This window comes from Emydura macquarii, unplaced genomic scaffold (assembly GCF_026122565.2).
Source record: "Emydura macquarii macquarii isolate MOO-44397 ecotype Brisbane River unplaced genomic scaffold, CSIRO-AGI_Emac_v2 contig_1451, whole genome shotgun sequence".
NCBI classification, from domain to species: Eukaryota; Metazoa; Chordata; order Testudines; family Chelidae; genus Emydura; species Emydura macquarii.
This window is the reverse complement of record NW_027131588.1, coordinates 22,947,953-23,092,131: the sequence shown is the minus strand read 5'-3', so window position 1 is coordinate 23,092,131 and position 144,179 is coordinate 22,947,953. Positions and strand designations below refer to the sequence as shown.

Below are 144,179 nucleotides of genomic sequence, written 5' to 3'. Positions count from 1 at the left end.
TGCTAAATTGTTCAGGAGATGGATCAGCCAGACACTTCCCTTTTAATTGGATTGACATCTTACTTTGCAAGGGCAGTTCCATTATGAGTAGATCAAATACAGCTAGTAGATTTAACCTGTACACTGGCAAACACACTCCTTTTCAAAGGCATCTTTACATGTTTTCAACACAAGCTGGATTACTTCTCAACTGCAACGCTTTTCTAACCTCACTGGAGAAAAACCAGGTTTGTGCGCCATGTCAAGATTTTAATTAGTGAGGCCATCGCTGGTAACACACCTGCAAAGATTCTGAACATGGAAAAGAGACCTGCAAATTAGATGGAGGATTTCATTTGCAACAGCTTGCAGTGATCACATAGGGCCAAATCCTGCTTTTTACACATTAAGACACATGGAAAGGAAAGGGATAGAAAGGCTCCTACTGTGCCATTGCATTCTTCCCTCTAGGGCAAGAGGGGAGTGGATTTAGTAGAATAACCCCATGTGTTCCTGGCTTGTGGCACGGCAGAGACATGCCTTCATGCCTCAATAGCATTGCTACTTGTTTCTCCCAGCTCCTCATGCACACAGAACCTCTCTGTGTGATGTTAAAAAGGCACAAAGGGGGAGTTACAATGCTTTAAGCATTGTAAGTACTAGAGGTCTTATGGAGGAGCGTGATGCAGTCAGCAGCTGTTCTGCTGACTCCTTCCTCTGTCCCTGCATGAAGGACTACACTGCAGCCGTTGCGGGGTGGGAGAGGAAAGAAAGCCAGCTGTGCAGTGTGTGAGCACACGCTACCTCTCTTCTGTGCATTCGTCAGGGCCTGTAGCAGGGCGACCTGACCTAGTGCTCGGAGACAGGGTGGAGTCAGTGCTGCAGTCAGAAATCACACCAAGGGTTAATCCAGAGTCAGTCAGGAGCTACACCAAGGCCATCACCAGTTGTGTGATCCTGCTCTAGCAATGGAAGGATTATCCTGGGTCATGTCACTCCTTGCTATGGTAAAGCCACTGGGCACGGAATCAAAGACCTGCTGGATGCTGAGACCTTTTCAAAGCCTGGCCAAATGCCCCTGCATCCTTGATGACCCCTAAACTCCTTTATTCCTTCAAACACCCAAGAGTCCCCTCAAGATGAACCTCACAGATTTCCCAAGCTCTTCTGTTGTCCTTGCCTCCATGGAAGGGGGTGACAGGACACAATCTTTTTACCAAGCTAAGCATTAATATGCCTTTTATGACATGGGAGAAAGCTGACCATGCACAAGGGAATATGCTTCAATTTTAGTAGACTCCTTCCACTCAAACAGACTGGCCCAGGAGTACATCATTGAGTTAAGGGGGGCTATTACTGAGCCTGCTTACCAGGGAGTCCCTGGCCTGACCCCCTCCCTTGCTAGAGCAGGATCACACAACTGGGACTCATTCTTACAAGCCTTTGCCACTGTTTTCCATGACCCTCACGAAGACCGCAGAGCAGACACTGTCTTACAATAGCTTCAGCTGACTGCCGCCGAATCTCCGAGGTAAGTGTAGACAAGCCCTCAGCGTTTCCAATTCTCATGGTTTTATCATGAGTTGCCCACTATTTGTGGTTTCTCCTAAAGCACAAACTCCTGGAGTCATGGGATTGCTGGAGAACATCAACTTTCATTGAAAACAAAAAGTAGGTTTCTAGCCTTTACAGTTGCAGATGAAAGCTTGAAAATGTGACTCATTACAAGCTCAAAAAGCAGAAGTCAAATGAACAGACTGGAAACAAGGTGCAAATTTTAAAATTTAAATTTTAACCACTGGAAAAACTTACCAAGGATTATGATGGATTCTCTATTGTGGGCAATTTGTAAATCAAGACTGGATGTTTTTATAAAATATCTGCTTTAGTACAAACAGGAAATCATTCAGGGAAGTTCTAGGACCTGTGTTATACAGGAGGTCAAAACTATGTCATCACAGTGGTCCCTTCTGGCTTTGTAACGGATAAAAAAAGAACCCACCATTTATTATTTTTAGGTAAATCTCATGATTTTTGGTGCTTGATTCATGCGTTTTGAATACTTGGGCTTGACAATACTGGAAAACCAAGCTCTAAGATGAAGGATGTTTTACTATTAAAATTGCTGTATTAAAGCCTGGAGCACATTTCAGTTATCTGGTCCATTAGGCAAGACACTTACATTTCAGGAATGGCTACCAACCATTTGTGATGAGGTGCAGTAAAGCTAGGCAGAATCAAGCAGAGAAACAGAGTGCCTAAGTCCCATTTACACTGAGGCAACTCTGCACTATTCTTGCAGAGAAAAGAGCACTTAAAATAGGTGTGAACTCCATTTGTACATAATGTAAGCACCATTTACACTGCTGAAGAAGGAGCTAGAATCAGGCCTGCCATGTTTTAAGTATCATCTCGGTGGTAAAAGAAGAAGGTAGAAAGGTCTAATGGTCTGATTCTGATCCACTGAAGTCAGAGTTTTGCCACTGATTTCAGCAGCTGCAGGACCATGTCCCAAATGGATGTCTTCTTTAGATGCCCAAGCAATAGCTACTAAAATTGCAATGTAAACAAACAGATTGACTTTTTAATTAAAAAAAATAAAGCATATTTCCTGGAACTCATAAAGCAATTCCATACGGATACACTTTACAGGATCTAGGAGTTTCACTACCAAGGAGATAAACTAGGGTATCATGGATTTCTGACGGAAGGAAATTCTTGAGGGAAGTGCATTCCCCATTAGAGGTTCACCAGATGTTCAAGGACCAGCTGAGTTCAGTTAGATGGAAGGTCTTTTTGCCCAAGTGTGCCTGAGCTAGTTTAGAAGGAATGTGCGAGGGTCACTATTCCCACTTCCTTTCCCCCAGGAAATATACCACAGTGCAAAACAAATAGCATTTTCTGGGGGATCACAAAATGTTTTTCTTGCAGAACCATATCCCAGTGGAAGAACTGGCACTGGGCCTGATGCAAAGCCCACTGAAGTCAATGGAAAGGCTCCCAGGACTTAGGGGGCTTTGGATCAGGCCTCCTGTGACTAGCCAACTTCAAAACTTTCAGAAAATGTCTCTGTACGCTGATGGTTCTCAGCCCAGAGCAATCCATGATGATTGCCTGCTGCAGCGGAACGGCTGAAGTAACTCTCTCGATCCTTTCATGATTCACTTAATTTCTCTATCCCCTCCCTAAATTATTCCGAGTCTAGGAAAGAGCAGCTGAAGAATATGCTTCTCTTCACTTTATTTCATTGCTCAATGTTGATGTTAATATTCTCATGAAGATTGCGTCTGAAAGACTTGACGAAGTTGTAACTAAGCTTATTCAGCCTGATCAAATGGTCTTCATACATAATTGTTATCTTACCAACAGCACCCAGAGATTTACTTTGAAGTTTATAAACTGGGCTAATACCTGCTCTCATCCATTACTGGCTTCATCTCTTCATGCCAAGAACAGAAGGTGTTTGACGGGATGAAGTGGAAACATATGTTTGTCCTCCTCCATCAAATGAAACTTGGCATCATTAAGTAGGTGGAAAACTTGTACACTCCTCTTTCTTCCTTAGTTCAGACAAATAAATATTTCAACTCTTTCCTTTATATAAAAGTCCATGTTGTTGTCTCCATTTACCCAGTCCTTAGCTTAATCTCCACTTGTTTTTTATATGAAACCAATAACCATGATTCTATAGACACTACACCACATATATTGTACTAGTCCTAAAATAGCAAAGGCCTTGGTCCTTTCTCCTTTGGATTTCCTGGGCAGCTTTTATTCTTTCTGCTAACAAACATTCATCCTGAATTTTGCCCTTCCTGTTTTTTCCCAGATCACACTTTATTGCCTTCAAATGGTTATGACACTCACTGAAACACTTGGGTATCAATCATTTCCAACCATTCATTTTTCTTATTGCACTATGAACCCTTTCTGTATTGAATTATGGGAAGCTGATGTAGCTAAACTGCTCATGTGTCATTTACTCTCTACACATGTTTTTTCAAGGTCTATATTTTGATGTGAGGATTAGATGGATTTTATCTCAGCTGAGTAGCTTGCATCACAGTCTATCTTGACAAGCCCACTGCTGAGTCTGTCCATAACACAAACCATGGAACTGGTCTGATGTCTATTGATTTTCTTTTAACCTATGGTCTTGATGGGTCCTTGTCCATGACTAGGACACCTACGTGCTACATTAATACAAATAACAAATAATCGTTTACTAGCAGAATTAATATGGAGGAAATTAGGAACAAAATCAGTTTCACTGTCAGACGCCAGTTACTGCAACAATTTTGTTAAAGTTGTCTTATCCTATTTTCAACTACAGCAATGCCTTTATTGGCCAGGTTGCTTATGCTCTCATTTTATTACAGTTCATTTGTGAAGACAAATCCAAATGCACACATTAGCCCCACCCATGATTTCCATTATGGGGGAGTGTAATGGAGCAGATTCACCTACTGAATGCCTCCTAGTGGCTGGGTATGGTACTGCAATCTTTCCTGCCCCTGTCGCTCCTTGTAGTCTGTCAACCATGCTTGGTAGGTCTTCAGTGGCTCAGCCCTCTGGCCAAGTCACACAGTCAAATAGATGAATCTCTTCTGGGGTTGCAAAGAGTTCAACACACCGTCAGCTCTTACCAGGGTCAGCCCCTTTCTGGGCCCATTACATCCAGTTCTTCCCTTGGGCTTCCTAACACAGCCTTGTCTCCTTCTAAGGGCTTAGGTCATTTTGCCAATGGCTGGCAGGAAAACTCAGGCCCACTTATTACTCCTGTTCCCAAGCCAGGGACCCCATAAATAGCAGCCATGTACTGCTGCCTCCAGTTCTCTGCTGCTAGTCCCTGGGACTTTTCCCACGTAGTCCCCTTTCTCTTCACCCTGACTTCAGGGCTGAAGTTCTCAGATCCTCTTCCTCCTCACTGAAGGAGGATGCCACCAGAACCCATCTTCTGGTTTTCTCTCTCATGCTACCATGATGAGCAAGGAGCACCCTCCCTTGCCCTTCTGGTCCCAGCCAGGAACTGACTTGCTCAGGCTTGCAGCTCCTTTTATCTGAGCCTGCTGGGCTCTGATTGGCTGCTTCCATGCTGCCTCTCTAGGCAGGCCTGGAGGACTCACCTTCAGTGTTCCTTTCCTGAGGTGGGATGTGGTAGGATCATGAGGCTTCCAGCAGGGGGCCACAAAGGCCTGGTACACCACATTGCAAGGCGCTAGAGAGGAAATATTTACTTCCTTCTTTCTCAGCTTTGAGGTCACCTTCACATCAATGAGGCAGCACACTTATTTCCCCATCTTCCCAAAACATCCTTTCTCAGGTTTGGGAGAATCCTAGGTTTTGGCTTTCTTTTCAGGGTGCAGATTCCATTGCATCTTGTGATCATTTGAAGGAATATTTGATTCATTTTCATCACCTAAAGAAAAGCATCTCTGACTTCCTGTTCTTTGCTGTGTTTAACCAGAGCTGGAAGTACACGACACTCCGGGCAAAGTCCTCTGCATATACTGCAAGCTCACTTTTCTCCGCTATTTCCAGGGCATTGACTTTCTTTCTGCATCCTCCCAGGGTAGCACAGACATGTTGGGTCAGGGAGAAGGAGAAAGGAGGTTGTTTAGCACTGAGAGAACAGACTACCTCTGCTGTGATACTCTAGTCACCCATGTTAGTAACAGCCCATTTCTCCTGGAATCACAACTAGACATGCTGAAAGATACCCTGGCTCCAGAATAGACCCTCTAGAATGCCAGGGAGGGAAAAGCTGAGACTCGTGTGTGTGTGTGCTCCTGTCTTTTAGTCACCCTCATTTCTCACATGGCCACAAGAGATAGGCGGAGTTGCCTAGTGTCTGCAATCATTTCCTCTCTCTCTTTCTCCTGACTCCTATCTCCAGGCTCCCGGAGTGCGGAAAGGGATCCCTGAAGCTCAGACACTTGCCTGTGCTCTCTTGCTGGATGTGGGGCAGGAGGGAGATGTCTTCATTTCCTTCTTGAGCTCCCACCTACCCAGCTCAGAAGGGTTTGGTGCAGCATGCCAGCCACAGAACCCTCCCTGCTCCATTAGTCAGCTCAGAAGGAAGCCAACAGAGTGGCAGGCAGGGGTTGTCCCACAGTGAAGGGAGCAGGGAGAAGATGATATGTGAATCACTTTCCTTGAGACTCAGATTCTCACTGCTAGAACAGGAACCTATTAATTATAGCCCCACTGATATCGGGATTGATTTCTCACCCGGCCGCACACTGATAAAAGCTGCCCAGTGCATGGCAACTCTTCTCCATTTCTGTTTCACCCTCTTGCTTTTGGGGAGCAAACAGAATAACAACAAAAGAGAGAAAATAGAGGGGGGAAAAGTTACTGACCATATATATACTCAGAGCTAGTGGATTCCCATGGTAACTTATGTGAATAGTCACGGTCTGTTCATGGGAGAAAAAGGCAACAGTTACAAGTCACCTTGTTTTAGCCAAACTCTCTCCTCTGCTTTGAAACCTCCCCAGGAACCATTCAATAACACTGAACTAACATTGTAAAGCCATTTAAAACCTTTATGCCTGGGCCTACTCAGCAGGGTTGAAATCATAGCTTTGGGTGGTCGCTCTTTGCAGAGATGAATTTCACCCACTGCCGGTATGGGAGCAGTGTGTCCTAGTGGATAGAGTATTGGCCTGGGACTCAGAAGATTTAGGTTTTTTGCCACTGACTTGTTGTGTGGACAAGTCACTTCACCTCTCTGTTTTTCCTTTGTCTATTTAGATTGCAAACTTTTAGGGTCAGGGACTGTGTAGAGCACAAAGCCCAGTGCGACACTGGACTTGCTTGAGGCCTCTAGGTGCTCCGTTAAGATAAATAATCTCAGGACACAGGCATTCCCAAACATTTGCATAAACAAAAAGCCATTTGCAAACCGTGAGTAAAGAAGGGGTAGGACCATGGTCAAACCGAACAGTCGTTTGGAGTTCCAAAAAATGCTTGTGAATACTTTTTTGCAGTATTCAACCTGCCCGAGTTTTCCAGCTGTAATGGTCACATCCACATCCACACAAGAATACTCCAACATGTCACAAGCCATGGGTACTGGTATAGAAATAGGAACACGTTGCCTGTGAGAAAAATGCAAGCTTATCCATACAGGAAGTGAACTATGCATTTGTATATAGCGCCTAGGGGCTTCTGATCTCAACTGGGACTTCAAAATAGACAAGCAGTCAATAATTGCAACTGATGCACCCCAATATTCAGAGGAAACAGATTCACCATCATGGGGGCATATGTGAGACTCTCAACAAAGCAGGCTGAAGATGAACATGACTGGAATGAGAATTATGCCAGCCAGATATAAATATATAAATCCTTAGAAAAGTTCCTTATGTTTCTTTCCTTGTTAACAGATGTCAGCCTTATTCACTGGTTCTTCTTCTTAGGATTTAAATGCCAGATCTGTTTGTGTTTTCTTTGCGCTGCTATCTCCTATAATATGTTGCTGGTGTTGTAACTTATAACCGAGGGATGTATTCCCAAAGCAGCGCACACAGATTTAGCAGAGTTACTTACATTGATGTTATAATGGAAGTGCTATAGATAAACCCCTGCATTCTGCATTGAAAATGCACTGGGCCTGGTCCTTAGCTGTTATAAATTGGCTTATTAATGCTGAGGTCAATGGAGCTATGCTGATTTATACTAGCTGGGGATCTGGGCAATGGTACATCCTAAAGTCTTTAGCCCTTTCCTTTGTAACCTGGCCATTCCTTTGTCCGTATGTTCAGCAGCATTATGATGGCCCTGGTTGGAACTGATTCTATTAGCTGTTTGTTATTTGTAGGGGAATGCTAATCATGTTTGGCCGCTGGCTGGGGCTGTAATGCACTTCTGCATCTGCATACAAAAAAGGAACAAAGAATGTAGGCCACATATATAAGATGGGGGACTTTATTTTGGAAAGCAGTGACTCTGAAAAGGTCTTAGAGGTAATGGCAGACAACCGATTACACATTGTGATCCCTGGGTGAACGCGATCCTGGGATGAATAAGCAGAGATAAATCAAATAAAGTAGAGAAGTTGTACTACCTCTATATTCAGCACTGGCAAGACCATTTCTGGAATATTCTGTCCAGTTCTGGAGTTCACACTTCAAGAAAATTGTTGGCAGCTCCACATCACATTCGGATAAGTAAGCTGGAGAAATGCAGGCTCGGTGAAACTACCATTAAGTGGATATATAATTGGTTAAACAACTGCAAACAAAGAGTAACTATTAATGGAATGATGTCAGATTGAAGGGAGGTCTCAAGTGGGATTCCACAGGGATCTGTTCTGGGTCTGGTGTTGTTTAACATCTTTATTAGTGACCTGGATGTAAGAATAGAGAGCATACTGATCAAGTTTGTAGATGACACAAAGCTAGGGGGTTGTTGCCAACACTTTGGAGGATAGAGCTAAAATTCAGAGGGATCTTGTTAAATTGGAGAACTGGGCTCTAGACAACAAAATGAAATTCAGCAAAGACAAATGTAAGGTGCTACACTTAAGGAAGAAAAACCAAATGCATAAATACAGAATGGGGGATAATTGGCTTGGCAGCAGCACTGCTGAGAAGGATCTCAGAGTTGTGGTGGATCACAACTTCAACATGAGTCAGCAGTGCGATGCTGTTGCAAAAAAAGAAAATGCCATTTTGGGTTGCATTAACAGAGGCATAGCATGCAAGTTACGGGAGGTGATAGTACTGCTCTACTTGGTGCTGGCTAGACCTCAGCTGCAGTACTGTGTCCAATTTTGGTCATCCATGTATAGAAAGGATGTAGAGCAGTGTTTCTCAATTAGTTCCACGGGAACACTGTTAGGGTTCTGCGAGCAGCTGTTATCCGTGCCGCCGAGCAGCTGTTCTCTGTGCCGCCGAGAGCAGCTGTTCTCCGTGCCGCCGAGCAGCTGTTCTCCGCGCCGCCGAGCAGCTGTTCTCCACCGCCAATCAGCTGTTCTCCACTCTGCCGAAAAAGGGAAGATGTCCTGGATTTTCCGGTGGAGGATATCCAGCGTAAGTGTAATTTAATTGAGAAATGCTGACCTTTGCTTATTTCGACATTTGAAGACAGTTAAGGGTTTGGGGGGTTCCGCAATTATTTATGGAGTTCAAAAGGGTTTCATGGTCAAATTTAATTGAGAAACACTGGTCTAGATAATGCTTAGTCCTGTCTTGATTGCAGGAAACTGGACTAGAAGACCTCTTGAGATCCCTTCCAGTCCTACAATTCTATGAATATTGATCAGCATGATGGCCAGTTTTTGTAGGCATTACAGCAAAGGAGAGTTTGAAAGAGGGATTTGAAGGAGGACAATGAGGTGACTTTGCGGATGTTTACAGGGAGCTCCTCCCAAGTGTGTAGGGCAGCATGGGAGAAAGCTTTTTTCACAATTTATCAAGTGGGCATTGGAGGCTGGCATCAAGAGCTGATCAGAGGTGAGAGTCGACATCTTGAGAGTGAATAAGAGATCTGCTTTACCAAGTGTTGGGGATAGTGACACATGTTTTAGAATAAAGGTCCCAGACCAAAGCCATCATTGGATTCAGCTGACACTATCAAAGGAAATGAGGATTGTGATTTTGAGTTGCAAATTTTGCAAAAAACAAAAGCTTTCTTTTCTCCTCCTGATTTTGAGGCAAGATGCGCATAGAAAAAAAGAAGTCAGCTTGTGTCTGGGTGTTGCTTGCTTCTAAAATAACTGGAATTCAATTTTATTAAAAGAAGAATTTCATTAAATAAATAAATAAAATCCTCCAGCCATGCATATGCAGAAATCATGTTGTCAATATGAAAGCTTCAGCTTTTTTCTTATTTCTTAAATCCCCATATGGCTGGGAGGCTTGTAGAGATTAACATTTAGCATCTGGTTTTTAAATCAATAAAAAAAGAAGTGATTAAAAACCAAGTCCTGATGATATTGTCACGGCAGGAAGGTTACTCTGCACTGCATTTTAGTAAATACCGTCAACCTTGGGGAGGAGTATTTGCCATTTGTTTTTCTTAAAGCGAGCTACATGTCTCATCTTGAAAACCAGTTGACAGCAAGAATGTATCTGTCCAGAAATAATATGGAAAATCTCAGGAGTAGCACTGCTAACACCGTCTCAGGAATCAGACATGAAATCATTTAGTCCACTTTGGGCCAGATCCTCAGCTGGTGTAAAACACAGTACTGTTATTAACCTCAGTGGAGTTACACCAGTTTATGCCAGCTGAGCAACCAGCTCTTTTCACATGGATCCCAAATCTCCTTTGAATGCACATGTGCAGAACATATTGGAGCTACTGTCAGCACACATTCAAGTTCTGAATTTGACCTCTGGTGCCTATCCATTGCTAGTGTTCCAGGAAGAAATGGACTCATACCAAAGCCCTGGATCCACACCCAAACTTTGCAGTCCAGCCCAGACTCTAATTCAAGGCATTTCACATAAAACTGAGCATTAAAACATGCAATCCAAAAATCAACAAAACCATGTAAAACCCAATAAAACAGGACAGAAAGTCAAGAAGGTTGGAACAGTGAATTTCTCTGATGGCGCTTCCCTCAGAAAAATAGTTAAGCAAATTGATATTGGCTGGCATGCCATGCACGTTTGCTTCTTCTTTGGTAAAACCAAAAACAAGAGGTGAGACTATCTGGCTTTCTGTCTCCTGCATGAAAAATGGTGGGTGCGGCCTGGACCTGCAGAACTGCCTTTGTAGTTTAGACCAGATGATGACGGGGACTGGTGGAGGACTCTTCTATAACCAAAAGGCCACATTCCGAGTTGGTGGAGTACCTCCAGATTTATCCTGCTGTAACTGAGAACTTGACTCTTTGGTTTAAGACTTCTCCCTAATCTTGTCTAGCTTTGACTGCTGAGTTGGTGCATCGGTACTTTGGATTTACGCTGGTGAAACCGAGATCAGTGCTGAAGGCAGATGGAGAATCCCAACTCCTCCCAAAACTCAGGGAAAAGGTACTGCTGCTTCGAGCTGGGCGAATTTTTTCTGCTGCAACATTTTTGGGCAAAAATTGCAGATTCAGCAACACTTAACCATTTCATTAATTTGTATCAGTTTCAACAAATTGTTCTTGTCAAACATAAAAATTCAAAAAAAATCTTCATTTTGATATTTTCAAAATCAAACATTTTGGTTATTCAGATTGAAATGACTGTTTCAAAATGTCTTTAAAATTCATTAAAGAAATTGAAGAAACATAAAAAAGCACTTGAAATCGAATTGCAATGTTTTGTTTTGATGGAACAAAACATTTTGTTTGACCTGAAACAAACATTTTTTTTACTTTTTGATCCTCTGAAAATTAAAATAAAATCACGATTTTTTCCCTTGACTTTTCAGAATATCCAATGAACCAAAAATCTATTATTTGCCAAGCTCTACAGCTGCCTGGGAGATGTGGTTGAAGGGAAAACAGGAGGCTGGGGGTGGGGGAGGATGACCTAATGGGTGACAAAACATAAGGATTCAGCCATAAATGAATATGTCTTTGAGATCTTGAGTGAATCTGTCACCATGCCTCTCCACGTAATGCCCAGGACTCCGGTGGGTCAAAGGGCAGTCTTGATCAGTGGTCAAAGTTCACACAAAGGGTCTGATCGCCTGCAGAGTCAATCCCAGGTGAAGGTACAGTGAGGGGGAGTCAGGGTCAGTTACGGTGAAGTGATAACTAGCAGGCAATGACTTGTTGCTCAGACAATGCCAGAAAGGAAGCAGGAAGTTTATATATAGTCACACCAGCCAATCAGGGTCAAGATCATGTGGCCAATCAGAAAGCAGGTCATGGGACCCTAGAAACTGGCCATCCAAGTCTGTGCATTCGCAGGTAACCTAATGTATTGGTGTGGCAAGATGGCCATAGCCGTTTCCTTAAAATCCCCGTGGGCCTGGACTCAAGACAAGGGTCATACCACCCACCTATTTTCCTTTTTAAAATGCTGCTCCCTGCAACATGCTGCTTTGCACCCCATAGCCCCACCCAATTCCAGTGCTGTTGGCAATAGATTTAGAATCAATGTTGTCACACGTGCAGTGCTAACTACACAGCAATAAATGTCTTCCCCAGGAACTCCGGACAGAATGTGGGCGACCCACCAATACTAGCAAGTTGAGCTCAGTACTCAGAACATAACCTAATAAGACTCAAAATGATATTACTGAATGTTTCTAATAAATGACAGGCACGGTTAGGTTTAGCAGCAGCTTATAGAAAAGAGCCAGTGTAAACTGGTGCCACTACACAGGGAGAAATAAACACTTTGGGCCTGATGCAACTTGTGCTGTTGTCACACCCTTGGAAAACGGGTGGGGGACGGCGACCAGCTCAAAATGGCAGCGTTGCTCTGGGGCGAATGACAGGGCAATGGAGAATCAACCCCCCTGAGCCAGATTCTATCTGAGGCATTTGTGTGGATTGCAGCACCATGTTATCTGAGCGCCTCAGTCATTAGTGTATTTACCCGCACACCATACCTGCAACGTTGGGCAGTGCCCTATTGTACAGGTGGGGAACTGAGGCACAGAGAGGCTAACGGGTCAGACAGGAAGTCTGTGACGGAACGGGATCTCCTGAAATTACACCTACCTCTATTTTCAGGCTTTTGTGTATGGCTGGAGTGGTGCAAGGGGGCCTTGGAGTAAATGTGTGCCACCCATTTTGTGGGAGTCCTGCACCCCAAGGGTGGAAGACACCAGTGTTCCTCCCTCCGCAGGGCTTGGTAACCCACCCTGGGGCTAATGGGCCTCGGTGCCTCCACTAGGGGCTGGGTGCATAACCACGCAGACAGCCCCTACCACCTCTCGGACTTCACGGATTCTAGTCACAGGGACTCAAGGGCTAAACGATGATAAGAGCAAACCCGCAGGGAATCGGGGATAGTGATTCGCTGAGTGGCCCCCCACGCTGACGGCAATGATTAAACACTACATGCCCACAAACTAGTACAGCTAATGAGAATACCTCCCAAAATGCTCTCCGCAGGCCATCACTGGCTGGTGGAAGTGGAGCTCCATGGGAAGGACTGGTGTCCCTTGCCGGGAAGCCGATAGCTCTCCCTTTTGGCTGGTGTGGCTTTCTGGCTCTGTCGAGCCATGACCATTTCCTGGCGCCCAGTGCAGAGGAAGCCTACTGGGCTCAGTCTTCCTATTGTAGAGCTGGGGACAAGGGTCAGTCTCAAGCTCCCAGGCTGAGAGAGACAAAAGGGCACCTCCCCTTCTGCTGCTTTCAAATGCAGGGCTGCTCTAAGCCAGCTCCTCTGCAGCCAGTTCTCTCCACAAACACTGTCCCCTCCTGGGCTGCACTCCTGCCAGGGAGGTCTTAGCCAGGAAGACTCTCTGGAGCCTGCAGCTGGTTGCCAGTCAGATTCCTGCGCTAGCCCTCACAGGCAGCATGTGCCTTAATTACCCTAGCATCTGCGCTGCTATCTGTTGGAGCTGCTCTTCTACAGCCCCTCAGATAGCAAGAGGGTTATGTGAGAACCCAGACCTTTATCCCTGCATTTCCTGGCATTTGTGTCATTCTGGCCCTGATCCTTAAAGGTATTTAGGCCCCTCACTCACACTGATTTCAATAGGGGTAAGGTGCCTAAATACCTTTGGGAGTCTGAGCTTCAGATCTCCTCCTCAGTATTACAGTAGTGTAGTTACAGTAGTGTAACATGGGGGTTTTTTGCGCACACTGTGATTTCTCTGACAAGCAGAAAAGGAACCGAAAGCCTGTTACGATATTAACAAATAAAAAGAAGCAAAGCAAAATTGCAACACAAGGCTTTGGAGAGAAAGCAGGTTTGGACCCTCAGCTTTCTGTAGCATCGGTTCCCCAAGAGAATCAAATCAGAGGTACAGCACGTAACATATTGACTCCTTACAGTACCTGGGTCCAACCAGCCATAGCCAGCAGCAGAAGTTTTCCCTCATTCCACCTACGTAACAGCTGATTAATACCTAAGTCCTATTAAAAAGAATGCCAACTCCTTGATTCCAGCACAAACCCTGAGTTAACAGGCTTTGTGCTTGAGATCTTTACAGGGGCAAGGAAGACGGTCCCCACCCTCCCACCCGCAGGCAGCTTGCACAGACGTGACTGTTAGGAACTTAGCAAACAGCATGCTGAGGTGGAATATGTTTCCCAAAATGCCCTCCAGTCCACCATCCATTGTGACACAGAGATAGCTCTCCCCAGAGCTCACTCCTCCTGCACCTCCTCTCTGCAGCCTGCACAGTGCAGGCAGTGTCATTATCCCCATTTTACAGATGGGGAAACTGAGGCATAGGGAGATGAAGTAGCTTACCCAAGGTCACCTAGCAGGTCAGTGGCAGAACTGGGAACAGAACCCAAGTCTCCTGAGTCTCATGCCACTGCTCCAGCCACTACGCAACACTGCTACTCAATTCTATGAGAGTCTTAATATAGTCTCCAGGTTGCTGTCTGTCCACCTGTATCTGAATGCATATTCATTCATATCCATGCAAACATTTGGAAGAATGCACCTTGCTATTCACACCTGAAGTTCAGGAAAATAATATATTGCCTTATTCTGTTTCCAATTACTTAAATACTAATCCAGATTCTGGCCTATGCAAAAATTTAGTTAAAAATAAAATCAGTTGCTGCATATAGACTTTTTTTCAAGGCTTAAACCCATATTAACAATAATATAAAAATCCCAAGAAAATAGCTCAGATTTTTAACTCAACAACATCCACACCGATTGTTTTCAAATTTTGTAACTAGAAATGTACTCCAGCTGGGCTAAGACCTCATCAGCTACATTTTAATTTGGGGCACTTTTTGATGACAGAGGTATAAAACGGCTATTATGAAAATGCAAAGTAAAGCGAGTGGTGTGAAGGGATCACCATAAATACTGCCATAAAAATGAATGAAGACTACAGATCTGTACTCCTCAGCATTCAGCACTGAAATATATGATCGGAAGTGAAGTCCTACTGTAAAGGGGACTATTAAGATACACAGGAAATGAATAATTTATGTTTATCTTTCTTCTCCGTGTTTTTCTTATTTCTCTCCTCCCAAATGAGCATTACAATGTCCTACTTTATGTCCTCCGTCTGTTTGTTGGTATTGTAGCTCCCATTTACCCTTTCATATTTATTTCTTGGGCACATTACATTTCAGTCTTGCTCCTTGCAGTGCTGGGTTGGCCTGTGATATCTTCTACAAATGGACTTGCCCCGAAATCCCAGAGAAGAGCACCAGTGAAATTATTTTGTTGGGGGAGGGGCAAGGAGACGTTTCAGACTCTGGACCCTAATCCAAATTTGGGCCCCTCTCCAATGTCTTCCTTCACCTGGTTTCTCCCTCTTGAAGCTAGACTGTGCCTATTTGACACTGTCCCAAGTGGAGGGGGTGAGGAAATGAACCTAGCAGAGGGGTGGTTCAAGAGCAGCTTCAGAGAAGTCAGAGGAGCACGGCCATTGTCAAACAATGATTTTTTTCCTTTCATGGGAATTTTTTTTTAAACTCAGTTTTGCTTTCACAATTTTCTGTTGAAATTTTTCAGTTTTTCAAGGAAAAAACAAAACAAAACACTCCCCAAATGTTTCTGTCCCCTCTCCCCATCTCTCCCTGTGCCCTGTTTTCCTTCCTTCCCGTTTTTCTGGTGGCCATATGGAAACAGGAAAAAAGAGAGAGAAAGGGGAAAAATCAAAAACCAAAACATTTCGAGTTTTTGAAACCCAGAAACCAATATTTTTGGGGGGCTTTTTTAGTTTTTAAAAAATGAAGTTCTGAAAGGAACGAAAATGTTCATGGAAAAGTCTCATAAAAAAGGCCTTTGTTTGTTTTCAGTGAAAACTTTCTAGTCACTTCTACGGGAGAGTGTGGGCATTGCCCTGGCGCAGCTGGCCTTCTCTTCACCCATTCCATTCGGAAGTCCCTGCTCTGGTGGCGTCTTTCTGCAATAATTCTGGCTAGTCTCAGGCTCTGTCCTGCCCAGCCCCACACGCATAACCATGGATGTCAGCCTTTTGGATGGGTTCCCACGTGGACATTCTCCAATGCCACAGCCCTTAGAAATACAGTGCAGTCAGCAAAGTAGCTCTCAAACTATACATATAGCCCTAAGGGCCTGATGCTGATCTCATTTACACCAATGTAAACCAGGGAGAACTCCACTGAAGTTAGTGGTCACCAGTAACGAGCAGATGCAAGATGCAAATCAATTTTCAGTTTTATGAGCGTGACCTCTTCTGAAGATCAGACGCAAAATGTTTCCCCCTCTATTTGCATTAAAAAACATCTTTATTTTTTGCCAAGGTGGCAAAAAACATTTGTTTTTTCACATGCTTCCTTGGATGGATGTCTTCAGTCACGTCACTTGACTGTGGCAGGTTAAACTGCGGTGCCTTGCCTTTCTCCTACATCAGAGACCAGCAAACAACACTGAGAGGAATTTGCCATCTTGCTTTGCAACTGGATGTTTATATACATTTTATGCACACTGTCTATTTTACAAAAACACCTGCTTTTAAACCTGTGGCGTCGTGAAACCAGAGTGAGCTATGACATATCTTCAATTAAAAAATTCTGTTTCCATGGTATCCTAACTCAATGGAATAAATGATCTTTCTTTACCCTAGCTCTGGGCTAGATTGTTACTCTGTGACCTGCTCTGAGTACCGGGCAGTGTACAGTTGCAGGAGCAGAGCAGAGAGGGATCGGTGACTCTCAGAGTCAACATTTTCTCTTTGGCTCCTTTCTTCCATTCAGGAGGAAATAAGCTGCCTCTGGTCTCTGCTAGCAGCTGATTGCCAGCTCAGCTGTGCCCCCTGGAGCTTTCAGGGGCGGAAGACGGGCGAGTGGCCTGCCCACTCCTAACCAACTTGTGCAATAGAGGCTCTGGCAGTCCCACAGAGACTTCCTTGTCTGCATGCTGGGACCTGCTGGGGGTGTAGTCTGCACAGGGGAGGAAGGGGTACCTTGCACCCCCCTTACTCATCTGCATGGGCATACAGGGCAAGGTATAGTGTTGTCCTTTATTATATTTTTTGACCTTCATCTTAACTATCCATAAAAGACCCGTAAGACATGTATTTCCAGTCTGAGTACATGCTCTTATCTTTTCCCTGCGGGTTTATTCAGTGGAATTTGCCAGCCACAGGTTAGCATCTTTTTGTGGTAAGGAACCCACAAACCCCTGCTGTCCTGCATAAGGGCCCTTCAGAATCACAGTTCCTCCCTCCACCTATGCTTCTTTCACACATACCTTTTTGCTCATGCAAAAAGCATATGCTGTGTGTGCTGGCAGTATTTGTGTGTGCAGATTGAGCCACGGGGTGTAGAGTGACCCTTTTGGCCATCAGAAATGCACTTGGCATCCTCAAACTTTGGGGTGGGGAAATGTGAATGGAAGATTGTGGGCACAGGTTTAGGGGTGCTGAAATTTTGTGTCTACCATAAACAGCGCAGCCTCCCGTTATCTACACTCTAGACTCTCTCCATCTATCTGTCTGTCTCCATCTGTTGTCTCTTTTCTTATACTTCAGTTGTAAATCCTGTGGGACACTGACTGTCTTTTTGTTCTGTGTTGATACTGCGCCTAACACAAGGGGTGCTGGTCCATAACTGGGGCTGCTACACACTACGGTTACACAAATAACCAATAAGAAGTTGCTTTCGTTTCCTTCTCTAACATCACACTACAGCAGCCATTCTTTTCAAAGGAAATGTCATTATTGTGTGCTAAATACTATAGTCAGTGTATTACTATTACTATGGAGAGAAACACTGCTTCAGCTAAAATAAGATCCTTCTGCCCTAAAACTCTGGCTGTATTTAGAATCAAATGTGATCAGAAGCAATGGCACAACCTTGAGTGAACCAGAAATGTTTGTATCCAGGAACAAACATTTTAGCAATGTCTAGACTGGCATTTACAAAATGTGTTGAGGTAACTCAAGTTAATTGGCAGTCCGTTCACTTGCATTCCAAAAGTACCACAAACTCTAGTTTAAACATGTCCTAAGCTCTTGTCTTCACTAACGAGAAAGATGTGTTCTTAATTCATGTTAGCTTATTTGAGATAAAATCCTAGTGAAGACACGGCAGTTTTTAGTTTTCACGTTTGCAGATGTAGGTAAGTCCTAGGCTCTCCCTTAGGGTCTGTCTTCAATGCAGAATTAAAGTGTGTTGTGTATTTTGTGTCCTGCCTGGTTGGCTGCCATAACAACCGAGTTAGTCTATTATGGGATAGCTCAGCCAGTTCTGGCTGGTCTTAGCTGTAGTTCAATAAAGACTCTCTGTGTGTTTACATCTCTCTGTGTTCCTGTGCTGGTTTCTCTCTGAAGGCAAGTAACCTCCAAGGATCCAAACATAACAACTTGGGTGATCAGCACTTGGGTCTAGTGCTTGGATAGGCCTAGCAACAGTGTGAACAGCCTCACCACAAAGCCAGACCTGAGTTACAGTGTCCTCACTGGGGCTGTCTACACAGCAAAGAAAAACCCGCAGCTGGCCCACGCCAGCCGACTCGGGCTCGTGGGGCTTGGGCTGTGGGGCTGTTTCACTGCTGTGTAGACACTGGGACTTGGGCTGCAGCCCTCCCACCTCGCAGGGCGCTACAGCCTGGGCCCCAGCACAAGCCCAGACGTCTACACAGCAGTAAATAGCCCCGCAGCCTGAGCCTGAGTTGGCTGACACTAGCTTCTGTGTAGACATACCCACTGGGGCTGTGCTCCCCTGTGTGTGTTGCTAGGACTTCTGTGGACATATGCCACGTTTCTTAGCACTGCACTAAGCTGAGCTGCTCTATGATTCTTTCCCAGTGAACAGTGGGAGAATTTCTGTCCTTCTGGGTAAATGGGGGAATTGTGGGAAGGCATTGGAGGACTATCAACACTCAAGTGGTTTAGCCTGCATTCACGCTGCAGGGAGGGAGGGTTACTAGCTTGAGTATAAGCAGCTCCTGGGCTTTAGCCTATGCCCCAGATAGGGTGACCAGATGTCTCGATTTTATAGGGACAGTCCTCATATTGGGGGCTTTGTTCTATATCGGCACCTATTACCCATCACCCCCTGTCCCGATTTTTCACACTTGCTATCTGGTCACCCTAGCCTCAGATGGACCAGGTAGCACAGGTTGGAAGCACCACCACCCCTGTGTGAAAGGGTTTTGTGTGTGGTCAGAAAGCAGGCGGGGATAAAACCTTGGTAAAAGTCTGAGTGAACGGTACAGTGAAGACATATCTTTCATCTTTAAGTCCACCTACTGCCTCATCTTCATTGGGATTTTACCTTGAGTTAGATAGCTTGAGTTATGAACACTCCTTTCCCCTGTTGGAGACAAGGCCCTAGGCCAGATTTTCAAAAGCATTCAGCATGTTGGGTGCTGAGCTCTTCTGAAAATTTGGCTCTGGTTGTGGGTGCTGAGCAGCTGAATGGGGTCTGAGCAACTGTGAATTGTATTCGGCACCCACTGCTTTTGGGGTGATCATGGGGCTTCATTGCTGGCTGGTATTTGTGGATTTAGGAAATTAGCCAAGCCACCTCTGTCCCTCATGTCCCAGGCACAAGGGAGGGAGCATTGATGTTATAAATTACTGCTTGGTGACAATGAACAAAGTGGAGGGGAGTGGGTTCAACTGGGAAGCTTCAGCAACTAAGAGTTTATTGTTAGCATTTCCCAGCACGTCTGAACACTGGGAATGTTCAGACTCCCCTTTAAGAAGAAAAGGTTTTGAGGCGGGAGCACAACACAGATTTTGAGACGCTTTAGAGGGCTCACAGAGTTCAGGTGAGCCTCCTCAAGCATGCTGAGAATTTTTGCAGGAGGAGGAGACCCTATTCACACTGGCTGATAAGAACCTACAGAGACTATGCAGAGTCAGTGCTTAGTACACAACTGTAAATTTGCTCATTTTATGTCCAGAGGCATATTTTCATGGGGTTTTTTTTTAGAATACATAGGCATACTATTGTTTTATATGCCACATAATCTGATTAGAGATGCTCTGTTCTGAATTCATTATTACTTTATGGTGTAAAAAAGAATATTTATTCTAATGTCAAACTTTAAAAAAAAAAAGGTTCACATAAAAAACAACAGTTAATCACTCTGATTATGTTTAAGAATACAGCATCTCTAAATGGCACCATAAAACACATGTCACTTGTTAAAAATGTTGTGAGTTGAAACTGATGAAACATCTGTTCAAATGGCAGAGTGTGCGGGAGATAATTTCAATACCAGTATGATCATAAGAAGAGTAAGTGGAGAAAATATACCGCTGAATCTTGGTCCCCAAAAGAACATCACAAAAGGATTAGAAAGTCTGTGCAGGCCATTCTAGAAATGTATGTCACCAGCCATGCTCACAACTAATCTGTATGAATACGGAGATTCCAAAAGCTTAGGTGAATTTCTTGCATCTTACTATGTAGTTGTAGTCCTAGTTCACGCTACGTAAGATATTTTGAAGCAGTGGTTGAGGTTAACAATGCATCAAATGAAAATATCATGTTCACTAGACAGCTATCAGTGTCTGCATGGAGTGATTCCTAGTCTTCCACAATTACCAGAGAGGACCAGGATGTGTTGCAGTGGGGAGCTTAACAAATGTAGGAGTTTCCTGGTTAGGAGGTTCTCTAATTTCTGCTCAAAGCCTGGCTCTTTGAGTCCTGATGCTACATGGAGTCAATAGCGAGTGGATCCTTCTCTCCAAAGGAGGAGTAAAGGAAAGACAAGAGACCCTCAGGTTATCACTGTGCTAAGTGAGTGGGGAAAGTGGAAGATCAGGAAGGAGACCTGTGAAAGCTGCAGTACGAAGGAGGCCCAGCAATGCAGCCCACAGCGCAAATAGATTTATTAGAGAAACTTGATTTTGGCAACTCAGGCACCTGGCTTTGTTTTATCTGTAGGTTAGCGCAATTCCAGGTGGCTTTAGTTTAACAGAGAAAGCACAAGGATACCAGATAAACACCCTGATATTTGCCATGGGTGATGTTGTTGATGACATCCTGTGTGTCCTACTCCACACAGATGAGAAAAAGAAAGAATACTTCAAAATGAAAGAGGCTTTTGATGCCCATTTCATAGGAAGACAGAATATTATATATGAAAGGGCCAAATTTAATAGGAGGTGCTAGGAACAAGGGTAAACAACTGAGACTGTAATTACTGCAGTTCATAGTTTTGTTGAACATTGCAAATACGGAATGTTAGATGAAGAATTAATAAGAGACGGAATAGTTGTTGGTATAAGAGAACCAATTTATTAGCCCAGTTTCAGTTAGACCCAGATTTCACACTAGCAAGAAACCATAAAGAAATAGCAGCATAATAGAAACTGTATCAAGCAGTATTGACACAGTAAAGAGAAAAGACACAAAGGTGGAGAGGGCAATGCAGACTTTAAAAAGACTTCTGTAAAAATCAATTGTCCAGTATAAAGTACTCCTGACATGTCAGTCAACACTGCTTGCAGCCGGACTACCTCCAGCAGAACATCTGATGGGAAGACAACTAAGGACACCTTTACCCGTGGCCCTAATGCAACTTAAACCTAAGTGGCCTCACTTGAAAGAATTTTGAAAATGGGATTCTGAAATAAAGTACGACAACAATAAAACGTCAGTGTTTGCACAGTACAAAAGCACTCCCTGAACTGAGACTAGGGAATAAAGTCTGGCTCAAAAGATCCCAGGCTTTTGGAACTGTTTGGACCTTGGCAGAAACTCCCAGATCCTACCTAGTGGAGACTCCAAAAGGACTTCTGCGGAGGAATCAGGTTCATCTTCAATATTTCCCAACACAACAAAGAGAGGATCTAGGACCTGCAGGTACTCTCAGGAAGAGAGCCCCCTCCACAGGCAACACCACGCACAAACTCAACAGAAGAAAGAACATGGTCTGGAAGACTTATCAGATCCGCTCAGAGACTTGAATACTCCTCAGGACTACTGAAATGCAGTTGATAAGGCGACACAGTAGTGTAAATTGTTTTAAGGAATTTGAAATTTGTTTTGAACTGTTGTGTGTAGATACTTTGGTTTATAATTTAAATTTTAATCTTTTATTATAAAGAAAGGGAGATGTGGAGTGGCTATAGAGTTCTTGGTCCTTCACAGTTACCAGAGAGAACCAGGATGTGTTGCAGTGGGTAGCTTAATATGCATAGGAAGTTCCTGGTTAGGGAGCTTTCTAGTTGCTGTTTAACGCATGGCTCTTTGTGCTTATGTCCTCACACTACAGTCTGTACTTGGACGTCTTTTCGGAGCAGTGATTCCAAGTTACTTAAAGCTTCATTCTACTTATGACTGTAGTAACATACCATACTGGGCTCATTAAACTTTTCCTCCTTCTCCATACATGATGTGACCTTGAATCCCTCCATTAACTATTGGATAACAATGCTCTCACCCAATATTAGAGAGAAAAGATGAGACACACTTTGTAGGAAGAGGACTGTTGTTAAGAACAGAATACGTCACTCTAAAATGGATTTGCCAGGCAAATTATACCACCACAATATATTGTAGAGAACACTTGTTCTTGAGAATAGGAATGGTTAAGTAGTATCCAGTGAAACCAAAATGTGATGAATTTAGGCATGATTTTGGGCTCATGAATGATTCTCTAAGCTCTTCTGATTTCTGTGAATGTATTCAGTATTGCTAAGGACTGGCCAAATAGTTCAGCACAGACTTTTCAGGCTGGTGAACTTTCAGTGTGCAAACTGTTTGCTTTCATTATTGCCTCTTCCTATGTGTGACTGACCACATGGGATATTTTCTGTTCCCTGATTAAAATGTAGATTAGTGAATGGTGAATAATGAATAACACATTTTCAGCACAAATTCATGAAGCTTCCGGAGCAGTACTGGACCTGATCCAAAACCCACTGAAGTTTATGGGAGTCTTTCCATCGACTTCCCTAGGCATTGGATCAGGCCCTGTGTCAGGAATATGAATTGTATTGTTCACTCTTCAGCAGGAACCATGTTTTAATCTATGCTCTGAACACAGAAGGTGCTCTGTTTAATCATAATGAAAGTGGTATGTAGCCTATTGCTTAAATCAGTCTCTGTAGCAGATAACTGGAGGGTAGCTAATGTGACACCAATTTGTTAAAAAGACTCCAGAGGTGATCCTGGGAATTACAGGCTGGTAAACCTAACTTCAGTACCAAGCAAATTGGTTAAACTATAGTAAAGAACAGAATTATCAGACACATAGATGAATATGATTTGTTGGGGAAGAGTCGACATGATTCTTGTAAAGGGAAATCACTCCTCATCAATCTACTAGAATTCTTTGAGGGGGTTAACAAGCATGTGGACAAGGATAATCAGAAACCCTTTGACAACATCCCACACCAAAGGCTCTTAAGCAAAGTAAACGGTCATGGGATAAGAGGGAAGGTCGTCTTCTGGATCAATAACTGGTAAAAAGATAGGAAACAAAGGGTAGGAATAAATGCCTCTGTTTTCACAATGGAGAGAGGTAAATAGTGAGGTCCCCCATGGATCTGTACTGGAACCTGTTCTGATCAACATATTCATAAATGGTCAGGAAAACGGGAAGAACAGTGAGGTGTCACAATCTGCAGATGATACAAAATTACTGAAGACATAAATTCCAAAGCAGACTCTGAAGAGTTACAAAGGGATCCCACTAGACTGGGTGTCTGGGCAACAAAATGGCAGATGGAATTCAATGTTGATAATACAAAGTCATGCACATTGGAAAACAATCCTGACTACACATACAAAATGATTGGGTCTAACTTAGCTGTTACCACTCAAGAAAGAGCTCTTGGAAACATTCTGAACAGGTCTCTGAAAACACCTGCTGAATGTGAAGCAGCAGTCAAAAAAGCTAACAGAATGTTAGGAACCATTAGGAAAGGGATAAATATTAAAATAGAAAATACCATAATGCCACTATATAAATCCATGGTACGCCCACACCTTCAATACTGAGTGCAGTTCTGGTCACCCGATCTCAAAATATATTCAAATTGGAAAAGGTACAGAGAAGGACAACAAAAATAATTAGCAATATGGAATAGTTTCCATCTGAGGAGAGATTAAAAAGACTGGGACTTTTCAGCTTGGAAAAGAGATGACTAAGGTGGGATATAATAGAGGTCTATAAAATCATGAATGGTTTGGAGAAAGTGAACAGGGAAGTGTTATTTACCCCTTCACATAACAAAAGAACCAGAGGTCACTCAATGAAATTAGTAGGAAGCAGGTTTAAAATAAACAGAAGGAAGTACTTCTTCACACAATGCACAATCAACCTGTGGAACTCATTGCCAGGGGATGTTGTGACTGCATTCAAAAGTGTTAACCTCAGCCATCCAAATAACAGTATTGTGGCTAGCAGGGAATTTTGTAGTTAGCAAACAAAGGCGTTCCCCCCTCAAGTTCTTCTGGGCCAGCAAACAGCTGCTGGATTGGAGTTCCTCTCTTGCAGATCTCCTCTTTCTGCAGAGCCTAGGGCTCTTCTCCAACCAACCTTAGGATGTAGACCAGTGGTTCTCAACCTATTTACCATTGTGGGCCTCATATGCAACTCTCTATGTGTTATGTGGGCTGCATCCACACAATATATATACTAGCTCTATGGCGCTGAGGATGTCACATGGGCTGCAGCTGTGTGCTGATCGGGCTGCGGGCTGAGGACCACTGACAGACAAAAAGCTTTGCTAAGCTGGAGTTCAGAAAGAAGGTTGAGCAGGGAATGGGGAAAAAGAGGCCCAGGGAGGGAAAGTGACTTGCCCAGGGTAATTCATAAGTCCGGTGTAAAAATTTTCATCAACTTTTTTTTTGGACGAAACAGAAATTTCTGTTTTTGTCAAAAACCAGAAAGCGAGAAAGGTAGGAAGAGGTCCCAGGTGTTGTGACTCCTAGTCAATCTTTCTAGCACTTGTACCACTGTGTGTCCCCATACACTGCTGCAGTTCTTTTTTATTATACCACAGGCTTTATGTTAAAAGGGTGAAAAACTAGAGTGCCCAATGGTGTAAAAAATACTAACTGTGTTGAAGACGTAACAACTTGCTGTGTGATGCATATAAATGACTCCTTACCTCCATGTCTGTGAATGTGGGTGGAGTATCCTGCACATGCTCAGTGCTCTCCTTGTAAACAGCTAGATCTTTATTTCAAGACCAAATTTCTTCAACACAGGAAAAAGATATCTTTTCCATTCGGGAGGAGATGTCTTACATGCCACTCTGAAAGTTTTTAAAGAAAGCAGCTTTTGAGTTATCTGAGTTTAAAAAAAAAAGCAACTGAAAAATATCAGGTGAAGAATGCCTTTAGTCACATTCGGATAAAAGCTGAATAGATTTGTATTATATTTTAAAACTCTCTCTCTCTCAGCTAAGAAACCACAAGAAATTTCAGCTCCTTCCCCTCCTTTTTTAAAAAATGTGTTGGAAAAACCCTGGGTTTAAAATAACCTTAATAATATGGAAATGCCATAGCATCATTATCATGACAGTAGGTCACTGAAGCTATGCACCACCAATGGAGCTATGCACCACCTGAGAATCTGGCCCAATGAGATTCTCTTTCATTGCAGAAACTCCAGGGATTTCCAGCAACATATGGTCCTGATCTGGGCCCCAGTAATATACCTCCACCTTCAGTGTACCTTGGGGAATTAGGAGAACAGCTCCCTGTTATTAATAAGAGTTGAGCACCAAATGCCATTTACACTAGTCTAAAAATTAAATCCAAAGCATGACGTAAGTAAGGCTGCGTGGATATTGCAAAACAATTTTTAAAAATAAATATTCTAATGTAGGTTGAAACAAATTCACTTTAACTCTATTTATAGCCCTTTTGAAGTCGCTTTCCACAAATAGCTAGCTGACAATTTTACTGCCGGGATCATTCAAGGAAACAGCGAATTTTAAGGAAATGTTGGTGACTTGTGGAAAGAGAACGTTGAGTTTTGAAAGGTGAATCCTGAGCTTTAGAGTTACACTCAGGGAAAAAATATTGCATGTGACCTAAATAGCCAATCAAAACTGGCCAACAGAGCTTGAATTCCAATGATCCCCTCTCAGACAAATTACAGACCAAAGAACTATTCATCAAAATTAGTTATTTACTGAATAATCAGTAAATCTGAGAAAACTGGAAGGTATTTGCAGATAATTTGTGAACAGAAGAAGAGATGACATTCATTGGATAGATTATCCCTTCCAAATGATTCATCCAGACCCCCATTCAACAAAGCATTTATGCACATGCTTAAATCCATTCCTATTCAACAAAGCCCTTCAGCACGAGCTTAACTTTAAGCATTTGCTTAAGTCCCATTGGAAAGCATGTGCCTAAAATAAATTATTTGCTTTGCTGACTAGGGATGGACTGCTGAATCAGTATCTATTCTGTAACTACCTTTACTGTTGTCCTAACACTATTACATGCTGTTTATAGAGCATGAGGCTCGGTGGATTTTGCTGATATCAGAACAGATAGAAAAAAATTGTATGACTGGGACATTCATATGCTATTGCCAGAGGACATAAGAACATGCTATTAACTCAAATAATCAACCTCGTGTTTCCTGAAGCCTTTTTGTCTTAGAGCAGACGTGTCTGGAAGCAGAGGAAGAGAGACAAGTAAATCATGAGACCTGGTGATAGTGCTGAGTCAGCCACAACACTATAACTAATTTGACCTGTACGTTCATTTCTTTCCTATCTTTCAGATATTTAATGCAGCATTAACATCCAGCCTACATTAGGTTTGGAAACAGTCTCACTGTCATAGTGCTGCTCAGAATTTCGTCCAGAGGAAGATAAGCCTTTTCTTTTGTTTCCTTAGTAAAGATGCTATTGCAGAAATGCTCTGTATTTGTGCATGTGTTTGCCAGCTCTTCAGAGTGGCTGCATTGTATTAGATGGGAAAGACAAATGTAAGTGTGTCTGACATGGAGAATGTTGCTGCCTGAAATTAGGTTTAATTGTAATTAATTAGGCACCTTGGTCCAAATTCAGCTACAGTGTCAGAATGCATAGTTCCAGTGAGACCACAAGGAGTGAATTTGGTCCATTGTGTCATCATTTAAAACAAAGGCATGTCTGTTGGTTGCTCTTTAATGCAAACGAAAATGACTGGTAAACACCTCCCCTCAGCTGAGAAAGCTCCTGGCAGCTCTTTGAGAAAGGTTTCTAGCAGAAACATAGTGTTCTGGGGTGTAGGATGTCAGGGCCACCCCTCTCTGCCCATCTGGGTGGGAGCCAATACCCCCTCGCTATTGCACCAAAAGCGACAGGCTCAAAAATGGGGAATTAGCTGCCTTGGGGCCCAGTCTATTGCCCCTGGCCCTCAGGCAGGGAGGGGTGAGCAAGCAGGCCTACTGACCTACAGTGGGGTAGCTGCCACCCCAGGGGAGGAGCAGGAGGGGGGAGGGGGACGCAGGCCCTCTTGACTCCACTGTGTCCCAACCCAGGGCCCTAGCAGTGGGGGATGATTCTGCCACTGGGTCGGCGGGGTCCCATCCGAAGCATGCTGCTCGCACATCAGGCCACAACACAGACTATTGTCTGCTTTCCCTGGGCTACTTCCTACGGCTTCATAAGATACAGGGCTTTCGGGGTCATCATTGGTCTCCTCCAGGTAGACAACTAGCAGCAGCTCCAGCAGCTCCTCCTCGCTCTTGATGCTGTAGTGCTCCTGCTCCAGCGGTGGTGGTGAGGCATCCTTCTCCTTCGGCAGCTCTAGCCCAGCTGAACTGCTGGGCTCTCCCTTTATACTTCCTGTCCCCTCTGCCCTGCTTCGGATGTGGCGAGTGTGGCTGTTCTGGTTCCGCCCACCAGGCGGCAGGTAGGGTGCCCTCCCTGTCTGTCTCAGGGGGAGGCCACACCCCCTTGCCAAATGGGGAGATAGAAATGTGTAAGTTGCCAGTCCCTCGTCTACTGATTATGGCTGAATGTGATTGTGAATGTAGTAAACACAGTTAGATCATTTCTACATCAAGGTGCTTTCTCAAGGTGCTGGCTATGTTTCTAATTGCAGAAACGTCTGGGTGCTATCGAAGGTTAATGAATTTATCACTCCCTGCGGAACTGCAAGTGCAAAGTGGAATCTGAGATCATTTTTTTTTCCAGTAGTTGCTTAAAAATTCACTGCTTTTGACAGCGACTCATCCTGAGATGCTACATCTTTGGCTGGCACTAAGCTTAGCCCTCCCCTGATACTCCCCCCTTCCTCCCCCCCAAAAAAAACAAACCTCAAGACAAATTCCAGCTGAAATGGAGAGCTAAGATACCTTTCTGTCTGTCTTTTTTCTGTCCTGCCTGTACAGGAAGTTGGATTTCAGCGGAAATCTTGGTAAACCCAGAGACTGATTGCTTATGAATTGGAGGGGCTCATGTGAGCCCATGGTTAGCAGAGTTGACCACTGGGCCTTGTGGAGGAGACTCTTGGCTTCCATTTAAAAATAATATGGCCCTGACCTGCAAGAACATAGCGTTTGATCCAAAGCCTATTGAAGTCAATGGAACCATTGTTACTGACTTCAGTGGACTTTGGATCCAACCCTTCCTTCAAGTCCCTGACACCTGGTTTCTCATTGAAGGGAATGGGAGGGCTTCCAGGATAGACATCCGATCCTCCTCTTCTTCATAGCCTGCGACCCTGCATAGCAAGATTCACCCGTGAAAGAGGAATTTCAAACAGAGGTAAAGAACGGTGACAATGGGGGTGGGAGGCGAATCTCCTATTATTAAAAGGCCAGAACAAGCTTAAACAAGGTTCTCCTGCAAACCAAACGAAAAGTGACAACGTGCAATTAGATGTTCTTGCCTTCGCTTATGCAGGATGCTATATCTGACTCCATTTGCAAACACAGAGGGCCAGGAGTCCTCACCTGGTGTAATCAGAGTCACTCCATTGAAGTCAATGGAACTAGGTCAAGTCCCACCAGCTGAGGACATGGCCCAGTAAGAACAAAGAAAGCTAAAGATACCAACACCAGCTACACTGGGCCTGCCTGAGTTCACTGCCATTGCCACGGCCCTGTATCTCTTTTGTTACAGAAGCAAGGCCCGTTGCAGTGCTGATATGTAACTGCAGCAGCACATAGCTGTTTGGGGATTATGATGGGTTTACAGACCCCATGCCAAACCAGAGCAAGGCATGGGGCAGTGCTGGGCCAGGGAGACCCCATCTCTCAGCTGTGGCAGGGCAAGCGCCAGGTGGAGGGTTGGTTTAAAGTGGCACTGGTAGCCCAGGGGCGGGGAGACGGAGGTGCAGGCTGCACCAGGGAGTGAGGCTGAGGCCTGGAGTTGTGGGAAGAGTCACTTCAGCCTTGGTAAGGCCACTGCTTGGCAGGAAGCAACACAGGAGGAGTGTAACTTGGGGTGGACCAATGAGCAGTCTGGACACCGCAAGACCACTTTAGGGCGCTGGGTTGGGAGCTAGTGGAGGGGGAGGGCCCAGGTCCCCCTTCCCTTTTCCTCCTCCCTTCTCCCCAGGATAGAAGAAGGGACACGCAGAAGGGAGAGGCCAGCTGTATATGACTTGGCAGGGCCCCTCTAGAACAAGCAAGCTGAAGAGAACTGTGCAGACACTGCCTGACCATTAGGGCAGTCGGCCATCAGATTGACTTGCTACCAGGATGTGTTTGCTGGGTGCTGCATGCATGCAATGATACAGCCTGTGCAATATCTGATGGTGCCTGCATTTGACTGAATTTCCCTTAGTATTCATGGCAAGCTTTAAGAACAGAGATTTGCACTAAAAGAGGAGTTTGGTTTGTCCTGAGAACAAGCTCATTTTCTGAGCGGAAAGGGAGCCTAGAGGCTAGGGTGAGAGCTGGAAGCTCGGGTTTTATTCCTTGCTCTTGTGTGAGACCTTGGGCAAGTCCTTTAGGGACAAATTCTGAAGGCATTTAGGTGCTTAATTCCCTTAGGTGCCTAAATAGCTTTAAAAATCTGACCCTGACTCTCTCTGTGCTTCAGTTTCCCATCTGTCCAATTGGGATAACAGCACTGCCCTGTTGTGAGACGAGGAGGTGCTCAGATATCACGGGAAGGGGGCCATCCTGGCTCTTTTACCAAGGGAAAACAAAGCTATTGCTACCCAGATTGAGGGAGCTCCTCCCCACTGAGGTGGGGCGTCCCAGACAGACACAGTCAGTTAGCTGTCAAAGCAGCAAGGCTGCTGTTCATACCACCCACAGAAAGGCCCTAGCTGGGTCCAATGTGTTAAACCCATGCTCCCAGCCTAGGGTCAGGAGGCAGGTCCAGTGTGGTATAGCGGCTGCATCCCTTCCCCTCCACTTGCCTACCAGAGTCACTTAATCAGGGTGAAGCTCTCTGCTGATTTTATGAGCCTTATAGGCTTGGACACCCATGAAAGGGGGCAGGTGTGAGCTTCCAGAGCACAAAGAGACAGGTAACGGGAGCTTTTGACTGTGCAGCACTACCTCCACTAATTTGATTTATACCATAGTTAGGCACTGAGTTCACCAAACCATCATCCTCTTTGTGTTCTTTACTGTCAGCTGCACATTGCCCGGTGAGTGACACTGTCCTTGCCTGAACTATAGCAACATGTGCATTAGCAGAGATCTTTTCTCTTCTCAGCCTTATTCTTTTACACCTTTCCCTTGGTTATAATTCAGAGCTGGTTTGTGTCCCCCAAAGCGGTGCTTGCCACATGTTGCTGGGGTTTCCATTATCAGAGGGGAATTGATTGTAAGGATTTCGACATAAACTGGAATGTCAGCCATGAAAATGTCAGTCCAGCTTGAAAAAGACTCCTGTTCGGCTAGCCTCTGTTACTTTCCCTTTAGTATAATTTTTACAGCCATTTGCAAATTTTGGCATTTAGCCCTGTTGTGTCCCACCTTTGACATTATTCTCCTAGTACAAAATGTTGAAAGCTCTCAGAAAATCTGAGGGTTTCATGATTCACACTGAATCTCTGTCTTTTACCATGGTAGTGACAGCTGTAAGGATTCCAAGCACTAGTAGGGCACAACCTCCTTCCCATGAAACCATGTGCTTTATTATTAATTAAATGCTGCTTTTTTCCCATGTTTGCCTATTTGCACTTTTAACATTCTTTTTGACTGGCTAAGTGGACTGTAGTTTTCCAGGTGGGTCCTCGAGGTCATTTAAAAAAAAAAAGTGTAACATTGGCTGCTTTTAAGTTTCCAAGGATCTCTTCTGAGCTGTGGGAGCTTGCAACAATTGCTCTTTAAGCTGCTCCACTTTCTACTCCCACTTCTTTTAGCACACTTGGATGTGTATTTTCTATTCATAGCACCTTCTCAATTTTAAATACTAATGAGCTTATGATTAGGGACGGGCAAAAACTGATTCAGATCAAATGACAGACAACCCAAAGTTGAACTATTTTTGAAGTTTGAAAAAAGTTTGCTTAACTTTTTCTACTGTTCCATTTTCACATTTTACTACAACATTTAAAAGTGGATTGAGCACAGCCCTAGAAAATAGACTGCAGTGACCAGCCCTTTGGAAGGGGGAAGGACTGGCTTATTAATAGGTCTTTTCCTTCAATTCCCTTCATGCTTTCAACAGCAATGAAGACAGAAATACCAAGAAAAGATTTTATGGCAGAATTTCAGATCTGGTTTAAATCAGGCAGTCTCCTGAGAGAACCTATCTCACAGGATTTCCAGTCTGACTTGCAAATCAAAGATGTTCAGGTAAGTTTGGATAAACTTGATTAAATATCCGCACTTTGAGATGCTGATCGAAACTGAAATTACACAGTATTTCCAACCTCAAGCATTCTCAAACATCAAGTGTCATGAGACTCACAATAAAATTGCAAGCGTTGATAAGACTGCTCACAAGTGCCCATCACTCTATAAAGAAGTCTCTGCTCCCATTTCTTCCTTCTAAAAGATACCCACACCTTCTCATTCCTCATTTTATGCTTCTGCAAGTCTAGTGTTAAACCCTTGCCCCCTCAATGTGTATATCTGCATACTCATTAGCATTAATGAAAGTTAAATTCTTATGTACCTCTCTGCTTAATTTGTAAACACAGATGGAAACAACAATTGTTTTTTTAGTCTATTTTTGACATTAGCTCAGAATGACCTAGGTTTCCAAAAGCCTAGAGAGATTATGATTAACAATTCAGGTATTGCATTTCCAGTTAAACAAGGTTTAACCAGGTTTAACCAAATTTTTAAGTCAGGTTGAACCACTCTTTTTTCAGTTAAGTTCAAGTCAGTTAGGACTTCTCTACATGGGAAAGCTGCACTGGCATAAGGTGTGAATCTAAACAAATATAGTTAAACTGGTTCAAACTCCTATGTGGACTCTTAATTCTGGACAAGTGTACCATGAAACCAGTGATATACTGAGATACATGGGTAATATTTTCTTTCTGTGGATGGAAAACCTAAACACAACTTCAACAACCACCACCCATCCATCAAACTCTCTCTAGAACACTCCCATACCAGCATCAACTTCCTGGACACCACAATCAACTTCAACAATGGTACCCTACAAATGACCATATACACGAAACCCCTCGATTACTACACTTTCTTCACAGATCCCGTAACCCGTCAAACAAAGCATGAAATCTGTTATCTACAGCCAGGCCATCAGATACCATAGAATATGCTCAGAAGAGAAGGTTAGGGATACACACCTTAACACACTTAACAGCACCTTCACACTCCACCAGAGAAGTCGATTAAATCATGGAATGGGTCACCCAAATGCCCTGAAGAAACCTGCTTCAACACAGAAAAAAACCACTCCACTGACCACATATGACTAGTTGTCACCTACCACCCCACATTGGTATCACATACTGGGTATCATTACACATTTACAGCCCATACTTGATGGAGACCACATCCTGAAAAATCTTTCCTGAACCCCCTCTTCTGGCCTTCAAACAACCCCCCAGCCTTACCAGCAAGCTCCTCACAGACCCGAAGGATACACCAAATCAAAGTGGTAGAGATCCAGCCAGAACAACAGATGCAAAGCCTGAAGACATATCTCCACGGTTACAATTATCAATCCTCCCCTCACCTTTACACCTTTAAAGATCCATGCCTATCCCATCATGTGGTGTACCGCATCCAGTGCCTAACAGCCACTGCTCCAAGAAGTAAAGCTGGGATACACACCTTAACAGGTAGAGTTTTGCAGCAGTGATGCTCACATCTGGGTAACGAGACAATCACTATGCTCCTGAATGAACTCACAGAAAAACGATAAGACAAAAACACCATATCACCTGTGAGTGAACACTTCTTACAAAATGGTCACCCCATATGTGACCTATCAGTTCTCATCCACAAAGGAATGCTACACAACACCTTCAGAAGACACGCCTGGGAACATAAATTCATAACTTTGCTAGACATTAAAGATCATGGACTCAGTAAAGACACTGGATTTATGGCTCATGACACTGAGTACCTTCCCAGACCTGAAGAACGGCTCTGTGTTAAGCTCAAAAGCTTGTCTCTTGCACCAACAAAAGTTGGTCCAATAAAAGATATTACCTCACCCACCTTGTCTCTCTTTTAATTCAGTACAAAGTGGCTTATTGTAGTTTAGGTAAGGCCTGGTCTACACTTTACATTTATATAACTATGTTGACTAAGTCTGTGGAAAAGAATCCCCCTCCTCCCACCCACAGACATAGCTGTATGGAGCAAAGGCTGAGACTACAGTGTAGTCATACCATTACTGACCGATGCAAAACCAGTGCAAATCTGAGTGCAGCCAAGGACTCAGTTAACTGACCTGATTTCGCAGTGACCTCCATTGACATCAAGTGGAGTGAAGTGTAAATAAATTCAATATTGGGCTCAATGGCTCTGAGACTCTGGAGGTCAGCTCCTCAGCTGATATAAATCAATGTAGCCCCATGGCAGTCAATGGGACTCTGCCAAGTTACACCAATTGAAGACCAGAGCCAAGGTATTGATTAGGTCCGTGTTTCCCAACCTTTTCCAGTCTAAACCACACTTACTTCAGTGAAAAATTGTGCAGCTCTCTCCCTAACGTTATTAAAACAAAAAGTACTTTTAATGGGAAACTTGAGCTTGCTTTGGGTGCGTAGTGATTTAATCCTGGCAGGAAATGCTGGCAATGCAACTCGGAGCTCTTGCTCCACTCATCTCAGATGTTTTCTGTTTGTTTTTGATGTAAGTCAGGCTTGAAAACTTAACTCACCCAGGTACGTTGCTGAAAATGGCAAGAAAATGGAGATAGCATGGTCTGAGATTACCGGGTATTCATCTGCCACCTTCAACCAGAACGAGTCCAAAGGCATGTCACCAAACTAATTTTAAAAATGCCATCCTCCCTTAATGCAGCAAGTTGCTCTTGAGCCATTACTGTAAGATTCTTAGCACTTTCCATTGCAGAGGAACTCCAAGGATCTTGGATCCAGTTGAAATCTTCTATATGGGTTGAAGGAAAATTAGCTGAATTTTTCTTCCAGACTTTCCAAGTGCTCAAGAAATGACATAACCAAAATGCTGCCAGTAGGATCTGCCCCAGTTTGCCAGGGGGAACATTTCTATTGTGCCTTTTGCTACTTTTTCATGCCAGAGGGCTAACTTAGATCTAAACCCATGCAGCTTGTCCTTGCTGGAGAGAAGATTCTCCTTTCTACCTGGCATTTGCCTGTTCAGTGCATTGAGGTGGTGGAATATACCAGCCAGCGAGGCAAGTTTTGCACATCATGCTAGATCAGCAATCCAAAGTTAAAAACTTTTTAACTCATCTCTCTGTTCATACAAACGTGAGAGAGCTTTTCCCCAGGAAAGCCTGCATATTTCTGCGTGCAGAAGTAAACTCTGGTGTTCTGTTCCCATTTCCTCACGGAACAGTGAGAAAAGGCGACATTTTAAGGACTGTGATCTTATTAAGTTTGCCATCTCTACTGCTTCATCGAACACTAAAGGAAGTTCTTCTGCCAGTGTTTTGGCCACAAGATCTTCACAATGCAGAAAACAGTGGGTCACAAGCAAATCTGGGTTTTACCCCTTCATTTTGCCAGTCGTGGAGACAGCCATTTAATGTGCAAACATTAAGACAATTTTTCCAGTGCAGTTCTCCCTCCTCAAGGTAGGCTGTCACCCTGAAGATTTCTGCTGCAGTCATGTAACCTGGCAGTTGTTTGTAAAATAAAAATGTTTTTTATGTTACCTCTGTCAACGAACCTGACGTTAGCCAAGAATTGAGCATGTCCACTGATATGTGTTGATTTATAAAGCTGCACTGCAATTTTTCCTCTTGATTTGATTTTTTTTTCTTGGAACACAGTCTCAAAGTCAGCTGACGTCATCAATTTGGTGACTTTTTGTGTGATCTGAAAGGAGAACTTTTGTGGTTTCATTGACTGCATTTGCACCTAACATTACCTTCACGATTTCTTTACATGCTGGTAAAATTAATGTCTCTGCAATTATATGCAGCTTTTTTCCTTCGCTACAAGTGCAGTGACCAAGTAGCTTGCTTCCAGGACTTTATCAGAAACAGTTACACAGTCTTTCATAATTTGAACTTATTTTTCATTCTGATCCTTCAAACACATGTAAAAATATTTGTCCTTGTTGGCAGTGGATGGATGTTTGCTTGTAAGGTGTCGTTTTAACTCACTTGGCACCATTGCATGGTGTGAGAATTTCTTCTTACACACAAGACACAGTGGAAGATGGCAAGATGGTTCACATGTAAATGAAAATCCAAACTGCAAATAACTAACAGTGGCATCGGCTCACCACTTTGACTTTCCTGTGTTCATGTTCTGCTTCATCACTGAAAGTAGATATGGAGGTGCCAGAATCTCTTTTCTTCACATATTTGTCCATTTTCGAGTCTTCAGTTAAAAATTCACCACTATAACTTAATGGCTGGTAAGAGAACACGGCTACCACATGATACCATACTAACGCCAAGATCATCTGAGTATAGCGTGATGTAACATCTGTCTCACATGTACACCTGAAGAACAACAAAATGCAATTTGCTTCTGACACTAATTAAAATATGTGAGAATTTTTTTCCCTCACAAGTGCCTTTTTCCATGGCATACCTGTTCACGCCTAACAGCATGCTAGTTGGAAAACATGGGGCTAGGTAACCATTGGCTCACCATGCTAGCTTCCCACAGCTAAGATACAATATTTTTCTACATTTTCTTAGCTGCTGTACCACATTTTTTTGTGAACAGCCCTGTATTGCCTCAAGGAATGATCTCCCTTTCTTAGCTATTCATTTATGTCCTCATTAGAGATTTTGAAACCCTACAGAGCCATGTTGTAACCTTTGAAAGGCTTCTCCATTATCTGCATAACCATTTCCTGACTTGCTTTAATCACCTTGCCCTGCAGGTCTATGACTGCTCCCCATTATCATTTATTTTGCTATTATCTCTTTCACCTCAGTCCAAACCACATCTACTGCACATGCCATTTATTTTCCCTTCAGTCACAAGTGCCTTCCAATGCCTGTTTCCTTACTTCTCCCTCCTCTCAGAACTAGCCTTTCAGCAAGTCTCTTCATGCTGCTTTCCTTCAGTTTCCCAACTCCATTCATATGCCTGATTCAGCAAAACCTCATGGCACTTAATTACATCACAGTTCAGCTTAAACACATGGGCAGAAAGTTCTGCATAGGTTAAGGAAGGCAATTAGGCTTGAGGGAAACACAGTGCATCTTGGAGCATGGGGGAGAGTGGCTTCTGCTGCTCCTTATTACGGTGAGTGCTCTGATCCATTTGGGGTCAGTCCCCTTGGCCAGTGTGGAGGGCAGCTGGGATGACTTGCCCACTTAGCGCCATTGTTAGCGACAGCCTTGCACTCATGGGACCATCAGAGCAGTATTTACACAGGGCTATAGGGGAATGATAGGCTCCTCACATTCGGTCATATGGTTTTGTACTGCCACCTCTCACCATAGCATCTGGGCACCTGCCAGTTTAATAAGATTGCTATTTCCAAAGTCCCTACCAGACTTTATGGAGTCTCTGGCTCTTCTCCCATTGCTGCAGTCTCATCCTGAATCTCTAACTATCATATGCTGTGTGCAGAAAGGGGCTTTGCCACTGCCAGCACCAACCCCACTCGCCCCCACAGATCCTGGTGTTGCACGTCTTTAACGGCTCCCCACCCCACGCTGAACTCTGCATTTGGCAGAGCACTGCTGTATGTCTCCTTGAATAAAACTGCAGCTTTAAGAGGCTGTGTGTCCTAGTGATATAGCTTGTTGGGTGACCTTGGGTAAGTCACTTCTCCTCTGTGTGCCTCCCTTCCCCCTCTGTAAAACAGGGCTGATGAGACTGACCTTCTTTGCAAAGCACTTGGAGGTCTATGGATGAACAGTGCTACAGAAGAGCTAAGTTTTGTTATTTGTTTTGGCAGGCCATGGGAGGTCACAGAAGGCAGCTGTGAGATGGGCCCTTTCAATCCGTTAGGGTGAGGCAGCCCAGCTCCCCGAGGGTGTCAGAAATGCAGTACATAGCTCTGAGATCACACAATGTGCCGTTAGGCTGGGGACTGAAGAGAGAGCCTGAGGCACGCCCATCCGTGGTACAACATCACTGACTGTGGAGGAGTTGTACCAGGGATGAATGCAGCCCTTGCTTTTCGACATGCTGCACTTCACCGCAACCTTTCTGTGTGTTGGCAACTTTTGCTCCAGTCATTGTTCCCACTGGCACCTTCGGGGTTTGGTTTCCCAGCTGGGGTGTTTATTGCCTTCTGCTCCACACAAAATAACATGGAAACAAAGCAGGAATTCTCCACTTTAAGGGTTTGGAAGAGTCCGTGAAACCTGAGCAAAGCCCTTTTGTCACCGGACCTTAATCCGAGTGGTTTTCATTGTGCTCGCTGGTTAAGAAAGGGCTGTAGAGCCGCACTGTTAGCAAACACTGCGGGCAGTGCATGGCTGCTGAGAGAGGACTGGGAATGGCACAGCCTGTGCGGCTCAGAGGCCTTGGCAATTATGCTGGTTGTGTTTCACAAAAGGAAAGGTTACTGCACTGACAGGGGTGGGAACAGACGGTTTATTAAAAATCTAATGGCATAAAGGAAAAGACCCTTCTCCCCAGCAGCGCAGGAATCACAGGGATTTCTCTGCCTTCGTCCTGCGTTGGACACCATCTGCCATGGGAGGAATGTGACACCAGAGGGACAGCTACGCCTCTCCCCCATCTCCTCTTGTTACTTGAGTTTCTCCCTTGGGTCCAGATCGCTCATGACCCCTTCTCAGCTGTGCTGGGCTGCCCAGGGAGCAGGGCCCTCCATCCATCCCCTCCTCAGAGGAGGAGTCTGGCCATGGGGGGGAGCAGGGGTGGTTCACCTGACTCTGCCCACTGCAGGCAGGTGGGTGGAGACAGGGTGGGAATGGGTGAAGCGTGGCTCTGCCCCACCCCTCCTACTCACTAGGCAGAGTGTGCTGCTCTTTGCTATGAAAGTGTCAGTGGCCAGGATGTGGGCGGCCAGGTCCAATGGTTAGAGCCAAGGGTCAGCAGCTGGAACCCAGGCTCGGGACTGAGTTACCTGGAGAGAGGCAAGGCAGGAGCAGGGCTGGGAACATGCAATTGCAGGAGCTATCATAGCTGTGGACAAAGGCTTTGAGCAGCTGCTGAACAACTGCTGCTGCTGGGCTTACGGGTCGGCCTTCTGACTCCTCCAGCCAATCTGGCGATGTAGCCAGTCAGGCAGCCTACAACCGCCCAGATTCTCCAGAGACTGGCTCTGCTGAAGACTAATTCCTGATGGAGCTTGTATCGAATCACTACATTAAAAGGTTACACAAGCTCTAGTCCAACAGAAACCAGAACTGGCTCTTTGCTGTAGCCAGCAGCTCTCCTTGGAGCCCCAGGTCCTGCGTTCCAGTAGAGGAGCTCCCCGCTCTGGCCTCACCCCCACAGCAGGACACCACTGCTGCTCCACACACACAGCAGCTGCTAGGCGCACACAGGGAGGAGGAAGCTGCTCTCCCAGAGCAAAGGGGCTACCAGGGAAGGACTTGTGACTCTGAGTCACCATGTGTTCCCAGGGCTCTCTTAGGGGAGAGCAGCTACGCACGGCCTGGCTCCAGGCAGACTGCGTAGTGGCTGTTGCACTTACCATAACCAGACAACCCATCCAGAGCCAGCTGCTAACGGGAGTCACAGTTTCTCAAGGCCCCACATCACCAACAAATCAAAATGTGACTGTTACGTTTTCCACTCATGCCTCCCTGCAGTGCAGTAAAGAATACAAATCGCATGAGATTGGTGGAGATCCCTCTGGATCATAATCCACCATAACCGCTCTCTCCACAAAGAGCTTCTTGCCCTCTGGAGCTCTGGGTGAATAGCTGACGCAGCTCCAGTTCGCAGTGTAAAGGAGAGCAGCGTCTGCCCCTCAGTTGCAGTTTTTCCAACAGATGGGAGCAGAGAGCTCCTCACCCTCTGGAGTGCTGGTTTGCAAACTGGGGTGAGGTGGGGGCAGCGACATGACGAGGTTACCCGGAGGGCACGAGGACCTAAGTGTCCTCTGACTAGCTGAGTCTTCTGCTCTAGTTCCTGCCACTGGTGCCAGGCTGGAAGGAGGAGGAGGAAGGAAGGATGAGACATGAGGGGGCATGGCTCTGCCTGCACAGGAGGTGGGGCCCTATCCTAGCTCACTCCCCTCTCCAGAGGCTAATGCACATGCGTGTGGGTGATCCTGCCAGGGCGAGGAGTCTGTGGCCTGCGAGTCATTCTGGGAGGTCCCGGGGCATGGGCATGAGAAGAGGGGCACAGCCTGGCTGTCTGTCTCCTGCTGGGACAAGGTGGGTGTGGCCATACGTTTTACTGGACCATCTCCTGCTGGTGAAAGAGACAAGCTTTCGAGCATACCCAGAGCTCTTCTTCAGGTCTCTGGTGTATCCTGCTGGGGCTGCTTGCCCGGAGCGTGTCCTGGGAAGGGGATACTCGTGGGCTAGGGAGCAGTGGCATGCACCAGCCGGGACCACAGGCACTTGTAGAAGTACAGTTTCTCAGAAAGAGGGGGGTGCACCTGGGACATAAATCTCCGAAAGAGGGCACAGCAAAAAAAAGGTTGGGAACCTCTGCTCTAGAGCCTCTGGTCAGAGGCTTACGTAGGGAATACTGACAAAGGTTGGGAGAGGAAATAGAGTCCCAGGGAGGTGAAGTGACTTGCCCAAAGTCAACAGCAGGTCAATGGCAAAAAACAAGACTAGAACCCAGGTCTCCGGGCTCCCGTTCCAGTGCCCGATCTACTACATCAAGCTACATAACACAGTTTCCTCAGTCAATGACACTCTGCTGAGCACTGCAGGCCATTATCTCTTGCATACAGCATCCTCTCAACCGAGCCTCTAGCTGTGGCAGCCTGAACAAATCTCTCTGTCAAAGGTGTCAGAAGACTTCAGCTAAACAAAGCCTCTCGATGGATGCAGACAATGTACCGTCCTGTGCACTGCAGAAGCTGAGGCTTCTGTTTCCTCTCTGATAACACTGCCAGCAGCACACAGTATGTGCAAGTCTTAGGTTTCAAAATTCACCTTCCAGGGTAAGCAGCTTACAGTGTGCACCAGTTCCCAGAGGCAGAAGCTTGCCAACATTTTCCTTTTGAGTTTCAGTCACCTGGCTGTGTTTATCCCACACACACCCCCCCAAGCCAACAAACGAAAGTTAAAGCTAGTTTTGTCCCACTACTAATACTGTGTCTCCATCAGCCGAGGGGACGTTCCACTCTTGTGTGCTAACCATGAATATCACCCTAGAAAAAGTGTTCCCGATACAAATACAGCTCTCCTTGATGCTCTTGAAAACCTATTGGCTTCACTAAAGTTGGATCAGTGCAACAGGGAGTGAAAGTCAGTCTTGGAATAATTACCTTTCAGTCAAGGAGATGCCTCCCTCACAGTAGTCATCTTTAAACCTCGGCCTTTTCCGTGAAATCCATTTTCTGAGCAGGTGCAGCCAGTGTTGCTGACAGGATAAGGAAAAGAAAGCTGCTTATGAAAGTGGTGCGGAGGGCTTTGAATGACCTCCCACATGGGAAGGCAAGGAGTCATTCTACAGTCCATTTTGCATTAAAAAGGGCTCAGCGCGGAGCAGCAAATAGCTCCTGGTTTATCTTTGCTTTAATGGTGAGTGAAAGTTCCCATTAGCCTGACCAGGGTAAAAATGTATTGATAGCTGTTCCTGGGTGAGGGGAAGAGGAGGGAGGCATCAGCTGGATGGCAGATTCACGGAGCCCTAAACAAACATCCATCCTAGATCTGTTATCAGAGCAAACAACTGCCTTGTCATGCTCTTGCACTAGGGAAGGGGTTTACACTTAGCCAGAAAGCCATTCACTAATCAAAAGATTGGACTATGTAAAAGATCATCAGGCCAGCTTCTGGCTCATGCGAAGGCCCCTCCAGCAGTGCTAGGGGGCCTTAAAGGCTGTTGAAGGGTCCCCTTGTGCAGTTAAAAGCTGTCACAAGTTAGAGCTGTCCTAAGGCTGCTCTAAATTACACATTGGGCCAATTGCAGGACGACAAAGGTCACTTTCTCAGAAATCAGTGTGGCGCTCACCCCAGAGCTGCCTACATGAGAGCTTCCCTGCTCCGTCACAGCCATCATGATCTTGGAGTTCACCACCCCTGATTGTGACCAGTCAGTGGCTGACCGGTTTGGTGTTGGCAGATCAGCCCTTGGAGCTGTTGTTACAGACCAGGGGTCCCTAAACTATGGCTTGTGGTCCACATCCGATCCACCGACACATTTTGACCAGCCTGCTGAGTCCACTCCCCCCAGCCCCTCTCCCAGGTGATGCGGGCCCAGTGCCCTGGCCAGGAACCATGCCTGGCCCCAAGCAGCACCGCACAGCAGCTGCTGCTCCCTTCCAGCCCTGCCCCTTCCCTCCTCCCATGTGACGTGGGCCCATGCTCTGGCCAGGCGCCACTCCCAGCCCCAAGAAGCGCCGTGTGGCAACTGTTCTCCCCTCCCAGCCCCCCACGTGACGAGGGCCCAGCGCCCTGGCCAGGAGGAGCTGCTCCGGCCCACCAGAAGAGCAAGACTGAGTGATGTGGCCCTGGCAGCTGAAAGCGTGGGGACCCCTGTTGCGGAGGAATGCGCTGCTCTGAAAAGAGTGCTGGTGCCTGCACCGTAAAGCTTGGCAATGCACAGCAAGTTACTGATGCAGTTGCTCTGTTGCAGCCTGACCGAGGCCTTGCCTCCAAACAGAAATAGCGGTAGTCTGACTTAAACTGGTGCAACCCCTGTGTAGACACTCATTTCAGGATCAGAGCAGCGTATCTGGGCTTAGCTTAAACCTGTCCTTAATGGACTTAAGCTAAATTGATATGTCAGATTTATACTGATTATATCCATGCGGTCTCTTGCACTGGTTAACTAAATGGATTTAAAATCACACCTGTGGCGAAACCAGCGCAGTTCTGCATGTAGACAAGCTTTCAGTCAAATCTTCCATTGAACTGGAGCTTCACAGGAGTAAGGAAAGGAGAATTGAGCCCAACTAAAGCCAGGTCTACACTACAGTGTTTTGTTGGCATAGCTGCCCGTCTGGGGTGTGAACCTTGACCGACATAGCTATGCTGGCACAAGCATCCATGGAGGTGCAGCTATATTGGTGAATGGACTCCACATAAGTGGGGACGTGCTTTAACCATGCCAACAAAAGATCCCCTGATGCTGGCTCTGCGGGTGTAGCTGGACTGGCTACACCTGTCTAGTGCAGACCAACCCTTAGTCCTGTGGTTTCATAAATGCTACGTTTCCAGTCTGTGGGGGTAGGGGATGCTATTGCCACAGCTGTTGGTGGATTAAAACTTTAGAATGTCCTGCTGCCATTTTACAATGTACATTTGAGCCTCTTGTACATTTTAAACACGGGGTCACGGGAGCTGTATGGGGAAGGGAGAGGAGCTAGTTAAATATATATCTTATTGGGTTTATCATGCAAGTACAAATGCATTTTCAATAACGCAAGCTCATTAAAGTTTTTAATTAAATCTTAAAAGCTTTTAATTAAAAATGTAAATTATGGCCAACTATTTTAATTTAAATTGTCTCTGCGTGTCTCTCTGTGAATTTTCTTCTGGCATATTCTTATTGACTTGGACGATAGCAAAGCACTCTAACTGATAGCCCCCACCTCTTCATTTGTACCATCACCAGTTCTTTATTTAACACAAGCAATGGCACCTTCCTGACAGGACACGTGCAGTAAGACCCTTTCCCATCCCTTCAGAAAGTGACGGATAATGCAGAATGATTTGGAAGTTTCCTTATTTACTGAAGCGAATATATTATTTATTATACATGACTGACCCACTCCATGCATCATACCCTTCACAAAACACATTGAAACTGCATAGTGGGTTTCCTACAGCTAATATACTGCAATAGTTAACTACCTCTTGAAATAAATTCTTCCCTCACTCTAAGAAATATAGCATTTATGCAACCAACTATTTCTAATACTGGATTACATTTGCTACATTGTTCCTAAATGAAATATGTTTTCCATCAAACTGGTTATTGTATACCAGTGCTACATTGAACATCTACCCCTCCATGTCACATCAGCCCCACACAGCGCAAATAACAATTCAGTATTGTTCCTGAACTTCTCATTGAAGGGTTTGGTGAAAAGAATCAATGTGAGCCATGTGACTTTTTGTCAGACTTGAAAAGAATTTCAGGACATCACCATAAGTGGCATAGACCATCCACCTTTTGGAACGCAACAGTTGGTACCACCTGTACCTCCTATGCAGAATGACCAAATGTCCCAACTTTATAGGGTTTTGTCTTATTTAGGTGCCTATTACCCCCGTCCTGATTTTTCACACTTACTATCTGATCACCCTACTTCTGTCTTCAGGCTCTACCATCTTCATCTCTTCTGCTTCATTTCCATGCTTGCATAGGGTGAAATCCTGTCCCCATTCAAGCCAGGGGGAGTTTTGTCAATGAGTTTAATGGGCCAAAACTTCACCATAAATTCTAAAGCCAGAAAGGAAGATTTTGATCACCTGCTTAACAAAAGCCGTAGACCTTCACCCAGTGATTCCTGCATCAGTCCCATAACTTCTGTTGTGCTAGAGCGTATACTTTAGGAGGACATGTTGTTTCCATATGTTTATTATGCACCTAGCGTCTATCTCGGTGACTGCACAACAGCTGAAGTTACATTCTTATCTAACCATAACATAGCATCACAACGCCAGCTATCTGTGGCCACTTCTTTAATTTTTAACTCTGTCATTTTCTATCAGTGCCAGGGTAACAAAAACCATGTTGGCCAACACTGGAGTAGGATCTGAAACATACAGCAAAGCCCAGGAAAATAAACTTGCTACATTAACTACTGAACCTAATAGATCAACGTCTGAAGCAGCTGCATCAACGGCTGTACGTGATGCATCGACGTACCTCCTGCAAGCTGGCTGAAGTCACAGTCAGGCAGCAATCAGACAAAAACCTGGTCTCACGTGTAATAGCTATTTGTTAAGTCTTCTGACAAGGCCTCAGACACAAGGACGCTCTGTGATCTCAAGCTGAATCCCATTAGAATAAAGAAGGCTATACTGGTGATAAGTCAAATATATCTATTGTTCACTGCGACACTCGTTCTGAAGAGTAATGAAAATCCACCATTACGCTGCATAATGGAATAGAAGTAACTTTAGAAAGGAAATCCAAGCATGGATGTGTGCAATATACTGGGCTAAAGCACAGCTTCCTTTGCTGCCGTTCTCTCTGCTGATCAGCTGGAAATCAGTCCGAACTGGAAAATATGCAGGACTCCTATTTACTAATGTATTAGCAGCTGTCATGTCCCCCGAGTCTGCTGTTGCCTCTGCTTGGCTTCTGATTCTAATAATTTATTACCCCAGCATCTCAAGGCTGTCTATCTTCTCCCTGCAATCAGCATCTCCTGTGCCCTTTGTAACCATTGCCCTCCTCTGTTGTTATAGGAATAAGAACCTGAACAGGCTTTGTGTTTCTAACAATATTGAGAAAATCAAGAACTTTATAATGGGTCAGAAGTGAGTTTTTTCAGAAGAAAAAAACAAATTTTAGAAAGATTCTTCTTTTTTCTTTATTTTTAAAGTTGAAGAATTTTCCATTTAAAGTATAGCCTTATAAATTCACCCATATTTCACCCAGTGCCATGAATGTTGTTGTTATAAGACCTTAGGATAAGGGGTGTGTTTGTGTGTGTAGCACATCAGAGAATAAAGCAACTGTGCACATTAAAAAGACAGAGTCTAGATAATATTACAATAAAACTTTGTAGAAAAATTACTGTGTTTAAGTTAGACACGTGTTCCTGGTGGCTTAACTTATCCAATTAGAAATGTGAGAATTATTGACTTCAGTGGGCTTTGGATTAAACTCCTTAAACTTCTTCAATGCTACATATTTTACTCAGCGTAAGATCCACACATTTTACAGCACTGATAACTAGATCTGTTTGGAATTATATTGTTTGCTACTAATCGTATAAGTATACGGTAATTACCCATGCATTCTCACGGTAATGCATTATGTGGTTATTGCTGTCTTTCAAAGTAGAGCATTTTGAGATCTGAAAAATGTAAGATACATGGTAAATAATCTTTGGTTTCCTTGGAAAGTAAATTGTAATTGTAAAGTAAATTGCAGGGATGAGCAATTACAATGCATGGTAGTTGCAGTTCAATTCAATAGTAGTGGCATGGTTATATGTACTCTGTGAATAAAGTGACGTCGCATTTTGCTCAGTTCCTAGCAAAGAGTCAAAGGCATTGTGCTGAGTTCCCGGGGCTGGTTATGATCGTGCCCAATAAAGAGTACTGCTAGACCCTCCACGGTCTCTTCTACTGTTGCAGGAGGAAATGCAACTTGAAGACCATTGTTTAGGGCCTTATCCAAACCCCACTGAACTCAATAGGAAGCTTTCAATTGAAGTCAATGGGCCATTAGTGTGGAGACTGGCCGGCTAGTAAATGGGGTGTCGTCACGCCAGTGTAAGAGACCAAGACTTTGTGATCTGCAATGGCTCCCCATGGCTTCCGGGTGGAGTCGAAAGTGCTGGGTTTGCCATGAAAGCCCTATGTGGCTTCACTGCTATGAAGGGTATTGTTTTCTGCCTCAGAGTAACTCCCCATGCTCGTGCACTATCCTGTGGTGAAAACGCAGCAAAGACCAGGCACTTTAGTTCTACCATACAGTCAAATGTCCGAGGTCAACCCTGCCTCCCTGCTTGGCCTTCACTAGAGTGAGTTTACTTATCAGTAAAACTAACATTCCTGGTCTTCACAGTGTTTCTGCTTGGGGATAGTTCATGTGCCCAGGTAAAAAATGCAGCTTATTTTGGCAGGGAAGACGAGGCCTCTTTGCCCCGCTGACTGGTGCTCAGGATGTAGGTTCATGTTATGCCAGGTGTGCCTGGAGCATGTGGAAAGCAGCACCTTATAGGAGTGGTTCTCAACCAGGGGCATGTGTAGCCATGGAGGTAAGCAGAGGTCTTCCAGGGGATACATCAACTCATCTAGATATTTGCCTAGTTTTACAACAGGCTACATAAAAAGCACTAGTGAAGTCCATAAAAACTGAAATTTTATACAGACAATGACTTATTTATACTGCTCTATATACTATACACTGAAAGGGAAGTACAATATTTATATTCCAATTGATTTATGTTATAATTATATGGTAAAAATGAGAAAGTAAGCATTTGTTCAGTAATAGTGTGCTGTGACACTTGTGTATTATGTCTGATTTTGTGAGCAAGTCGTTTTTAAGTGAGGTGAAACTTGGGGTACACAGGACAAATCAGACTCCTGAAAGGGGCACAGTAGTCTGGAAAGGTTGACAGCCACTGCCTTATCGTATCTCAATAAACAAATACAGATCTTTTTCTTACTCTTGGCTTCACCCTTAAACCCAAACAATGGAGCAAATTTCCCCAGTGTAAACTATGCAAAAGTGAGAGATAAATCAACAGCAGATAAAGCGGAGAACAAGACAGACTGTGGCTTGCAGAGTTGGGATGCAGGGACTAGCTAACAGCAACAACAATAAAGAGACTAGTAATTTCATATTGGGGAAGTGAGGCATGCCAGAAAAGATGTGGGTTTATATAATGTGGCCACCACTTATGACTGTCTCTGCCATTCCCTTGCCACATGGCTAGTGCCTTTTCTCTTCTCAGCTTGCAACATTACTGAGTGCTTCTTTTCGAAGGTGGCTCTGATGGGAATGTCATGACAGCATGATGCATTAGGGGGTGTATGTGTAAATGAGGTGGATATTTTAATATTGCAAAAATAATCTGAAGTCACCTTTCTCCAGCTCTACAAAATCGATGCATCAGACCTCAGGGCAGCTCTGTCCTTGCCTTCAGTAAAGAAGGGAGTGCTTCTCAATTCTTACTGTGCAACTGTAGAGCTCTTAGCATTTATGTTCCTCCCCAGATACGCTGATTTTTATTTTCTCAAAATGAGAGTGAGCCCATGTATTTTAATGGGTGTTTCAGCTGACCTTAAATATTTTCACTCTTCGAGGTTGAGTAAGTTGTAAAGCAAGTAAGATGGGCGGTTCCTGTATTATACACCTCAATTCTCCCAAAAGAAGAAAGGAGGTATTATTTGCAATCATCTTAAAAGCCTTAACAAAAGAGTGGCTGTGTTTGGAGTTAGCTCAGAGCCATTAGATAGCGAGCACATGATCAATTTCCTCAAGGAATCAATGTGTCAAATTTGTGAGCTTGTAGATGTGTTTTTCTCATCAGCAGAAACACAGCTAAATACTTGTACTTTGTAAAGTCTATTGATAATGCAGCTAGAACCACCCTCCCCCACCTAATTTCTCAAATAACTAATGCCAAGTTTATTTAAGTTTATTTCTTAATTAAAATGGTGCTTATAAAAATCTCAAACACTTTGTTTGGTGACTCATCCTCCAAATCATAGCCCTTAGAATCCACAATCCCCTTCTCCCCCCAATTCAGGTGTGAGCGTTAACAGTATATATCTTTGGAGAACCTGAGCAAGCCCAGAGAGGTTTGCCAGTCCTGAGAACTCTAAACAGGAAAAGCACTCAGGTAAAAAATAATTTGGTTCTTTATACATCATAATCCCCCCTCCCCTCAATGGGCACAAGCCCAATTTTTTCCCTTTATGGGTCACTTTTAATACAGTAAAATATGACATCACTTAGGATTCTTGAAAACGGTACTCTCTTGTGCCCCAGCACATTCTGTAAGTGGGATTCCATGCACCTTAGTCCAATACATTGTCCTTACTGACATTTATTAATTTAAGAGCCGGCGATGGAGTCCAGAATCCCCTAGCCTAGACCATGCTGCCATCTAATGGGTACCTCCCTATCCGTTAGCCCATACCCACGACAATGGGACTGCTTCCCTGAGTACAGAATGGTCAAGTGAATGAGGCTTGCGGGATGGGCCCTGAACTGGGAATGAGGCAGGTGGGCTAAGGGAGATGTACTAAGATGACTCTGAGGCCAGGTCATATTGCCACAATTCCGATAATTCTCAGAGTGAAACTGGATACACAAGTCTTACACTTCCTGACACGATGAACTGACCCCCCCGGTTACCCCTGAAGTCACAGCTGCACTATTGCTGACCCCATCCGTTCAAAATTCATGAGTCATCCCCCGTCAAATAATGAGATTATCTTAAAGATCATAAGGTTTTAAAAGAACAATAAACATTGGTGCTTTTGCTTTGCCTTCCAGTTTCTGAGCTTGGAGGGTGCATCCAGGTCACATTTTCAATCTTTTCTCTGCAACCACGATGATTAGAAACTTCCTTTTTGTTTTAAATAGAAGCGGAGAGTCTCACCTAATCCCATGACTCCAGCAGCTGGGACTTTAACAAAACACCAAATATTCCAAGAGTCACAATGAAATCATGCGAATTGGCAACACTGTGATTGAGTCCCTCTGTATTGTGGCCCACGTTGTAGAACATGCATTCTGCAGGATCATGCGCGCTCATCTATTGGCACTGCCCTGGGGGGAGGGGAGGTAAGGGCTGAGTTAGCTGCTGCTGTGGCTCCTTATCTATTGCTCCAGCAGCATACAGGAGCTGTAAAGGTGCAGCAAATGGCTATGGGAGAATTCTCCTGGCGCAGAAGCCATGCAGGGCTGATGTAAGTGGCCATACACAAAACCCACTGCCCCCAGCAGCCCTGGTGGTAGGGGTCATATTGAAGGCAGGGCTTGGAGGGGGCACACCTACAGCATTGAGCATTGTGGGGGATTTTGTGAGGCTCCATGGGAAGTTGCATCTGCAGGTGTGCTCTAATTTACTGCATGGGCCATTCAGGCCCTCACAGCTCCCCAGAATCCACTGGGGCCTGGGACCTGACAGGCTCATGTTCCTGACTAGCTCATGCGATTTCATCCAGAGGTGTAAGTTTGTTGAGTGAGGCCTTTGACCCATGCAGCTCAACACATTCAGCACGGCTGCAGAGTCTCCACAGCTCCGAGACAGACGCAGCTCCTTGTACGGCATCTCCTCCCCGTGCGTGTGCAGTGGACTCTGATTGTGTCACCTTTATTAGGTCACAGTAGCACCTACCGAACCCAGCCAAGAGCAGGACCCCACAATGCTAGATGCTGTGACAACACAGGCAGAGGGCAGGAGGGGAAACAAAGGCAGTGAGATGTGAAGCAAGTTGGCTCGGGTCACGCAGCAGGGCAGAGCTGGGAAGAGAGGGCAGGTCTCCTGTTGCACAGTCTACTGCCCTATTCACTGGACCACACTGACTCTTTAGACCCATTATTCTTATTGCTGTAGCATCAAAAGCCCTAGTTGTGGACCGGCCCTCTGCTGTGCTAGCACTGTATGGCCGCAGGACGAAGAGCTGGTATAAGTATAATTTAAGTGTAAGACAGGAGCCAACAGATGGATATGGATACAGATAGATGGGGGAGCACACAGAAACACAGAGAGAGAATTTAAGGAGAAAACGCCCTTTTAAAGTATATTTTGTGCCAATCCAGTTGCATCACACACTGTAAGGGCTACAGATCTTCCTGCTACAAATGAACCATTGTAAGACATCAGAGGATTCCCGTAGTGGGTGAAATGCCATCTCTAATGCATTAGGTTTGCATTCTAATTGATCTGCTCTCTCCAGCTTAGGCTTTTGTTTTTCCCATTTTGCACTTTGGTTTGCTTGCAGGGACTGCCTTCCCCATCAGCTGCAGACAGACTCCTAGAGATTCAGTCTCATTTGCATTATTGCCACCTCGGGCTCCTACAGCAATCTAGCATTTAGGGGAGAAATCCTGCTGCATTGTTTGTGGGTTTGCTGGGACGAAGAGACAGTCAGGATTCCTCCCTACTCACGCACCCAGGAAGTAGCAGGGCTAGAGCCCCAGCTAGCATTGAGATTAGCACAAGGAGATGGGCTCAGTTACCAAGTGGATATATGTTATTTGAATGGCTTTTGCAGGCTTCTTTGAGCTGTTTCAGCTTGCAATGAACTCTTTCGCCCTCTTTTAACCAAGTCATGCTCCTTTTCTCATGGCTGAGAGATCAGTCATCGGAAAGAAAGAACCCTTTTGAGGGTGCATTCCATAGCATCAGTCCATAAAGGCCAGCACTAACTGTAGGAGGTTGGTGAAGTATTTGTAAACAATGTATATCTATCAGATCCAGGTATTTCCTGCTTGGCCCCATTGGCCTCTATCTGTGCTGAAAGGAAGCCACTGAGCAGAGGCATGTAGTTCAAGCGCGCGGTTGCGTCTTCTCTTTTCTCCCGATGTCCACCTTCAGCAAGATCAGGACGTTCTCCCAGGGGCTTTTTAAAGTCTTCCCCTTCTGCAGTCCTCTTTGGCCCCATCTGCCCTAATTGAAACGGGCATCAGTGGAATAACGCCGCCGAAGTAGACAGAGTCACACTACAGTAGATTCTGGTTTTCAGCGACACCCGATAAGAGCAACCCGTCGCTTACGAGCAACATTCCCCCTGGGAACACTTTCCCTACCATGAATTGTCCACTCAGTAGCAGCAACACAGCTGCCGCATAACAGCAACATCTATGACGCTGTGATGTCACATCCGGGGTGAAGATGGGGGGAGGCATGGAGGGGTGCTGTCCCCCAAACTGCATCTTTCCCTTCCCCCTCCCGACCCTGGCCCTTCAGCCCAGCTCCAGGCACCCAACCCGGGCCACATGCCTGGCCTGATACAGCCTGCGAGCAGAGCATGTGTAGGGGCAGTCTGGGGGGAACAGTCTGGAAGAGGGATTTTTGGGGGGGGGGAGGGTAAGTGGGTGTGCAAAGCTGGGGTCAGGGGAGCAGCAGAGGCACAGGTGGAAGGTTTCCTCCTCCCTTCCTCAGCATCTGGTTTGCAGGTGGGGGGGGAGGGGTAGTTGTTTTGCAGTGGGGAATGTCAGGGACCCCCTCATGCACTGAGCTGTCCCCTCCATCTTGGTTGCCAGTGATGGGGTGTGGGTGCTGTTTTGCAGTGTGGGGGGGGGGGGGGGTCAGGGGACACCCCCCCCCCTTCCCCAGGGGACTGACCTGTCCACTTCCCCCCTCCCGTCTCTGCTGTCCATGCTAGGAGCCCCCCCACCCGTGATTGCAGGATGTGCACGGTGCCCTCCCCAGCCTGCCCTCGCTCAGCACGGCGGAGCATGACGCTCCCAGCAGGAGCATCCTCAATCTGTTCTCAGCAGCTGGGATCACTCAGCCATTTTGCCAAATGGGGGCTCCCTTGCCAAGTCCAGGGTTCCCCTTCTCCATTCCCCCCAAACTTCAGGGCCCCACACTCCCCAACTCCCCCGCACAATGTGGCTGTCCCACCCCCTTCTGAAACACCCTTAACTCTTCACACGCCTTAGCTCAGCTGACACTTCCCATAACAGCAACAGCCGTTTAGGTGCAAGGTCGCAAAAGGGCACCACTCTGTTGCTGCTAACGAGCATCTACTGTACCAGGACAAATGAGATCAGAAACTTGCCCAAGATGGTGCTCGTTTACCCCTGCTGGGGACCTGACCCTAGGTTTCAAAAGAAAAACCTGCTGAAATCAACACTGTAGAAGAGTAAGCCTACATCCCTGCTTCAACCAAGAAGCCGCTTTAGTATTTCTTTCCTTTCTTCCTCCTGAGACACCACTGGAAAGACTTTTCTTTAAACTGGCCCCTTTTGTTAGGCTGAGTGCTGCTGCTCTTGACGCCATGGTAAAGAAAACAAAGGAAACTGAGTAAGATAAGCAGGGCTGACATATTTAACCTTTTAGTCAACAAGAACATTCGTTGGTTTCACACTGTGTGTAAAACTTTTCATACAGCTTGTGTAAATTGTCCTCTGAAAGCTACTTTTTTTATAGCTCTGTTTGTTATAGAAGAACTGAACCTGGTTAAAAAAAAAAGAAAAAGACATTTCATTCTTCCCCCCGCCCCCCAGGTGCAAACATTTTGTATTGTTAAAGTGCATTAGAAAGTCTGGTTATTTTCTGACCTGTCATTGCAAGCGATAAATTATTGAATGGGGTAAAATGTTAATTACAAATGAGATCATCTTGAAAATACCATACAAAGTTATGCATACTAATGAACAGAAGGGACCATTAGATTACCAAGTTCGAACTCCTGTATAACACAGGCCAGGGAATTGCATCTAGTTACTCCTGTATTGAACCCAATAACTTGTGTTTGACTCAAGTGTGTACTGGAGCAGGAAAGGGACCCGAACTTGTCTTACTGAACCCTATTAATGTCCAGAAGATGCATCATACATAGCAGCACAGTGCAGAGAAAAAGCTGAACAGGGAGATATCATCATTCCAACAGAGAAATATTAACCAGGAAAAGGCAGCAAAAACTGAATGAAAAATAGTAAAATAAGGCCCTGATTCTGAATGACCCTATCAGAGTGTGTGTGTGTGTGTGTGTGTGTGTGTGTGTTGGAGGGGAAGGGGAAGGAGAGACACCAAGATTAAAGTAGCTGACAAACAGTAAAGATATATCTCCATGGGGACACTGGAAATTTAAACCAAATTAACTAAAGGTGTGAATTTAAAGTGCATTAGTTAAAGTGCATTAAACCCCTGTGTGGACACTCTTGTTCAGAAGTAAAACGGCTTTATCCCCCTGTTAGTTTCGGAATAGTCTACACTGAAAACGTACCGCAGCACAGCGATATCGGCACAGCTGTGCCGCTGTAAGAGCACTTGTGTAGCCGCGCTATGTTGATGGGAGAGATCTTTCCCAATGATGTAATAAAACCACCTAAATGAGTGGCAGTAGCTGTGTCGGGGGGGATAGCATCTCCCACTGACATAGCACTGTCCACACAAGCACTTATGCTGGCAAACCTTGTCACTTGAGGTATGTTTTTTCACACCCCTGAACAACAAAAGTTTTGCCTGCGTAAGTGCTAGTGCAGATAAGGCCTTAATTCTGAAGGAACTCAAATGTGAAATTGCAGTACTAACTGTGGTATGTAACCTATCATTTAAATTAGCTTCTGTACTGAATGACTGGAGGATAGCTAATGTGACGGCAATTTTTAAAAAAAGGCTCCAGAGGCGATCACGGCAATTACAGGCCAGTAAGCCTAACTTCAGTACCAAGCAAATTGGTTAAACTATAGTAAAGAACAGAATTATCAGACACATAAATTAATATTATTTGTTGGGGAAGAGTCAACATGACTTTTGTAAAGGGAAATCATGCCTCACCAATCTACTAGAATTCGAGGGGGTCAACGAGCATGTGGACAAGGGTGATCCAGTGGATATAAAATGGGTTTATGGAAAATAGATCCTGTCAAACTAACTCAGTATTTTTTTTATGAGATTACAAGTTTGGTTGATAAAGCAAATAGTTTTGACATATACTTAAGACTTCTGTAAGGTGTTTGACTTGGTAGTGCATGAAATTTTTATTAAAAAACTAGAAAGATATAGAATTAACATGGTGCACATTAACTGGATTAAAAACTGGCTAACTTATAGGTCCCAAAATGTAATTGTAAGCAGGGACCCATCAGCAAGGAGGTTTGTTTCTAGTGGGGTCCTGTAGGGATTGGTTCTTGGTTTTATGCAATTTAACATTTTTATTAATGATCTGGAACAAAACACAAAATCATCATTGATAAAGTTTGCAGATGACACCAAAATTGGGGGATTGGTAAATAATGAAGACAGGTCACTGATTAAAGGTGATCTATGTCACATGGTAAATTGGGCGCTAGCACAAAATATGGCTAAATGTAAACGTATACATCTGAGAACAAAGAATGTGGGCCAGACTCATAGAATGGGTGATTCTATCCTGGGAAGCAGTGACTCTGAAAAAGATTTTAGGGGTGAGGGTGGAGAATCACAGAATCATAGAACTGTAGTGTTAGAAGAGATCGCAAGGGTCAACTAGTCTAACCCTCTGCCAAGATGTAGGATTTGTTGTGTCTAAACCATCCAACACACATGGCTATCCAGCCTCTTTTAAAAAACATCAAATGAAGAAGCTTCCACAATCTCCCCAGACAGTCTGTTCTATTGTCCTATTTTTCTTACAGTTAGAAAGTTTTTCCTGAGGTTTAATCTAAATCTGCTATGGTGTAGGTTGAACCCGTTGCCTCTTGTCCTGCCCTTTGTGGCAACAGAGAACAACTTTTCTCCATCTGTTTTATGGCAGCCTTTCAAGTTTTTAATGACTGCTATCACGTCACCCGCTATCACGTCCCCCCTTAATCTCCTCTTTCCAAAACTAAATATACCCAGTTCCTTCAGCCTTTGCTCCTATAGCTTGCATTCCATCCCTCTGAACATCTTTGTCACTCACCTCTGGATCCTTTCCAGTTTCTCTACATCCTTTCTATATATGGATGACCAAAATTGGACACAGTACTCCCGCTGAAGACTAACCAGTGCCAAGTAGAGGGATACTATCACCTCCCATGACTTGCACGCTATGCCTCTGTTAATGCAACATAAAATGGCATTTACTGTTTTCACAACAGCAACGCGTTGTTAATTCATGTTGAGGTTGTGATCCACCACAACTCCCAGATCCTTCTCAGCAGTGCTGCCACCGAGTCAGTTATCCCCCATTCGGCATTTGTGCATTTGGATTTTCTTCCCTAACTGTGGCACCTTACATTTGTCTTTGTTGAATTTCAGTTTGTTGTTTGTAGCCCAGTTCTCCCTTTGAATTTTAGCTCTGCTTTCCAGTGTTGGCAACACCACCCCCCTGCAAGCCCCAGCTTTGTGTCATCTGCAAATTTGATCAGTATGCTCTCTATTCTTACATCCACATCATTAATAAAGATATTTAATAAACACCAGTCCCAGAACAGAGCTCTGTGAAACCCCACTTGAGATCTCCCTCCAATCTGACATCATTCCATTAATAATGACTCTTTGTTTGCACTTGTTTAACCAATTATGTATCCACTTAATGGTAGTTCCACTGAGCCCACATTTCTCCAGCTTACTTATCCGAATGTCATGTGGGACTGTCAAAAGCCATGCTAAAGTCCAAGTATATTATGTTCACCACATTTCCCCTATCCACCAAACCAGTTACCCTGTCAAAGAAGGAAATCAAGCTGGTTTGGCATGATTTGTTCTCAGTCAATCCATGCTGACCGCTGGCAATTACCCCTTCATCCTCTAGGTATTCGCAACTTGAATATTTTATACATTGCTCTAGTAGCTTCCCAGGTATTGAGGTCAGGCTGGCTGGACAGTAGCTCTCCAACTCCTCCTCTTCCTCCTTTTTAAAGATGGGCACTGTATTAGCCCTTCTCCACTCTTCTGGGACCTCTCCTGTCATCCATGAGTTTGCAAATACTATTGCCAGTGATGCTGAGATTTCCTCAGGTAATTCCTTCCATTCCCTGGGGTGAATAGCATCAGGCCCTGCTGACTTGAATTCATTCAGGTTAGTCAGAAGAGCTTGGAGATGTTTTTTACTTATCCTGATTTGCATCCCTTCCCCTTTATTGTCTATGGTAACTTTGCTAGTCATCATGTCACATGTTATTTTTTGTGAGAAGGAAGCAAAGTGGGCATTGAGCAGCTCTGCCTTCCTATCATCTTCCGTTACCAGCTCGCCTTCTCCATTGACCACACCATCCCTGAGCTTTCTTTTTTGTCTGACATATTTCTAACATTCCTTGCTAGCTGTAACTCATTCCTGGCCTTTTGTTCCCTGATTTTGTCCCTAGACACTCAAACTATTCCCATGTATGCTTCCTTGTTGACATGCCCCCTTTCCATTTCCTATATGGATCCCTTTGGGTTTTAGAGAGCTAAAAAGCTTCTTGTGCAGCCACATTGGACTCCTGTGGTTCTTCTTATCTTTCCTCTGCATAGGAATAGCTTGATGTTGAGCCTCTAATATTACATTTTTTAAAAGCTGCCAGCCCCCTTCAACTCTTTTCTTCCTAACTGGTCTCTCCATGGGAACTTCCCTACTATATCTCCAACTTCCTTGAAATCGGCCTTTCTGAAGTGCAGTGTCCTTGTTTAGCTGTTCTCATATCCTCCTTTCCATAAGGTCTTTAATTCTATCAGATTGTGATCATTTTCTCCCAAGTTCCTGACTACCTTCACATTCGCAACTAATTCCTCCCTGTTGGTCAACACCAGATCCAAAACGGACGACCCCCTAGTTGTTTCCTCAACTTTCTGAATAAGTTGCAGGACATACTACGTTTTCCTGTAAAAATCTTCCAACAAACATAAGAGAAGTTAAAATCCCCCATTAATACCAGCTCGTGTGTGTTGGCTAATCTTGTTACCTGCTTGTAGAATGCCTCTTCCACTTCCTCTTCTTGATCTGGTGGTCTATAATAGACTTTAACCATTACATCGGTACTATTCTTTTCCTTTTTTATCCACAACCAGAAACTCTCAGTTGGTCTGCTGCTCACTTCCGCTTGGACCTTGGAGCAAGTGTATACATCTTGATATAGAGCGTGATGTCTCCTTTCTTCCCTCAATACTTATCCTTCCAGGACCAGCTGTATCCCTTAATGCTGGTGCTCCAATCATGGAACTGAACATGAGCTCCCAATGTGATGCTGGGACCAAAAGAGCTAATGTGAATTTGGGATGCATAAACACAGGAATCTCAAGTAGGAATAGGGAGGTTATTTTACTTTTGTATTTGGCACTGGGGTGATGGCTGCTGGAATCCTGTGTCCAGATGTGGTGTCCACAAGTCAAGAAGGATATTGATAAATTGAAGAGGGTTCAGAGAGAAGCCAGGAGAATGATTAAAGAATTAGAAAACATGCCTTATGACACGAGATTCAAGGAGCTCAATTTATTTAGCTTAATGAAGAGAAGGTTAAGGGGTGACTTGATCACAGTCTATAAGAACCTACCTGGGGAATGCATATTTAATAATAGGCTCTTCAGTCTAGCAGAGAAAGATATAACATGATCCAATGTCTGGAAGTTAAAGCTAAACAAATTCAGATTGGAAATAAGGCACACATTTTTAATGGTGACAGTAATTAATCATTGGAATAATTTACCAAGGGTCATGGTGGATTCTCCCCCACTGACCATTTTAAATCAGGATTGGATGTTTTTTCTAAAAGATCTGCTCTAGAAATTATTTTGGGGATGTTCTATGGTTTTTGCTAAACAGTAGATTAGATTAGAAGATGACTGTGGTCCTTCTGGACTATGAATAAGGGTTGAGCTGGGCAAAATTTTTCAACTAAAACTTTTTTTCAGCAAAAAAGATTCGGTGACATCAAAATATTTAGTGAATTCATGTTGATGTCGCCAAATTATTTTGCTTAAAAAAAAAAACCCTAAAAAATAAATTCCCCCAAAATTAACATTGTTTCCACCTGTTCAAACAAAACATTTTGATTTTTCAATTTAAAACAACTTTGTTTCAAAATGCTATATTTTTATTTACTTTTTTGAAAAATGTTAAAAAATGCTCCAAATGTTTTCTTCTATCTGACACCATTTTTTTGACTTCCAAAAATGAATATTTTTGAAATTTTCTGCTTCAAGTCAAAACAATCTTTTTGATTTTTTTTGGAATTGTCAGCAAACCAAAAATCAGGTATTCATGCAGTTCTACATGATAGCTCCATCGTAGATGGCTGGGACCCAAAAAGGACTAAGGGCCTTATCCAAAGCCCATTGAAGTCAATGGGAAGATTTCCAAAGACTTTATTTGGTTTCGGATCTAATAGGCTACCATATTCAAGTTTGAGCATCCAAGTCATAGGCAAGCAGATATTGGAATTGGAAAGGCAACAGTGGATTTGCATTAAGACTGGAGACAATGAAATGGAATAATGAAGCAGGTGCAGACAGAAACAAAGAGTCGATATGTATAAAAGGGCCTGAATATTTATGGCACTGCAATCCAACTGTCTTAGTATCCATATCCTAATGAAGTGATGAAGACAGAGAATTAGAGTTGGAGATGAAATTATCATCCCGTTTGTGCCATGGAGCTATGCAAGGTTAGGCTCTCAGCGCACTTTCCGATTACTGAATTTCCATCCTGTCCCATGCACTTGACAGTACTGATGTGCATTTGATTAAAATGGATTATCTAATTGTACAACAAAGTAGTGATTCCTCATAATGTGAAATGTGTATTTCAGCAGAGGAAATATCAGCTGTAGAATTGTCATGGCTTTTCTCCTGAGATTGGGGAAGTGGCTACCACTTCTCAGTGCAATAGGAATCTGCAGAATCCGAGCTTCCAGTTTTATGAAACATGAAGACTGAGGTTTTCAAAGCTACCAATGAGATTTAGACGCACAATTTTGATTGAAATTACTTGGAGGTTGTGGCCTAACTCCCCTAGAAGACTTTTTGCAAACCTCAGTCTGATATTTTAACCCTTAACTGCCAAAACATCTTTCGGACTGTGACTCGAGTGTAAAGTCTGTGCTACTTGAGACTGCAGAAAGCCTGACACAATAGCTTATCTCCACCGACCATTTAGGGAGCATCCCTGCAGCATTGGAAAAGTCCCATTACTGCTGACAGTGGATGCTAACATAGCCCAGTTGTCAATGTTTGTGTCATTAGGTTGTGCTCTAAGCAGGATTCTATGGTATTTAGTACAAATGCTGGCAGCTGGTCTGCACTAAAACTCCCCTACCCCCATTGCTAGCAATGATGGAGGTGGCTGGGATTAGAGAGATGGTGGGAGATTTTCCTGCAATTGTCAGTGAAGAAATAGTCCACCAGAGTGTGAAGGTCAACTCTATTTGGCCGGGGACACACACATACATTTAAATCTAAAAGTTGTCAGTTTTGTATATTGTAGACTGGGGCGGGGGATATGAGCCTGTCTCTTTAAATCTGAGTAGCTGTAAGAACAGGAAACCAGCCTGGGGATTTGTGGAGACCCACAGAAGCTGTTTAAGGGACCTTCACGGTTACCACGGGCTATTTGATCTCCCCAGCTGTCTGAACAGCAGCATCCCAAAGACTGAAGAATACCCAGAGATAATAGCTCTGAGGAATCAGGCAACTCACCTCAGATGGGAATGAGTCAGTGAGAAGGAAAACAAGGAGCCTTGTCTATATATAGCAAAATGCACCAGTTTGAGTAAAGAGGCGCTGTAAAATTGATGTAGTTAAATTGGTGGAAAGCACCGTCCTAAATCTATTCACCCTAGTGGATACTGATCCATCTTAAATCAATTTCTTGCTGAATGAAGCTAAATTGCCTCAACAGGAGAGGAAGGATGGTGCAATGATTAGGGCAATTGGATTTATGGGACCTGGCCTCAGTTCTGCCACAAACTCTCTGGGAAACCGTGGACAACTCACTCAGTCTCTCTGTGCCTCGGTTCCCCGTCTGTAAAATGGAGATAATAGTCCAGCCGTATCTTGCAGTGGCGTTGGAAAGATAAATGCATTGAAGACAGAGAGAGACTCAGATCCAGTGGTGTTGGGGACCAGATAAGTAAGAAGCCAGATTAAAAGGTGGCTCCTCAGAGTTTTGTACCACTAACTAAATCCCTATTGCAAAAAGCGATTTCAGTGAAACCATTACAACTTTAGCCCTAGTCATAGACCAGAACCTTACTGTAGCTGGTGCTGTACAAACACAGAACAAAAAGATAGTCCCCACTGCAAAGAGTTTACAACCTGAATGCCTCAGGGTTCTTTTGGGTATTTATCTTCCTTTGTTTAAATAAAACAATTTTAAATATTTTAGGAATCCAATTCTTGGAACAGTTTTTAAAAAGCTTTAAATTCCTCTACAAAGGTTTGAAAATTGCAGCTGGATTTGCAAAGTGTTTGTATCTCTTATTCCTGTAGCCCAGAAACTTGCCTTTAGAAAGAATGCCTTTTCCTTTCCCTTAAAACAAGAAACGCAGCTTTGGTGCCTGCACAATTTTTGGTCTAGTGTGGAATTTTTATAGCATGCCAGCATGACTTAATTTCAAAAGGGATTGTTAGTAATTGGCCAAAATACATTTTTAATTAATATTATTTTAAAAGGGACAAATTGTTTGTGTGCCAGCATGGCTTTTGAAAGTTTTGCTGGGTCTAGCTGGCTTCTTTTATTTGGTTTCTGTGTTTTATTTTTTGGCCCCCTGCCTCCCCCTCCCTTTGTTTTAAAAAGGGAAATGTTTCAGTTTGCCAGCAGGCTTTTTCATTTTAAAAGGGAAAGTGATTATTGCCAGCATGTTTGCTCAAATTGACATCTGGAAGGGCCGACTGATGGAAAGTGCAATAGACTGCTGCACAAGAATCTTGCATATTATGTCATGTTGGAAGCATGTAATACGGAATTCACCCTCTTGCAGGAAAACACAGCTAATTTCCACACTAATCTGCATATCTGCTCTCCCCACCCACTCCTGAACTGACTTCAAATGTAGTTATGCATGCTTAATAGCTCTGAGAATCACGCCCTAGGAGTGAAATCTTGACCCCTTTGAAGTCAACTGCAAAACTCCCATTGACTTCACTAAGACCGGAATTTAACTGTAGGTATCTAAATTCAGGCACCTAAAAATAGGCCACTTTTGAACATCATGGCTTCAATTAATTCCTCTGCTCCCTTTACTACCACACTGCAGCTGGGGAGAGGGATCCAAGGACCCGGGACAGCATGGCCACAGACACTTAAACCTCTACTTCTAGACCCCCTTCATCTTCCCACACACTTTAACAACAAGGTCCAAATCCTGAGCCACCCTACCTAATCTCAGGCAACATCAGAAATCCACATTGTGGGGACCTGTGCAATCTCTCTGCACCAAGAAGAAACTCTGCTCAGTGTCCCAGGATTGTGCTCCCATCTACGGAGCCAAAATCCCATGTGCGCAACAGTGGCGCTAACGTGGTGAAGCCGGTTGAAAGAGCTTGCACTAGAAGTTGCAGCCTCGTCAACAGGAGCCGAGGTTGCCCTCCTACAGTCCTGGCATTCCTTGCATAGAGCAAAGCCCGTGTGCTCAGGCTGCTCCAGGCTTGCATTTTACCTTTTGTGCATCACTGTTGTGTCTTTTCCTCTTTTCACAACTAACGCAAGGTGGCAAAAAACACACCAGGACAGCTGGGTCCCAAATCACCATGGTGAGTAAACACGCACAACCACGAAAGTTACACATACACGGGACTCTGACTGGCTCCTGGCAGCTTCCGAACCCTGGAGCACAGCGAGACCCACGATAGGGATACTGCCCTGTGCCTAGCTGCTACCATCAGGTCATTCTGCTTGCTTCCTTTCCAAGCTGAATAGCCTGGAAATGCCAAGAGCTAGGGCATGGGGGATCTTTGAACCAGAGGCCTGACACCATGTAATTGTTTAGGCTTGCTAGTCTTCTTCTCACATGTCAGCATAAGAAAAGGAAGAGCGAGACAAGTCTTGGTGCACGATAGCTACACTCTCCCATCACCGCTGCTAGCTGACTGACTGCGGGGGCCGACAGCATCTGCCTCAATCTTACCTCTGGCTCTCAGGAGCCCAATAAGCTATTACGTAGTAGCTCATTAGATCCACTGGTTTCTGGGAAGGAGAATCGGCTCTGCAGACCATTAGTGTCTCGGCTTAGCCATGTATCAGCTCAGGAAGCAGGGAATGCTGGAGCTGTGGCCTGCTAAGAATAAGGGGGGGGGGGCACTTAGCAGGCCCACAGGGTCTCCTCTGAGCCAGGTGTCAGGTAAATAGCTCAGGATTCCTAGAGCTAAGAGCTGACAGGAAGGAGAAACAACAAAGGTGATGTTTCCAGGCAACAGCCTGTAAACTCTAAAGCTGTAGGTTATTAGCCTTTCAGCTCAGCTGTACACATCAATCAAGCCAGCATCCCAGGAGTGGAGTAGCTGTGGGCTGCCAAAACACATTCAGCACTTTTCTAACAAAATATTTACCTGTTAAAATGTCACCTTCCCTTTTGATCCCAGGCCCTGAGCATCCCAGGTTTTGCTTCTCTGTAGGCAAAGCTACAAATGGTCTGGAGGCAGGATTTCTGTTCTCTCTGGCCAGCCACAGATCAGCTGTACTCAAATGGCGCTCTCCTGGCTCTTAAATGCAGACAGCTCAAGTGACAATGACAGGATGAAAGGATGTTCCTTGTTTTCAAAAATAATCCACAAAAAAACAATCACTTGGCTAAAACTGGGATTCAGCTAAGGAAAACAGACCTGCCTGAAGATCAGTTATGTTCAGTCTGAATTTAGCTAAACTGTTTCATTAGAGAAGTTTAGAAAGTAAAATATGGACCAGGAGACTAATATCTTTTTTCCTGAAATGCTCTTTAGTTTTGCCACCAGCCACTTTTTCATCCATGTGCCTCATTGAAATCACTAGAAGCTATAGACACTGCTCCTTACATTGTTCTCATCTTCTGAACCCGAACGCCAAACAAGATTTCACCAAAAACCTGTGCTTTGAAGAATGCTTTGTGAAAACATTCTGATGTCTTCAAAATAGTTTGTTTTGACAAACAAACAAATACAATGTTCCCTAGATTTTTAAAATTTCTTCCACTGAAGACACAGAAAATGAGAAAGTGGGGTTCTCCCACCAAAATGAAACAATATTTTTTAAAAACATTAAACATTTTAAAATTCCTCATTTTGAATGTTCTCAATAGAGCTGGTTGGAAATTTTTTGTCGAAACAATTTTCCATTGGAAAATGCTATTGCAACTAAATCTTCGTCCCCCCCCCCCTCCCCAATCTGCCAATTTCAATGAAATTCCATTTAAAAAACTGGAAAAGTTTTGACATTTTCAGAACAAAAAATATCGATTTTTCATTTTGAAATTTACTTTTTTGTATAAATATTTAACACAATGTAAAATGGTCAGAAACCAAATTAAACCGTTTGAATTTATCAAACAAAAATGTTTCAAATTTACCCAAAATGAATTTTTTTCAGAATTTCACTTTGTGAAAAATTTTGGATTTTTGTCCAGATTTGGAATGAAAAAATTTCAAACAATCAAAATTTTTCACAGGTCAGAAAATCCCTTTTCCTACTAGTTTGAACTCTGAATTAACTGTTTCACAGAAAATTTCAGGCTCTAAACATTTCTGTGCCATTTCATAATGAAAATGAATTCAGGATTCAGAAAAATTTCTTCAAATTGCTATTTAACTTTTCAACCAGTCAGTGGAGTTACCTTGGATATAAACCAATGCAAATTCAAGATTTCACTCATTTAACTAAATCAGTTTCTTGACTCTCCTTGTGTAGACAATCTTAATTCAATTTAAATTTGTATTAGATCAATACGACTGAACACAATAAGGAATCAAGTTGAACTAAACTGATATTGATTTAACTGAAAACCACATAAACTATGTTTAAATTGAATTTAGAGTGCCCACACAGGGTTTTGTACTGGTTTAACTAAACCATTTTAAAATTAGATCTTTATTTAAACTGGTGCAACTTTGAACACAGAGAAGGCCCTTGTTCTTCCTCATTCTGGAGAGATTTCATTACACATGGTTCCTCTTAATGCGAAACCCTCAGTACAGAATCAGCCATTTCATATTTTTCTTGGAAATCAATTTTTTTCTGCTTACAAATTTTTCATGAACAGACTGTGAAATTCTCACATTTGTTGTTACTTGAAATTATACATAAACTAATTTGGGGAACAGTTCCTAGCCTACTGTTTGTTCAAACTGCAAAGATTACCACCAAATATGCAATTTACGCTGTCACATATATAATTAACTTCTGGAACTTATTTAGCAGTATTTTATGTAATTTAAATGGACACAGCAGGAAGCTAGAACTATATGTTTGATGATCTCACTGGTAGTTTTTTGCTGTGTTGATGAGTTACCCAAGTCATCCAAATCAAGATAAAGAAATAATACCATGTAACTTATGTAATTAACCAACACAGAGCCTAACGTGGTTAGTACAAGTGAACATAGAATTCAAAATGCACTTTCAGCATATATTCAAGCACTGAAGGTAAATATTCTGGTTTTGCAAATAGTCATCGGACTCGAGTTTGAGCACTTGAATATTTATGGAAAGTAAATACAAAAGGGTTGAATATCTAGTTGGATCAAAATTCCCTTTAGAATTTTTTATGACTGTTTGCAGAACTTTTTTTCCTGCTACTCACTCAGCTCTAGAAATTTGCATTGCTACAGATTGACAAGTGAGCAAGGCCTTGTTTACACTAGAAATGGCATAGTATATTGCCATACTGGCAAACCTTTCTAATGTACATGGAGCCTATACTGACTTCTACCTGTATAACTCATACCAGCTCGCTGAGCAAAACAAGCTATTCTGACAAAAGCCCTTTTGATGGTATTCCTGCCTCGAGGACAGTGCTTTGCCAGTATAAAAATGGTGCGAGCAAACCCACAACCCTAACAGACATTACTATACTGGGGATACTTTTAGTGTAGACTTGGCTTTGAGGGACAGCTTAAAGGGACACAGCTTGAAATCTAGTCAGTTTTAAAGAAATGAGTTTAAAGCTGTTTCAGCTATTGCACCTGCCCCTCACTGCCTTGGCACATTTGGTGGCTTTCCAATCATATTCTAATATGTAGTGCTTTTCTCGTCTCTGCTGCTGTCGGAAACACTCGCCCAAACAAAAAAGAGGAACGAACTGACTCTAAAGCAGAGGTGGTGAAACTAACTGTACACAAAGTGCTGCCAAATGTGCAGTGAGTGATCGGAAATAGATTGTTTTGGTTCAGGCTAGTCTTTTTCCGATTTAATCATTTTAGGTGTTGTGTGTAGCACATTGAAATGCAATTTTTTAAAAAAAAAGTTGGCAGTCTCTCTTAAAAATCACTCTTCTGTATGGCCACCAGACCGAATGGGATTCTCTGGCAGCATTAGGGTAAAAGCATTGCTGCAACTAACATTTGAACGTTTCACCACCATCCTTCTTTCCTTTCTAACCTATAGAGCAAGGCTTTGGGATGGTTTCTCTGCTTGTGTTGGTAATGTCATTTGTGCCAATGCAAAGCAGGTGTGACATGTTAGAGTTCTAATTCAGTAGTAGTTACCCCGGGCCATGTTTGCATCAAATGAGGCTGTGAGGTGCAGGGCAATGGAGAATCTAGCCTTCTGTTTCCAGCAGCATCAAGAGCTGGGTAATCTTGTAACCATTGCTATGACACCGAGCTTTGCTGGACATTCACGTTTCTGGGACTGAGACTTGCCAGGAATGTCTGGTAACAAGATGGTCCCACCAGCCGGCTGGTCTGGTGCTACCCAGGTGGGGTACCACTCAGAGTTAGCAACGACAACCAAGCAAATGCTGCAGAGAGAGTCTCTGTAAGACTTAACGTGGGAGCTAACAGTGGTAGTAAGCAGCAGGGTGAGCACTCACTTCCTGTCACGTTTTCCTGTCTCGCAGACAGAGAGTCCAGTTTGCCAAGCTGTTCTAAGACACTTCACAGCCTCTGAGGTAGAGATGCTGACAGATGCCTGTATGAAGTTAAATTACAGCTGGGCAAAACTAGGAACAATTCTTTTGCTAAAATTCTCCTGAATTTTCATTTCACATGGATTCTGTCTGGCCCCCATCACCACAGAATCTGAGAGCCTCACAACTTTTAACATATTCACCCTCACCCTGTGAGGGAGGGCAGTGCTATTATCCCAATGTACAGAAAGAAAACAGACACAGAGAGACTCAGTAACTTGCCCAACGTCACACACGAAATCTGTGGCGGAGCAGGGATTTGAACCCAAGTCCTGGGCTAGTACCTTCTAAGAAGCATGGTCCAGTGGCTAAAGTCATACAGTTTACAGCCAGGAGAGACTGACAGATCATCTAGTCTGACCCCCTATACACCACAGGCCATTAAAACCCACCCAGTTATCCCTGTATTGAGCCAAATAAACGGGATTAGACCAACGCATTACAGCTCTCTGGAGACTGCACAATTTTATTGCAGTTATTTTTGCAAAATGTCAGGAGTCTGACAATGATTGAGTGAAATATGCCAAGTACAAAGCAAGGGGAGCGCTCCAGGGCATTCTCTGTAAGAGCCCCAGGAAGGTGGAACGCTGTGCCCCACGGGGGGGTCCTGCTTAGCCCAGCTCTGCTGATTGCCAGGCCAGTCCCACACAAACGTCTTTTTTAGGAAGGCTGTTAGGGGTAAGGTTCAGGGCCAGTGGGGAATTTGGTCGGTGCTGCGTGTTGCCTGGGTACTTAGTCTGTCATGTTGTAGGGCTGCTGTTTCTATTTGGAGTGATGGGGTTTGTTTGTGGTGTGCAAGGGGTTCAGACAGGCACCAGTTGTAATCACCTACATTTAGACAGATACAAAAACAGTTTGATGGGAAAATCTGCACTTGTGAGTTTCAAAGTTGCAGGAGGAAGAGAAGCCTCCCAGGCCAGAGGAATGGACATTGAACCGGAGGGCTGGAGTTTGAGCTCTGACAATGGGGGTATGTCTACCTGGCAAAAAAAAAAACAACCCATGCAGCAGCGAGTCTCAAAGCCTGGGTCAACTGACTTGGGCTCGTGGCTATTGGGCTAAAAATAGCAATGTAGACATTCCCGCTCAGGCTCTGAAACTTGGGGGAAAAGATCCGCAAAAGAAGCAAAGAAGGCCTTGAGTGGTGCTCCGATAACAGAGACTTGTATAAACACCCTCTGCCCCAGATATTGAGAGTGCTGTGCACAGGGTGGAGCTAAACAGGTTCCGGAGGTTCTCCTCTGGGGATGGAGAAGAAGTGACTTTTAAAGTCTGTGTTTTTGGTTCAAAAAGGTAAATTATTTCTTTGAGAGAAAGCCCCTGAACTCAGCGTCTTACACTACAGTGCTCTCATTTACCTACAACCACAACATCCTGCTTCAAAAGCAGAACACGTCATGGTCTTACTGTTGGCCATGGTTTTCCTGTTGCGTTAGCTGAAAAGAAGCTGGTTATATGAGCTCTGCTCAAGGCTGGGTGCTGAGCTGAGGAGCCCTGAAGATGATTTCGTATTGTCCCATATGTGGAAAGCCTGTTTACTTTGGTAAGTTTCTTCCTTTGGAAGCTTTTTTTGGTTTGTTTTTTAAGCAGACAGTGAAGTTAGGCGCTTTCTGTTCCGCTTCTCTTACGTTTGCAGGTAGTGGCCTTCCCGTGAGAATGACAGGTTGTGGGACAGCACCAGCTGGAGATGTAATCAGTTTCAAATAGCCAGTTAAAAGTAGTGTCAGTGATTGCACCTGCTTCTCATTCCCTGTTCTAGTTTCTGTGCTTTTTAACCCCCCCCACATTTTCCTGTTTTTAAAAATATTTTTCTCCCCCTGTTGTGTGAAAGACCCTCACAAACTGGAGAAACTGACTGTCTGATATACAGGAGCAGGAGCACTATGCTAAGTGCTGTCAAATGCACAAAGTGAAGAAACTGAACAAAGATAGAAAGAAACACGTTTTCGCTAGTCCCTTGCAGTCAAAGTAATCTTAGTGGATACTTTTAACAACTGAAGGAAAAGCATTTTCAGACAGAAGTATGATTTTTAAATTGATGATGCTCTATGACACTCAAAAGCTTGTCTCTTTGACCAACAGAAGTTGGTGTAATAAAATGTATCGCCTCATCCATCTTGTCTCTCTCTGTTTAAATATAATCCGTTCAGAATTATGTGGATGTCTGGATAGAAAACCTCAAGATGAGTTCTCCAAAAGTAAAGAGGATTAATATGAATTTCCTTCCTAATTTGCTATGACATATTTTGGCAATGGACAGGAAAAGTTTACTCAACTTGTTTTAAAAAATACTATAAAATTTGTTAACTGCTTTTATTAATGAAATGATAAGATAAGCTACAAAGTAGTTTTTTGGAACCTAAGAGTGGCAGTTTCTCAGATCAGATTTGCAAGGGTGCAGTAATTTGCTTGTTTCATTTAGATGGACTGTAATAGTTGGATCATCTCACATGGGCCCCATGAAACACAGTGCAGAATAAATGGGATCAGCTAACTATTTCCTCTTGCTTTCCTACGAATGAGCAGAAAAGTTCTTGCAAACAAATCAGTAAGTTGCCAGAGGCCTGCTAGATGCCTGATGACACAGACCTGGTTCACCCAGAGCTGCCAGCAAGGTCACTAGGCACTGTGTGTGTGTGCAAGGAAGGCAGGGTCAAGCCCTAATTCTGTTTTTATACTCTGACGCATTAGGTGGGATGTCATCTGATCACTTCCCAACCTGGTTTGACAGATCCATTTTCTGACTGTGTCAGTGAGGGTCCTTTGCAATATCCTATGGAGAAGATCAGCAAGAACAATACATTCCACTGTCGAGGAATACTGTAGAACAGTTGGTGAAGCTGTCACAGACACAGACTTGTCAACTCTCATGATTGGATCATGAGTTTCTCACCATTTAGTGTTTTTCCTAAAGCCCTGACTGCTGAAGTCCTGGCATGCTGTGAGACTCTAAGCTTCCATTCTCCCCCTCCCCCCCACCTCCAAGTTTTTAGTCTTCATGATTGCAGAAAATACCTTATAACTGTGACCGCTAAAGGCTCAAAGACGAGAAGGCAAATTTAAAGACCCCAAATTTATTATTTTGTCAAATCTCACGACTTTTAAGCCAATCTCATGGCTTTTGTGGCCAGACTCCTGATTTTTGAATGCTTGGGGCTGGCAGTAGTAGAACTTTCTTTATCTGAAACAGCTAGCGGGGGGCAGAGTCAAATTAGACGCTCAGAGGCCCTTTTAATTTCTCTTGGCTTCACATGAATTAGAACTGCTACAGTGTATGAATTATACATGTGACAGAGAAACAAGGATGGGTCAACACTGCAAAAGAATCCGTGGAAAAGATTTGCTTTCTTTTTAAGTTAACAGTTGTTTTGAGGGAGTTATAGGATGAATTTTGGGTTTTCATTTTTAAATCCCCAGCAATCCTGAGGAGCAGGCATGCAACATGAGGGGCTATTGAATCATTCTATCAGAAGCTCAGCACTTGAATGGTACGGGAGGACAGGGAGGCGTATATTGAGGGGGTGCTCACAAATCCATGCTGATGAGACACAAGGCAGCACGGGAAAGCAGTGAGTGTTTTGATGAAGATTCACTCAGCTTTCCAGGAAGAGGGTGGAATTCGGAAGAGTACATCTTATTCCATTTTAGGTAAAAGCCAGCAACAGCTTCTTCCGTTTGCCCTTTGTCTCCCTGTTACCACTTCTGTTTCCCGTGGTTACAATTAGCCAAGTTGCCCAACAAAGAGCTGCATAGCAAGGTTAGGCCCTCATTGTTTCTCATTAATATTCAAATCCATAGTCAATAGGTCACATATATGATCAAAGGGTAGTTCTGCTTCACGAGCCTCATTACCCCACTGTGGGCTGAGGCAGAGAAATTCAGGTGGATGGAGGTGGTGATAGGGCCCAGAAAGGGGTTTGCCACATCCACAACATTGCTCTCCTCCCATCACCTCCTGGAAGCACCTGGGTGCTCCATGGGGATCTGTTCCACTGGTTGGGATGGGACTGGGCAAGGACTAGAGGCAGTAGAGCTGGAGGGGGGGCAGCTGTGCTCACTGAAAAAACATCCCCTCCAGTCTACCTTCTGGGAGTACCATAAGTAGTTCATGGTGACTGATCAGTATTAACTCACTTGCTATCCCCACCTGCCCTCTGAAACTGCCCAAGGGGGCTGAATGAAATAGTGGCTTGGGGGATGATGTGCCCATTGGAGAGCCAAGTGGGTGGCTATGGGGCCTGAGAATTAGGAGGCAGTACAGAGGCATATGGTCTCCATGCAAATAGCATTGCCATGTGGTAGCTCTTGGCTGCTCTGTGGGTTCCTTGGATCTAGTCCTGTCAGTTCTGCAGTGATTAATAAAAGCGGAGACTCCACACACAGGCAATCCAAATTTCTTGTGCTTTATACTGGGGAAACCTGTGAAGGGGACACCCTGGCCCATTGCCCTCATTGCATCATTTCTTCAGAGACATCATGAACACTTTTCTGAGTGCTCTATTAACCTCGTGAGAGCATGTGTGCGCATACCTATGTATTTTCTATACCTATACCACCCCCAGGAGCTGGCATTAAGGGTGGGAGTACAGATCAGTGATTTCAGGGTTAAAAAAAACGTACAAGAATGTTGAAAATCATATTCAAAATATGATATTAGAAACCTGAGAAATTCAGCATTAAGGTTAAATTAAAAAGAACCCTAACATTTCAAAATATAGGAATGCAGAATTCACACCCCCAGCTCTGCCCCTGCCAGAAAGAAAGCAGAGTGATATTTGAGGAATAGAACGTGTGGCAGTTGTGTATTGGAAATCAGAGGGAGTTTGTTGTGGAGATGAGTGTATTTGGATAGCAAGACGTGGAGGAGGAGGTGAATGCCATAACTAGTGATTTTCTTGAGCACTCCCATTAATAGGAAATGACCTTCAGCTAATTAATTCTAATTGAAGGAAGTTTATTATGGGGGATATATATCTTCCAAACATTATGCAAAATTTATATAAGCCCTCTTAGTCAATGGAACAGTTTCATTGTAGCAAATTAATTCCTCTGTTACTTGCTTAAGAATGTGTCACTCACTGCATTATTGGAAAATGTTGTGGCTGGCTCCACAGAGCAGGTCTTATTTCAACAGCTTCATTATTTTGCTTTTTAAAAAAATGTTTTGATGGATTATTTAAAACGTCATGCTTTAGTGCACAGGAACTGCGTGATTCTATAGTCGCTCTTCTGTGTCAGCAGCTAATGTATCTGCTTAAGTGGTTACAATAGTGCATGCTTCATTATAATCTTACCTACCAGCATGGTTCAGCCTTGATATCCACTGTAATCCCTGAGTTTCATGGGTTTATAACTCAATCATTTAAAAATCGTATCAGGCTTAAGCTTTATAAAAAGATTGTAAATCTAGATTTTTTTTTTGCAATAAATATGATGCAAATTGGACAGATTATGGAGTTTTAACGAAATGATTTGCATAAGATTTTTTGGGGGGGAATATAACTGTCAGCCAAACAATGGGTTAATTTAAGAATAAAAACGTTGTACAGTCTTGTTTGTGAACTGATATAATTTGATGTGAAATAACTATTTGTAATATTTATTTTGGAAAAACCCCAGATCATATTACATTTCTGTTATGCATCTTGTTTTTAGTAATTAGACTGTCTGCACACACCACTTGCACCAGTTTAACATAAAAGCAATTATAAAAGGATTGGTTTAAATGGATGAAGGCTCTTGAATAGAGAGATCAATTTAAAGCTAGTTATAGCAGTTTAGCTTGCACCTGTTCTCCCTAGTCCTGGCCTAGGCTAAAGAGCCCTGGAAGAGAGTGTTCATTAAGCTCCAATTTGATATCTTCTCCATGATTCAAGGGGACCCATTCCATCCATTCATTTGGATTTCTGGAGCAGACAGTATGGTGAGAGGACAGGACTGTAACATCACTGACATAACAGCCATGGCAACTGAGTGAAGGACATGCACATCCCAGGGGATTACAGGACAGATAATGTTTGTAGCCACTATGCAAGTACAGCTGACCAGCTCCTATTGCTTGCACCGATTTCAAGGGGTATTTTGCTATTGCTAGCAGTGGTGGCAAGATTTGGGCCCAATCTTATCCAAGTCAGGGGAATGTTTGCAATTATCTAGATCCACAGCCTCACCTAGAGCCCAGTAGCCTAACAAGGGAGGAAGTTACTCAGGCTGAGTGTCGTTGCTAATGGGCAGGTCTGAATAGCTTCTTTCATGAAATGGCTTTTTAAAGCTACACCCTCCCTAACTATTCTGTTGTCTTCTTCCTGAAGAATTATTTTTATAACCTCGCTTCTTCGAGGATACCACCACTGGCAGGGCTCTGTGGCAGGAGGAGACGGCGGGGGGAAGGGGGGGGGGGAATTGTAGTTGCGTGTGATCACGGTGAAACGGATTTGTACTAAGTTGATTCTGCACTTGCATCAGGTTATTACACTCTTTAGAAAGCCACTGTGTGCAAAGGCTGCTGAAATGTGAGATGCTGGCTGGGAAAAAGGAAGAGAAGAGATATCAAAGATCCGCCTCTCTGCCACAGGCAGGCAATGCCACTCCTAGCACGGCAAAACATAGCTGCTACTCAAAACCCAGCACACAGAAGAGCCCCTGACCAAACCCACATCTGCGAGTATGAGGCGTGGCTTGAGGGAACGTTTACATTTGCACAATGGGAAACTGACTATAATTGCTTTCTGTAGACCACGCCTTGAGCTTTCACATGTTTCTGTGGCACGAGCACATGCTCCAGACTCCTGTTGGCTTATGTTGAAAACAGCTAATAGCTGCAGAATCACAGACCTTGTGAAAATCAATGGGTGCCAAAGCACTCTTTCAGGCCCAACAGCCAGAGCAATCCAACCCTCTTCTATAGTCAGGACAGCTGCAAATAATGGAGGGGTGGAGGGGTGGGTCAGCCCCAGGTACAGGCTGCTTCAGAGCTAAGCATGAGTGCCGAGGTACTGAGCATGTAGACAGAGGGGCTGATGCAGGGTCAAGAAGATGGCTTCCTGCCCCCAGCACACACTACACACACAGCCTAAGTGAAGAAGCGGTGAGCGTGACCCTGAGAGGAGGAAGAGGTGCAGGACTTCTTTTGGCACCGGACTTGCTGGAAGATCAGCCATGGGGATTTCTGAGCAAGGAAATTGCCTGCTGGTCTTTGTTTCTACTGTGTTTAGGGAAAAAGGACTGCATGCACATTTTTTGCAAACAAGGAACAAATCAGGAATATACCTAACTGGTTTCACTCATTTCTCCTCTTAACGGACCCCCTTGGCCACTCTTCCAAGACCTAGACTTTGGCTAACGATGCAACCAAAGGGGTAACAGGCTTTAATAAAGGACTAAGAGCTGAGCATATAATTCCAGCTGTGGTGCATGCAGCGTCCCACAGGCCAATCAGTTTGAAGGACTGGATGACTCATGAGGCATTTGGTCATGTGGCTAGAACATTAGGAGCCAGATCCTTCCTTGGGTAAGGGCAGGTCTGTGCTGCTCTATCAGAGCAAGACCTCCCCTGTGTGCACATATCCTCAGATGACCATAACATTGCCAGAGGCTCCTACATTCCTCTCCCCCTCATCTCCCTAGAGCCAGAGGCAGGGGGCAAGTGGGGTTCTTGTGAGAGTTTTCACATCTTAAACTCAGTTTTGTACTTACGGGATCAGCTTCCCCCTTCCTCACTAGCAGCTCTTATTTCTCCTGATGAGTGCACAGGCTCCAGTTTTGTAGCAAATTCCACCATCTCACAACTTGGCCTTGGTCTCAATTCACTGATTTTGATTTGGAAGTTCCTGTCCAACTGGGTTTCAATACATGGTCCATTGCGAATATATCATGTGAGTCCTGACTGGTGTCTGGATATGCCAGCTACACCGATCTCCTCACATCTTCTGGCAGGTCAGGTGGGAGGGGGTGGTTCCTTTCCTCTTCTTCTAGCCCTTTGCTGAGCTCACATTGACCATTGGCTCCTAACTGCATATCAAGAGCTTGTACCTAGAAGAGATTTAAAACAAAAAAGTTTATTTTTTGTGTGAATTCAGATGCCAAAGTATTTCAATCCAAACTGTGGCCTGTCTCTCTCATTGTTTTTCATGAAACATTTCAAGAGGTTTTAGGCTCATTCTCATAAAGAAGGCAAACAAATTTCAAAACCTCAAAAGCTTTTGCAAAATGGAATTCTTGTTTTCTAGCCAGCCCTACTCAGCTTGAGGGGACAAACCAGCTATGCACTCAGGTCTTTTCATAGTGTGATCTACTGATGTTCAAAATGTGAACCAGTCCTGTTCCCTTGGACAGAGGATGTCCCACTCTGCACTCAAGCAATCCCCTGTTACAGAGACCTCAGCTAAATTGCAATGGGACAAATCACATTGGAAGTGGTGTTGGTAGCTCAGTAGGTGGCAGGTTTCTGTCAGAGTCAATACTGAACCAGATTGCTTGAGATAGAGGTGTTCTATAGCTGATTATTGTTATTACAAGCCAGATAATATGACCAGTAGCCAAGCCTTATCTAATGTTAGTATTGGCTGTTACCTCATTGACCTTATAAATAAAATGAAATAAAATATAAATACTAAAAGTGACCAAATGTATGCCATCATCTCATCGGTACCCTAAGGAAAGCTTAGTGTCTGATAAGCTAGGCAGTGTAGAAGAGCAGCAGCTCTGTGTAAGTTAAAAGCTTGTCTCCCAGAAGTTGGCCTGATAAGGTGGGTGAGGGAATATCTTTTGTCTGTCTGAGTAACTGTCGTCCTTGGTGGTGAATGGAGCAATTAGCCCAACATTACAGCGCCACCTGTTTAGGATTCATTTTTCCCATTCTGTAGCATTTGAGGAGCTCCTGGATTGCCTGACATTGTCTACCCAAACCTCAGGGGGCTACAGTTCAAACTTCAACTGACTTTGAAGTCCTGGGAACAATGCTCGTTTACAGCCACTAAGGAGGTGGCTTTTCCTTTTGTTTTACAAAACACACACTGGGTAATAGCACCGAAGTGGAACCCGACCCACAGCAGTGACAGGGAGAGGCAGAGATGCTGTTGTAAACGACTGCAACCCTGCCCTGTTGCTATGACTGATCAACAAGACTATTGTGTATGCATGGAAAGGATGATGGAAAGGGTGCAGACGTTTTAGACATGCTGAAACGTCACCTCTTTCCACACTCAGGTTTCTCAGCTGAGTTCACAGGATACTTGAAGCACTAAGTCATTTTTATGACCACCATCTGTGTTGTTTTTACTAGAGATGAGCCAAAGCCAGAAGCTTTTATCCAATCCTCTGCTCTGAATGATGGCGGTTTGGATAAAGCAGATCCCGGCCCGGAATCATCCCTGGTTTTGCAAAATCAAAGTCTGATTGTTGAGCTATGCTGCCTCAGCTCATCGCTATTGTCAACCCGTTCCATATCCAGAATTAGAAAGTCTGACAATGGCACAAGCACTAGCTGGGCAGCCCTGAGGAGGCAGATGTATAGAACGCTGCAATGGACACCCAACACCCCTCTGGATGCCCCAGATGCTATAACTAAAAAGGTTAAAGTGGGCCAGGCCCTCTAGAGAACCTAGAAAAGACACAGTCCCTGCCCCACAGCTTACAATATATGGACATGATGCTGCAAGCTCTTTATCTACAGTATTTAATAGTCATGTTAAAGTAATGGCTAGACACACCAACAGGGTTGTACAGAGCTCCACGGTGCGAGGTTCTCCACGTACATGTAATGAGCAGTGGCCCCTGCGCCACAGAGTCCAAGCCACACTGCTACAAGTCCTACAGCGCCGGGGTAAGTCAGGTCCAGGGGTTGGCAGTGGTGCAGCTACACCGCTGGCGAAACCCCAGAGTAGCCAAGGCCTCAATGAGCAGGGCAGACGCAGGCGAAGGGCGAAAGAAAGGACTATTACTTCATATTACAGAGTGGGTAGTGAGGCCCAGAGATGAAATGACTTTTCCGAGGTCACAGGTTTGACCAGTCCTGCACAGAGTATTTACATTTTCTCTTCCAGTGCACGTTACTTTGCATTTATGAGCATTGAACTTCACCTACCATCATGTTGCCCATTCTCCTATCTGGCTGATTACCTCTGCAGTTCCTCACATCCCTCTCGGGACTTGACTAACCTAAATAACCAGATTTTGCAGATGTGTAAATGACACCAGGCAGCCAGATACTATCCCTCTTCCCCCTGTGATGTGGGGTGGGGGAAACGTACAGTAAGGAAACCCTCTGCTTACCTAATCCTCGGCAATGATCCCCCACCCATGTCAATGGGAATGACAACTTATGTCAGTACGAAATTCTCTTGGTCCAATAAAAGGTATTACCTCACCCACCTTGTCTCTCTAATATCTTGGTACCGACACAGCTATAAACACTACATACAGTCATGTCAGTAGGGCAGATAAACTTCTTGCCCTAATACCTTATACATTGACACCGGCCCCATTGGTTAATTTAATAGCATTGTCTCAACCAGCTGGCATCAGCTTGATTGCCACACATTAAGACACAACCCATTCCCTGAAATAGCCAAGATAGCAGGTTGATTAGCTTGGCTCCATGTTTATAATTAATTTCACTGTGAAAATGGGACATTCAACCAAAGCAGGTGGGGCATGTTCGTCTCATCAGAAAGTGAAAGGCACATTAAAGGCAGCAGAGCCAGCCGTGCTGCTCACCTTATTGTCAGTACATAAAATAAACATCAGCAGGTAATGAATAAATGTGTAGCTGGGATATTAACTTGAGGGAACATTATCCACATTGTGCCTTCAAATGGATGCCTGAGAAAGAGGAACGGCAAGGGGTGCAGAATGCAACAGATTAGAAAATGTTTTCAAAAACCAACTATCCTTTCACCCCAGCATACCAAACTGAAAGCCCTGAAATAGTTCATGTACCAGGAATGAACCAAAAAAACTAAACTGAGCAAGAGCATTAGTAAGACTTTACTTCCCTTCCTGGTGGTGGCCTCAGGTGTGTACTTTATGCTATTATAATTCAATGTGAGTCTTTAAGTGGAATTTTCTTTAGTATAAAGATGTTGAAATTGTTGGAAACAGAAGAGATCCATTTCCCTGCTTTTTATTTTGCATTACTAGAAGCTTCTGCCTTTTAATACTTAAGATTATTTGCATTAAGGTCCTGGGCCATATTCAGCTCTGGTGTAAGCAGGTGGAATACCCAGGGACATTATAGCACTCATTTATTCCAGAGTTGAATTTGGTCCTTTAGATATTAGCTCTCTTATTTCTTACTTCTGTTTGTGACATCACAACCATTTCCATAGCAGCCTGTGGTGATGTCTCAGAGGATTGCTATGACTCCAGGTGGCGAATAAGAACCAGGAGTGATTAATTCTCAAGGAACAAATCACACCCATGTTCCTAACAGCATAAACATGGTTAAGGAATACAGAGAAGCAGGATACGATTTTATACAAGATTGTTTGTCAAAGTCCTTGAGAAGGCCACAGCACTTTGAGCAGTGTTTCCTTAAGATTTCAAGGAAGTGGTGCAAACCCCACCCAACCCACTTCCTCCAGGATGCCTTTCATCTCTAGGCATAGGCAACAAAATAACAGCACAGCTAAAGACAGGCTGAAGAGCTAAATAGGAGATGGGGGCCAGATTCTCAGCTGGTGCCACTGATCGGGCCAGCTCTCCAGCTGATGTCATACAGCTGATTCACAAAGGAGAAATTGATTAATACAGTTAGGCTGAGAAATACAATTTAAAGTGGGAGCAAATGAGGAGGATGGATGGCCCAGTGGTTATGGTGCTAGCCTGGCACTCAGTTCTTTGCTCAGATACAGATTTTCTGTATGACCTTTGGTAAGTTACTTAGCCTCTTTGTGCCTCAGTTCCCCATCTGTACAATGGGGATAATAGCACCACCCCCACCTTGCTGGGGGGGGAGAGAGGATAAAGATTGGGAGGAGCTTACTACTATGGTGATCAGGTCTGATAAGTATCTGAGATAGAAACTACTGAGATTTCTGCTTAGTTTTAAAAAAAAGCTCTGCAATACTTTAGCCGGGCAGTTTCCTCTAGAGAGCAGAGGCAGATCAGCACTCAATGGGCAAGGTCAATGACCAAGCCCGCAAATGATTTTGGCAAGCAGCTCTGCCAACAGCTCTTGGTCTCCTGGTTAACAAGGAATGCCCAGCTCTGGGTGAGTCAGCATCCTGCTCTGTCTGTGCTGATGCCTCCTACCTCCGCTCTGGCAGCAGAGCCAGTCCCTCTGGCAACCCTCTCACTCCCCCCCACCCCACCGCCGCCGCCAGGGCAGACTGTACTGCTAAATACTATGCAGCATAAAGAATGGACATAGATGTTGAATTGCTGTCCCTGATGGAGAACGGATGTCACAGATTGAGCCATTTGTTTTCTGATGGCTATAAAGCTCATGGTTTGTTGCTTTCACTCAGAGTGATGGCTATGGCTGGCTAAAGTGGAAGTTGATTCAGGAGCATCAGAGCTTCCTGGTGTAGATTTCCCCACCCCTCTTGATAATTTATGTACTGGTTACCAGTATGGGAGGGAAAATACTCTCCCACTCCCTGCCCTGCCCCAGGCAATCATTAACGCCTGTGCAGAGCAGGTGTGAAACACCACCAGCCTAGAGTTTGATACCCTCTTTGCATAGGGTGTAACTGACTGAGCAAAACAGTGGAGAATGGGGCCCTGCTGCTCAGCTGGGACATGGCAGGTGAACAGTTTCAGGGAACCCATGCTGATTCGCTTGCTGAGAGAGAACAGCAATAGAGGAGAACCTTACAGTGACATTAGGAACATTGGGGGGAGAGGGGGTTGCTTTTCCCCCTTAGCTAGTGATGACTTTATCCTGAACACCCTGTCAACAAAACTGGCTAAGACACCACAGCAGCTATGGGAGACCTGTGGCTACCTTATTCTTCACAAAGGACACACACCACATAGTACACAGTCATTAGCTGGGGGAATCACATTCTTGGAGCCAGATGCCAACCTCTTTACTCCAGCTGAGATGTACATTATCCTGCTGTTGAAATGAAAGGACCAAGTGCTATTCAACACAGGCCAGATTCTGGTCCCTCTACCTATCTGGGCTAAATCTGAGAAGAATAAAGCAGCTGACAGACAAGTCACTAGTCATCTGTGTATTGAGCAGGCCCTGCCACTGATTCAGACCACTGCTAGCCCCTAGCTCCTGCAGAGAGTGCAAGCAGCAGTGTCCTTCGCCCTTAGACTGCAGAAGTGACTGGTCTCTGGCTACGTGGTACCCTAGGTGTGCTCAGTGAACCTGTTTGCTGGCCAGTCCTTGCTGTTGCATGAAGCAGCTTTCCCTGCTCCCTTGGGGGAATGGATCTGAGGGTGTAACATTTGCTAAGTGACGCAGGGAAGATCGGAAGGGGGAAAGCAGGTGCCCTAGAAAGCTAGGGCAAACAAGACCCACACCCCTAGTTAGGCCTTTCTGTGGAGAGTTCAGAGTCTATTAATTTTCACTGTGTTACACTCGCTGCTGGATTTCATTTGATGGAGAGTGGAGCCCTGTACAGATGCCTAATGCAAATGAGCGTCTGCTAAGAGATGTGCTGACATACTAATGCTTCACCTCACCACGGGCACTCTCACACACAGTCTGTTCTGAACAGCCTCTCCCCTACGGTGAGGGAAATGCTCTGTGCCGAGCATGGCTGCAGCCTGCTTTGCAATTTAGCAAATGAAGAGAAGGGTGTTTTGTTTTAAAGCACATTATGCATTGTGCATTTAATAAGTCCCACTGCATCATACTGGAAGCAAGGGGATGGGACAGAGCCACTGCTGGATTTCGGCTATCAGCATTAAACAGCTCTGTTATCAATCAGCAAGTAACCACAAAGGGAAAAAAAAGTGGGGAGGCGCAGATGACTGGTGATAGCATATGCAGTTTTTCACCAGTACTAATAATTATGCTCACATCAGCAGTGACCCCACCTCAGTGCACCAGAGCCTGTGTAACCTAATGTAACACACAGAACCACTGATTTCAGTGGTGACTTACAGCAGCTGAGCGGCTAGCGCATTATGTTGATCTAGGTTCTTATAGGGCTTCCCTCATTGTATGGCATGAGCACAATACATCCATTAGTGCATTTACCCACACAACACCCTCCACCCCTTTGCAAGGCAGGGCAGAGCTCTTATGCCCATTTTACAAATGGAAAACCAAGGCACAGAAAGACTAAATGACTTGACCAAGCTGTAAAAGACCAGCTGGAGGGAGCAGTCTTACCTAATGGTCAGGGTGGGAGGCTGGCCTAGTGGCCAAAGCCCATATCAAAAGCCAGGGAACAAAACCAGGCCAGAAGCCAAGCATCAGAGCCAGACTATCAACAGGCAAGCCAAGCCGAGCAGACACATAACTATGAACACAGAACACCAACAAACTGCTAGCTAACACCAGCTGCAGGTTTTAAGAATGTGCCTGATGATGTCTTCAGTCAATCAGGGGCCAGGTTCATTAGCGGACTCAGCTGAGGGCAATGAGCTAGGTCTGGGTTCAACTGGCTCTCTCTGACACAAGGGTACACTTGAGTCTGCAGTAGAGCAGTAAGGTGACCACAGCTCTTGGCTGTCACCCTGGACTCACCCTGCTACTTCTTGTTGACTAAATTATACCTTCTGCTTCAATTTCTGCTCTTTGCGGTACACCTGGCTCACTCCACGGGTTTCAGTGGAATCCACGGGTAGATTATGATATCCTTGTTCCTCTCGCAGAGTTAAACAACTCACCCTTGGTGTAGCTGTCCTGTTAGCAGGGTCGGAATTCCTTCTCATCCTCTTGCTCTGTCTTTTTGGTTCCAAATGATTTCAAAATGAAATAAATCCCTCAGGAGCCTGATTTGCAGGAAAGCAAAAAAGCCGTGGCAGAGCACTTCACACACCATGATGACGTAGCTATGCAAAGGCATTGACTAAGTTCAGGGACTCATCCATAGGGCGGGGCTGAACATTTTTGGTTGAAAATATTTTTCATTGGTAAATAAGGTTGAGCTGAAAATGCAATTTTCAATCAGCATTGTCATGTGACAAGGGTAAAGACTCAAAGAAAATCACTTCTTTTCTACCACTAAACAAGGAACTTTTTTTGCACTAAGGAATAAGTATGATCACTAAAGCCACTCTATCTTTCTGCATTCCACTTTCATTTTACCTGCTCATGACCGGCTTCTGGCTATGGATTTAAAGAAACAGTTCTCATATCTTTTCACAATTGAGGGGCTCAGTCGTTTGGCATCTCAAACATACCATGCTGTAAGTTACGGAGTATGGAAGCAAATTGCATTCGCAGTTAGGCACATAACTACTAGCTCTATCTGTGTAACTCCAGTTCATCTTCCTCACCGTGTAGCCCTTGAAGGAATCTGATTCCTTATTACTCTGACTTATGTAAGTCACAGAGGCCCACCCCTTCATCTGCATGTTAGCAGACACAGGCACCTTCACTTGAGGCCCTAGGACACCCTCCAGGAAACCAGATTTTCTAGCTCCAATTGTATATTTGTAAAGTTAAATTCTGATCTGCCCTGCTGTTCTCTGAGTCTGCATAAAAGGCCCCTTTGGGGTGCAGAGAGAGAGAAAGTATCTCAAAAGTGACAGCAGGAAAACAATGTACGTGTTTACCAAATGACATTAATATTTGTATTGTAGTGGCTACTTGCCCTAACATGCTAGGGGCTGTACAGACACATAGTGAGAGACAGTTTCTGCCTTGAAGAGCCTATGGTCCAGAGAAGACAGAGAAGGGAAAACAGAAACACAGCGAGATAAGTGACTTACCTAAGGTCACCTAGCAGATTAGCTGGTAACAATAACACCTAGCACTTATAGAAACTTACAAAGGAGGTCAGCATCATTATCCCTATTTCACAGATAGGTAAACTGAGGCACAAGGAGCTGACACAACCTGCCCATAGTGACCCAGCAGGGTAGTGACAGAGCCAGGAACAGAACAGAATGCAGGTCTCTTGAGTCCTAGTCCAGGGCTCTAGCCACTAGGCATCTGTCTTTGTAACTAGGTACCTCATATCCACTGTAAGGCCAATCTAGTGCTACACCACTGCTATTTCTCCTCTAGCATTGCCCTGGCCTAGCAGGGCTCTCTGAGGGGCCAAGAGGGATGATGAAATGAGAGGTTGCTGAGAAGCATGAACGCAGCAGAGCAGATATTGCGGAGGCTTCTTCTCCAAGCGGGTTCCCATGATGTGTAACAAGCTACCAGGTCAGAGGATTGACACGTGACTAATGCTGCCTCTTTGGTTCTTTGTGCCCCTCCCCCCATCAGCCTATCCGTACAATCTAAGAATAAGACAAGAGACAACAGATGGGTAAGCTGCTTGGGGGCAGGGATTGTCTTTGTGTTCTGTGTTTGTACAGTGCCTAGCACGGTGGGGTCCGTGGCTGAGCGGACAGGCACTACGGTAATACAAATAACAACAATACATGCCATATACACTGCTTTAAGAAAAGAATGGACATGTGCTTAAACTATCCAGCATTTTAGTGGATATACTTATACAGCAGCAGGGCTTTCCTGGCCAATGGTTGGGATGTCAGCATAGTGCAGTCACTGAGAAAGAAGGTCTGCATATCTCCACGTGGGTTGTGTACTAAAATAAAGTATCAGCCATTAACTAAACCGATGCACATACACCGGGCCAGTTCTGATCTGTCACCCTATTGACTTCAGTGAAGTTATTCCTGATTTATGTAAGTGTAAGAGAAATCAAGGTCAGGCTGCTTGTATACTATTGGCTAGCAGTAATATGGAATAAACGCAATAATTCGTGAAATCATTATACATTTCTGCACATTGCAAAAACACATTGTTGGAACCTTCGCCATCAGGAGTCCAACAAAAACTGAGATTTAGTGGACTACCGGGTCAAACTTCTGCATGTTCACAAATGCCAGAAAAATACGGAGGTAAACACTTGCATTTCATTGTATGGAATTTTAGCTACTGGATCCCAAGAAAATCAATGCCAATCATTGCATTAAATTCCAATACAATGCTTCATGATTGCCATGTTAGTGTGCTATAGCAACGTACCACGCTGCACCGTGCATATACTGTGCTGAAGCAATAGATGCACTGTGCTATGTATGTATGTATTTACAGCACTGTTGCAGTGCAACACATATGCTGCACTGTAGCAGTGCTATGTATTTACTGGGCGCTGCATATACTTTGCTATAGCAAGTTCATCATTTTTTCTAAAACCATAATTTCTTTTTAATGAATTATGTCCAATAATATGCATCCCTACCACACAATATTGAGCATTTCTGAAACAACTATTGACTTCTGCACATGGCTTGGCCTTATTAAGCCTATGTGTGCATTGCGTGGGTCACTCCTGGTAAACAGTTTGTTTTTGCACAGATTAGCGACTCTCCGTAATGATTTTGCCAACAGGATGGAGTTTGTTTAATTATTCTTATCTTAAAAAGCAACAAATAACAAAAAATGATACGACTGTTGCATGTGTGCTATCTAGCCTCATCAGGAAAGAGGATCTGACAGTACCTCTGGACAGCATGAACTTTGCTGGAGTGTCATCCATTCAGTGCTGGAGTGTTGCCTGAGAAGCACTGAAGCCAGACTTCTGTATGCATTCTCTACCGTTTTGAACCACTTCACCAGGAAAAAAATGAGTTCTGCTCGTTTGTTTAGAGGCAGGACGTGATGGACCAGATCTTCAGCTGGTGTAAATCCGCATAGCTTCGTTCAAGTTAACAGACCTTTGCTGATATTACACCAACGGAGGATCTTCTTCTACATGTTTCACATCTAGTTTCTTTCTAGCCATCTTGTGGATAAAAACATTAGTGTGTCAGGGAGGGGTTTAGTTTGTGGGAGGGATAACAGGCTGCACTGCTTGGTTTCTAAACAAGGCTCTCTTTGCAGTCTGGTTTGGGAGGAAGAAGAGGGTGAAGTTTTCTATGGAAGATCCTCCATTCTCCTGCTACAGTTTGGTCCCCTCTGACACAACGACTTGCACCATGGTGTTCTCTTAGGTGCTGCAGTCAGATCATGGAGCCCAGCAGCACGGCTCTTAGATATAGCTATGAGTGAGGACGGAGTCCTGGGGACAAAGCCAGGCTGGTTCTGTCATTGCTGTAGGAACATTGAACCCTGAGTTCAAATTGTCCACATTCTGGCCTCACTGAAGTTAAGGGCATCAAGATTTAACCCTACCATGAAGTAAACACTTCAGCCAGCAAGCAGAAATGTTGTAGTGGCTCAGTCTTGAATATGGCTATATACATGTTATAGGGAAACATGGAAGCAGAGTGTTAAAAAACAGCCTTGCCTACCAAGAAATTGGTCTCTGAAAAATGGAGGGTGAGGAACACTTTCAGTGACAGCTCATTTAAACTAGGCTGTTTAAGAAGAAGAAAGCTGACAACACTGTTAACAAATCTCTCCGAAGAATGTTACAATACAAGTTAAGTGGAAAATGCCACTTATTTTTTGCACAAAATTTAGAGAAAACATCCATTTCCCCCCCAAAAATTTCCCATGAAAGTATTTCAGGGGTTTTTTTTAATGAAAAACCAAAATCAAAAAGCAGCAAAAGATTCAGTGTTTTCAGTACATATTTTCCATTGAAATGCTTGAAACGTTTAACCAAAATACATTTTTTTCACCAAAACAATAAATGAATAAATAAATAAATTTGGTCAAAAAGCCATTTTGGTCAAACAAATGTTTCCACAGAACACTTCCAGCCAACTCTACTTAAAACTGTGGAGACAAGTACAGATTCTCAAGATGGTTTTTATTATGTTCCTCAATTAACAGCAAATAATAATCTGTCTTCTTAAAGGGCTGAGAAATGACCTAATTTTCAGGTATCCTGCTAAGCTTCAGAAGCAGTATGTAAGGTAGAATCATGAGCTACTTTATTTGTGGACTATTGTAACTCTATGAGAAATCTATTTTCCTGGTAATTATTTTGGTTTCTGTGAGGAGCCATGTATTGTTTCTTTCAGTGTACTGCGGGAAGCTATTGCAGGAGTGGGGAAGGATGTCTCCAGTGAGGCAGAGACATAGAAGCTTTAGGGATAATACTGTTTTCCTTCTTCTCACAGACATTCTTGTGCACTACTAGAATTCCTCTTTCTGGCATTCTTTACCACTGTCTCATGATGATCCCATTTCTTGACGTTAGAATTGTCCTCCCCTTTATTATGCACATCGAAAGAAGACCAGAAGGTTCAAATGGAGGAATTTGAAACAAGAGAGTTATTATAGTCATCAGAATACTTTCCTATTCTCTATCCAGTTATGTTCATAGGCCGAATTCATCTACAAAGCAAGGTACCAGATTCTGAATGCCTTATACAGTCAGTCTTTCCAATACTCTGTGCTTTGATTGGTTTTTCTACTTTTAGGCTCACCCATAAATTGCTCTAAGCAGAGGAGGTTGGAAATGGCAAGTGAATCAAACTACAGAAGAATGAAGAGCTCAGAGCAGTACGTTTCACAGCTGTCAGGCCAGGCATTAAGCTGCAAAAGTCTGATATTGTTCCGCTCAGATACTCTACAGTACAATGGATAATGGAGTCACATACTAGAGCTAAGCAAATATGGGGGTGGGGGGCAGGGAGAGATGACATGCATCTTTATTTGAATTCCAAATCAAATGTGGATTTGACATGTTCATGACCCTTTTATGTTTCCTTTCCATTAACATGTGTGCATTTGAGCTCAGTTAGTGAGAATGCTTGTAAAAATCGAATGTGAAGCTTGGCTGCTTATATACTCATTCAGAGCAAAATCGAGGTAGTGAATGCAATTGAAATTCTTCATTCACATTGTGTTATTTAGCAAAATGTGCCATCAAATATGGGGACAGAAACAATGCCCCATAGCTTATATAACTAACCAAAACCCTGGTGAATAGCTTATTGTGAACAATCTGCAGACCAAGAATTATTTAGTGAAGCAGTTTGTGAGCATTTCATGATCTGTTCACAGAAAATATGTAAACAGAAATAAAGGTGACAAAATTATTTATTGTCAATTATTCACTCAGCTCTATCAAATACAGTCATGGGATTTTAAAAAGGGAGGATAATTTCAGAATCAGTGATATTTATAGATATTAGAGACATAGAAAAATAGGGCTGGGAATATAGTGAGAATTCTTTCCTATTCTCTTATCAAAATTTCAGTGAAATATTTAATTGAAATTTCAACATTGCTCAGCCTGGTCTAACAGCTTGATATGTTATGATCTGGCTAGTCAAACTGTATGCTGAGAGCGTTTGCTACAGGCAGCTGTCCGACTCCAATTCAGCCAGGTACTTAAGCACATGCCTAACTTTAAGCATGTGAGCCGGCCTGTGAAGTCATGTGATTGAAGTTAGGGATGTACTTAAGCATCTGGCTGAATTGGGGGCCCCAGGAAGGAATTTCCCCACATTCCCCTAAACAATTGCAGCAGAGTGGTTTGGTTTTTTTTCACCTTTGTCCGAAGCATCACGTATTGGCCACTCATTATGTTAGACTCAGTAATAATACCTAGCTCTTACAGAGCGTTTCTTCAGTGGATCTCAAAGTGCTTCACAATCTTTAATGTTGCTATCTTCACAACATCTCAGTGAGGGAGAGAAATATTATCCTGGTTTTATACATGGGAAACAAAACACACAGTGACTAAGTGACTTGCCCAGGGGATCACTCAGGAAGTCTGTGCCAGAGCAGTGACCCAAGGACGACCAACTCCTAGGCTAGTGTGCTAGCCATGGGACCATCCCTCCTCTCAGTGCTCCATTCCACCAATGACCTGAGCCACTATAGTACAAACCTATGCTTTTATAGCTTACATCCGTAGTTCCACTCTAAGCAGTCGCAGACAATTGCATCATCGTGGCTGTGCAGAACGGAACCTAAAAAAATGCTTGGCTGAGATTTATCAAATGACCACCTTTGACTAGTGTCATTACAGAAAATCTCAGTGGCTGCTCTGGAGGAGACACCCTCGTAAAGTTAATTGGATCTTGGTAGGAGGGCTTGAATTTTTCCTCTTGCTTTGGGGCAAAAATGTGTGCACTTTTTGTGGGGGAAGTGAGGGAACTCGGAATGAAAAGACCTGCTGAAATTCCACTGAATACTCCAAAGAAAGGAGCAGAGGAGGTTTGGTCCGAATGCTTGAAGCCCTTAGCCTCCATTACAGCTCAGCTTTAATGGCCATCCCACTGAAATACTAATTAATTTTTAAATATTTTGTCAAGAAACATCTGTGTGTTTCATGTTTGGACAAATCCTCTTTGGACAGCGATGGCAGTGGAGACAACAATCGAGGGTGGGTTCGTCGAGCATATTATTATGGAGTAATGCATGCACCTCTTCTCTCCTGAGGGTTTTTGCAGGGGAAGGATTTGCCTTCCAGCAGCATGTCCTTGTTCTGTAAAGTGACAGGGCTCTGATCCACAGCTCTGAAAAAGTCCGATGTGACAGCAAAGTCAGGAAATGGAGAATTCATGCCAGTAAATGGGACTCTGCGGCTCAAGGGAGCACATGCATTAGCCACAATATGAATGTTTAAAATAAATCGGAGCCTGAAGGGTCATCTCATCTTGCGCTTTCCTTGTGGGATGCATCTAAGAATTCTGCTTTCGTATCTCTTCTACCAGCCAGGCCGAGATATACGATCTGATTTATGAAAGCTGCTTCAACCAGCACTACACAAAGTGGGAAGGGGATCCTTTCTATTCCCCCTAGGTCATCTGCACTTTGCTAGAAATTGTTGCTCATAAGCTGCCTGTTTCAAGAGAGGTCTGCACTAATTACTACTACTGAGATCTTGTATAGCACTTTTCATCAGTAGAGCTCAAAGCGCTTTACAAGAGAGGTCAGTATCATTATCCCCATTATCCAGATGGGAAGAGTGAGGCACAGAGCAGTGACGCAACTTCCCCAAGCTCACCTAATAGCAGAACTAGGAATAGAAGCCAGGTCTGCTGAGTTCCAGTCCAGCGTGCTACCCATTAGCAAACATCACCTCCCTTTGTTTGCAGCACACTAGGACAAACACATATGCACCTCTCCAAAGATATCCACTGCTGGCTGAATGGGTCTGTTGGCTTGCAAAGATTTACAATGCACAGTCCTTTCTTCACAGCGGCTCCTAACTTAGGCACCAAGCAACTTGAGCCTTCTGAATACTGTAGCAGCTGCTTTAATGGGAAGTAGGTAAAGTGGGGATTGGGACACATGACATTTTATGAACAATGGTACTATGGGTATGGTGACCGCAGGGTATTACTACAAGGGAAATCAGAAGTGTTCCAGAACCGATATACCTGCTACTGACCAAGTGGCTGTCACAGGCAAATCTGCAAGGTCAGGAATACTGCCCTTACCCTATTGGTGGGGGTAGGTTTCTGCACCCGGCACAGCCAGCTACTATGCCGGGGCTTGGGAGACGCAAAAATACTAGCGAGAGTCAGAATGATGGAAATAAACTGTGATGTGGAAACCTTGCTCCCTGTCAGTGCCCGATCCTGAGTCCCTGCTTCAGGAACTTATCTGGGGATTGCCCAGCCATTGACGTGAGAGAGACACCAGCTGGGGCCCTCTTGTTAAGCCCCGATCTGCACCAATCCTGTTGTGTTGACACATCACCCCCCGGCTCTTATATGGCCAATGGGAGAAGGGCAAAGAGGGTGGAGCGTGTTCATTCTCCCCTCCCCATGCAACAGTCCGAAAGGAATCAGAAATAAAAAATGCAGGGATTAGATGTAACCCCTCCCAGGCTTAATTCAGCACCCTCAAAGAAGGGGCTGCCAAGGGCATAAATGTAAGGACTGGGCACCACTCAGTGCTCCCATTGTAAGTTGGCTGCTGCCCTGTTTTAGGTTATGCTCTTAATTGGCTAGTGCCAATCATTCCAAGCCCTACTTGGATCAGTTAAAGGCTAGGGAGCCAGTTCGGGGAGAGAGGGAGGAGACATGCCAGAGGAATGGGGGTGTGCTGGGCATTCCGCCCCCGGTGAAGAAATTCTGCACCTCTGTGATGGGCCATAACTCCCCTAACCTGCGCTCAAGCTGTTGCTCAGCAGCCCTGGAATAGAGTTGCTTCAGATTTTGGCTGGATATGGGCCCATGTTGCAAGGTTCATATCTAGAACCCAGATTTCCCCAAATTCAAGCCACCACTCCAGTCCCATCTGGATTCCAGCTTCGGCCCAACATGGCTGAGCCACCAGGTTTGGATCAGAGCCCAACCTTTTCCAGAGTTAAAGGGAATTTGGATCTAGGTTGAATGCAAGCTGCAATTTTCCTTCTGGACTTCAGAAGAGTCCCTAGTATAGCTCTGTAAGAGAGGACAGAGAGGACAGAGGTAAGATGTTAAAAGATGTTCAATAACTTGAAATCCAGCCAATTTAAAAAAAAATGTAAAAGTTGTTCCAGGTCATACCCTTGCTCCTCAAGTTCCCTGCTAATGTTTGTGGGTTTAGAATCACATTCTCAGATTTGTTATTCTCCCTCTTGGTGTGTGAAAAACACACATACACACCAGGGGAAACTGACCATGGTGACATAGTGAAACTGACTATGCAGAAAGTGCAGTCAAGTGCAGAAGCAGGCACTGGATCAGTACTGAACCATGTCCCCACTGTGTTGCTAAAGAAACGACTCACTGAGTGATCTCTTAAACAGAAACCCTCCCTTCTTGTGATGACTAAAGATCCCATAGCCCTGTTCACAAGGGTAGAGATGTTAACCCTGGTGTTCTGGTTTAAAATCCAGCTCAGGTAATTATATTCTGTCCATCTAATGTCTCACTGCCGTTTCATTCGTCTTCATTTCCTTATTGTAATCATTGTGTAAAGTTGCTGTGTGCTGTTAAACGGATGCTATATTCCTCCCCAGAGCAGGCTACATTTCTGTAGTGGGGAGAATTTCAGAAATGGGGAGAAACACAGTTTACATAATCCAATGAGATCCACGGTAATAAAAATGTGCCTTAAAAATGTAAGTTATTATTATTAGTATCATTATTATTTCCTATTTTCCCTGTGGCCTTATACAGATGACTGTAATGTACCAGAATCAAAGCCTCTCTACAGGGAAAATATACCAGGGAAATAAATGCCCAATAATTGTCTGACAGATCGACAGGGAAGATAAATAAAATATGTTTGTATGTTTCCTAAAATGCAGTCAGTGGCTGTAGGTTTGTCCTGTTTTTCTTGATCCACTCCCACAAGAATATTTACATCAAGTCTTGCATTCAGCATGATCTGGAGCTTTCAGGTGGTATCGCTGAGTTTGATCATATTCTGCAGGGTGAGCTTATAAGTACTGTCCTCTCCCGTTAGCAATTTCATGACACAAGATTGAATGCATAATTGCCTCAGAGTAAAATTCTAAATAATAAGTAGGCAACCAGGTACCCAAGTTGATTGCACAATGTGTCTCCTTGGATGCCTTTTTATTTTTAGCTCAAACACAAACCAAGAAAGCATCTATACTAAACAATGTGTGACCTGGGAAAGAAATCCTTCAAAAAATTAAAAAAAAAACCCAAACCTTACATTTGATTGAAGCAAAGAAGAAAAGTGATTTTCATCCTGGCTAGGTGTGAAATTTCCAATGTGTAAAGTTTAGAAAGAGTAAACTTCAAAAAGGCAGAGACACAGCGGTGCTGATGAGTCCGACTCTCAGAAAAAAGCCAAATGGTTCCTCTATTAAAAATTCTACCACGGCTTTGATTTGAGAAAAAAAGTCCCACACCTCCCTCTTTCTTGGCAAGTAATTCCATGGATCAAAGACCCATTTCACAGATGTTCCACTATTAATGAGGTGCTTAGAGTATAATTACTCATACCTTTTTCTTCTCTTAACAGCTGAAAGGAAGCGTTCTCTAGGCAAAGACTACCATCCCCTTTGTCTGAAGTGTTACCAGTGCAAACGGCAGCTCAGCCCCGGCCAGCACGCAGAGGTAGGAAATGAACTGTCTCTTATCTGCCTGCCTCCATGAGTTACTGCATGCACACAATAATCTGTCTCCTGATCCCATTTCAAAGGGCTGGCTCGCACTGGGATGCACGAAGGCTGCATGCAACATGCTTAGAAGTTTTTTCAGTATGATAGCTGGGGAGATAAAGGCTGATAGAAAGTGGACATACACTGAGAACAACAGACAGATTAGAACTATTACAGCACCAGGGTACCAATGCCATTTACTAAAAATATCCAGCTTGCCATAGCGATAAAGACAAACCATTGTGCGTCTGTCACACTCCAGTGTCGGGAGGTGGATGGGGTGAGTGCATTGGGGAGAGCCAGAGAACAGCTTGCACATGGTGTCATACACTCTAGTAGGAGCTGTCGGGAATTTTTCAGCAAAATGTTTTTTCATCAGAAAATACCAATTCGTCCAGGCTGAAATCGTTCCCAGGCCAGGGTCAGTTTTGATGACTTACTCATCCTGAAACATTTTTTGGAGAAAAAACATTTTGAATTTGTCCACGTGACCGATGTCGACATTTTCAAACTGAAAAATTCTGGTTCAGAACCACTTTTTGTTTAGAAATGTATGCTAATAATGATATACAAAAAAATTGAAAGGAAATGTTTTGATTGAGCCAAATAATAAAAAAAAAAAACGGGGGCTTGTCAGTTTAGGAAAATTTGAGATTCTGACTTTTCATCCCAATTCAGGATGTGAAAATTTTTCAAAATATTGAAATTTTTCCTGGAATGGGGAAACCATTTCTTGCCCAGCTCTACACTGGGGAAATCAAACAGACTCAAACCTGAAGGGGCAGCCTCTGAGTACTGCTAGGGGGCAGCACAGTTGTGGGGTGACATACCTCAAGCAATAGAGCTCCCAGCCCTGATTTTGGGGACTGCCCATGAGCATCAGGGATCGAACTCTTGGGAAAGTTTTTCCCAATCTAACCCAAATTTTATGATCCTCCATCAATGCTGCAAAATTGATGTGATGGCTTTTTGGAGAGGGTTGAGGTGTTCCCAAAATGAGGGAGGAGATAGAAAGTAGTTGGCTGGATGGCCAACTGGAGCCAGCCATTAAATGATTTCAGAGCCAAAGTCCCATTTTCAAAAAGGACTTAGACAACTGGGGCCAGATTTTCAAAGGTACCCCCACTCCTTGAGTAGAGTGGGATCAGCAGGGGTCCCAAGAGCAATGGATTTCAGAATTAAATAATCCTTTGAGATTATTGGGACAGTTCCCTCTCTCAGAGCAATTGTTGCAGGCTCTCTGCAGACTCAGACTATGATTTCAAGCTCTTCTTAGTAACTATCAGGGCTAGAAACAATTTTTTAAATTAATACTGAGATTCTGTTGTCATCCCAAGAATCCAGAAGCTGGAGCCTTAGGCTGCCTATGCTGTAATGTGTCCCTGCTTCTAGTCCCAGTTCAGGCAAGGGTGTGCAGGAGTCGGTCTCTGTGTGCATGCCGCACAGCCTGCCCATGCACGCATGCACCTGCCTACATCCACAGTGCTGATTTCTCAGGATAGCCAGAGAGAGCTGCTCTTTATTTGCCTGCAGAACTGGATTGTACCAACGCCCCCATGACGGATTCTGCATGCAGGATCTGATTTATGCAAGATACCCAGTGAGAGCTGTCAGGTATCTGTGTGCAGTTTCTGATTCTGCAACATACCAGCCATATGCTTCTCTTATATAAAATCAGAATCAGCCCTACTGCCATACTCTTCTTCAAATCTCCAGTCACTGAGAAAAACTAAGATGGCAGTGCATGCTGCCACAGGCCTTCCCAGCTCTGTGCTAGGCACAGCCCTCCTTTGCTTTCTGCAGGTTTACAAAACAGAAAGACCAAGAGCTCTTTCAGGTTCTTACCCAGAGGGCTGTGGAGATGATCTGGGTAAGGCACTGGGACGATGCTGTTTCTAACATACAGTAACCTGGGCAGCTCAGCAAATGCATTCCCTTTAACATGCGATCGGAGCTAATTTCTGCTTACTGACTAGGCAGAGGTTGATGGGAGCCTGTTCTGTGTCTGTCTCATGTGAGCCTCTTGTATATCTAAGGTGATATACACATTTTAAAAAAACCCTAATGCTTTGAGAGGAACAACCTCCTCCCTCATTTTCCCCTTCTCCAGGAGAGTAACAATTGTCTGTGGATCTACACCTGGTGAGATGAGCCCAGACCTACTCCCCCACACATGCTCCAGCACCTGATTACTCTTGTGTGCTAGGAGGAAAAATCTTACTTCCTCTTATACTCCTGCTTGGCCACGTAGTCTGAGACAGTGCCTCACCCTTAACGTTTCTATGGCAGGGGTACCAGAGGACACCATCACACATAATCTTACAAATCTCTTTGCTTAGGGTGTGAGCTGAAGGAATGCTGTCTAACCATGGCTGTTTTATTGTGGGGAGCTGTTGCAAGCAGCAGGCTGGTTTGCTCTCTGCCTTAGCCTCTCTAACTAGTGTCAGTTCTTGGGGCAGAGGTGCTCCCTGAAACGTGGGCACTGGTGTTTGGGCTGACATTTCTGACAGAGGGGCATCATAGACCCACCGCCCCAGAGCACCTGCTCACAGTGAGACCTGACATGGCAGCCTCTCTTCCTCTGGACTTTGGTGGTCCGTGCAGTGACTTGGCCCTCCAGACAGGTCACTTGTAGAGTTCCAGCCCTTCTGGTGTAACAGTGTCCAAACTTAAAGGAATGAAAACTCTTCCATCCTTTCTGGGCTCAGTCCTGTGCAGACTGTTTGGCTTTGCAGAGTTCTTCTTCACTCCATTACAGAAGGCTGTTTCTCAGGGCTTTCTCCCTATGGACCTAGCTCCTCTTGAGTCACTGGCCACGAGGGCTTCTTCCCTGGAATCTCTCTTCTCCCAGGCCTGTGTCAGGAGTCTTGTTTTCTCCAGCTGTCCTGTTCCATCAGGGAAAGTTCCAGGGTATAAGTGCCTTCCTGCAGGCCGTTCCTTTCCCAGAGAAAGGAACCTCTCAAATACCTCCTCTCCTTATTTCATGCAGTCCTTGCTTTATAGGAACCACCCAGTCTGGTTCTCCTCACCTGGTTTAATCCTTAGTTACCTGTCTTCCCTCTGGGTGCTACAGAATGGGGTAATGGGGTGCTCCGGCTCGCTTTAACCCTATCATTGCCAATGTGGTGTGTAACATCCACCACAAGGGGATTACTTGCATGCTGTTTGCGACCACCTCTGTTCCAGGACTGGTGTATGCAGTGTAAATAAACAAGTTATGCTAGGAATATTCCCAGACTCTACCTCACAGATTTCTCCTTCCAAAGGAAACTGACCTGCAAGGCACCGCTCTCTGCTACTGCTGGGCAGAGGGGTGACAAGGTGGAGGTGAAACCTGTAGAGACTACAGGCCCCATTTTGGGATAATCCATCTTGCTGCATGCAAACTGGTCACTTGTCATCCCAGTAACTCACATCTCTGTGTTAAAGATGAGAATGGTTTTGGATCACTATGGGCTGCACTTGAGATTGCAATGAAAAGGTTCCCCTGGAGCTTGGTTGTGTCATAGTATTACTGAAATATTTTTTTCATAGAGGACGTGTGGTTGGTGTGAGGTTAGCTTTAGAACTCTACAACTCGTATTTAGGTTCAAAGAATCTGATCGCTTCCTAACACTTGGATTATTTTTAGCCAGATGCAAATGGAAGCAGGACAGAATCTGCAAAGTTTTCATTTTACACCTGTTCAGACTGCCACAAACCAGTAAACTCAAAAAACAAAACAAAAAAAACTGCAGCAACTTAACTCTTCAACCACGGCCTAGAGCTATCTCCCAAAAGGCTTGTAAACCAGCCAAATGAAAGGCTTAGGAAACCTACAAGCTAGGAGAAAATAAGATGATCTGAGATAGTGATGAGTGCTGTGGTATACTGATAGATAGACAGCCAGAAAATGGTAGGCAGTTGTTTAGTCACAATAGCTATTGACAATCATACCCAATGTTGTCTCTTAGACATAAAAATAGGGGTCTCAATAATTCCACATGCAGGTTATTGCCATACAGGGGATCAGAAAATCCTGGCCTATCAAGTTGCAGCCTGATCATTCTCTTTGGGATAAGGGTCATTTGCTCCCCTTGGGCTTAGAAACCCACAGTCCTTTGATGATCCACAGGGATCAGGTCCATTTACAAGAAGGCTGGTAGCACCCTGGCTTCCTCCAGGACCATTAGCCCCGCAGAAGCTGCACTCACATGCTTACAGGCTGCGACTCCGGAGAGTGAGATAATAATAGTGTGGTCTGGGTTGATGATTCTGCAAACAGCAGCCTCTTCCCAGTCATGGCCCAGCCCTCCCCACAGGTGGAGGGATTCCCATAGGGTCAGGGGAAGAGGGACATGATGCAAAGAAAGGACATGTCATCCTTCTCCAGTTCCCTCCCCAGCTCTGCCCCATCTGATGCCCTGCCACTCATTTAAACAATGGGGACAAGCTTCTCAATTCCATCTTGCAGGGCAGGATAAGCAGAGCTGGTGGAAAATTTTCTGATCGACCATTTTGTAAATGGCATTTTGTTAAAACCAAAACTTTCAGCAGGAAAAACAACCTAAACAAAGTGTTTCAATCATGTGCAAACAGAACCTTTCGGCATTTTCACAACAGAACATATCAATTTTTTTGTTTCAAAACAACTTTTTGGTTCAAAATTTATTTTATAGTATAAATGTATATTATATACTTTAAAAAAAAATCAAAATCAGCCTAGGAGCCTCCAACCGTGGTCCTGAACCCCTTGTGGATTAGATTTTATTGAAACAAAATGTTTTGAGTGACCCCAAACAAGTATTTTTTTCCCCCCAAATTTTGTTTCATAAGAAATTTCAACATTTCATTCTGATTCACAATGAAAGGAAATTTAAAAATGTTGGACTTTGCCATGATGGGAAATTCTGACCTATGACCAGCTCTAAGGATAAGTTAGCTGTCGTCTTTTCACTGTACTGAAGAGAGCACATCTGGAATTCTGTCTGTGTAGTTTTGTCCAAGCTTAAAAAAGAAGACACCAAAAAGAGAGGGTTAAAAGAAGAGCAACCAAAATGATACATGGTCTTGAGTCGCTACCAGGAAAGATGGGAGGAACTAGCTTGTTTAACCTAAAAATTGATCTGAAAAAGCAGCAAGGTAACTGGACCTAAGAGCACAAGTAACTATGGTTAGGGGACAATGGGGCTAAAATAAGGAGCAAGGCAAGATAGCAGAAGTAACTGATGTTAACGTCAGTCAGCCAACAAAACAAAGTGTCTAATGAGGTTGCTATGGCACAGTCACTAGACATCTCTAATGTGGAAGCAGAGGCTTTAATTAGGCAATCTGAGAACGTCCTTTTCATTTTGAAAAGCTCTGGCTCATGGATCTGCTGTAAGTCAGCTCTGAATCCAGGTCTCCGGAGGGAGAGAGCAACTGTTTAACTCACTAGCCTCACAGCCATCAAGCCTGGTGGATTAGACCAGAAATAGCAGACACCCACCTATGCGGAAAGTGTAGCTGCTTCCCTGAATAAGCGCATCCATCCCCACTGGGTCTGTGGAAAGCTGCTTTTACTAGTGGATTGATGTAAAGTGACTGCTTGTCCTGACAGTCACTATTTCCTGGCAAATGTTGGCCGATGGCTCAGTTGATTTCATCATGTAACCAGCATTCCCTGTGCTTTCTCTAAAACTGTATGAATTTGCTTAAAAGCAGAAGTTGAGTTTTTTCAGACCCAGCCATTTAATCACCCAGCAGTGCAACATTAGCTACAAGGGGGCTATTTATCACCAGCTAATTACAGCTCTGGGGAAAGGCAATGCTTGGAGTTCACATTTGAGTGGGGAGTTAGGGGTGTTGTTCAGCAATAGATGAAGGAGAGGGTGAAAAGACCTGAGATCTTCACACTAACCCCCTGGGAGTAATGAACGATAATAGAGTCAGCACCTCTATCAACCCAGTTCCAAGCAGGTTGAGTATAAGCCTCTGTCTCTCTTCAATGGTGGTGGGCATACCTGATTCCAGGATGGTGCTCCCAAGCAGTGCAAGATGGAATGGTTTAGCCAGACAACATCTCCGAGAATACCTGATCCAGTTTGTGGCACTGAGTTATCACGTTCCCTTTGTGAGCAAGATTCAAAATGTCTGGTCCATGACATACCCTTTGAGTGCCGCAAACCCACACGCACTGCATGCAAAGAATGGAAAACGCTAAGTAGTGATATTGTACAGTATCATTTGAGCTCAGGACAAGACCTGGTGCTCCTGATGGTGGGAAATCTCAGCAGTACTATCCGTTCATGAAAGACCTGACAAACTCTTGGGGGTTGTTTGCTACGGAAGTAATATTTAAATGTTTATTTAAATTTAAAATTTAAATTTAAATAATTAAATTATTTTATTTTATTATTTATAAATAATTAAATTTATTAAAATTTAATTTAAAATTTAAAATTTAAATGTTTAAATTTAAATATTTAAATATTTGCTGTATTATTTCTACCAACTGCATCCGAGGAAGTGGGCTGAAGCCCACGAAAGCTTATGCCTGCTGAAATTAAATTGGTTAGTCTTTAAAGTGCTATAGAACTCTTGTTGTTTTTGCTGTATACAGACTAACACGGCTACCCCTCTGGATTTCTTTTAAATGTTAAACTTTGCTTGCAATTTTTTAAAAGACAGGCCATAACAAACAAGCTCTTGCTGAGTTCCCTCTATGCCAGTCTCCTTTCCAGCCCTTCAGTTAGTTTATCTGCTTTCATCCCGAACTCGCCTAGAGCAGCGCAGTATTTCACTCTGTCTGAGTACACCCACATCGATGCCAGCACTTAAATACCATTAGCAGGAACATTTGGGGGAGGAATAATGACATGCCTTTAGCCCCCACTGAAATGCTTTGGACTCAGTGCAGTTTTTGGGAGACAGGGAAGCAAACTGAAAAATTTTTAATAAAAGGAAATGAAAATATCTCTGCTGCAGAGTTAGTATGCACTAACTGCATGTGCTTAGTTCATATACTGAAATAAATCTTCTATTGGCAGAAAATTTAGGCCCAATAGTTAGATTCTGAGGGAAAATCATAAAACACATTGTCCAACTGTTTTCACAAAATAAACTCCCCTGTCATGAGGATTATGATAAGAGTTTATAAAATCATGAATGGAGTGGAGAAAGTGAGTAAGGAAGTGTTATTTACTCCTTCACATAACACAAGGACCAGGTATCACCCAAATGAAATTAATAGTAGCAGACTTAAAACAAACAAAAGGGAGTACTTGTTCACATAAAATACAGTCAATCTGTGGAACTCATTGCCAGAAGATGTTGTGAAGGCCAAAACTATAACTGGATTAAAAAAAGAATTAGAAAAATTCATGGAGGATAGGTGCATCAATGGCTATTAGCCAAGATGGTCAGGGATGCAACCCCATGCTCTGGGTGTCCCTAGGTCTCTGACTGCCTGATCCTGGGACTGGATGACAGGGGATGGATTACTTGATGATTGCCCTGTTCTGTTCATTTCCTTTGAAGCATCTGGCACTGGTTACTGTCAGAAGACAGGATACTAGGCCAGATGGACCATTGGTCTGCCCCAGTATGGCTGTTCTTATGTTCTTCATCAAAATATCATGTGGTACCAAGTCAATGCCTCACAGAAGTCTATTACACCAATACTATTGCCTTTATCAATATAACTTGTAATCTCATCAAAAAAGATATGTTACCTTGACAGGATCTATTTTCCACAAACCTATGTTGATTGGCATTAATTATATTACCCTCCCTTAATTATTTATTAATCCAGTCTTAGGCCATCCCATTTACCTTTTTTAAATATTGGCGCAACCTTAGCTTTCTTCCAGTCTTCTGGAACTTCCTCTATGTTCCAAGACTTTTAAAGTGTGGGCACCAGAACTTGGCCCAGAATCCAGTAATGGTCTCATTAATTCCATGAACTTGATATTCCCATGCTTATACATCCGTGGGTTGGATTTGTTCTCTTAGCCACTGCATCAAATTGAAAGTAATGTTGATATTCAGTCACGTTCAGCTGCTTTCTACCATGACTCCCAAGCACCTTTCTGAGTCACTGCTTTCCAAAATGCAGTCCGCCGTCCTATAAATGTGACCTACATTCTTGATTCCCAAGATGACCTTGCATTTATGTGTATTAAAGCTTATTCTATTCTATATAGGCTTTTATATCATGATTATCACCATGGTATATGAGTGATGCGATACAGATCACTCTGATCATTATTTACTGCTCTACCAATTTTGATGTCATCTACAAACTCTACCAGCAATGACTTCACATTTTCTTCTAGAACATTGATAAAGATATTGAATAGCATTGGGCCAAGAAAAGATCCCCGTGGAACACCACTAGAAACTGGATGATGATTGCACATTAATTTAGTTTTTTACAATTAGTTCCTGAGATCTATTGATTAGTCAGTTTTTAATCCATATACTTTATATACTACATTAATTTTGTATTGTGCTAATCTTCTAATCAGAATGTTGTACGGTACGAAGTCAAATGTTTTAGAGAGGTTTAAGTATATCATGTCAAATTATTATTATTACGGTTGTCTTTGTCAATGTTTGTAATCTCATCAAAAATAACATCATGTGAGAAAATGTATGTTCTCTAAAACCATGTTGACTGGCATTTCTTATGTTACCATCTTTTACTTCTTTACTAATTGCATCTCAGATGAGCCTTTGCATACATTCATAGATTCCAAGGCCAAAAGGAACGATTGTGATCATCTAGTTTGTTCTCCTGCATAACACAGGACATAGAACTTCCCCAAAATAATTCCTAGAGCAGGTCTTTTAGAAAAAAACAGCCAACCTTGATTTTAAAATTGTCAGTGATGAAGACTCCACCATGACCCTTGGTAAATTGCACCAATGGTTAATTACTCTTACTGTTAAAAATTATGCCTTATTTCCAGTCTGACTTTATCCATGATTCCATGTTCCATGATTTTGCACAGGTTCAGTGTCAAACTAACTGGGCTACAGTTACATAAGTCATCTTGTTTACTCTTCTAAAAATGGGTACATTATTTTTCCTCCAGTCCTCTAAAACTTTCCCAGTATTCCAAGATATATTAAAAAACAACATCAATGGTTCAGACATTTGTCAGCCAATTCTTTTAAAACTCATGGGTGAAAGTCATCTGATCCTACAGATTTAAAAATGTTTAATTTTAGCAGTTACTTTATAACAACTTGCCTAGTTACTATTGGAATAAAAAGTATTTCATTATCCCTGTAATATGTTGTTACATCATCCAGCTTCTTTCCAAAGGCCCAACAAAAATTATTCAACACTTCTGCCTTTTCTGCAGAATTATTGACAATTTTACCATATCTGTCTAGTAAAGAACCTCTGTTATTTCTAGGAATTCCTTTGTTGTTGGTTTATGTCCATACATTTTTTATTGATAGCTTTGGTTTCCATTATCAATTGTCTGAATTTCAAAACTGCTAATTTATTGTCATTGCAATCAACTTCCCTCTTTTTCAATTTGTTATATACTGTAGTTTATTTTTATTGATGATTTTACTTCCTTTCTTAACCAGGATATTATTTTAAGTGAAGAAGCCTTCTTTTCCGGTTGCAGTATTGTGGTTTATTTAGATATTTAGTAAAGCTTTTCTAAGTACTCCCAGTTATCATCTATTTAAAAAAAAATTTCTTTCCAATCAATTTTGGTCGTAATTGTTTTCAGCATCAGAAAATTGGCCCCTTTAAAATGCCAAGTATATATATTACTGGTCAGGACTATATTCTCTTTGCACATAACAAATGTAATTAGGTCATGAGTACTTGCACTTAAGCAACCGCTAATTTTTAGTTCAGTGATCAATTCTTCTTTATCTCTCAGAATAAAGGCTAATATAGAAATACCCCAAGTCATCAGTGAGAACACTGATGTGTAAGCACTCCAGGTCCTGTGCTTTGAATTGTCGATAACTCTAAAGCAGGGAATGGTACCTTTGATGTAGAGTGCCATCCCCATCCCCTTCCTACATCTGTGGAAAGGGAAGAAAAAAACAAACCGCAATTTGTTTGCTAGTGAGCAAGTCGTGTCTCTTGCCCCCTGTCACAAGCACCTGTCACAGTCTTTAGGTATATTTTACTATTATATTCCAAAACAGTCATAAAGAACCCCACTAAATGCCCCCCAAAGCAATGTCCTTCCACAAACACAAATAGTCATGCCTTCCCTGCTCAGTCGGCCTCCTCTAAGAAGGCCCAGATAAGAAGCTGATTCTTGCAGCATGATAGGAAGGTCTCTGAATCAAAGAAGCAGAGCTGAGGATCCTTAAATGGAAACATTTCTCTGCCATCTTTCTCCCCACCCTTTAAACATGTGAGGTCTAAGCTTGAACATCCAAGTAGATCTCAGATGTGGATGTGTGGCGAACGAAAGGGACAACAAGAGAGGGTTGTTGACTTAAGTGCTCAACCATTGAAATGGAATAGCTCTAATCAACAGACCGGCTCCCAGGACTCTGTGGTCACCTGCTGAGGCTGACCAGAGAGTCACCTGGCAGAGGAGTCAAAGGAGAGTATAAAGGGCAGAAGCTGTTCTATTTGCTCTTTCTTTGGCCATTTTTACTAGCTAAAGATGAGAGAAGCTGCTGCAGGACCCAGATGAGGTGGGCGGGGAGGACAGGGAAATGCTGCCTATCTACCTGAACACAGGTGGACCCCCAAGGACACCCAAAGAAGGATAAGCAGGAGAAGGGAAATGTGTGTAGTGTTTATTATTTTTGTATAGATCTATGTGTTTCTGATGCGATTAACTAATGGGCAATAACGTGTTGAAATTCTGTGCAAAGTGCCTGTGGGCAACACTTACCACTTGCCTCCTGAAAGAGTTAAATTGTAACCCAGCAGGCTCAGACCTTTGGGGGGAGTTCTGGGAGAGGGGGTGTTTTAGCTACTCGGGTACATGAAGGTCAATGCTGGACCTTGGGGCCGAAGGCAGGTGGGCTGAGGGGCTCCATTTCTGTGACAGGGCAAGAGACTGAGAGTCATTGCCAAGAAAGATCAAGGGAGGAGCCAGGACTGCAGTCTGCTGAGACCCAGGAAGCTTAAAACATCCAGGGCTCCAGAGGCTGGATTCGCCACAGAAAGATAGTAGGCTGCCAACAGGGGAGCCTGACCAAATCTGTCACAGGAAGTAAAACAAGGAACAAAAGAAGGTTTCTTGATGCCAAAGTGCCAGACCACGCAGGGTTTTATAAATGCACACCTATGCTGTGCATACTCAGACATAACCTGGAAGGAAGATTCTGAAACATTATACAAGATATTAGCACAAGTGGTACTTCAGGAGCTACTGTGTGTAGGAAAAACCTAGTCTCTAGAACTAGCCCTTAGTTGTCACTAAACCTTTTGTTGTTGTTCTTTCACAGTATGACGACAAACCCTACTGCAATCACTGCTACCTGCTGCACTTTGGACCAAGAGGTAACATCTTTGCCTACTTGCTAGTTCACCCTTTGCTATAATCCTATAATTCAAGGGACTGATTTTCAAAAACAGCCTCTAAATTTGTGCCCTCAGTTTTCCAGACACAATCATTTGTGCCTGGAACAAGAATGACTTTGCCCAAATAAATAGCACTTGTGGGAGCAAATAAAGGTTAGATAGTCAACACCCTTATTTGTGCACAGAAATCCTATTCTGAAGTGCAAATATTTGTATGCAGGCAAATTTGTAAGTGCAAATTTAGATGTTGGATTGAAGACTCTTTGAAAATGTGGTCAATAATATGTAATGCTGTATTCAAACCTTCCAGTTCCTTACGTCTTTCTGAGATGCATGTTCTTAGCAAATATTTCTGTGGAGTCAAAAAAAGAACACAAGAGAGAGGGCTGTTGGAAATAGCATAGCCTAAAGGAATGAGTGGAGAGTTGGGTGTCAGAAGTTTCTGAGGTCTGGTCTTTGCGCTCCAGCTAGAGACTTTCTCTTTGTTATACGTTTGTACGGTGCTTAGGACAATGGGGCTCTGGCCTCTAGTCACCACCATACACATAATAACAGTAAATCTGTGTAGCCTTGGACAAAGCACTTCATCTCTCTGCCTCAGTTTTCCTATCTCTATAATGGGGGTAATAATAGCTCACACACAGAGGGCCCAGTCTTGCAAACCCTTACTCACCTGAGTAAACCTTGCTCCAGTGTTTGGCAGGACACAATCCATAATTGGTTAATGACTGTACTGCATTTTTAACACATGGCACTTGATTTGCCTCCCACACCAGTTTTACAGCATCACAACTACATTGTGCTGCCATGTAGTTACTCCTGATCTACACCTGCCCCAACGTGAGGAAGAGCAGGCAAATGTTCTATGAAATCAATGCCAAGGATTGTTATTATTATCACTGCAGTTTTGCCCTCAGTTCCGTCTGCCCCGGCTGATGTCATGGGTATTCACAAAACAATGTCATGTAGCTGAAGGCAAACATGCAAGCAGACAAATTCATCAAGAAACTGCAGACTGGCTTGATTTGCATCCACCTGGATGGAGTCCAAAGCTCCTTTCATTCTTGTTTAGCATCTAGTGAAAGAGAGGAGTCTGAGGGAGCTACTTATTCTACCTTACACTGTCCATGCCTGCTGCTGAGTTAGCGAGGGCTATGCCTTCTCCGACAAGATGGGACAGTTTAATATACTCATGGGTTTCCATTCCCGCTGGTGGTTGAGGCCTTCACTTCCTTGCCAGGAAGAATTACCCAAGGTGACTGTGCTTTTCCTGTTAATTTCACCTTGATGTCCATCTGATGAAGCACCATGAGTTTTGTGCATACTGTTTCTCATTAAAAGAGGAGAAGGCCTTTCAGAGGTGTGGACTTGTTCACGGCCTAAGCTCCTTCTCAGTTAGCACTCAAACACAGTCCCTGATCATAGCAGAACTTTCTACCCAGCAAATAAGACAGGTTCTGAAATCCAGGATGTAAAATGAATTCATGTTCAGAGCTGATCAAATAATGGACTTTTTGTTCAGGGGCCAAACCAGAAAATCCCCTCCAAAACCCAGTGCAATTTGAACCAAAATCAATGTTTCCAATATTTTTCATCAAATTGAAAAACTCTAACAAAAATTAGTTTAGAAACAACCAAACCATTTTGGTCGATTTGAAATTATGATGATTTATTTTTTAGTGTTCCATTTCAATTTGGCTGTTTTGAGGGGTTTTTCACCATTTTTTGTTTAAATAGGCCAAATTTGAAAGTGAAATGCCATTTTGAAATGAAAAAAGTCTGAACAAAATGTTCTTTTTCAAAAAAATGTTTTCAGGGTGTTTTTGGCTGAGATTATTAGGCAAAGTTGATCCAAATTCACAAATAGTTTTAGAGACCTCCCCCTTCCTCTGACTCCAAATGCATTTTTGGGCAAAATTTCTATTTGCCAAAACAATTTCTCCCAGCTCTGTCTATATTGCCCTTGTAGCCATAGTGTCTGGGCTCCTTGCTACTATCTCAACATCACTGCATGAGGGAGGGAAGTGTTATCATCCCCATTTTACAGATGCAGAACTGAGGCACAGAAAAATGAAATTACTTGTTTAAGATCACAGAGGAAGTTCTGGAAGAGCAAGAACTGAACCTAGGTCTCAAGAGAGCTAGACAACAAGCTTAACCACTAAGCCATCCTTCCCTCACAAATAAGCAGCAGAGGATCTGATTCTGATTACACTTACACTAGTGTAACCCAGGAGCAAATTCATGGAAGTCAGTTATTTATTATTCATTATTATCATTTTATGTAGTGCCTGGAGGCCCTAGCCAACACCACAGCCTCCCTGTGCTAGATGCTGTACATACACATAGTAAAAGACTGTCCTCAAGAGCTTACAGGCTAAACAGACAAGACAGACAATGGGTGAAAGATAAGGATAATACATGGAAGCCAGTTATCGTTATTATTAATCATATTTATTACTCACTGTGGCAGGCAGGGGTATCTCAGGGTGCAGGCAGAGGGTAGCTAGGGGCTGTGTGCCAGCAGGCCCTCCCCCACAGTCATTGCTCCCTGAGGGCTCTGCTGGCCCCAGAACTAGGTCCCCCACTTAGGCAGCTTTTCCCAGCTTCATGATCAGTCAAAGGGGGCTGGGAGCTGAGAAGCAGCCGCAGTCCCGGACACCAGCAGCAGACAGGGGAGCACCATAGCCGCCCACTCCACAGCACCAGCTGCCCCACACTGCCCGGCTCCCACTGGCTTCCAACCTCTGACCCGGCCAGGGGGTGGGGCCTTGAGTGGAAGGTGGGGAGAGGTATGGAGCTTCCAGTAGGGCTGTCCCACTCTAGTTGCAGTGCTGCAGTTTGGGGGGCAATGCCCCACTTTCCCCCTCAAAGTCCACCCATGGCGGGGCCCTGTTGCACTAGGCGCTATACACAGAGAAGTAGATGCTCCCTGCCCTGAAGAGCTTACAATCTACATTGAACTATTCTTTATGGACGTGCCTCTTATTTACACTAACACTTGGTCTACACACAAGTTTTGTACCAGTATCATTGTGTTGGTGAAGGGTGTGATATATTTTTTTAACCAATATCAGTAGAACCCCTGTTGCGGATACCATTATACTGGTCTAAATGTTCCTCTTATCAGCGTATTTTATTCCGCTTCCTGTGTGGGAATAAGTGGTACTGCTATAAGCACTTTTATACCAGCATAATGACATCCACACGAGGGGGTTGTGCCACTTGAATTATACTGGTGGATTTAAAACAGTACATCTTGTATGCGTAGAAACAGCCTAAGCCCCCTTTAAACAGCTCTTTACATTGGTATTCATATAACATTTTCAGACTACGCGTTGTTTGTGAACTGATCACTCTGGGCATTCCCTATGTGTTATTTGTGTTGTGTGGTGGCTGTTTCTACTACCTGGTTGGATGACTGAACTATTTGAATCCGGAGAACAATGAATCGTGAACTTCTGTGTGAAAAAAGATCCTCCATGCTAAAAATTTGAAAATTTCACGTTTTGCTTAGTGCAACAACATGACCTCAGGAATCCCTGTTAACCAAACCCAGAGCTTTTATGTGCAGAAATATTAGTGGATCCCTTTTTTATAACCTCAGAAACTGTTCTACCTGATTGACACTGCAAAAGTTGTTTATGACATCACACTAAATTCTCTATGTGACTGTGCTGCTCTATGCCAAAGTAGTCCAAATAATTAAGACATCTAGCTTGCACGTTGAAGAGGATGTTATCAGAACTCACGTTTAGTTTGGTTTCTCCTGAGACCGAGAAGTTCATCTGAGTTCAGTTTTTAATTGAACAGCTTGCCAAAGCTTCTACAGTGTTTTGAATAGGCATAATTTCCTCCAGTTCCTAATAGCAAGTGGAATCTTTGATGAGGTTTTCAAAGATGACAAATCTGCAAGATTAGGTTTTACAGCACGTTTCTGTTTTTAATTACCCAGACCCCCTGAAATTTAAAGTTTACTCTTGTTCCTCTCAGTGGTATTTCTTATTAATTTCTCCTCTTGGTATTTTTATTTTGTTATTTTAAAGGAACAAGACGGCCAACGTCTCGCTCATCTCTTGGGGCAGCTTCCTCTTCCAAAGTTCCAGTGGAAAACCAGAACAGCTCCTAGATGGCCCTGCTTTAATATTCAAAACCCGGAGACTCATTTCTGAACTGCGATAAAGTTGCAAGATGGCATTATATTTTTACCCACAGATAAAGAAAAATGCAGCTGAAGAAGGATGTTGCTTCTGAAAATGACTGATAATCTAGACAAGTCATAAAAGAGAACATGCTTCTAAACTGAAATCCCGCCTACTGCAGATTAAAATGATACTGTGATAAATGAATTTTAATGAGCTACAACAAAATTTAATGGGATATATTTGTGTTTGTAAATGGGGACATATTCATAGCATCAACTTGATTTTCTAACACCTTAGAAATGGTTGGTTTACTCATTTGCTACCTGAATTGACACTGAAATCTGTAAATAATGCTGCTTTATCAATGTAATGGACTTCCAGGTGGAAACTTTCTCAGCAATGATCTATAGGTGTCTCCAGTTGTTCTCTGGTTGGACAAGTCAGATGTACCTATCTTTCCACTCTCTCTACTCCAGTACCGCAAAGAGCTGGAAGCTCGGAACCCATTACTTTCAATATTTTCCCAGCATTCTTTGTTGAATCTGTGGCTGTCATTGTCTGGCAGCTGTTGGGAATGTCAGCACATGCCTTGGTTATTCTAGCTGAGAAATGATCATCTCTATCATGGTACAAGTGGTCTTCATGATTATGTGAGTCAGAGTGGATGGGACAGTAGCCTAGTCATAGCTTTTAAGCCTGTGAAAACACATGTATGTCTGTGCATTTGCCCAGTCATGGATGCCTCCAGAGGTCACCCTAAATTCCTATTACAACTGGGGCCCTGACTCTGCCCCCTGAACTTTAAGCATGTGAATAGGGCTGTTGATGTCCATGGTCAGGGTGTAGGCTCCGCTGTTACTGATAATATGTTTATCCTATTAAGTATTGTCATGATTCACAAAATTACAGGCTATTTTTGAATTAATATTGCAAATTCATATAACTGGAATTTTGTGGGTCTTTACAATCCCTCATTTTCTTCACATTCTTCCATTGTACTGAATGATCACACCTAAAGGAATTTCATATCATTAAATACACACACACGCACACACAGAAATACCAATTCATCTGCATTTTTATACAAAAGGAGACTAAAATTAATTAATGGAAAGAAACTCCAGCAGAATGAAAGATGTGATGTTCTTGTACTGAAATTCCTTGCTTATTAAATCTCTATTCCTTGTAACGTAGATGATGGATTTTTAATGTGTTCTGTGGATTCCAATAAGCCGAAGTGAGCTTGAAAACTCCCAATTACTGTATTTTTGTAATTGATGTCACTGTGAATAAGTGGTAGTATCATTTCAATATGTGAAATAGACTTCTCCCTTTCTGTTTCAATCTGCATTCCAAGTTTCCAGACTTTGTTTCACTATTATTGTTTTTATGAATCATTCTCACCTATTTCAATCTAATATTTTATGCAACAAGTTCACATAACACTTCTCTCTGAAAATCATACAATCCATTTTGCAGTTGCCTGGTATACTTCTTGTACTTAGCTAGTGATAAATGCAAATGGTAAACACCAAGAGGACTATTTTGTTAGCAACTTTGATGCAGTTACCCTGAGCTACAGAATTAGATAACTTTTCCTTGTAGGTGGCTTCAGTCTACTTTGTGCAGATAGGAGTAACTAGTGCAATTAACTGCAAGTCATTTAGGTACAGGATACAAGAGGCAAAGATGACCTGCACAAAGGATGGCCTTGTGGTTAAGGTGCTGTTGTGGAATTCAGGAGATCTAAATTTATCTCCTGTCTATGACATAGCCTTACCGTGTAACCTTGAATAAATCCCTTAATCTCTCAGCACCTCAATTCTCTGCATGTACATCACAGGGATGCTGTGATCCTGTATTAATTAATGGTTGTGAGGTACTCAGGTACTATGATGATGGTGGTCATTTAAAAATCGAAATAATGTTATGTCCTTCTGCAAATCACATCATCGAATAGGCCATTGCTGATTGGCTACAAATGCTGTAAACATTTCTTTACAAAATCAAGAAAAAACATCTAAAATAAATCACTGGGATGCCAAAGGCTCTAGGTGTGATTTTCCTATCATCAAAAGCTAACTTATAGGGCTGATCAACAATACCAATTATTTTTCATGGGAAATGAATTTATTTTCCCACTAAATTACCCACATTTTTTTTATGAAAAATCGAAATGGAAAACCAAAACATTTCCGTTTCAAAAAATGTTTTTGTTTAAAAAAATTGGAGGGTTTTGTAAAAGTTTTTGGATTTTCAAAGAACAAAACCAACAATTTTTTAACAGAAATTGAACCTAAAATTGAAAAATGACATTTTTGGGGTAGAAAGTTCCAGTTTCTGGTTTGTCATCAAAAAATCAAACAATGTCCACAATTCTACTAAAAGGCCACCCTCTTGCAGTTTGGAACATTTCCCTTTCATTCCGTGGCATCAGAATTAATTCAGAATATTTTAAATGCCTTATTACTGATGGGATTCTCTCACTGATTCTCATACTAATTCTCTCACTCTGATCTCTCCCCACCCCCACCCCAGTTTCTGTTGGTATTTTTATGTGAAAATATCATGCCTGTCATGCAAAGTGTAATATATGACTGCTAGATAGTCATTGTTTTGCTATGAATTTCAATATTGTGTGTTTTGGTGCCAACAATTAAAATAGTGATGTAACTGCTTTGATTCTCAAATAGCTGTCTTTATGGAGGACTCTCTGTCTCCCTCTATCTCACAGCCTGGAAGGAAGCTGAAGACCTTTAGGCTGGGATGTTCAATGGAGGTCAAGACAGTTCAGCCCAGATTCTCAAAGATATTTAGGTGCCTAACTGCCACTGGAGTTGGATGTCTGAATACCTTTGAGGCTGTGGGCTGTAGGCACCAAATCCCATTGAAATTCAACAGGATTTCAAAGCCAATTGAAGGAAATATTTTTTCATACGTTGTAATTAAACTAAGAACTCATTGTCACAGGAAGTTGTGGAGGCCAAGATCTTAACAAGATTCAGAAAGGGTTTGAACATTCATATGGATACCAAGAGTATCCAGTGTTGTCATAATTGACGCCAACAACAATTTAAAGGGATATTAAAACTCATGCTCCAAGGCCAATAAGGGAATCAGGATGAATCCTCCATGGGGAGAAGATTATCCCACATTTCCCACTCCAGGGTTCTTACACCTTTCTTTGAAGCATCTGGTCCAGGCAGCTATTAGCGATGGGATACTGGACTAGATGGACCAGGAGTCTGATTCAGTCTGGCAATTCCTGATGCAGCTGATGAGGAGAGTACCTCCATATGGACTCACAAAGATGTTGATGGCATGAGAAAGGCATGGAAAGGATGATGGGTATCACCTGACAAACTCATGTTTGCCCTTCATTCAATACCAGTGTTAGTGGCAGAGACAGCTACAGAGCTGGACATTTCTATGCTGTGGAGAAGACACAGCAGATAAATGGGAAGATGGAGTCAAAAGCAAACTAGACAAAACATTTTGGGCCCTAGTGCCTTCAAATCAGTGCACACACCTGGGGGGCAGCATTTGTGGACCTTGGGCAGTATATAGTCCTAAAATAGAAATGTAGTGGAGGAGAGTACTTATGTTAGTGCCGAGAGATGGATTAAGGGCCTGATCCAAAGTCTGTGGAAATCACTGGAAATGTCACCCTCCTGACTTTTTGCAGCCCCATCATCTACAGTCATGAAGCAGGTTTGTGGAACAAACACCGATCCCACAAAGGATGGCAACAGGGCTGGTCAATACTTTTCCATCAAAACTGGGATTTGATGGAAAATTGGGGTTTTGACAAAATGAACATTTCTGCAGGAAGTGCCTGCTTTCTGGGGGAAATATGGCCTTGTTGAAAACCTGAAACTCCAGAACTTTGTAGCCAAAAGGGTTTTTCGACAAAAGGTAAAATTTTTCCATGGGAACCCCCCATTTTCTGATCAACTCTGCACCTGAGATGTACTTCTACTTTTCAGGCACCAGATATACCACCAGCCTTTGTGTTGTGCTAGGACATGGGCTTGAGCCATGATAGCAATAGTTTAAACATTGATTTTGGAGAAGCTGCAGTTTCAGATCCCTTTACAATGAACTTGACTTTCGGATCCACTCAGAAAAACGAACATTGCACAGGAATAGCAAAGAGTAGCATTGGTTTATCATTATAATCCTCACTTTATGGACTGATACACAGAAGCTCTTAACTTCTCTTTGGTATCATGCTTAAAGGACTTTCCGTGATCTTGTTTTCAAGTACAGATATGCCAAATCAACATGGGTACGTATGTCTTGTGTTTGGTTCTTCTACAGTAATACCAGTTTCATAGAATACAACTCTGTTAGCGCATACCCAGAGCCTTTTCTTCAATCCCACCAAACAGTCCTTCGTGTGACCACGCATATGGTCAGGGAATCTTTTTCAGTTATATAATTAGAACTCACACCAGTTACACAGTAGGACCCAGATGCCCCAATGGACAGCATACAAGCAGGTTGCAACCCTTGCCGGGAGCACAGCTAATGTCAGTGTGGCTCAGTGCATGTTCAACAGCCTAGCCACACACTATCAATAACCTAATGATCTATGGCTCTGATGTTGCAACTGGTTCGAAGCAGGTCGCCCCCTTGTTCCTGTCTGGAGCGCCATTGATTTCACTGTGCAGGCGGAGGTGTCTGTGCACATATGTCCAATTGCAGGACCAAGTAAAATGGGATTTTACCATGATATTTGCTGTTTTTCTTAAATACCCAGCTGGAGTCAAGTGAATCCCTGAGAATCTCAGTTTTCATTCAATAGGGAAAAGTAAGTTTCCAGCCTCATAGTTGCAGTGGGAAGCTTGAAAATGTGACCTTCTTTGCCCACTAAAGGCTCAGAAACCAGAAAGTAAATAAGAAGAACCCCAACATGTATTTCTTTTGAAAAACAGCTCACGATTTTTAAGCCAATCTCATGACTTTGGGGGGACCTGACACCTGATTTCTGAATGCTGGGGGATGGGATTGCTATTAATAATAATAATACCCAGTTTTTCTACAGCACTTTTTATCAGTAGGTCTCTTAGCATTTTCCAAAGGAGGTCAGCATCATTATCTCCCTTTTACCAATGGGAAAACTGAGGCACGGGAGGGAAAAGGGACTTACTCAAAATTATCCAAGAGACCAGTGTCAGAGCCAGGAATAAAACACAGAGCTTTGATCTCTCATGACTGCTGAGCGATTAGTACAAACAACAACAATAAGGAAGGTTATAAGGTGGTTGCTGGGCTCGTCTTGAGCTGATAGCTAACTATTCAAATAGCATCTGTGTAAAAGGAAGTCCTGCTAAAGTATGCCCAGCTCCTGCACAAGGCAGTCATATTACTTGATGGCTTTGACAGTGTAACTCTTTGAACGTGAAAAACTATCAGAAGTTTTAAAAAGGCAATAAAAAATCACTAGGGAGAATTTGAATTCCTCAAATTACTGTAAGATCATCCAGGGAATTTCCCATGTAGGTTTTGAACTGAGATGTGTGTGGATTATATTGAAAGAAAAAATCAAAACCAAACAAAACCACCCTCTGAAGTGAGATTTTGAACATGACTGTCTGAGGAATCTAGCATCAAAAGATCAGATGACAGGAATCTTCTCTGTGAAGCCAGCTTCACTGTGGCAGACTTAAGCAACATTAAATGTTTTATCAAGGATACAAATAAATAAAATAAATACATCCAGGCCAATATGTTAACCCTTGGAGTCCCACATCAACTTTTAAGATGGCTTCCCTCTCAGTCGCTCCACTACATAAGAGAGTTACCTTTTAACACAGGCAATTACTCCTTCAGGTTATTTTTTTAACTGATCTGGGTAGAGGTGCTTATGTAGGGCCTGATCCTGGGAAAGAATAAGCTCATTCAACTCAAAGGAGCATTGAAGGTACTGAGGCCCTCAGAATCAGGCCCTCAGAATCAGGCCAATTAAGCACTGGAATGGGTTACCAAGGGAGGCTGTGGAAACCCCATCACCGGAGATTTTTAAGAACAGGTTAGACAAACATTTGTCAGCGATGGTGCAGGTTTACTTGGTCCTGCCTCAGCGTAAGAGGCTGGAGCAGATGACCTCCCGAGATCCCTTCCAGCCCTACATTTCTATAAAGGGTTAGGCCCTGAGAAAGGACACTGGACAAGCACCATTTTTTAATGTTCCAATAGTGCAGAGAGGCTCCAGGTGAGTTCAGGAGTCCATTAAGCTGGCCACAGCATATACAAAGAATTAGAGATGACCTCTTTCCCACACAGCTAACAATCTATGGCCCAAAATCAGGAAAGCAGTCCTATGCAGCGTAACACAATCACAGGCCTCAGTACAATACTGATTAAGGCTAAATAGACAAGACAGACAATGCGTTGTAAACCTGGATCTGTGGGATATGGCCTCAATGTTTCCAAGCCCACACTTGAGCACCCACACTGTATTGTACACCTGGGCTTACAGTTGCTGGACCTGGGTCTCACAACTCTGCTAACACGTCCATACTGCTCTACACAGATCTTCTGAGTTAGGTCTGCAGCTTGAGCCATGTTCACACGGCAAAATGACAGGGCTTGGACACGAGTCACAGAGGATGCAGGCTCTGACCCCTCCCACAGGAGGGGCCCAGGACCCAGGTCCTCAGTGCTTGCTGACCTAAGTCAGGAAGAGTTGGATGGTTGAGCTGAAACCTGAGTCTGAGTCTAGGTTTGCAATGCAATGCAGACATACTGATAAAGTGTGGGAGGGGAAGCAGAATACAGAGAGAGAAGCGACTTGCCCAAGGTCACACAGGAAGGCTGTAGGAGAGCCCCCTGAAGAAGTAGATTGCTCCATCCCTATTTGGAAGGGTAAACCTCTCGTCCCCTTTTCAGATACCGTTCCTGTGGGCAGGTTCTGAAGCTCTGGCCCCAGCCCACCTTTCCTTCTGACCCCTCAGCCTCCTCCCCTCTCAATGGGCTGTCTGCTGCATGCAGCCGGGACTTCTCCCTCACTGAAAATAATGTGGTCCTCCAGCTCTGTAAATGGCTCTATCCCACAGTACATGGCTTTGTTTGATGGCGCAACAACATCCTGGGATGTGTTCAGAGGCAGAAAAGTGTGTGTGTGGTAAGCTACGGGCTATGAAAGGTAATTAACATACCATCTTACAAAACACTTGTAATAGGTTTAAAAATGGATCCTTCAGGGAAATGGGAGTATTATCCGTGAACAAGCATAATAAGAAAATATTACAGCTCCATTGCTATATCCTCTGTAACCATAATAGCTAAATCATGACACACCATAACTTGTAGGAAGGGAGTTCCAAACACCCTTTTAATACACTGCTTCTTCAGAAGAGATACTATTAAGGTGACACGGTAGTTTTCTGTGGGTAATTTACCAGAGAGATTCAACTACTGTAATTTATTTTATTGTGGAATGTATTTTGGGGTTAGCCATGCTGTAAGATGCTCCAGGGAATAAGTCAGTGCACACACAGCAGTGAAGAGAGGAAGAGCACCAGAAATAAAGAGAAACAAAAATCACAGCAAAGGTCATGCGCACAACGTCTGCAATTTAGAGAAATCTCCAGCCTGTTGCTTTCTCATCCTTTTAGCTAGAATGGAAGAATTTACAAGAATTTACCATGAAAGGTTAAAGATGTATAATAGACTCCTCGGTTTTATGGTCAGAAGGACCACTGTGACCATCTAGTCTGACCTCCTATATAACACAGGCCATAGAACTTCCCCCACATAATTCCTAAAGCAGAGCTTTTAGAAAAACATCCAAACTGGATTTAAAAATTGTGAATGATGGAGAATCCACCATGACCCTTAGTAAATGGTTCCAGTGGTTAATTACTTTCCCTGTTAAAAATTAATGCCTTACTTTTAGTCTGAATTTGTATAGATTCAATGTCTAGCCACTGGATCATCCCAGATTCTTCCCTGCATTCAGGGTTATAAGCATGAAGGGCATTCACACTTTACACATTCCCATTTGTTCCAGCAATGGGGAGTATGCCTTGGATTAGGCGTTTATCTGGTCTATTCTTTTTATAACCAGAGAGTCCAGGTTTAAAGGGCAAAGACAAAGAGAGGGGGAAGCAGAGATAGAGATTTTAGGGTGAATAATAATTTTTTAGGGACAATGCTGACAATATTTGTTAAAAAAAAAAATCCAAAAAAGGCCCATTTTGGACAACACTGCTCTCTCTCGTTTGAAAAATTTCAACCATCTTTAGACAAGAGCAGTTCAAAGTGGGTATCACCATGGAAATGTCATAAGTGGGGCTGGCACCATCTTTTTGTCCTTTCCATTGTTATCCAGACCTGCAACTCCTTGAAGCCCACCCAACTAGCTCTGCCTGCAGATCCCCATCTTTTAGACAAGGCAGGCCAACAAGAAATTACTACACTACCTATATGCTTCCCGGCTGCTGGTTATTACCTGGTTAAGACCCAGTTATCCCAGACAGCACCTCTCCCCCTATGTCCTGACATACTAATAGCAAGTGACAGGGCCATCATGGCTGTTACTCCACAGGGTTGAGCTCAGAGGAGAAGGGGAAAGGACAGGTATTGATTTCCACAACATCCTTGGCCACTAGGAAGTTCCTGTACAGACATGGAAATACCCAGAGCACAGTCTCAATTTGGGCCCTGCATAATGCAGGTTACCAGGGTTCCCTGGTTCCATGATGTTCAGTTTTTTGTTTCCTGCGATGATGACGTTTGCTGTCTCAGGGCCAGATTTGGATTCCTTTCTGCTGAATAGCACCCTCGCAGTGGAATCAGATACTTCTCAGTGCGTGTAAAGGCGGGAGACTCTGGTCAACGGAACACCTCAATATCATGCAAGTTCTAGACACTGGCCAGGAAGGGAGCTAGGCTGGGAGCCTGGAGAGCCCAGTTTAGTTGCTTGCTCTTGCACAAATTTATTTTTGGGCAAGCAACGTAGCATGTGTGTATACTGCAATTGAAGGTGTGATTGCAGCTCAAATAGACAGACCTGCCCTAGCTTCAGTCTAGCTAGCAAGGCTTAGAATAGCCGTGAAGACATAGCAACATGGGCTCTGTGCACTGCCCACCTGGAACCCTTGGCACATGCTCACGTTCCTAGCCCATGCCAGTGTTTGTGCTGCCACATCTTCATGGCTATTTTAGCTGTGTTAGCTAGAATAAAACTAGTGTGCGTATGTGTAGCCATGTTGCAGTCACACCTCCAATACCCCAACACTCTGCCTCAGTTTCCCATCTGTAAAAGGGGGATAACAGCACCTCCCTACCACACAGGGATACTATGAGGTGCTCAGATACTATGGTAACAGGGCCCATTTAAGTGTTTGTTACATAGAAAGTGCTGCTAATGGCCAGTGGCTAAACACTGCACTCTGTTGACTGAATACACGATGTAGATCATAACACATACTACCTGATCGACATAGCAATGACTGCATGAAATGATAAGCAATGATGATGGCAACCTTGGATCATTGCAAGGTGACAGTTCTTACTGTGACCACATCTCTGCGATGCTAAGCAGGTTCCCATTCCAATGTGGTTAGATCAGTGATTGCCACTTATTTTTTCACATTTGGGGAATTCATCAGTTTCTCTTAGGAGTGCAGAGGTCATCAGAACTAAGGAACCACCCCTGCTCCTTCTATACAGTCAATATTTTTATAGTATGAAATCTCTTTGGGAACTAACTGGAAAGAGTGATGTGCTTTAGAAGCGACTTCTGAACAGCTGGACAGGGCAGCAAAGAGTTAATTCTTCTACCTTCTTTCCCCCCTCACTTCTCCTATGCCCTCCTTTTTTCCTTCTGTTATTCCCCCTCATTTCTCTTTTCCTCTCTCTCTTCATCTGGTCGGACTTCAGCATGTTTCATTTAACAATCTCCTTTCTGAAGGATGAGCCTGGCTTGGGAGGACATGGAATGCTCTTCTCTTGCTAGTTAGCTGGAAAATCAGACAAGAATATCCATACCTGAATTGAGCTAGTAAGGGTGTGTAGAGCTCTGAAGTCAATTCTAATGTCTGTCTTTGATCCAAACTCATTGAAGCTGCTTTCAGATACAGCAGGCATGTGAGCCTGCCTGCTTACTTGTTTAGCCTATATGCTGTTGATGAAAAGCAGCTCTTGGCCTAGGATAGCTATAAAAAAAATCAGCCCAGGCCTGAGCACCCTGATCAGAGAGATTTCAGCTCCTGTGTGTTCTGTGCTGACTACACTTTCATGGAAATAAAACAATTGCAGAATGTTTTTAGGAGGAGAGGCAGAGTCATGAATGGCACGGTGAAAGAGGTCAAATCATACTCCTAGTGGGGCTGAGAACAGTTCCCACTTGTTTAAAGTAGGTTTGCTCATGAGTTAAAAGGTGTTTCATGTTGAACCCTTGCTGGTCTGGAGTGTTTGACTAACATGGCACTATGGATCCAACACTACTGATGATGGTTTAAGTAAAGAACTGATTTTGTGTTGATGCCAATGGCAACTTGTTCTTGTGACTCTGTACAAGAAGTTAGGTATGAATGCTGGAAGAACTGAGGATAACAGCTTTGTTCCTGCTTTCTCTTCTTCCCCTCCACCCCTATATTCTTTAAACTCTTCTTGCGGCAGGTTCCCCTGGGCAGATAACAGCTCTTATCTGCTTTTCATCCATAGATCTCAAAACACTTGACAAAGTAGGTCAGTAGCATTATCCCCATTTAACAGATGGGGAAACTGAGGCACAGACAAGGAAGTGACTTGCCTAAGGTCACCCAGCAGGCCAATGGCAGAGTCTCCTGAGTCCTAGTTTAGTGCACTAACCACTAGGCAACACTTCCCTCCACAAAGGCAGATAGCACTATCTCCCTTTAAAGAGGTAGGTTCTTTGTGGGCATGGCAAGGCTAATCGACTGCGTCCCTCTTGCAGTGGTGTTTATCGTGAGAGGCTTAATGGACCTTCTTTCACTGTCTGAGGGCAACGCCGGTAGTAGCAAGAAGGCAGAAGGTTCTGGAAGTGAATCACTGGCTAGGGAAGGTGTGGAGGGTTTTTGTTTTGTAGAACATTGTTTCTCCTTCAGTGGGGAAAGAGAGTTGTATATCTCGGATGGCCTCCATCTCAGTAGAAGGGGGACCATTCTCCTTTGGGACAGGCTGGCTGGAGTGGTCAGGAATGTGTTACATTAATAGCAAAAGGGGAGGGTGAAAAGAGGGCAGGTATGAACACTCAGCTCAAAAACAAAATTGAGATGTTGAGAACAGAATTAATCAAGGAACCAAGAATTTCTCCTCTTTGTGTCCTTTGAATTGCCTATACACCAATAAGGGGAGCCTGGGTAACAAACAAGAGGAATTAGAATAGCTCATTCATCAGCATAAATTCAGTCTCCTTGGTATTACTGAAACCTGGTGGGATGATTCACATGACTGGAATGTTAAAAATCAATCCTTGTAAGCTACATAAGGGAGGATCGAGTGGGCAAAAGGGGAGGGGAGATGTTGCTCTCTATGTAAAAAATGTCATTACCTGTTTCCAAGTCACAAGCCACTGATAATTCAGAAGCAAATGATCTCAAATGCTTATGGATCAAGGTCCAAACAGATAAGGCACAAGACGGGGTATTAGTTGTGTCTGCTACAGACCACCTCCTTACACAACTATTTACAATGTGTGGGAAGAAAACCAGCATGATCATGGGGGACTTCAATTTGAGTGACATCTGCTGGAGGTTTCACATCAGCAATACTAAAACATCCTTGGAATTTCTATTATATTTATATACACACACACTCACACTGGGTGCTTTAATAGGACCAGTTTTACAGAGCTGAAAACAATTATGAGCTAAATCAGCTGGGAGGAAGAATTTAATCAGAAAAGTGTGAATGATCATTGGAAATCATTTAAGAACACCTCACTGGATGCCCAAGCAGGCTGTGCAACAACCTGGTTTAGAGGGGAAGTGAAGGCAGCTATAAAAAATGAAAGAAATATATAACAAAGGGAAGAAAGGGGGAAGTTGATAGTAATGAATATACATCAGAAGGTAGGAATTACAGAAAATTGATAAGGAGACACAAGGAGAAATCTATGCTCAGCAGAGTTAAAGACAATAAGAAAGAGGTTTTTACATATGTGAGGAACAAAAAGAATCTCGAGGATGGCTTTGGTCAATTACTAGATGGAAATGGTGGAATTAATAATAATGTAGAAAAGGCAGAAGTGTTCAGTAAATATTTCTGTTCTGTATTATCAGATATAATCTGATCACATGGTGATGACAACACTCTTTCCATTCCAGTAACATCTCCAGAGGATGTTATACAGAAGTCAGAATTTTTAAATCAGCAGGTCTAATTAGCTTGCATCTAAGAGCTTTAAAAGAGCTGGCTAAGGAGCACACTGGACAGTTAATGTTGATTTTTAATAAGTCTTGGAGCATTGGGGAAGATCCATAAGACTAGAAGAAAGCTAATGTTGTGCCAGTATTTAAAAATGGTAAATGGGAGGACCTGAGTAATTATAAGCCTGTCAGCCTGACATTGATCCCAGGCAAGATAATGGTGCAGCTGATACGGGACTTGATTAATAAAGATATGGGACTTAATTAATAAAGAACTAAAGGAGGGTAATGTAATTAATGTAAATCAAAATGGGTTTATGGAAAACAGATCCTGTCAAACTAACTTGATTTTTTTTGAGATTACAAGTTTGATTGATAAAGGTAAAAGTGTTGATGTAATATACTTAGACTTCTATAAGGCATTTGACTTAGTAATGCATAGCATTTTGATTAAAAAACTAGAATAATAAAAAATTGACATTAAGTGGATTAAAAACTGGCTAAATGATACGTCTCAAAATGTAACTGTAAATGTGGAATCATGAGCGAGCGGGTGTATTTCCAGTGGGGTCCCTTAGGGATAGGTGGTTGGGCCCTAAACTATTTAACATTTTTATTAATGATCTGGAATAAATAATAAAATCCTCACTGATAAAGTTTGCAGATGACATAAAAATTGGGAGAGTGGTAACTAATGAAGAGGACAGGTCACTCATACAGACTGACTTGTCTGCAAGCAAATGATATGCATTTTAATACAGCGAAATGTAAACGTATACATCTAGAAAAAAGGAATGTAGGCCATACTTACAGGATGAGGGATTCTATCCTGAGAAGCAGTGACTCTGAAAGAGATTGGGGGGTGGTAGTGGATAATCAGCTAAACAGAGCTCCTATTGTGACACTGTGGCCAAAGGGGCTAATGCAATCCTAGGATGCATAAACAGAGGAGTCACAAGTAAGAGTAGAGAGGTTATTTTACCTCTGTCTGGTGTGACTGCTGCTGGAATACCGTGTCCAGTTCTGGTGCCCTTGATTGAAGAAGGATGCTGATAAATTGGAGAGGATTCAGAGAAGAGCCATGAGAATGATTAAAGTATTAGAAAACCTGCCTTATAGTGACTGAACTCTTTGAGTCCATCTATTTAGCTTAAAAAAAGAGAAGGTTAAGGGTAAACTTGATTACGGTCTAAATTTCTACATGGGGAACAAATATTAATAATAGGCTCTTCAGTCTAGTAGAGAAAGGTTTAACACAATTCAATGGCTGGAAGTTGAAGCTAGACAAATTCAGACTGGAAATAAGGCACACATTTTAAGTGAGGGTAATTAACCAAATGGCATGGAAATTGATGCAGAGACAACCAAGCTGATGACAAACAAAGGTGATGGGATCAACTCACACATCACTGTCAGTGGACAAGAGCTGGAGACAGTGAAACAATTCAAGTATCTGGGGGCAATCATCACCAATGAGGGATCAAAGGCAGAAATTCTGGCAAGAACTGCACAAACAGCAGCAGCACTGGCAAAGCTAAAGCCAATTTGGAGGAACAAGAACATCTCCCTGAAGTCCAAAGTGAAACTGCTGCATGCATTGGTCATCTCCGTTTTTTTGTATGCATGCGAGACATGGATCCTTATGGCAGAAATTGAACAGAAAATACAGGTAGTGGAGATGAGATACTTCCGTAGAATCTTGGCCTTTCCTACCTCAACCATGTCACAAATGAAGAGATTTGCAACATCAGCACCCAATGTGCTGGGTCATATGAAGATCTCCTGACGACCGTAAAGAAACGCAAGCTGAAGTGGTATGGCCATTCAACAAGATCATCAGGCCTATCCAAAATTATCTCCAAGGGACATTACAGGGGAAGAGAAGAAGGGGCAGGCAGAAGAAGAGATGGACTGACAACATAAAAGAGTGGACTGGAATGGGCTTCGCGGAGACTCAGGGCTTGTCTACACTTACCTCCGAGATTCGGCGGCCGTCGACCGGAGTTATGCAAGCTACGCAAAAAACTTGCGTAACTCCCGTTGACTTCTCTGCTTCTGTTCTATGCGCCATCTTCACTGCACTGCGCCGACGGGAACCGCGTTCCCATCGACGCAGCGCTACGCCACTTGAGAAGGTGGTCTTAATATGTCAATTACTGGATCAACTGAGCGGGTCTTCAATGACCGCTCAGTCGATCCAGAGAAGTCGATCTGATGGCGGCGACTTTGCTGCCGTCAGTGTAGCCATAGCCTCAGGCACTGACACACAATCTTCAGGGGTGGAGACAACTAGCTGATCGTTCATCAATGATAGTGCCCCAACGACCAATGAAGTTATGGGACTAATAGCGAGAGATAGTGACAGTTAACCATTGGAACAATTTACTAGGGGCCATGGTGGATTCTCAATCACTGACCATTTTTAAGTCCAGATTGGATGTTTTTCTAATAGATTTACTCTAGGAATCATTTTGGGGCAGTTCTCTGGCCTGTGTTATACAGGAGGTCAGACTAGATGATCTTAGCAGACTCTTCTGGCCTTGGAATCTATGAAAAGACATCTAGCTTGGTGGGTCTGAAAGCCCTGGTACTCTCTCAGAAGACCCAGGCAGGGGTCACCATTGAAGCTGCCAAAGGTACAGACAATAGGATCTTCAAAAGCTAAGGGTTGGGACACAGGTGAGGGACGCAACTGGGAAACGGTGAAACTGATCTTGGGAGGGTATTAGTGGTCTAGGTGAATTCCCTTGTCCATCTTCTTCCCAACATTCTTTGAGGCAAGGGGTTAGCGAGGACAGAAAGGTCCCATAGGCACATTCTCCCCAAGAATGGAAATGCTGGTTTGTGCAGCTGAAGGACACTGCGTAAAAGTTCAAGTTGCTTCTTATTAGGACTGAGCAGGAAGCAGTTTTCCTATTTACATGAGAGTTTGAGATTTTGAAAAAATTTCTCATCTGGAATTGAGACAAAAGTTGAAACTTTGAAAATTTTTACAAAGCAACAAATCCAAATAATTTCAGTTCAGATCAAATCAAAATGTTTTATTTCAATAAGTGTGAAATGTTTTGTTTCAATTTTGATCCCTTTTCATATAAATTAAGTTAAATTTCAAAACCAAAACAATGAAACTTTTCATCTAAAAATGTTGAAATGGGACTTTTGACAATGTCAAAACTTTGCTTTTCAACATTTTTTCAAGCAAGGAAAGTCATCAAAACCCATTTTCCCTGCACGTTGTTCGTTTAGATGAATTGGCATTTTTTGTCCAATAAACATTTTGTTGAAAAGTTCCTGACTAGCACTATTCATCTCCATCAAAACTCAGACCTTCCCTTTGTAACAGCAGTCTTTCACACAAGAAGGAAAGTGGCTGGATTCACTGGGCTCAGGGGTTGTAGAAAGCACTTCTCCACGATAACATTTCTCCTATGCAACCTGTTGTGTTTTCCCTTTATTTGATCCTCAGAACACTGGGCCCTCAGAGATGTAGAGGAGGGTCAAAATATCTTCCCTTTCTCCTGTGATCTCTCTCTCAGACTGCTGCAGGAACACTGACCTTCACCAGGACAGTCCATCTCACCAGGAATAGTTACAGATTCTCTCGTGGCATTAGCTGTTCCTCAACTAAGGTTCTCCACTGTTTCCCCTTCTCTCTTTAATTTAAATGTTGGTGGTATCTCCACTCCCCTTTCTCCTCTTGATCCTGCTTCACCCTTTACTGAGGGTCAGATCTTCAGAGAAGGATCAGTTGGGCCAATAACTTATATCAATCTCACTTTGGTTGCTTATTTATGCAGGGCTTCCGGTCTTTTCTATGCACAAACATAGGGGAAGGAGGAGATCACTATGATAACAGGCTTCCCTTAAATCTCTTAGAGGAAGGCCTTACCTTAATGAAAAGATCTACATTAGAAACATGCATCCTGGCAAGCATCAAATAATTCAGATAAGAATGTGAAGTGTTCACTTGAAAGACACTTTGCTGCTTCCAACCAGGCAAGCCTCAACATACAGCTTTGAGAAGCATCTGTTCTCAGCAGCCTTTGAAGGCCGATGTCATTTAGGCTGCCACCTTAATCAGAGTTTTGTGTCTGATACTAGAGACAAGTCTTTATTACCTGCTTGGCCAAAAGGTGAGGTAATAGAAGAGAAGCGGAAATCTTCAGTTTAAAAAAAATGAACAAGAAAGCCTCTTTCCGGGAAGGGAGAGGAGCCTTTGACCTAGACCTGACTCATCAATAAAATGGAAATAGATCCATTTCTAAAAGAATAAAACTCAGCTCCTCAGTGGTTACCATTTGTTTTATGAAGTCAGGTATGTTTGCACAAGGTCACACTACCTACTGCAGTAGAACAAACTGCATCCCCAGAGTGTGCTTCCTTGCTCATCTCAGGAGACTAGACGAAAAGAGGAGAGTTTTCATTACAAACTGTAAGTAACGTGCATTTCTCCAGCATGGTGCTCTAGGAACACAGAATTTCACCCATATTGGATCAGCACACTGAGTTACAAAGACAACAAATGCATAAATTAGGCAGGACCTGAACATTCTGGAACTTGAGGTTGAGCAGATATAGAGTGCAGCACCTCATCTGGTGCTGTTAGTGGCTATTTTAGGCCACAGACCAGCAAAGCACTTACGCACTGAGGCTAAAACAGGATTCAACGGGAATACTCACAGGTTTAAAGTTAACTATGTGCTTGAGTGCTTTGCTAGAGCAGGGCTGTAGTAAGGGTATGAGATATAAATGATGCCAGAAAATGTGAGCATTTTTCCCACCAATGGTCCATCCTTGCAGAATGTGGGAGGAAAATCATTGCTATGGTGCTCAAAAGCAGCACCTACAAGACAACAGCAGATCAGCGCCACAGAGAAAGCTGCAATCACTTCAAGCATAAATAATACAAGATTAACATAAGTGACATAATTATTATCCAGCAAAGCAGGAATTCTTCTTTCAGCATCAGCAAATTTTCATTCAGCGCAGAATGCCATAGGCTCCTAAACAACAGGATCCAGCATTACTAGTTGTGGCAGACAATTTAGAATTGAGCTTAAAATATTCTATAATGACCGGCAATCACCTCTGTGGAGGGTCTTATTTAACTGCAGTTCCTAGCCAATCAGCAAAGAAGGTATTTTATTTTGAGGATGTAAATGAGATCAGACGTAGTGCTCCCTCGTAGCTTTATGTAGATCTTTATTTAGAAATGGAAGAAAAATGTAGGGAGCTAGAAAGAAGAGAGGGGACGTGTATGATTGCATTGAGAGAGCAGATTGCATTGGACGTATTTATTCACATTCCTGAAAGGTAAAACTGTCAGAATGCAGTCTGATGGCTGCAATATATCCTTTATTAATAAGACACTGGATTAACCTCACTGCAACCTTTGCTTAGTGTGGGGGTGTAAAACATGTAACATGCAGGCCAGGACCAGTCTGTGAAGTGTATTGCACAGCCACAAGACATAGGCAGATTGTGTAGGATCTCAGTTTTCTTTACAAATAAATCAAGTTTCTCTCTCTTGTGGCTTCAGGGATATTTTACCAAATGTAACGGATACAGTGCGGTTTGCCAGAGTCTGCAGAGAGCCGAGAACAATGACTCAGAGATGAACTGCCCTCTCCTGTTAATCTGATTGGAAGGTCAACTCTAAAGCTCAGTGATGACAATTAATGTCAACATTGACTATTTCACTGCTGGTCATGCTAGCAGATAGACTGGGGAGTTAGGTAGGAGAGAAGTCCTGCCAAGGGACAGGGATGGGGAAGAACTTGCAAAGGAAATGGGAGACTCACAAAGACAGGGAAGCAGGAGAGAGAAGCAGAGGAAGGAGGAAGAAGGATGCAGGGGATCAGAAAGAAAGACATCACAGCCCAAATGTTTAAGGTATTTAGGCACTGCTCCGCTCAGCTTTGCAAGGTTTACATGGTTTAGATGGTTAAGACCCATTGACCATCAACCATATTTAAGCTTGTAAGGTCCAGATCCTCAAAAAGGTATTTAAGTGCCTAACTCCCACTGATTTCAAAGGGAGTTAAGCACCTAAGTCCCTTTGTGAATCTGGGTTCAAGTGCCTAATTTTTTAAATCTCAGTCACTTAGGCCATACAACACTGAGGAGAGCAAAGCCTAAATGCCTTTAAAATTCTGGATCCAAGTGTCTAATCCCAACTCAAAACTCAAAGTTGTCAAAGCACTGTTGAAAGCCTGCCTCGCAAATGTTGCAGGGATCCATGCAGTGCAAAAATGTCATGCCCAGCTTCAATTTCCCTGTCCCTCCCACCCCACAATCAAAAAACAAGCAGATCACCAGGTGCAAAAATAAATAAATACAAATGTTTCTGAAACTTCTGCCAACTTATAAGTAGCAGGACTTGAGTGTTTTCCGTTTCTTGTGCGTTTGGTCAAAGAGCTCTACCACAAACCTTAGAACAGCAGATGAGGTAGCATCCGCTGTCAGTGCAGACACATTTGGAAGAGAAATACTCATCCTAACCTCTTCCTCCAGCCCATACTTACTTGGGTAGGTTGTGATGGGTGAATCTGGTGAAACTGTAATAAACACCAACAACAGCTAGTTAACACTTACACATCCCTGCTTAGTCTTAGGAGTGAGATATCAGTTTCTATGGCCCCCGCCTGTGGAAAATGGTGGCACAATTTGAAATTGTGTCCCTATCTACCTGCATCAATACCCCAAACAACCACCCAGAACCTTTTCCTCAGCTTGAGTGCCTCCCCGACCCCTCGGCACAACTCACCATGGCCTGGTTGATTGTTGAGCTGTGCGCTTGCCAGGGGAGTGACAGAGGTGTATTTTACAGTAATGCATCAATGCTGTTAGTGCACTCACAATAATGCTTCTATTCATTGTTTATTATGCTTCTATAGATGTGCCTTTGAGGAGAAACCCCACACACACACACCACACCTGCTGAGCTGATAAGAAAATGACCATGCAGAAGGAAAGAGGAGATATTCCAAGAACTCCTCCAGTTCTCTGAGATGGAAAAAAAAAAAGGGCATGAAGACAGAGTGTGACTGAATATAAAAAGGCAAGAGAGGAGGGAAAACCAGGAGTGAGTGATAGCAGGTCACAAGCACATGATAAAAGCCAACGAGAAGCAAACGAAGCTGCTAAAGTCATTCCTAATGCTGCAGAATGAATTCATGCATGCTCCCCCCCCACCCCTTGCAGCCAATACAGATCTGTTTTCCAGGCCCTCCCCAAACTCCTACACATTCCTATTAACCTCACAGCCCATCTCAGTACCCCGTTCACTCCACCCTCTCAGACATCTTCCAGAATGATATTTGGACTTAGACCCAGCTATAATAGCCCATACTGCCTCTCACTGTTTTCTCCCCTTAAGCCCTGCTTTTCGTGTGTGTTGTGAATAATTGTTATTTAATAAAGACATACTCTGTGAAAGATAAGTGATCTTTATTCATCTCTTGAACACAGTGGTTGCAGCTTACATTGAAATACAATGCAAGCTGGTTAGCAGTCATAGCATGGCACAGTGCTGTTTACAAAGATACCTTATTGGTGCTCATTGTCAAAATGGTTCCTCAAGACCTCCCTGATTCAAACGGCCCTCCGTTTTATCCCTCTAATAGCTCTGACATCTGGTTGTTCATAGTCAGCTTCAAGGTGATCTGCCTCTGCGCTCCACTCAGGGGGAAATATTTCACCCTTAGCTTCACAAATATTATGGAGTACACTGCAGGCGGCTATAACCATGGGAATATTTTCCTCATTTATATCTAACCTGCCATAAAGGCATCACCAGCAAGCTTTTAATCTGCCAAACGCACATTCAACAGTCATTCGGCACCTGCTCAGCCTGTTACTGAAGCGCTTCTTTCTGCTGTTCAGGTTGCCCGTGTAAGGCTTCATGACCATGGCAGTAAGGGGTATGCTGGGTCTCCCAGCATCTCAACATCCCCCCACCATCCTCCCATCACCTCATATCTGACACAAGCAAACAAAAGGCCAGGTGACAGGGACCCTGGGTTGCAGCTATGACAGACACAAATGCAAGGAGCCCACCAGAGCACAAGATACTTTGAATATCAGTTCAAGCTACTGCAAGTAGTGTTTCATTTTGGTATCTCAAATAGGTGGGGCATGGTTTGTGGGCACAGCTTGGGAGAAGATCCCTATTTTCTCCCCAATTCAAGCCCTGGGTTGAAGAAGCAAAATGCCATAGCACAAAAGTCCCATGAATCTTAGTGGTGGAGGATCAGGACAATGGACTGCAGCTATCCGCTTGGCCCCACCTGAGTCCCTCCCACCCAGAGGGTAAAGAGGGTGGGAACCCAGAGGGTAAAGAGAATGAAGGAATGGTGGTTTGGAATCACTGTTGCTCCCCCAGTCCACATTTCTAGCAGGGAGCAAATGAGGTGATATCCTTGTGCCCAAGGTTTGAGAGAGAGATTTGGCACATAGGTCTTAACTGATAATAGTAAGAGCTCCAGAGTACAGATATTTACTTCTTCTTGCCCAGGATCTTATGGCCCTATCTCATCAAGTTATCTCACTCTGGCAACATTTCCATGTGTTGTAAAGCTCTTTTGCTTCTTGAATCCTTCTGGTCTCGTGCCCCCAATGAAGTGTAATTGTCACATGGTGACTGTGTACTAGAAAGCATACACTAGACCTGATACAGTTCCACTGCATGTTAGAAATGTGGTGGAGGGGGAAAAGGAGATTTCTGGAAATTATTCTTGGAAAAAATGCAGCATTCCAAGTATTGTGTTTGTTTGTACTCCATGTAAATACATATGGAAAGGGAGAATGGTGGGTTCAGCTGTTCTCAGCCAGAAGTCTTTTAATAATAAATCATAGTTTGCTTTCATTCCTGGACATCAAAGCACTTTATAACATGAGCTTTATGTCAATTTTGCAGTCACCCTTGGAAGGGAAGCATAAGGCTGGTTGAAAAACTTCTTTCAAAACATTTTTAACTGAAAATTAGGTTGTTGACTAAAAGAAAAGTGTTTGCAAAAAAGTGTCTGTTTTTCTTCAGAATTTTCTAAAAAAAATTTGTTGGAAAACAGAAAACCAAAGAATTTTTGGTTTTTGGCTGAAAATGTCCAGTTTTGGATGAAAAATCAAAGCATTCCATAGCATTCCCTCCCCGCCCCCAACCACCTCTAATTACTATCCCCATTTAACAGATGGGGAATTTGAGGCAAAGACAGGTTACGTGGTTTGCCCAAGTCACACGTCAAACTCCTGATAGAGTTCAGAAAAGAAGCTAAGGGTTTGGCTACGTGGTGTGGTCATATGCCCTCTGCGGGTGTGATTTCTCACATGCACTCATGTGATGTGCTTTAACTGGTCTGTGTAGATGCTTTTGACGGAGAACCTTTAGTGTGCACCATCCGGGGCCTGCACAGACCCATTACTATGTAAAACATTAGTTTGCTTGAGAAATCCCACCCACCTAGGGCACTTCCCACACTGTGCAGAGAAGTTCTAAAACTCCTGTTTGCTGGTTTGGTGCCCTCATCACTGCACAAAACTTTGCCTCTTAAATGAAAAGAGTAGGGGTGACTGGAGGGTAGTGCAAAGTATCAAGAGTAATCTATGGTTGCTTTGCAGTTACCCAATAGATAACATGTATATTTCCTACAAGGAAACACCTCTGTGATTCAGTTCTAAGTGCATCATACTTTAAACTAAAGTTATTGCAGTTTACAATAGTTGTTGTAGGAATGGCCAAAAGCTCAAAGAGGCTTGCTTTCACCTTGGGACTGGCAGTGATCTTCATTATTTTCTCCCCCCTCTCCCCCAATGACTTCTTTTTGGAAAACTGTCTTTGTTGGTGTATATGAGCCAGGCCTCCAGGGAATCTGCTGGTTGTACTAGATTAAATAACATGGAGTAAATTACATGGAGTTGCAATCCATCACTGATCAAAGAAAACAAACACAAACCAGAAGAAATAGTCAGCAGAGGGAATGTCAACAAACAAGTTTGCACCAAAGTCTAAGTGTGAAAATGGGATTTTTTTATAAAATATTTTGTGAATAATCTTCCAAACATTAAGACCATTTAATTTCTTTTCTCTTGAGATATCCTTCACCAAGTCCTTAGATCCCTCCATTACTTCCCCCCTGCCATCCTCTGCTCACATCCACACACAGAGAAGCACTTGAGTATATTATATTCCCATGGCATAGGTGCTGCCAGAATGGATCAGACCACTGATTCATCTAGTCCATAGCCAGTTTCCGCCATTCATTGATATCAGCTACTTCCGAGGCAGCTATAGAATAACTTTCTCTCAGGGCAAGTTTCTTCCAAACCCCTATTAATTAGAGATTAGGTTTTGCCCTGATGAATCAAGATGATTGTGCCTACAGTGAACTCTGGTTTTAGTGAATTTGCATGTCCACTGCTCTTAGATACACTGCTGCCACCATCTTGCTTGTCAAGGATAGGGCAGACTCCCTTCAGACCCAGTCATCCTAACTCCCTTTTGGCCAATGGGGTTACTGTTGAGTGAAAAAAGCTGACCCTTGTTTGGCCTGGAAACTGAATACGAGGACCTTACCTCTGGGCATTCTAGTCCTGAATTGGGTGATGTATTGTTTTTGTGAGTTTGCATCAGACCCCTGATGTCATCTGATTGCTTTGCTTTGTCCTGGGAACGCTAGGGCTGGCAGGAAAGTATCACATTAAAAGAAAATGCTACCCTATGTTAGAAAATATAAAGGAGATATGACAAATTTCTGCTTTAACAAATCATGGGCCCTGTTAGGAATCTGCTTCAATAGCACATGGAAAAGTAGCTGAGATTCTCACGCTGCCTAGTATTTTTTATTCTATTGGGTACATAGAGAATATGGCTGAAATACAATTTGTTTTACATATAAAAAACCAGCATGGAATTTTTATATTCTATCAAGAGAACCTCTCTGCTCCCTGAGCAGCAGAAGGCTGATGAGGAAAGGATATGCAAATAACATCCTTGCCTTGATGGGAAACAGCCACAGGAAGAAAAAAAGTGACCCTCTGTATTCAAATTCCTAGAATGAAACCAGAGACTCTAATTCATCAGGCTCCGATTGCTCTTTGATCAAGGCTGCCTTGCTAGCTCCATGCTGGCAAGGCCTCATAGACAGACAAGATCCAGGGCTTGATTCTCTTAGTCAGCCACATCTGCATGCAAATGAAAGAAACTTGGCAGTAGCATGTCGGCTAGGAGATACCAACTGCTGACTCTGCCACAGTGAGATGAAGAGCACTGTTCAGTGCAAGAACAAATGGGGTTGGGGGGGAGATGGGGAGGGGAAGAAGTGTGGAAATAGGATTTCACCGGGCTGGTTCAGGCTGTTTTGTGTCCTGAAACAGTCATTCTTGTCACATATGCCAACTGATTTCCTCCCCTCGTTGAAAACACTATTCAGATCACAGCATAAATATAACAGGACTGAAATGTAACACTCCTGCAGGAAGGGTCAGGAAAATGTAGCAGGAGAGAGTTGTCGAGTGACTAAGGAGACACAACCAACCTTCATCGTGGGCATTCAGGAGTCAGGCTCCCCCCATGCTCCAACAGCAGCTTTTGAGAAAAAAACATATACTGTTGAATACAAACCTATTGTTGTGGTTTTAATATGCCCTGTGCGATGACAAAAGGAAGCAATCCCACAGCAATCGTATCACTATGGAGCATTCTACAGGCACATCTTCATGGCACACTAAACCCGGGTCCATGGGTCTTTTCTCTGGCTTGTGGACTTGGTATTTCCAAGCCTGGGCTTGAACATCCACACTGCACTGTAAACCTGAGTTTTCAGTTGCTGGACCCAGTCTTACAACTGTGTTAACACATCCATGCTACAGATCTTCTGACTCACGTCTGCGGGTTGACCTGTATTCACATTGCACAATGACAGAGCTTAGACCAAAATCTCAGTGGGACTCAGGCTCTGACCCACCTGCCTAGCAGGGTCCTAGGACCTGGGACCTGAGTGCTTGCTGACCTGAGTCAGTGATTTGTATGCCGAGAGAAGTTGGGCTTGGGCTCAAACCTGAGTCAGAGCCCAGCCTTAGAGTGCAGTGTAGACATATCTTATGTGGGGTGGCACAGTAGGTCCACAGAGGCTATTTCTAATCAAATCACTACATTACATTCTATGTGGCCTGGCACTTTAAGGGCCAATCCTACAATGATCATATCAGTAGGAACACAGCTGGTTGAAATAAAAATTTTTGAAGTCATTTCTATTTTGCAGGATTTGAAATGGACACATTTTGGTTTTCCCCTTCCGTGCAAAAAATTCTAGAAATTCTCTCTCCTTTTTTTTTTTAATGGAAAATGTTCTCAAAAGCTTATGAACACTTTTTGTTTACCAAAACCCCTATTTTGAGAAATTTTGATGCAATTTCCACCCCAAAATTCACCATAATGAAAGATTTAAAAAACAATGGACAGTGTTTGGAAACATTTTTAGAAAAAAATATTTCGACAACAAAAATGTTGGTTTGAAAAATGTTGACCAGATCTGGTGTGGGACACTGCACATGGCCTGCCACTTTGGGTCTGTCTTCACTGCAAAGTTAACTTAGACTCTTTCCCCTAGCCCCTCCTGTCCACACATAAAACTCTCTCACCCAAGTATGGTGGCGCTTTAAATCCAGGCTCCAGCTGGCCCATCTGGAGCTATACACTAAAGCCTGGTTTCTGCTTTCACTCGGGGTGGTAACCTGTCTGCTTTGCAGTGAGGATGCAGGCTAATCCACTCCATTGCTGATAGTCCTCCAATATCTTCCCACAATTCTCCATGTGCACCCAGAAAGATAAATTTTCTTACAATTCACTGGGAAAGAAAGAATCATACACCAGCTCAGGTAATTGTGGCACAAAGAGCTCTGGGATATGCCCCTCAAGGCTCTAATGACACACCCAGGGGAGGGCAACACCAGTGAAGACACAATGACTCCAGTAGGGCTTTGCAATGTGACTACTCACGCCAGGGCTCCGTCAACCCAGGTCCTCAGACGTGGGTGTCACTTACCAGAGTTAACTCAGTAGTGAAGACAGACACTTTAGGGTCTGATCCTGAGATATGCTTCACATGGGGACAGGGATCCAGTGCTCTGAGTTCACTGCAGGATTGGGACCCTTAAAGACAATCTGGCACAGAATACCCTTTAGTGATCCTGTCTTAATTCCCACTGGTGACCAAGTGTGTCAAGAGCAAATCCCTTTAAAGTGAAAGATCATTCATATTCCTCTTCTAGGTGACTTCATTACTGTGCGCATGCTGCCCTTTTGTAGCCCTTCGTTATTTAAGTACTTTAATGTGGGTGTGCATCTTTACATTAAGCATGCACGCAGCACAAAGACATTCTAAGCTCGTTATTTTCCCAGCAGATTTATGAGCGGAGGGATGACACCCAAAGTGTAGGCCTTCACAGCAAGCCATACCTATTCTCAGGATGCCATGTATAATTTATATCAGACATCTGCTTGCTTTGTCACCTACATCTGACACATTGGCATATGTCATTGCACAGCATTCCACATAAAAAGCCATATACAGAGCACCAGTGCAAACGAATGGTATTAGGAAATGTGGGCACGCCACTAAATAATACTAAAAATAATGCTATGGTTTTGCTAAATAGAAATCACCATCCACTGAGAGACATGAACTTTCATGTCCCTTATTAGGGTAACTGATGACTCCATTGTTTTCCTGCCCCCCTAAGATGGTACTTTAAAATCACACATACACACACACACACACAGAGGACACAAAAGGACATTTATATGGCCATCCCGACTACCACCTCTCCAAACTCCATCATTTGTAAAATACCACCACCTAGCTCTCATATAAGATTTTATTCATAGATCTCAAAGTGTGTTGCAAAGGAGGTCAGTATCATTATCCCTGTTTCACAGATGGGAAAACAGGCCCGGGAGGGGAAATGACTTGCCTAAGATCACCCAGCAGGCCGGTGACCGAGCTGAGTAGAACCCAGAGCTCGTGAGCTACAGATACAAGTCCACACTGTCTCCTTCTTACTAGTTTACATAAGTATAAATGCATAGATTCCAAGGCCAGGAGGGACCATTGTGACCATCTAGTCTGACCTTCTGTATAGCACAGGCCAGAGAACCGCCCAAAACTAATCCCTAGAGCAGATCTTTTAGAAAAACATGCAGTCCTGATTTAAAAATTGCCAGAGATGGAGAACCCACCATGGCCCTTGGTAAATTGTTCTCAGGATTAATTACTCTCACCATTAAAAAATTACTTTTCTTTCCAGTCTGAATATGTCTAGCTTCAATTTTCAACCATTGGATCATGTTATACCTTTCGCTCATAGGTATTCTTTGATTTCTATGATTTGGGGGGTAGTTACAGTCAGGCCAGTGGGGCTGTGTGGGAGGGGGGCAAATTCCATGCCCACCTGAGGCTTGCAGTTTGGGGGGGCAATGCCCTCCCTGCACGCCCCAATTATGCACATGCTTTCTCTGCTAGATTGACGAGCCCATTATTAACTATTTGCTCCTCATGTCCCATGTTATTTGTAGACTGTAATCAAGTCACCCTTTAATCATCTTTTTGTTAAGCTAAATAGACTCAAAGAGCTCAATCACTATTAGGCATGTTTTGTAATCCTTTAATTGTTCTTGTGGCTCTTCTCTGAACCCTCTCCAATTTATAAGCAATTTATAAACTGCGGATACTAGAACTGGACACTCTTTTCCAGCAGCAGTCACACCAGTGACCAATATAGAGGTAAAATAACCCCTCTACTTCTACCTGAGATTCCCCTGTTTATGCATCCCAGGATCTCATTAGCCCTTGTGGCCAAAGCATCACACTGGGAGCTCATGTTCAGCTGATTATCCACCCCCCAAATCTTTTTCAGAGTCACTGCTTCCCAGGAGAGAGTTCCCCATCCTATATGTCTGTCTACGTTCCTTGTTTCTAGATGGATACATTTACATTTAGCTTTACTGAAATGCAGATTGTTTGCTTGTGGCCAGTTTCCCAAGGGATCCAGATTGCGCCGAATCATTGACCAGTTCTCTTCATTATTTACCACTCCCCCAATTTTTATGTCATCTGCCCAGTTTGCCAGTGATGATTTTATGTTTTCTTCCAGATCATTGATAAAAATATTAAATAGTGTAGGGCTAAGAACCAATTCCTGCAGAACTCCACTGGAAACACACCCACTCACTGATGATTCCCTGTTTACAGTTACATTTTGAGACCTATCAGTTAGCCAGTTTTTAATCCATTTAATGTGTGCCAGGTCAATTTTATATCTTTCTAGTTTTTTTAAATCAAAATGTCATGTGATACCAAGTTAACCACCTCACAGAAGTCTATTATATCAACACTATTACCTCTATCAAGCTTGATATCATTTTTGATATTACAAGTTAGTTCAACAGAATCTATTTTCCATAAACCAATGTTGATTTTCTTTAGTTACATCACCTTCCCTTAATTCCTTATTAATTGAGTCCCTCATCAGCTGCTACATTATCTTGCCCAGGATCGATGACAGATTGATGGGCCTTTAATCATCCATTTACCCTTTTTAAATACTGGCACAACATTAGCTTTCTTCCTGTCTTGTGGAACTTCCCCAGTGCTCCACGATATATTGAAAAACAAACATTAATGGTCCAGTGAGCTCCTCAGCCAGCTCTTTTACTATTCTTAGATTCAAGTTATCTGGCCTTGCTGATTTAAAAAAGTGTCTAACTTTAGTAGCATCTGTTTAACAGCCTCCAGAGATACTAATGGAATGGAAAGGGTGTTGTCATCACTATATGATGAGACTATATCATTTTTCCGCAAATACAGAACAGAAATACTTATTGAACACTTTTGTCTTTTCTACATTATTGATAATTCTACCATTTCCATCTAGTAGTGAACCAATACCATTGTCAGGATTCTTTTTGGTCCTAATATATTTTAAAACAACTTCCTTCACATTGTCCTTAGCTTTGATGGCCATAGACTCGTGGCCCTTGGCTTTTCATCAATTTTCTACAATTCCTACCTTCTGATTTATTTTAGTTACTATCAACTTCCCCTTTCTTCCATTTGTTATATATACTTATTTATTATTAATATTTACAGCCACCTTCAATAAACCAGATCATCTTTTGAACCAGTATAGCCTTCTTGCTCATATTGTAGGATTGTGGCTTTTTGGGCATTTAAATAAATTGTTCTTAAATGATTTAGAATTATCATTCACACTTTTCTGATTGAAAATGTGAGATGAACCAAATCCATTCAGCCTCAGATAGCCCCAGCTTGGGTCACCCCACTGATTTCTGATTCCTGCTCCAAACATCACCCTCTTTAACGCTTGACTTTCTCCAGCCTGTCTCCTGGGTTCTCTCACTCTGCTTTCCTTCCCCTAGCTCACCACTCAGACACTCCAGCAACCACCTCTTCTCTGCCCCTTTGCACAATCTTGCTATGTTAGTGTGAGATCCCATTCTATAGCTCCTGCCCTCTAGAACAATCTTCCTCCATTTGTGTTTTAACAACCCCCCACACCTTTAAGTGTCATCTGTAAATAAATTTTCTCCCTTATTAATTTTGCTAGATATTCTTTGCTGTTACAGTAGTCAAATGTCATGAAATAAAGTATTTCAGGACACCATGGGTCTGAAAGATGCTATACAAAATACAGTGGTATATTGCCTTGTACTTGATAGAGACACAAGCATTCACATGCAATAGCATGACCCGGGACTGTGAGGTAGATTTCAGCCTTGATTTGACAGCCGTGAGGAATGAGATCTTTCTCAAGGTCATACACAGCCTGACTGATTTTAGCTGAGCTCTTTCTCATGGTGCTAAAAAATCCACCACATATATATCTCTTATTTGCACTTCAGAGTCCTGAATGAGCACCAAGTCTTTATTACTGTCCTTTCCAAAAAGAGAGTAGTCTGACCCGGTCAGGGTTGAGGTTCAGAGGTAGAGGAGTGCATTGAAGCCTGCAGTTCACCCACCCATGCAGTTTCTGTTTAAACAAAGAGCTTTAGCAAGCTCCAGTCTTTTAAGCACTAATGTTACAGCTGTTAGTTGAAAGTGCAGCACTACAGAAATTCCAATCCCAAGGAGCAATAACATTTAAAAAAAAAATTGTCTATTTATGTTCACTGTCAGATCATTGCTCTGCAGTCCCAAATTTCTGACAGAGCTGGAAACACGGCTGGTTTTGGGAATCCCTCTCCAAATGGAAAAAACCATCCCAATTATTTTCAGGCTGAAGTGTACCATGCAAATGGTCTACAGGAGATTTGTAATTTAAGAGAATATTTGGGTGTCTTGTCCCCAGAACAGAGGCTTATGGGATCTACTATGTTCAACTTGAACTTCAGTCAGTCAGATCAGTTCTAGCTAATGTTGCTTGCTCAGCTCTTTTCCAAGAAACATACCGTATGTCTTCTCAGTAGATATCCCTGACTTGTACCTCCCTTTTGTTTGAAGTTATTCTCCTAGCACAGAATGAATTTGCATTTGAAAAACCCACATGCCGACATCTGGGTGTCTGTCATCTTTCCAGTGCTTTAGGAAGAAAATTATTTCATTAGGTCATGGATCTCGGCGTCTTAAAAGGAACAATTGACCTTGTTTTAGAAGGCAAGAGGGTGACATCAGGAATCACGGGGCTGAAAGGAAAAAAGCATTTCATCCAATAGCTAGCCCAAAATACACGTTCCCAGACTTTCTCCTCCCTCTGTAAGGAATCATAGTGAGTACAATAAGAATCAAACATTAGGGTCTATGGCCCTGTGCATGAGGTGGGGTGAGAGTGAGTCTGAAACCTCCTTGCATCCCCCATAACCTTTCTGGAAGAAGGAGCCAGGCAAGAGGCCATGCTTTGGCTGCACCTCGACTGCTTGTTGGTAATATAGCTGAACCTCCAGGGGTGACGGTGATGGGGAGTGGAGTCATCTATTGCTGTTGTAGAACAGTAAATTAGTGAGGAAGCGGGGGAGTTGTTGTGACTTATAGGGGCATCAGAGTTACTCTGCCTAGCTGGGCTACTCCTGGGAGTGGGACAGTTTGCATTACCACTTGCACAGCACTGTGGTGCTGGGCACAACACAGTCCTAAGGGCACAATACAGTGTTGGGTGACTGGGATTCTGAACAGTACGTCTAAATAGCATGAAGAGTCATTAATCTTTGTGGTTTTAATTCAAGGACAAACATAATATAAAAAATACCAAAGCAAGCTGGAAGCTGCCATCTCCGCTGCCTGTTGATATTGAGTATGGCTCATGGATAAATTAACCTAGCTGAAAAGTACTTTCAAGAGTAACTTGCCTTACAGCAGCTTTGAATGTCTCATTCTTTATCATGAATTCAAGGGAGCTGTCATGCTCCTGTACCAGAGATGGACTGGCTACAGAGCTTCCTTTTGCCTGAGATACCCACCAGATGTGTTCACTATAAGATCCTTGAATGCTCTCCAAGGTATAGCTAAGATTAGCTGAAATAAGGTATTTTATGCACAGAACCACCCAGTGGCTGAACTGCATAATACAGTTTAGCATTCAATTACATCTTCCATTTAATATCTACATTCCTACTATTTACAAAATTTCACACTATCTTTGAAGTTCAGTAAGTATCAGTTTGTGGAGTGTCTCTGAATTATATTGATCTTCTAATTACAAGACCCGAACTCCTAACAACTTGATCATGTGGCTGTCCATTAGTTGAAATGACTTGCTGTGGTCAATCTGGAATCCTTGAGTTTTCTCCTCTTTTTCTGAATCCACCATCTGTAGAAACAACGAGAGTCCTGCTGTATACAGACTAACACAGCTACCCCTTTGGAACCTTTCACCAACTGTAGAGTTTGCTCTGTTGATTGTTCTCTGAGGAATAAACTGTAGAGGTCGAAGGTTTGTTGACCTTTCCATTGTTGGTCTTGATCACATGTGATCTGGACACTGAATTATTTTTCTTTACTTCATCTGGAGTTGTTCATTCTTTTTCTCCATCCAATTTGACCCAAACACAGTCACCAGGTTCTAGACTAAGCAGTTCACTGAGCATCATCAATTGTAAAAAAGTATTCATAAGCAATTTTTGCCTTTTAATCAGACTTAACTACTCTCTTCATGTCTGGTCACTTTGGAGATAGAACTACTGTTCCAACTTTGGAAGAGAATCTGAGCTGTCCTCCCACCCAGAGTTGTGCTGGACAATATTCAGTAGCTGCTATTGGTGTTGATCTGTAGCTCAGAAGAGCAAGGAATGGATCTTCCTGCTATACGGTTTTCTCGGCTGTCTGTATAGCTCTCTCACCCTCTCCATTTGTTTGTGGGTAATGTGGGCTGCTAGTAATACGATCAAAGATCATAGCTGATCATAGCATAAATTAAAGAGGACATCTGTATATCTCCAGTATCCTTGTGGAGCTTGTTTGCAATGTGAAATCTTGGAAAATATTGTTTCCAGTCTGTCCATTGTGAAGATTTGTCAATGCAAAGGTCTCTGGAACATTGAAGAGTGGCATGTTGATGAGATCCTGCACCTTTGTTGCTTTGTTCTGTTTGTTTTCTTCTGACACTAGTTTACTTCTGACATGTAATCTCCATCCTTAAAGGTTTTTAAGGACTGGCTTCACAGAACACTGCCTGGGATGATTTAGTTAGAGTTGGTCCTTCATTGAGCAGGTGGGGTTGGACTAGATGACCTCCTGAAGTCCTTTCCACCCTTAATCATCTATGATTCTATGACACCACCATGTCATGCTCCTGTACCAGAGATGGACTAGCTACAGAGCTTCCCTCTGAGTGAGATACACATCAGATGTATTCATTATAAGATTATTTAATGGACTCCCATACAAGGCTAAGGTTAATTTAAATAAGGTATTTTGTATACACAGCACCACCCAGTGGTGGAACAATATAAGACAGTTTAGCATTCCATTACAGGAGCTGCTTCCCTGCACCTGCATCTGCATCACTGGGCCTCCTCCTGTTGGGAAGTATCAATACAATGGCAGCTCAGTCACAACAGCCCCATTCAGAGCTGTGGGACATAGCTAGAGGGAAAGATATTTCTAAAGACAGTCATGAAAATTCATATTATAGGTGGAGAGTAGGATTTTAAAATTGCTTAAGGCCACTCAAACTTTCATCAGGAACTGGGTGCCTAATGCCATTGCACACTTTTGAAATCCCATCCAGAGTGCATAGCAATGCCTACTATTGAGGTTGCCTAACACTTTCCATTATACAACACTTGGTTTTCAGTTGCTTATAATGTCAAAATTTAGCCTTCTGGTGCATATATATTACAAAAGGGTCTGTAATTTCATAATCATAACTGTTTTTGGAAATAGTGCAATAGGAACCAATCAATGGCACAGTTGCTCTTTACGGAGCATGGTGTATGCGCCGATGACTTGTTTGATGGCTGCTAAGTCAGATGTGCGAGTGACAGTCCTGTGCTCAGGTACAGCACACCCACCCACTAGCAATGCTCTGAATCAGAGCAACAGAATCTTTCCTCCTTTGATGCTGGTCATTAGACCGCGTGATCCAAATCCACCCCTCAATGCCTCGCTCCATCTACAAGCTGACTCCGCCAACCAGAGTGACATTCTGCACTCCATTCCCAATCATCCACAGAGATGCCAAAGGATACTAAGTCATCTTTGCAAGCATCCTGAAATCTGAGCAGTGGGCTGCCTCTCTGTCTAAACCCTTCACAAGCTTCAGAGTGCTGCATACTCTTCGGGATCCTGTAATCTGGCATTCACTTGACATATCCAAGCTACCTGAGTCTTTTCTTACTAACCAACGTTCCCATGAATGGCATACCAGCACGGTTTAACACTTCCACATTTGTCACCCTGTCTTGCTATCTTACGCGAAACATTTTAGTAAAGAATCTAATATGAAAGCTGTTTAGTCTTTTGGTACATCCAGCATAAGTCGTCCATGTTTCCGAGCCATATAGAAGAGTGGATAAAACACTTCTCCTAAATACAGATTTTCACTTTTGTTGACAATTTGTTGTTATTCCAGGCTCTATCTTGCAAAAGACCAAAGTTTCTGGCTCCTTTGCTGATTCTACTAGTAAGCTCAGCATCAAGATCTACACTGCTGGTAACAGTAGAGCCAAGTACAATAGAACTGTGTCTCTATATACACATAAAGCATCTTGCAGAAATGTGTACTAATATGTGAATGCCAGACAATGCACTTAAGGGCTTTTTGAATGCACATTAGACTGTTCTTTCACAACATGCTACATATGAAGTAAAGAAACAGAGTGATAATGGAAATTTGCTGGCATGTATAAGCCACCTGAGTGTGCATTTAAGACAGTCTCTATATGGCACCTAAGGAAGATTCATGCATATGCTGTCAAGCCAGTTTAGTTGACTACCCATCCCCTTAACTGCACTTAAATTACACAATACATGGCTGCTAACTAAGGCTCCAATCACGCAGTGCCAGAGAGACCCCTGGGTCTGGGTGGAACCCCACTGACCTCAATAGGGATACACACTGGAGCAGGGATTTGGCCCTATGGGGTATGTCTTCACTGCAGAGTAAACTGGTGTGACTGACACCCAGGTCTTAGCCTATCTTGGGTGTCAGCAGCCACACTGGAAAGCCCTGTCTTAGTTAATGTAGATGGTGCTGCACGTCCCTGTGTGTGTCCCTAGGGATTCTGGGACATATCCCTTAATTCTTTGAGCTGTACTAAGCTGAGCTGCTCTAGGATTTTTTCCCAGTGAATTGTCTGTCTTTCTGGGCAAATGGAAGGAATTGTGGGAAGGCATTGGAAGACTAGCTGCATTGAAGTGATTTTGCCTGCATCCTAACTGCAAAGTAGGTGGTTTACCAGCTGAGTGACAGCCTCACTTGGCTTTATGCTATAGTCCCAGATAGTCCAGTTAGCCTGGGTGTAAACCACCACCACACACGAGTGAGAGGGTTGTGCATGTGGACAGCAGTGAGGTTAGGGGCAACACCAGCATAAAGGTCTGAGTTAATTCTGTAGTGAAGACAGACCTATGGAGCCAATTATAGGCTCAGGGTCAAGCTTCCTGATCCCACAAAGGAGCCATACAAGTGTACGGGTCTATCTGTGCATATCCCTTTGCAGGCCTGGCCCTTAATTATTAAAAGTACTCATCCAAGAGAGAATACTGTTCTAACAAGTCTACGTCAGTGAAGATATACTGCGTCAATGCGACAAAGTGGATATTGTATGCAAGTATGCAAGAATGAAACAGATTACTACTAATTACTATTAATCAGCCTAATTTTGAATACTAACAACATACCCTGTGCAGCAAGTAAGTATTGTTACACCCACCGTCAGGGCACTGCCTCTTCATGGCCTGGGGTAGCTTTGCAGCAGCTCTGCCTGTTTCCCCTCTTCAGGACTCCTTAAATAAACTCCACCAGTCCAGAGTACTTAAAAACATTCTCCTTCTGGGTCTAATTTATTTACACTATAATTTAAAACCACACAGTCCCAGGACTTCTCCCTTTCCTCCAGGAGAGGATCCAAGACCACCTTTTCTCTGGACCACTCCCAAGCCTTCCTGCCTGCAGTCCTTCTTGGTTTTTGGCAGGCCACTCCCAGCCCTACATTGCTTGAGTCTTTTCCCCCAGTCCTATAGGAGCCTTCCAACTCTCTGCAGCTTCACTGTACTGCAGCCTCCACCATCTGCTTCCATTCTCCTCTGACTCTTTATAATAAAGACCAGCTGCCCTCCATCAGGCTCTATCCAGAGCTGTTAATAACGTACAGATGGGTTGGACCAGTTCCCACTTAAAGGGCCCAGTCCACCCTGTGATTCACCCACTTTACAGATGGGAAGACTGAGTCTGAGGGGTTATGTGACTTGCTGAATGTCATACAGCAAGTAAAGGCAGAGCCAGGATTAGAACTCAGCAATTATGGCATATTGCCCTACGGTCACATCCTTCACCTTTCACATATACATGGTAAAGTAATAATGAGTATAGAGTTGTGCAAATAGAGAAGAAAAAATTCATCAGCATATGCATCAATTCTGAATCAGGTTTCGATTCTGCCATGTTTACACCCTACATTTTTCATGAATATTCACACGAGCAAAGTTTCATTCATACCAATGCTGGCAGAAAGCAGATTCCAGGGCTATTCAAGATTCATTTAATCGAGTAGTAAAATGGAATAAAATTCATTGTGGGTGGAAGACAGTTAGAAAGGTTAGGGATGAGAAAGCAGACCACCTAATGTAGGTAGCCAATCACTTTGCTCCAATAGCAAACACCAAGTTTTGACTAATCAAAGAGCTATTTGGTACAGGTAATTAACATTTACTTTCCTTAACTATTTGTTGAACAGTTTCAAGTGAACAAGCTGGTAAAAGTCTTTCCTTTTCTGCTCACATTCAAAACTGTAGCCAAAATCCAGGCTTCAGTTTCCTCATAAATTGTCCCTAGTTTGACTAGCTGTAAAGCTGTATGATTAAATATGACCATTTACATAATTGATATTACCATTGCTATACAATCGCAACAAATCTTGTACAACGTGTGTCATGAAAAGTGTTAATGGAAAAGTTATGATTTGCTAAGGATGATTATCCTGTTTATAGGCATGTATCATCTTTATACCTAAAGTTACAAAGGTTGGCTATGTATTTGATTCCAAGTGTGTTTGTTCCTGGGTGACACCCCCCAGATACAATTTACATCAAGGCCAGACAGCGATGTGTTGATGGCCCATTAAGGACACTTCACTCTATCAATGGGCCATAGAAGAAACTCATCCTATCCAGTAGGTCTTCTTGTGGATGCTTCAGACTTTGAGGGGCCAATACCCACACCCTCTGCTTCAATAAACTATGCAAGGACATGTGATATGCTGATGTTACCCTGGACTCCATTTTAGGCCAGTAACTTTCCACAAACAGGGGCTGTGGACTTTGTTTAAGACAGTAAAATTGCATGCACGTGGCAAAGGATAGAAAAAGGCACCTGAGACATTGTGTCTTCATTTCCTGCTTCATTTCTCTGTACTGGATTTCTAACAAGGAAGCTCTAAATAATGACTGATAACCCCCAACCTGTTTGGGTAATTCCAGAGAGGGACTTTTGCAAGCTAGCAGTGTATTCCATCACTACTAAGACCCTGATCTATGAATGTATGTATATGTATGTATATGATCTATTAACCATTTGACTCTTTTATGATTAAATCTTTGGTTTTAGTTAAAGGATTAGCATCAGAATGATTACACTGCATTAGATCTGAGTTCTACATTGACCTGGCTAAGTAGCTGATCCCTTGGGATTAGAAGGACTTCATATCTGATGAAATTGGTTTTCAGTAACCACTCAACATAAAGGCTGCTGTCTGGGTGGTGAGCCAAGGGCTGAAATGCCTAAGAAGACTGCATTTTTTACTTCTTTTAACCTATGTTAAACTTTTGTTACTGGCTTGGCATAATCAAATGATAGACTAATCCTGAGGTTGGGGTGAGTGTGCTCTACTTCTCAGTAGTTTGTCCTGAATTTGGCATTCTCAGCTGTGACCCACCAAGGCATGGTGACACTAATTCTAATTAAATATTTATTTTTCTCCAAAAATTAAGAAATGACTTGATCTGGATAATAACACCCTTCAGACTTTTTTTTTTTTTTTTTTTTTGGTGAAAGCTCAGTGTAAGAGTTCTGCAGCAATGGCACATCATCTTGAAAAATGGTTTGGAGCTCTATTTCCAAATATCAAAGTAGCATTGAAATACACCCATGTTCTCTGACTGTGGTATTAGAGATACTGCTCTCAATGCAGTTCTGAACTCTGTAAATAACACACAAAGTCTTGTTCTTTGTGACTACTGATATCATCATTGACAAAGATGCCAAGGTATTTCCTGTTCTCATGCAGCACTAAACTAGATAGGGTGGATTCATCACGCCTCTATCAGTTGATTTACAGTGAGTCAAAGGAAGAAGAATTACAATGAATCAAAGGAAGAAAACATTTCCCCAGGCACTCGAGTCACTGCAAAAGGTTGGCTTACCATTGGCAAACTGTTATACCTATTTATCGGACTATGCTTCATCCAGGAAAGTAAAGCACAATAGCCTAGAGACACAAGCAAAGGAGGCGCCACCTTTTCTCTCAATAATGCCCGGCCTAAAATGATGGGACAGCCTTAATGTGACATTTTTCTTGGCACATCACAATAA

At 43.3% G+C, this 144,179-nt stretch overlaps 1 protein-coding gene and 1 long non-coding RNA gene across 2 annotated transcripts; one reads left to right on the top strand and one right to left on the bottom strand.

The window, feature by feature from the left end:
• Window positions 1–25,078: 25,078 nt before the first annotated feature.
• LOC137156587 (uncharacterized) lies at window positions 25,079–80,292 on the bottom strand. Its single transcript, XR_010920831.1, has 3 exons — window positions 80,178–80,292; window positions 73,580–73,915; window positions 25,079–25,212 (listed from the first exon to the last, which is right to left on the bottom strand). It is a non-coding gene; the product is annotated as an uncharacterized lncRNA (long non-coding RNA).
• Window positions 67,335–107,903, top strand: LOC137156586 (cysteine-rich protein 1-like). The gene is made up of 4 exons (XM_067553471.1): window positions 67,335–67,427; window positions 90,810–90,904; window positions 102,358–102,412; window positions 106,480–107,903. Exons 1-4 carry the CDS (start codon window positions 67,385–67,387, stop codon window positions 106,560–106,562), a joined length of 276 nt encoding a protein of 91 aa, XP_067409572.1. The 5' UTR covers window positions 67,335–67,384; the 3' UTR covers window positions 106,563–107,903.
• The last annotated feature ends 36,276 nt before the right edge of the window (window positions 107,904–144,179 follow it).

What these genes read in the sequence shown, in the direction of transcription:
- LOC137156586 (XM_067553471.1), top strand. Translation starts at nt 67,385, where the DNA reads ATGATTTCGTATTGTCCCATATGTGGAAAGCCTGTTTACTTTG. An exon ending in GCCCCGGCCAGCACGCAGAG is followed by an intron (nt 90,905 to 102,357) that starts GTAGGAAATGAA and finishes GTTCTTTCACAG; the next exon opens with TATGACGACAAACCCTACTG. An exon ending in GCTGCACTTTGGACCAAGAG is followed by an intron (nt 102,413 to 106,479) that starts GTAACATCTTTG and finishes GTTATTTTAAAG; the next exon opens with GAACAAGACGGCCAACGTCT.